The sequence below is a fragment of the Ascaphus truei genome, chromosome 7, assembly GCF_040206685.1.
Source record: "Ascaphus truei isolate aAscTru1 chromosome 7, aAscTru1.hap1, whole genome shotgun sequence".
Classification (NCBI taxonomy): domain Eukaryota; kingdom Metazoa; phylum Chordata; class Amphibia; order Anura; family Ascaphidae; genus Ascaphus; species Ascaphus truei.
Genome location: NC_134489.1, coordinates 35810537 through 35954715, shown reverse-complemented (window position 1 = coordinate 35954715; position 144179 = coordinate 35810537). Strand labels below are relative to the sequence as shown.

Below are 144179 nucleotides of genomic sequence, written 5' to 3'. Positions count from 1 at the left end.
GGGGGGCGGGCATTGGACGCAGGCCAATGAGAGTCAGTGAGGGGTGGGACAGTGTGGCATTGGTGTTGGACGTAGGCCAATGAGAGGTGTGCGGGGGCGGGCATGGCCTGAGCCGGAGTGACAGGCCCAAGGTCCAATGCGATTGACCCTTGGGACGCAGACATACAGTGATTTCACAAATATATAGTAGATACTGACACTTTTTTGCAGACCCAGTATATGTTGCTGAATGGTATTGCAGCTTTAAGAGCACAGTGCTTGCCTCATACCCAGCACTGCACTGTTTCCCCTGTAAACCATTGCAAATAAACTCTGTCCTACTATTACCAACAAGCTTACTGCCTCCCTCCCACTGAGCTGCAGCAATGGACAAGAAAGCCACAAAGAGAATGTGTCCAAGCCCTGGTCACAGAAGACAGAGAATATGGGGAGAGAGAGAAGAGGGGATAGAAGAGAGAGAGAGATAGGAAAGAGAAGAAGAGAGAGATAGGAAAGAGAAGAAGAGAGAGATAGGAAAGAGAAGAGAGAGATAGGAAAGAAGAAGAGAGAGATAGGAAAGAAGAAGAGAGAGATAGGAAAGAGAGAAGAGAGAGAGGAAAGAGAAGAAGAGAGAGATAGGAAAGAGAGAAGATAGAGATAGGAAAGAAGAGTGGAGAGAGAGAGAGAGAGAGAGAGAGAAAGAGAGAGAAGAGGGGATAGGAGAGAGAAGAGGGGATAGGAGAGAGAGTGAGAAGAGGGGATAGGAGAGAGAGTGAGAAGAGGGGATAGGAGAGAGAGAGAGAAGGGGATAGGAGAGAGAGAGAGAAGGGGATAGGGGAGAGAGAGAGAAGGGGATAGGGGAGAGAGAGAGAGAGAAGGGGATAGGGGAGAGAGAGAGAGAAGAGGGGATAGGGGTTGAGAGAGAGAGAAAAGAGGATAGGGATTGAGAGAGAGAGGAGGGGATAGGGGGGAGAGAGAGGAGGGGATAGGGGGAGAGAGAAGAGGGGATAGGGGATAAGAGGGGATAGGGGTTGAGAGAGAAGAGGGGGTAGGGGTCGAGGGAGAGCAGAGAGATAATTCCAAGCTCAGCTCTCATTCTGCACCATGCCTGAAAGATCATCCTAGCAGCAGCAGCAGCAGCAGCAGCAGCAGCAGCAGCTATTCTGGCTGAGGTGTTCTCCCCTGCGCAGTACTCGGCAGGTATGTTATTACTCAGTGCTGTATAAACAAGGTGCATTCCTGCAACACCTTTCTGTGCTTTTACCTGCAGTGACAAAGCCAGCCCACTGAGTTCCCCTTAGGGAGTTCCCACATCAGCAAGCAGGAAGCAGGAGCAGTTTGGTTGTAGTATTGCAGAAAGAAAAACAGGCATTACACAGACACACACTCACACAAACACACACACGCACACACAAGGCAAGTCCTGCATCCTCTCCTAATTTGGAGCAAACCAGTAAGAGGCTGAAAAGAAAGAAACTTCAGCAACCAACAGAAAGTGATTAGCGGGAGGTGGAGTTGCTTCAGTTTCAGCCCAATAACAGAGACCTGGGGAGTGAGGAGGACTGCAGACTGGTGATTTTGGGAGGGAGGAGGAGACCAAAGACCCCCAGGCCCAGGAATTTTAGGAGGGGGGTCTCACACAGCCCCACTTCAGACTAGCACAGGACAGGAGACCTGCTCGCAGCACAGGAAGCTGGGTGGTGAGTATATTAACTGCAGTAACTGTTTACATTATGGCTTTTTTGTGTGTGCCAGAGTAAATATTGTGTTGGTAACAGGACCCTGGCATGTTTGCTCTTATACCTTTGTGAGGTGATGTGGGGTTTTGGGCGCTGTGGGGTTTTTCATTTTAACGCTTTCAGTGCCAGAACGGCCTGCCAAGGTGTCACTGACTCCTGTGGCTCTGAAGGGGTTAATGTTTAGGGATACTTAGTTAAGTTGTGGGTTTGTTTTGTGTTGGTACCAACCAATGAAATAATTCTGACGCCAGAGCGCGACTTTTGTGAAGTATATAAGGGCAGCCAATTAATCAGACGAATAAGGGATACTGTTTTGTAATGAGTGAGACTCGCACCACATTAATTAGACCGGACTGGTGTGTGTGTGTGTGTGTGTGTGTGTGTGTGTGTGTGTGTGTGTGTGTGTGTGTGTGTGTGTGTGTGTGTGTGTGTACACACACACACACACACACATGTGGTAATTATGCCATTAATATTTAGCACTGACCATCGCTCGACAAAATTAAACTACAAATGAAGCCATATTTTATGGACCGCCTAAAAAATAAAAGGCGCATTGTTAAACGCTACATCACCAAAATGTGCCGTGTTGTTGAAGATTCCCCAGACGCACCATGTGATGCAAGCTTTGGATTTCATGCTGTGCCTTTTTTATGTGCTTTCGTATTTCCACACTTTACCCTTTCAGCAGCCGGCTCTGCATTGCAGCACCTTACTGTGTAATGTGTCCACATAGAAATATTATATATAATAGAAACATACTTCTATATTGCTGACGGTGTATGCTGCACTGTACGGATTCTTTTTGCAGTCACAAGTCCCTGCCCTGTAGAGGTTACAACCCAATGTTGGTGCCTGAGGCACAGGGAGATAAAGTGACTTACCCAAGGTCACAAGTTGAGCTGACATTTCACCCACTTGAGGCAGTGACATTAGCACTGAGCTACTCCTGGGCCTTCTGTACTGTCTAGTGATGCCGAGTATCACCGTACGTGAAAACGAGAGGTAACTCTCAATGTATTACTTCCTGGTAAAACGTTTTTATAAATAAATACATTTGTGACCCTTCAGAGTTCAGCCTGTTTAAAGTACAGACATCTAAGATTATTATATTTGGGGAGGCCTGGAATATTTCCCCCTAGCCTCTGATCGCTGCTATTCTAGCAACAGATTCTCCCACAGTCACCAACCCTTAAGGATAAGACGTGGATGATCCCACTTCAAGTTCAGCATTATAACGTGTGATAAATAGGTCACCTTATCTTATGCCTTGGGTTCCAACATAAAGATTGCAAGCTCTTTGGCACCTGGTAGCCGTAGGGACACTCCATGTGAGGGGGAAAATAGCAGTGGGTGCAGTGAGTACAAAGAATAGTGGATGCAGAGAACTACCTCCTAGCAGAAATGGTGTAGATGAAAAATAAAGAATGAAATTGCAAAATGTTTCGAGGTAGCTTCACAACTTTCCCTTGTACGTACATCAATAAAGACCTTAGATTATTTAAATGTATGGGCAAATAAGGGATAGTTAAGTCAGTAGGTCTCTAACAGCTGACAGTATACTTGTATTGTTGTACCATGTGCATGGTTGTGTGGAATATACATACATACATACATACATACATACATACATACTAGGCCGGTCTCCATGTGACTACCAAGTGTTCTGATTAAGTGACATAGCTTGCAGTTCTATACTTGGGGAATCACAGCCAGGCCTAGTGGACCAGAAGTGCATTTGTGAACTAAGGCACTTATTCTGTATCAGCCCAAGGGACCGATCGGGCTGTTCTCGGTCAAAATTCCCCATTGATGCCGATCGGACGCTTCGGCTGAGATAGAATAAGCACCCAAGTGCAATGTAACCTCTGTGAATGAATTACTTATTCTTGGCAAGGTAAGGGTGGGTAGCTGTGTGAGTCCTTTTTTTCTATGTAGTAATACAGGGGTGCTCAACTCCAGTCCTCAAGCCCACACCCAACAGGTCAGGTTTTCTGGATATCCCTGCTTCGGCTCAATCAGAGGCTCGGTCTTTCACCTGTGCTGAAGCTGGGATAACCTGAAAACCTGACCTGTTTGGGGGGCAGGAACGGGGGGTGGGGGGGCTTGAGTACTGGATTTAAGCACCCATGCAGTAACAAAGGATGGGGAGGGAGTAGGTGGTATGATACTTTTATTGGGCCAGTTGATCTGTTCGAAGCTTTCAAACCTCTGCGGGTCCTTCATCTAGTAACTTATTCCTAACATCTGTATCACACAAACTAGTGAAGCCAAACACACTCCTGGTGCTAAGGGTCTAGTGCACCATGACCCTTAGCACTAGGTGTGTATGTGTCTTCGCTAGTTTATGTGATATAGTGTTTGTCACAGTTTTCTGGGGGTCCTGTCTGTAAGAAGACCCCACTGCCCGTGAACACGACTTGAGGGCACATTGGAAAAGGAAGGAGTGCAGAGCAAGGAGGCCAAAAAAATGTTTTTCCTACGCCTAAAACCCGGGGCCAAATTTGAAAACCACAAGAATAAACCTTGTAAAAGCCAACAGCTGTGATCACGGGGATTTTCTTCAGTGGTATTTAAGCGACCTGAATTGAAGTTGACATGTCCTCTCTCTAATTGTGTGGTTTGTATACACACGCCTGTAATGTGCAGCGGAGTATCCGTTATACACTCGTGTGTTTTTTTTTGCGCTTGAGCTCACCGATGCGGCGCATCTTATTCCACGATCTCCTCGCAGCAGTGAGGAGGTTATCTGTCATTTCTTCCCTTATAATAGCTGCAGCATTGGAGAATCTATCGCGCTGTTTGTGCCAGATTCTTAATATAGACCATTCATCCCACTGCACACCCAGAGAAATCTGTGGAATGTTGCCTGCTGTCGGCCATGATAAGAGCCAGGAATAGTCATTTTTAATTTCCAGCAAGTTGGGTTAAAGCAGGGGCTGGCCAACGCCAGTCCTCAAGGGCCACCAACAGGGCAGGTTTTCAGGATATTCCTGCTTCAGCACAGCTGGCTCAATCGGTGGTTCTGTCGAAAAGTGAAAGTCCTGTAGAATCTCAAAGTTACCGCCCAATGGGGCGAAGCTATCATATGTGGCATTAGGACTGAACACCTCTAAATCAGAATCCCCCCCCCCCCCCAACCCCCCCGTAAACGTGACGATAGCCGGCGGGCAGTGCCGCTCGCCTCGGAACCGGAGCACGGACAGAAGGGGGCCGCCTCTCTCCCGTAGCACACCGCACGTTCGTGGGGAACCTGGTGCTAAATCATTCATCTGCAATCTATTGCAAGTCATCCCTTGAGCCAAGCTTTTGTCCGTCTGACCGGCCTGCCGGGCGGAGGGGGGAGCATCGCGAGATAATTTATTTTTTTGTTTTTTATATACTATTACTACTACTACTACTACTACTACCACTACTACTATTACCACCATTAAGATTATTACTACTACTAGAGTCCCGTGGGAAATGACACGCAAATGAGCAAATCGTGTCACATTGTGCCTGAAAAACCATTGTTACATGGAGCTAGTTATATTGTTACTATATATGTATGTGTGTGTGTGTGTGTGTGTGTGTGTGTTATTATTACAATGTCCTTTTTCCACATCCCATATAATGTGTCCGGAGTACCCTGCAATGCTATCTCTGTAACATCTCCAGCCTGTCATCTGTGTAACACCCCACGAACTTTGCCAGAGGGGGGAGATCACATGAAAGGATTAGTAACCGTATACTGAACCTTTTAAGAGGAATGTCACCTTTTTGGCTTCTTGAAGGAATTGATAAGAGGTTGGAGGAAATATATATATATATCATAATACTGAGTTAAGTTATGGTGAGTAAAAAAAGTGACAAAAACCCTCCACAGGAAAGCAAATATGCAAATATAGCTGTATGCTCATCTGCATGTCTTAGGCAGGTCTGCAACTATATATATATATATATATATATATATATATATATATATATATATATATATATATATATATTCTCATGCTCTTCAGCCCTGGTCTCCTCCCTGCTTGACGAAGCCTCCCCAGTGATCTCCCAGGAACTCACATTACAGCCTCTCTTCTCCACGGTTTCATGCTCCCATCTTAGGGAAAGGAGAGAGATTAGGGGGGGGGGGGGGGGTTAAGGAATCCCTGTCCCAAAATATTAGTAGTATTATGGCTGTTAATCTATGAAAATTAATTGAGGCAATTCTGTCTACTTCTGAATTATTTGCAGCGACTAAGATCTGGGATAGGAGGGACTCTGCAGATGTGTGAATCCATCAGTCATAGGTATTAATCAATGTTCTAGTCATTTAACCATTTGCTGCCAAATAGGTAAAGCAGTGCATGCTACAAACCTTCTGATTGGAAATGTGCACTGGACCCCATGGTTTGGGTTTGGTTCTGAATTGGTTGAGCTTTTTTTTTTTTTGTCTGCATTTGCCAAAACTCATCAAAAGGGTTTGGGTTGTGGGGAAGATGTGAGTTTGTTACCCAGAATCTTGTTGCTTCTTATGTGTATTTATAGTTGAAAACTATTTAGCGATGATGATGATGATGATGAATTGATGATGATAATGATAATAAATGTGGTTTATATCTGCTTGTACGTCCGGCAAAGACCAGGAAGAGGGGAAAACCAAGACAGGGCAAGACTATGAGGAGCGTTTATTTATTTATAAAATGTGTTACCAGTAAGTAATAGAGTGAGAGTAACCTCTCGTTTTCAGGTATGTCCTGGGCACAGAGTTATGATGACAGATACATGGTTACATTATGTGAGCCGGGTTATACATTATATACAAGACATTGCATGCACAGTAAAGGGTGTACTGTTCTACACTGGTCGATACAAAGGTCGGATAGTGTTATCACTGCCAGTACCAAGAGACAGCATCATGTGACCTAACTAGCAATGTCCTATAAAAATGGAATCCGGTATTTTGTCCTTGTAGCAACTGCTGACTAATGATATTATTCATTGTACTGTACAGTTTGTCTATGTTCTGTATACTGATTCGTGTTTACTGGTATCAATGTGGAGACAGGTCTGATGTTGGATTGGTTGTGTGTGTGTGTGTCCTATCTCTATCCTATCTATCTATCATACATACTAAAGATTTGAGTCTGTGAAACACATATATAGACAGGGATTGTCTTCTGGAACAATCTCGAAACAAAATAGGTAAATTTTATGATAAAAACCGTAAACATCCAGTTGACTCACCCTATGAACTCCCCAAATGTATTACTAAATATAATCCATATGCACACAAGATCAAACAAGTACTCAATAAACATTGGAGAATTGTAGAAAGTGATCCTTTTTATTGGTTCAAGGTTACCTCAACAAATTCCTGTGGTGTTCAAAAGAGCAAGGAATATGAAGACCATCTTGACGTCTAGTAAATAAAAATCGGTGAAGTACAATAGTCTAGCCAATAAAAGACCCTTGTGCATGGCAACTTTTGTTGTGGTAGAGGACGTTGTATTTGATGCAAGCACCGCCAAAACAGCACAGAAAGAAGTTTCACACAGTGATCATTTAGAACATTCTGGATCGGCCATATCCACTGTTTGTCCACATATGTGGTATACGTAATTTCATGTAGCTGTGCACCACAGTATATTGGGAGGACGACACGGACTTTAGCAACAAGATTCTTCGAACATCGTCGGAATGTAGTAAGGGGCTTCCAAATGCATAGTCTATCTAGACATTTTTTTACAAATACATAAGAAAGATCCTCAGTCTATGACTATTATGGGCTTGGAAGCCGTTCCTCCCTCACTATTAAGGGGTGACAGATTTAAGAGGCTGAGTGCTAAAGAAACCTTTTGGATTTATACACTGGGGACATTATCCCCCTAAAGGGTTCAACGAATGCATTGAAGCAAGTACCATCATCTAGACCTTCGCCGGGTCCCTCTGTCTCGGCGTATGGGTGTCTCATTTAGGGAGGTCTGGGTTGAGCAGTCACTGCTCCCTTTCTTTGTGTTTTATATACATTCATCTTATTTTTTTTAATTATTATTTATTTTGTTAACAAATTTATCAATTTTATTATTTTAGGTCTAGTTCAGATTTATTATTTATTAGATTATTTTTATTAGTCATATATAGTTTTATTACAAATTGTTATATTCTTGCTCCGCTGGCCTTCTCTGTTTTTCTAACAACCTGCTCTTGCAGGCTGCTGTTCTCATCCTTCTGTTGGATTCGAAATTTGCATGTGCTGTCCAAATATTATTATTGAAGTATTTTTAAACTTTATACTTATTACCATATATGTTTTGTCAATTGGATGTAGCATTGGGCACCCATGTCTTTTGTTATATACATTTGCCACGCTCAGTAGCACTCTTTTTGACATAAATATATATTCATGATGTGGTTGGTGTAGGAGTTTGAGCTAGCTGTGAATGTGTGTGTTTATATGTTTAGTGATACCTATTATTACTACTAGCGTTTATTGCTAGATTTATATTTCATTAGCAGGTATCTTTAGCTCTGTCTTAATGTTTTGTGTGTGTCTATCTATCCATATACACAGATACACACATACACAGTAAAACCCTTGCTTGCTTTATTCAATGTAAAGCCTAGGACATAGTGAAATCAGCGTCGCTGAGGCGGGCTGAGCCGCGCTGAACAGATGCACAAAGCCCCTGCATCTGTAATCAGCGCGGCTATAGTTTCTCCCTCCGCATGCGCGCTGATGCGTGCGGAGGCTGAGAAAATCAGAAGAGACAGGAGAGTTTTAATTTTGCCGCTTGGGGGAGCGGAGGAGCGGTCACGTGACCGCTCCCATCCAATGGGGCTGCAGCCTTTTTTTCCCCTACTGTGTCGGTGTTCTGAGATAGCAGAGCTCAGCCACCAGACAGAGTAGAGGCAGCACAGAGGTGTGTGTGTTGTGTGTGAATATATTTATCAAAGTTGCACAATGTTAATAAATAATTTATTCTCACATGTCTTTTTTTTTTAATTTTTAAAATATTATATAATATATATACACACACACACACACACACACACGTTCCCCAGTGACACACAAACAACACAGACCACTTCAAAGTGACACACACACACACACTGACAGCTACCAAGTGACACACACACACACACTGACAGCTACCAAGTGACACACACACAGTGATACCCGCCTCCCAAGCGCGCTTGCTGTCTCCTCTGCCAGGACAGCAAAAAGCTCCTGGTAGAGCGAGCGGCAGCAAGCAACAGTGAGCAGCAGCACAAAAGTGTTTACTATGTCCCAGGCCTAACACCGCCGGAAGAAGAGATCAGTGTATTTCGAAAGCTTGCACAAATAAAAGCATTTCGTTAGCCACAAAACATTATCGTCTATTCGTTTTTAATTATTAAAGCTCGGTGTGTGTGTGTGTGTTTCCCCCCACCTTCAGCCAGATCTCCCAATTACAGAGTGTGTAGAGCTGGATGGATACCTGCTGGCTTACAGGATGCTGAGTCGTCCGCCGGTGGTTATGGGGACATCAGGACAGGCTTCTGGGCTAGATACTGGTTCTTTAGCTCACGGGTGTCAGCGCCTCCATCTCTTGTAGGCACCAGGAAGATGAAGGCAATCCCTGCAGGAGAACTTACACTACTCCCCACTGATTGCACACCAGGCAGGAATATAGGTGAACGGGAACACTTTATTCTCTCTCCTCTCCTCTGAATATACATCATGCAAGGGTATCTGCATTCACAGTCAAATGGGTCTTCAACCTTAGGATGGTTCCTGGATGTCCATCCCTGGCCTAGGGACCAAGGGCAGTCCCAACTCTTGCCTAACTCTCTAATAGTCAGAGGTAAGGTACTCACCCCCACTCCCCCAAGGGGAGGGGACAGCAGATGCGAGAGCCCTGAGCACCTCTGTGTGAGACCTGTCTATCGCAGGGGGGGAGACACTAACTAAATTTTGGTGTGCAGCCCCTTAATTACCAGGGGGCGGGGGGGAAGGTCCAAGGTCTGAGACCAGGATTGGGCAGAACACAGGCCTTAGCCCGCCTCCTGCCCTGTTACTCAAGGGAACTGACTGCTTGTGGGGAAATCCCTGGATTGGTCCTGATACTGCCCGCACTGTTACCAGGACTTGCATGTCAAGGGAAGGCAGATTAGTAGCCAAGCCAGGCATGGATATATATATAAATATATCTTTATCTCTAATAAGCCAACAGATAAGGATATTATAGTAATTACTATTAACTTGTATCTTCTAAATGCCAACTGGAACTAATTAACTGGTACTGTCAAACAAGTTAACTATATATATCCCTCTAATTTCTGAAAAAGAGAGGGAGAGAGTAAGAGACGGGTCAGGTGGGCCTTTCTAGGCCTAAAGTAGTAGGCCATAGTTAAGGGTGTGTTGGTCAGTAGTTCAGTCCCGACTGGTAGACTGGTCAGATGGTGATCATTCCTTCTTTCTAGGCCTAGAGTAGTAGATTACAATTACAGCTCAACCCTGTTACAACGCGATCCGTTACAACGCAAATCCGCTTATAACGCGATGCAAGTGTGGCTCCCAATTTTCGTATTTATGAATACTTTACAGCACGATTATTGGTATCTTAAATACTTAATTGTACAATGCATACAATTGTACATTATTTCTAACGCGATCCGCTTATAACGCGGCCAAATGGAGGAGCTGGACTGATTTGCTGAGACGGGTCAGATAGGGGCCGGCTTGTCTCCGCTTTTATACGAAGTCCAGTAATCAAACCGGCAAAAAAAAAAGTCCAGAAAAAGGGCATGGTGCTCAGCTGATTAGATCCTCCTGCGCAAATGATGCAACATCATGATTACCACTGCGACAGCGTTCAGTGGGGTTAGGTAGGCACCGGAGGTAGTGGTGAATATACATTTGAGCACATACATCCAGCAGTACTCGCAATAATGGCTATAGTGCTAGAAAGTGGTATTTCTACGGCAATATCAAGGACTGTGTAATGAGTATATGAATCCAATGCAGTACCTTTAAAACCCAATATATATTTTTTTACGGGGCCACCGAGTGATTTTTGCCTGGTTCAGTGCTCCGTTTTCACACCGGAAACCGTAATCAAACCAGCCAAACAAATCCTTTTTATGTATAATTAAAAAAAAAAATATATCTCTCTTTTATTATTTATTTCATGACTCTACACCAAGTATCAAGGGCGAGGAGGGTTTATTAGGAAGGGAGATGAAAGATCAAAGATACTTTTATTAGGAAGGGGGAAGCAGATCAAAGATAGTGGGAGACCAAAATAATGTTTTTTTGGCTCTCTGCCCCTCGGGCCCAGCACAGTGATTAGAGCCTCATGCTAAATTTTGTTTGGATTTCAGAGGTTTGGGTGTCAGATTTCCAGAATCTGGACACTTATCTCTATTTATGGTGGCCTCTCCCTCTTCTCCTACCACTTGCAGTGCGTTCGGAGTTATAAAACTGTGTTTACGCCCATTGATCAAAGGCTTGTGTGGAACTTGTGCTGACTTCTGCTGATAACATCTGGTTTGAGAGAACTGCTGGCCCTAAGCAGCTGTCCCTATTCCCTAAACTCATTCCACATGGATTGCCCCAGGGCTACAAGGAACTGGCGAGAATCTGATGTCATGTGATGCTCTCCTAGTGCATGCTGGGACTGCAGAAAGCAGCGAGAACAAGGATCGGTTCCCTGACACTGGGGAAACATAGATTTGTGTGTTCGTGAGACGTGGCCAAACCACAGATAAAAAAAAAAAAAATCCCCAGGCCAAAAATAGGCAGTTTTAAAGTTAAAAGGTGTGGTTCCTCCTACTCCCAGGGGTGGCCAACTCCAGTCCTCAAGGGCCCCCAACAGACCCAGATATTAGGGATATCCCTGCTTCAGCACAAGTGACTTAGTGGCTCAGTCTGAGCCACCTGTGCTGAAGTAGGGATATCCTTAAAGCCTGACTTGTTGGTGGTCCTTGAGGACTGGAGATGTCCGCCCCTGTCCTACTCAATTTAAAAAACATAATTTAAAAAAAAAAAACCTTTTGTATGGCTAGGAAGCAGAGACGAACCAACTTCACTTCTGCTCCGGGAGAACCTTTTGAATCCCAAGATACTCGGGGAAACAAAATGGCGCTTTACATCTAACCATAGCACGTGGGCCAATAGGAAGATGCCACGTCATCCATCACAGCTTCCTATTGGCCCACGAGGTGATTTTAAGAACAGGAAGTAACCTGCAACACCGACTGGAGGTAAATGTCTCGGGGAGCCGCCAGGGGTCCCCTGCAGCGTGAAATAACGGGGTTCAACACCCCCTGGATGGAACGTTTTTGTCTACGGTTCTTATTCAATATGCTGCTTCCCTGTGCTAGAGAATATTATAATACCATTTTCTTTAGAAGGGGGTCTCCGCCTCCCATTTTTTTATGTATGGATGCCAATGATGGAAGTACCGTGCAGCCACTTGGCTGGGTTATAAGACAATGGCAGCCATTTGTTTTAGAGGCCCGGAAACAATTACGTTACACTGGGATTCAAAACTGCTGGAGGACACATGCCTCACGGTCAGGTTATTAGGAAGCGAAATTGCAAGTAAAGGCAATGTAAAATATACGAAAAACTGGTTCTCAGGTGCAGCACCCTCCCCATCATGTAAAAGTGATGTGTCCGGTACCAGGTTTACAATAAGGGGGTCTTTGGGGGGCTGAAACACCATCAATTTCGCCAATAAAAACTCACGGCAATGCTGGTATTTTAAATCCCCAGCGTCACACGGGGCTTCCTATTGGCAGCCGTAACGCTGGATATTTAACCCGCCATCTTGTTTCCCCTGGACAACCTTCAGCGGTTAGTATGTTAAGAACCAGGGCGTACCCTGAGGTGAAAAAGGCACATCCCTGGTCCGGGACTCTCGGCTTCCTATTCTGGTAAAACAAATAATGTTGGGTTACAAAAAAAATGATCGCGGGTCCTGCTGCTCTAAGACGGACTGCGGCTTTAATTTCTGGTAGCTGTATCGCTCGTGCTCCGTTCAGTTCTAATGTGAACACATCGTTCTGATCCATCGCTGCGCTCAGCCAGACGTCAAAGCTTATCGGATTTGGCTCGCGTCATTTCCCTCTGTCGCTGCCTTGGATGTGGGAGGGAGCCCGGTTCAAATCCTAGGGTCTGCTCCTGGTGATCGTGGGCAAAACGCTATATATCCCTGTGCCTCAGGGGCCAAAATTAGATTGTAAGCTCTTCGGGGCAGGAAAGGATTGTGCCTGCGAAATTATACATATATACACACACCTTATTTTTTATTATTTTGAGACATTACAAACTGGTAGAATGAAGACTACTAATTGTACAACATTAAAGGGTTATGTTGATGAAGTGACGTGGATTTTTAATCAGGCAACGCAACAATAAAAGTGATTCTGAAAAATATGTGAAATATAATGAAAGAGAAAATATAAATAGAATGCATTGCAGGACGGAGGCGGCGTCCTCCTAATTGTAACGTGTGATTCACGTGCAATCCCTCGTGCAATGTGTGATCTGATGTATCGCTCTCAAGGACACTCACTGTGTGGAGACTCCTTTCCCCCCTCCCCAGAAATCACTTGTGTTACCCTCTCTCTAGGGACCAGCTACATTTCGGGTTACTACTGAAGGAGGCTTTCTTTATTTTTTATCACATAGGCAGGTTTAGACATGGCTTGGAATTCCCTGCGGAGAGGGGCTGATCCAGCCATAGCTTTGGCAAGATGTCCTAATGCCGCTCACTTAACCCCTTCATTCCCACAAGGGAATCATGACTTGCCTTTCATGTGTATACAATGTGTCAAGAAGTGTCAATAAGTCTCACAATGGCAAAATCAGCCCACATTGAAATACAGTATACACAGGTGATCAGTTCAACACAATGCCTAAGTAACGGCATACAGAAACACTTATTTATATAACCATGAGGTAGCCAACTCCAGTTCACAAGGGCCACCAACAGGTCAAAGATTGAGCCACCTGTGCTGAAGCAGGGATATCCTGAAAACCCGACCTGTTGGTGGCCCTTGAGGCCTGGAGTTGGGTCACCCTCACCCTAGTGCCTCCCGAACCCCCTGTTGGAAATCACCTGATTTATAGGAATTTATTTATCCCTGTTTTTTTTAAATTTTCTTTTGTAGAACTGAAAATGCATTTTTTTTTTTTGCTGGGCAGTTAAGAGCTGACAGGTTTATATATTGTCATATAACATCTGCTTTATAGCTAAACATGAATCGATTGTAGGCATCACTGTAGAAGTTTGCGCTTCAAAAATACTAAGTGTGCTTTGCACAAAAACAGTCCTATTATTTCTAACGGAGATGCGAAACGCGTTGGAGGGGTTTCCTCCTTCATTACCAAATGCTAGGTGTTAAATAAACATTTGTAGCCACATTTTTTTGGCACTCAAACTCTCCATGTGCATCACACCTTACAGCAGCAATACACGGGACATAATTATAGGAAGACCTAATGAGAATAAGGAGTACAGACATAAACCGGAAAAGGAGTCGCTGCCCCAAGGAGCTTACAATCTATTCTGTAACTAGGGAGAACTTGGAGACAGTAGGAGGATGTTATGGCAAGTGTATATGAGATGTATAGTGCTACCAAAGTACTTTGGAACTACTCATGCATTTTTAAAGAGGTGTGTTAGAGAGAGATTGTCGGATATTGATGGGAGGGACAGGAAATTAGAAGTTTTAGGCAGGAGACGGAAATGTTGTTTGTAATATCTTTCTAAGTTGTCATATCTAATAAAAAACAGCTCCATGATATTGCATTCTTTTTGTCATGCTAATATAATTTAGCAGCTATTTTTAAAATGGGTGTGAAGGTGACTCCCTTTATAATCCCAAATAATCCGCTACGAAAGACAGACACCTTTTAAGTCTTCCGCCCCACTTAGGAAGGTATTGCCCACAGTCCTACAACACCATCGCTATTCTTTGAATGATGGGTACATTATTTAACCCTTATGATGCCAGATAGACCTGCAATGCATGGCTTTACAATGTGTGGCGAGTGGAGGGGTTATCTGGTTTGTCTTCAGATGTAGGCTCTAAACTGCAATGCTGCTATAGTAGGTATGTCGGCAAGACGAACAAGGAAAAGCAAAGGTCACTTCTGGAGAAAAGGTCGGTTTTGGGGGCCCGCTGCCTATCTAGGCAGGTTGTTCTCCTTTTAAAAGCCTCCCAAATCCCAGATCTGCTTGGGGATCTTGCAAAGGGTTGTAATGATATGCCAGGGAAGTAGTGAGAAGAAGCCCAGCCTGTTAAACTTGTCTGGTAGCTTGTGGCACATCCTCTTGCTGTGACCCATATTTCTCTGTTGTTGTTCTTCCTATATTGACGTTGGTCCCACTTTCTGGTCTTTTGGCTCCTCCTTGGTTTTTCTTACATGTCCCGGCTGCCTCCGATCTCTCTTCCGCCCCCTGTGTTGGCAGAGATATTGCAGTACTGTATCTGGACTTCACCAGCGTTTTTCAGTGTTTTGGTCTCCTGTGTGTTATCCATCCACTGAACTGCTCCCGAAATCACGAGTTTTTCTCTCTGGCAGCACTCCACAATATGGACAAAGATATTAAATCCAGCTGTTCTCTCATAGGGACTTAGTAATGAGAACCTGACTACAACGTATATCTCCCAACTCTCTCTGCAAGGGTGCTGTCCTCCTTTTTAAACGCACATCCCCCTACCCACATCAGTAGCCCCATAGAGTTCAATATGATGGCCCTATCTATCTTTTCACTGCCGTTACACTCACCCTTTTAATCTCATTGACTGGCACTTTAGATTTCGCTTTGATGAGCATCTTCAAAGTCTGAGATCTCGGTCTATACATTAATCACTAAGTTGAGAACCATGTTAACTGTGCCAGCCACGTTAATGTATTATTAATGATGCTGATTTGTATTTATTACTGGCACAGTGGGTTACAGGGTAAGCATACAAACCGTGCATCATAATGGCAGTATTGTGCAATAGTGCAGGGGGGCTCAACGCCAGTCCTCAAGATCCCTCCCAACAGGTCAGGCTTTTAAGGCTATCCCAGCTTCAGCACAGTCTTCGACTGAGTCACCTGTGCTGACGCAGGGATAACCTGAAAACCTGACCTGTTGGGGGGCCTTGAAGACAGGCGTTAAGCACCCCGTGATCTACATAGTACAGGGAGATCAGTACCACGCGTAAGACATTTGGAGAAGGGAATTCCTCCGTATCTATGAGTATTGCCGTGCGTGACAGTGCGAGAGTTACATAGTTACATAGTTGATGAGGTTGAAAAAAGACGTACGTCCATCAAGTTCAACCTATGCTAAATTTAGACAACAGATACTTTATCCTATATCTATACTTACTTATTGATCCAGAGGAAGGCAAACAGAAAACCCCAGTGTTATATCATCCAATGATATCTCATAAAGGGAAAAATAAATTCCTTCCTGACTCCAAGAATTGGCAATCAGATTATTCCCTGGATCAGCATTCTTCCCATGTTTACTTATTTGATATATCCCTGTATACCTTTCCCATCTAAAAAGATGTCCAACCTTCTTCTTTTTTTTTTTTTTGAACAAATATATTGTATCTGCCATCACAGTCTCCATGGGGTAATGAATACCACATTGTAACTGCCCTTGCTGTAAAGAACCCTTTCCTTTATTGCTGGTGAAATCTCCTTTCCTCCAACCTTAAGGGATGCCCCCCCCCCATCCCCCCAAGTCCTTTGTACTGCCCGTGGGATGAATAGTTCTTTTGAAAGCTCCTTGTATTGTCCCTGAATATATTTGTATAGTTATCATATCCCCTCTTAGACGTCTCTTTTCTAATGTAAATAAATCTAGTTTAGCTAGCCTCTCTTCATAAGTTAGAATGTCCATCCCCTTTATTAATTTGGTAGCTCTTCTCTGCACTCTCTCTAGTTCCAGAATGTCTTTTCTTAGGAGAGTGCATCCACACGCACAGCATCATTAAAAAATCATGCCCTGCCCAAATGCATGAAACTAGTTCATTAAGTGTGTTACATTATTTCATCCAGGTCGTGATGCAGAGGCGATAATGAGACCAAATTGTTGTCAGGGAGATTTTTGTGTCAACCCAGTTATGTAATGTTGTATATCTCATTATAATAGATGTGCCTGGTAACTCATCTGATGTACCTGGTGCAAAATATCCTGTTGGATTGATTCTTATTGATGCATGTTCAGAATACTTCTTTCAGTGCCAGTTTTACATCAGCAAAGGCCGCTGTGTCCCCTTTTTGATGCGTCTCACCCATTGATGGGTATCTCCAAAGTGTCCTGGCTTCAAAACGGAGGCAAACACTCTGGCAAATAAATAGCACCAAGAAAATAATCCTATTGAAATGGACTAAGGTTTTTTCTCTTTCTTCTTTAATAAATCTGCTTCTATTTTCTGCCTCTGGAGACTTTGATAGATAACCCGCCATGTTTTTATCTGGACCGTCATAATGTGTTGTTGTCACACCCCATAGAACAGGAGTGGCCAACTCCAGTCTTCAAGGGCCACCAAGAGGTCAGCAGTGAAGGATATCGCTGCTTCAGCACAGATGTGTGTCTGTCGTTGACCGAGCCACTGATTGAGCCGCCTGTGCTGAAGCAGGGATATCCTTCACACCTGACCTGTTGTTGGTGGCCCTTGAGGACTTGAGTTGGCCACCATGCCATAGATTCCCCAAATGACTCCGGGAAGGAGAGGCAGCGTGGTAATGGGGAATCCTTCCTGTAGCATAAACTACGGCTTCAAACAAGCAAACAAAATAGAAGCCCCGATCTCGACCGTGTGGGAGGAGAGCAGCGTAATCTTGCGCATATTCTTCTTCACGGAGACCAGACGCTCCGGCAGAGCCCTCTGGCACTGACTGGGTTAATAGAGGGGGGGAGCGGGAGACACTTGCACCCTATAGAGCGGCTGGGAAGCCCCAGGATTTGGGGACCGTAACTAGTTCACTGCTGGTGGGTATTTAAAACGGGGGGGGGGGCTAGGAGAGGAGAAAGTCCTTTGACACATTGTCGGCTTTTCACGACCTTGAGCCTGAGGCACTACAAGTAGAGTGTGAGCTCTGTGGGGCAGCGATTGGAATGAAATCTAGATCTTGCCAGTCTGATATGAAAACGTGTGTAAGAGGGGGGGGGGTTCCATTGAAGTGTATAAGGGGGGACATCCTATTAAAGTGTGTGTGTGTGTGTGTGTGTGTGTGTGTGTGTGTGTGTGTGTGTGTGTGTGTGTGGTGTTCCATTGAAGGGTAAGAGGGGGGGGAGGGGAGTTCCATTAACGTGTGTGTTTTTCTAAGAAGGTGATTACTTGGAGATTGACGAGCATGCTCCCCCTTGTAGTGTGGATGAGTGAAGAGCTGTGTGGCCAGGGATCCCATGAGGTATACAGCCAGGCTATCCTTGTGTATCTCTGAGAATAGAGAGTGACTACCTGGCAGCAGAGGGGGTTGCAAGGGATGACCTTGGCTTCTCATTCACCCAGCTTCAGGTTGTCCCTGATTTATGGGCCCAAATACTGAGCCCTTAGAGACATATCTTGGTAATATCACAGTCTGCAGCCTCTCCGCTGCCCTTTCTAAATCCAATGCAGAGGAATCAATATTTAGTAACTTCACTCAGTCGCAAGGTTTCATCATCATGATTGATATGCTGCACCGAACACTTCATAATACTGTAGTTTTTTTTTTTGAAGGCTTCATGCATTTTAATGGGCCAACCGTAATATTATTTATAGATGAACATGAGCTTTCAAAAGCACAAAGATCCATTTTTAGATAAGGAGATCTAATAAAGGCATCTATCTTCACAGAGCCTTGCTGAGGAATGCAGCACTGTACCTGGCAGACCAGCACATGGCAGGAACACATTGTGGAATGTATCTGCATTTAGTAGAGGCTCATGGCAACATGAAATACGTCCAACACCTCCCTCCCCACAATGTTACAGCTGCTCTATTGCTTCTGAAACTCGCCAACCCTCTCATCCCCTGTACCCAATGTTGACTTACCCTGCCTATAGATTTCCTCACCCCCTTTAATCTGTGCATCAATACAATCCACACAATGATAAGTAATTAGCTAAGTTGCAGATCGATCCGTTCTCCTGTGATTGATCGGGGAAGATTCGGCTCGGGGGTTCACTAAATGTCGGTCAGTGCAGCAGAAGAGGACTAAAGATGCAAAGTTCTGTGGGGAAGATCATGTGACCAGGCAGTCATTAGCATTCTGATTGGATGAACTGATTTTGTCCGAAACCCAGCTACTGACAACAAAGGCTTCCACATGCTGTGAAGCTATCTGCACCAGAGGTGGCCAACCCTAGTCCCCAAGGGCCACAAACAGGTCAGGTTTTAAAGATATGCCTGCTTCAGCACAGATGGCTCAAACAGTCCCAGCTTTAGCACCAGGGGCTTCAGTCTTCAACTGAGCCACCTGTGCTGAAGCAGGCCTATCCTGAGAACCTGACCTGTTGGTGGCCCTTGAGGACTGGCATTGGCCTCCCCGGGTCTACTCCTTTCTCAGGAAGAATTAAGCGCTACTCTATTGAATGAGTTAAGTCGTCCCGGGCAATGGGAAGACGGTTTCACTGCATATTAAACTGGGACCAGCGAGGATATAGGAAAGTACAGAAACATGCAGCATCGTGCAACAATGGCAAAATCTGTCTGCTCGTCATGCTACTGTATCTGTGTGTGTGCGCGCGCGTGTGTGTGCGCGTGTGGCTTGGTCTCCTTGCCTGTCAGTCCATCTGCACGCTGATAAGGACAATCTCTTCCTCCACAGCTGATTCAACTCCCAACATCACGAGGACACAATTACATGCCGCTGTGTTTTAAGCTCTTCAATGCAATTTAATGGAGGGGACACCGCTTTCAAACGTAAAACTCAAGGGCTTGTCTATCTCGCGCACCATTTTTTATCGGATGCAAGAACCTGCCTTGTATTTTGTTTAGTTTTAATTTTTTCTAACGCGCTACTAGCCAAGAAACTCCGTACTAGAGCACGTGTAGGAATTTCGGGAAGACGCCCCTCCCATCCCAAATTTACATAGATTGAACTTGATGGACGTCGTCTTTTTTCAACCTCATCTACTATGTAACAGGGCCGGATTAAAGTAATTGTAGGCCCAGGGCACACTCATAATCATAGGCCCCCAGGATAGATCTATAGATAAATATTTGCATTGTATACAATGTGTAGGTTCTATAATATAACCATCACTCTATATAATAATATATGACTGATACTATGACTGATGTTTAGCTACTTCTTACTCATTCATCTTTCCACAATATCTCACATTTTTATTTAACATTACATGCATGTGTATATATACATTTCAACATTTGTAGACGTATTACTATAATACAGTAAAAAGGTTTTGGAAAGTAATTAAATTGAAAGAAATTAAGTGTGATTTAGCAATTTTCTTTTCTCATATTTGAGTCATCTGAGATGGTGTTTTTTTTTGGCCCTAAAACTTTTTTTTAGGCTTGGGGCACTGTACCCATTGTGCCCAGTGGATAATCCAGGCCTGCCTACGACCGGCACCTTCTGAACAAAAACAAAATCTAAGATCCACAAGCTTATTATTGGTGCCTGGATCACAGGGAGTTAAGTGACTTTCCTGGGGTGACGCTGGGATCTGACCTGTGTTCCCTAAAGGCTATGACCAGTAAGGCCTCGGCCATAGTGCAAGCGTGCGTGTTGGCGCGGCGTTATGCTCGCTTCAAGCAGGAGAGATTTCTGTCCTGCAGGTAGAGGCGACGGGGAGGCGTGTCAGGGGGCGGCAAATTCAATCAAGGTTGTTTCCTCGTCGCTCTTGTGCTTGCGCACTATACACATGTACGTTGGCGTCCTAGTGTTTGTTTTCGGCGCGAGCGCTGTTGCCTTCGTCGTCTCCTGCACTATGGATGCAGCAGCCTTATTTTGCAGTGCATCATTTTCAGCGGCAGAACGAGGGATAATGCAGGTTTCACGGGGATATTATTTATTTATAAAATGTTTTACCAGGAAGTAATACATTGAGAGTTACCTCTCGTTTTCAAGTATGTCCTGAGCACAGAGTTATGTCATCATACATGTTTATAAATACAGTTACATAAGTGAACAGGGTTATCTTAATATATAAAATCGAAAGGTTGGTACTAGATGCTGTGAATCTGATTGGTCCTCAGCCTCTGGCCAATCAGATTGGTGGCTCTGACGTCACCCAACTGCCACTCTCTTCCCCCTCGGCCACACACACACACACACACACACTTTCTCTCCTCTCGCCCCCCACCCCCCCCCCATCACACTCACCTCCCTCCCCAGCGCTCACTCACCTCCCTCCCCGGCGCTCACTCACCTCCCGGCGGGGGAACAGGCAGTGGCCAGGCAGCCTCCGGAAGGACCCCCTTCCTCCTGCAGCTGCTCCCACCAGATGTCGCTCTCTCTTTCCTCAGGCTATTTATACACATGATGGCGGCATTGGCAGTACTGAAGCGGTCTGTTCCCGTCCGGCTCCTGTCAGGTGCGTGTTTTCCCGCCCAAAGACTCGTCACTGTCCGCGCGCTCACCCCCTTTCTCCCTCCCACCTTGCCGCCCTTGGCGTGTGACGGTTGCTCCCTCTATCAGAGAGGCTACAGGATTTACAGCGCTGCGGGGTCAGTCAGAATCCAAATCCTAATTGGAACAATCATGTACACTGGCGACACACTTTATTCGAGCTCGGCTAGTCCCACGAATTCGGGTATATCCGGGTGTATTGAGGTTTGTGACTGTTTTCTGCCCGAGTGCATTGAGGTATTTTCCAGGCAGGGATTGAAGCATTTTATTCCCGCTGGCTGCAATACTGTACAGTATATATATATATATACTGCATTACAATTCATGAATTTATGCCATCTGGTAGACACGCGAAGCATTGCAGCCTATTAAATCCTAATCATTAACATTTAACAGATCAGCCGCCCATCAGCCAGGCATGAACCCAGGCTGGGAAGGCAAACACAACGGGGCTTGTCAGAGGTGAGGAGCGGCGCATTCCAGGTATCTGCCAGGTACATACTGGGTATTTGCTCGAATAAAGTGTGTCGGTGCAGTAAAGATTGGTCACCATAGCGCTGATGTAATTGTCTGCATTGATTGTATAATTAGACCAGAGAGGGTATATAAGGATATTCATTAACCCCACAACTCACACACTCCTGACGAAGCCATTGACAGCTTGCTGAGCTGGGCGAAACGCGTAGAGTGGTGTTTTGGTCTAGTGAGGGATCCGTAGCTGTACCTTCCACTGAGCAGTGACGTCACACGCGCCGGAGGAGAAACGGAGCTGAGCGTTCCAGGTTGCAGACGGCTGACATCCAGAGCCAGAGAGGAGGCGGTGAGATCGGAAAAAAAAACCTAGAATCACTGTGATTGTGATAAATGCAATTTTAATTCTGGCACATTGTAAGTGCACATTTTATATGCTCATATTCATTTTATAAAGTTTTTGAAAAGACAGATCGCGCTATGTAGCTTTGTTTCCTCCCATATGTACACCATGGTTACCCTGACGAGATAAGCCTGGAGGGATATCCACAATACACAGCTACTACCTGGGGTGGCAGCCCAATCTGCCAACTGCATACTTACCACTTACATCGTGTGAGTAGATAGACCGGCAGAGCCAAGATATTGTCATTATTATTTCATCATAGTCTCAACGTCTGCACTTATATTTGCACTGTTTTCTGTTTTTATTTCCCTATATTTTGCTCCTCCTGGATTGTTTGAAATACATCAGTCAGAATCCAGCCATAGCCAGTCGGTGTTTCACTGTCAGACAGAGTGGGCGGACATGCTTTGTGTGGGGTGAGGGCCACCCTCGGTCTATAATAAACACTCATGGCTACCAGCCCCCTTATAAAAAAGGCCTCACCTCCCTCCCCGGCGCTCACTCACCTCCCTCCCCAGCGCTCACCTCACCTCCCTCCCCGGCGCTCACTTCCCTCCCTCCCCGGCGGAGGGACAGGCAGTGGGCAGGCATCCTCCGGAAGGACCCCCTTCCTGCAGCTGCCCCCCTTCCTCCTACAGCTGTCCACTGTCCCCCCCTCTCCTGTCCACTATCCCCCACCCCCCTCCTGTCCACTGCCCCCCTCCCCCTCCTGTCCACTGTCCCCCCCCCCTCCTGTCCACTGTCACCCCCCTCCTGTCCACTTCCGCCCCCCCTCCTGTCCACTGTCACCCCCTCCTGTCCACTGACCCCCACCCCTCCTATCCACTGCCCCCCCCCTCCTGTCCACTGCCCCCCCCCTCCTGTCCACTGTCCCTCCCTCAAGGGGTGGGAGAGGGGGAGCACAGAAATAAGGGGGAGAGGAGGGAGCAGGAAAATTAACTCACGCGCAACGCCGGGTCTCTCAGCTAGTACATTATATACAAGGCATTGCATGCGCAGTAAGAGATAATATATATTATAGGCGTATGTAATAGTTACAGACCAGATTAAAATGTGAGACAGCTTTAGTTTTGAAAGAACTTAGACTGGTGGCTGTGAGAGTCTCCGGTAGACTGTTCCAGTTTTGGGGTGTACGGTAAGAAAAGGAGGAGCGGCCGTAAACTTTGCTGAACCTTGGGACCATGAACAGTCTTTTGAAGTCAGATCTCAGATAATAAGTGCTGCATGTGGTAGGGGTGAGGAGCTTGTTCAGGTAGATGGGTAGCTTGCCCAGAAAGTATTTGAAGGCAAGACAGGAGAGATGAACTTTGCGCCTTGACTCAAGTGATGAGCAACCTAGTTCTTTGAGCATTAGGGATAAGACGAATATGTCACTGCTCACCATTATTGACGCGTGTTATTGTATTTCCATGGCGCCAATATTACTAGCGAAGGGTTTCCTAAGACACTTCCTAATATAGTAGGGTAAAAAAAAAAAAGTCCCGTATAAAATGCTTCTTCTCTGCAGACAGCGGCTCTGGAAAATACCAAACTTGGTTAAAATACATGTCCTAGTTATATGCAGAACGCGCTGTCTGGGGCCTGTCTTTTAATGTCACTTTATCGCTATCGTTACTGGTCTGTTCTCGTGTAGTGTTTAGTTTAAGCTTCTCAGTTGTTCTCCACATTGGATAATTTATAGCAGCGACTCCGTCTGCTGGAAGAAAGCACCATACAGTATATACGTATTTTGGAAATCAAGTCATACTTGAGACTTTGAAGCAAATTGCGTTGTTTTCGTCTTTGCATCGAGGCCTTTGGTCCAAGTTTTGCGCAGTTCCGTGAGTATCTCAGTAGGATTTAGGAGGGGTTACGGATGTACCCCCTGTAAACGGGGTGTTATTTATTAACACATTGTTTGGTTAACCCGCGCTATTTCTTTAACCATTGTTTTTAATAGCCAAGTACTTCCCCCCCCCCCCTCCTTTATTCAAACATGGTTAGTGTACATCCAGTTCCAACGATTTATGTATATCATATAACACAGGAGAGGCCAACTCCAGTCCTCAAGAGCTACCAACAGGTCAGGATATCCCTGCTTCAGCAGAGGACTGAGCCATCTGTGCTGAAGCAGGGATATCCGGAAAACCTGACCTGCTGGTAGCTCTTGAGGACTGGAGTTGGCCATCCGTGGCTTAGGATACTGAAAATGAAGGCTAGAGATGATATAATGTTATAACACACAGCGTATCTCGCTCTTAATGCAAACATCACATTGGAAGTCTGGGAAGCTGCCAGGAGAGATGGCATGTTTATTTTATATTACACGTGGAACCAAAACCACAGTAACAGAAGGAAAACAGGAGAACTGGTAATAAACATTAGAACCAAATATGCACCCGAAGTACGGCCAGTGATCTAAACCAGGGGGTATAATACAAGATTTGGTTCCCCAAACAACAATTATTCTGACATACAGGCATACCTCGCATTAACGTACGCAATGGGACCGGAGCATGTATGTAAAGCGGAAATGTACTTAAAGCGAAGCACTGCCTTTTCCCCACTTATCGATGCATGTACTGTACTGCAATCGTCCTATACGTGCATAACTGATGTAAATAACGCATTTGTAACAGGCTCTATAGTCTCCCCGCTTGCGCACAGCTTCGGTACAGGTAGGGAGCCGGTATTGCTGTTCAGGACGTGCTGACAGGCGCATGCGCGAGCTGCCGTTTGCCTATTGGGCGATATGTACTTACTCGCGAGTGTACTTAAAGTGAGTGTACTTAAAGCGGGGTATGCCTGTATATGAATTTTAGCAGATGGTGCAAACATTTTGGAAACAAACACAATGTATAAAAGACATGTATGTTCAGTGGGGAGGGTTTCTGCATCAGATCCTGGACACTGCTAATGGCTAGATATTGAGAATTAAATTGAATTCACAACTTGAAAACTTATCTGAGCATATAGCTGGAGATTTTACCTATGTATAATAAGAGTGGATGTACAGTATGTTTAAGCTGTAATGTGGACGCGTTCAGCTCAGGCATTGCCTCCCAGAGAAGTGACTTCCAACAAAACTGTATTAAACCACAGGGCCCTGCAATTAGTGCTATGCGCTTCCAGAGAGATGAAGCCACCCGCACAGGAAGCTTTACAGGTCAGTGGGAAGGGAGACATTATTCCAGTTCAGAGAGATGGTCTATCCTACAAAGGCAGCAAGGATTTTTTGGATTACTCCTAAACACAAGGGGAACCCCCCTCTAATCCGGGTCATACCCCTGCGGGACCACTATTGAAATCTAATTTCCTTGGAGGAAATCCGTAAATCAAAAGAGTAACCACCAGATTAGATGAGTGAAAGTTGGAATCCACTCCTGGCTAGAGTTGCCAGGTGTTCATTATTGAACCGGACTGTCCTGTATTTGGACACTGTCCAATAAAAACAATTTGAGGTAATACTGGACATGTATGTGTCTGGTATCACCTCTCTGGACATAGTGACCCGACTGGCCTGGGGGGGGGTCCCGCGGGGGGGGGGGGGGGTTCCGCAGGATTTCCCTGAGCAGGGAGAGAGCAGGGCTGTTGCCAGGGGGTTGTTCAGCTTCCTCCATCCTGATTGGCTGCATTACCCAGCAGCAGCCAATCTGGAGGAAGTGTCAGGAGCCTGGAGGTGAGGCCAAGAACAGGAGGAAAAGGCATGGCGCGTGTGTGTGTGTGTGTCACGTCGCACCTTTCACCATTTTGTCCAGTATTTTTGGAGAAACCACCAGGCAACCCTACTCCTGGCCAAGCTGAACGGTGAAGGTCACATGTTTTCCTTCTTTTAATAACGATCATCGGCAAAGATCTGAAAAAGAAGATGGTAGTTGAGGTGTTTGAGAACCTTTTGGCATCTGAAAAGCACAAAGGAGTAACACCCTCTTCAGAGAATCAAGACTATTACACTGCGGGACTGATCTCCGCTGGGCTTATATTGAATGCTGCATCCAGCGTGCTGCTCCTCCACAAGCCTTTCCAATAGAACGTCTGTAATCACTTCATGGCTGTAGGGATGGGCCGCCTTGCATCGTTACCCCCTCCCGGAGGCTCGTTGTAACATAGATTGGCTCCGCCATGCTTGCTCACAGGATTCTCCGCTGCAGAGAAATTCTTTGGTAATGCGCAAGTCCTCTTATTCTCGCAGAAGAAGAGATAGGCTTGGACCCGGTTATTCAGCTGTTGCTGGGCCAGTCATTCTTCTGGAGCAGGCGTTTGTCAAGACTGCCAAACCCTGCCTTGCAAGCTAGGGCTGGATCCCCCTCCGTATTACTTTGACCATATGCTGAATTAGGCGTTCACTATTCAGAAACTCCAGCAGATACTCCCAGGCTGAACCCGGGGGTCTTTATGCACACTAGGTATTGAAGGTTTTAACTCCAAGGTACTGTATACTACCGGTGTTTTATGGAGAGAGAGAGAGCAACCATGACAGTTGTTAAAGCAACAATAAACTCCACAGGACGTAGGGTATCGTAGTTCCACTGGAGAGGTGATGAGTACAGTACTCTGTGTAGGCTGCTCAAGGTTATGTATTTACCTTTGTTGGGGTCCACAGAAAAAGAGGGTTTCCAAAAGGAGAAGATCACTTGGATGAATATTTCAACTGGATGTGGAACACAGCAGGCCAGGGGTGGCCAACCCCAGTCCTCTAGGGTCACCAACAGGTCAGGATATCCCTGCTTCAGCACACGTGGCTCAATCAAAGACTGAGCCACTGATTGAGCCCCCTGTGATGAAGCAGGGATATCCTGAAAACCTAACCTGTTGGATGCCCTTGAGGACTGGAGCTGGCCACCCCTGCAATAGGCCATAACATTTCAAAGTGCTTCTTCTGGCAATAGAGCCGTTCAACTCTCACAATATCGGTAAGATCAGAGAGCGGGGATATTTAGCGCTTGCTTGCGATTAGAACACTGAAGTGGATGGCGAGCGAATCCGTCAATTTTTGAGCCAACTACAGGAGCAAGTCCTACATAGCATCCATCTTAGCCGACTGCCTCCCAGAAGACCCCCGCTAACTACCGTTACATACCGCGCCAGCGTTCACGCAAGGTATTGCTTTAGCGGGTACCCCGACGCCTGCTACATCTTTACATGACGCACAGATTACAGCGAGTGTATCAACCGCGGTATGATTGGGCGTCACTTTATTCTCCTGGATTTGCATGGCGGGTTAAACTTCTGTGGCGTGCAACTTGTGTCACGAGTTGGACTGCGCTTATAGTGCCGGCGACAGCGAGGAGACGGCGACGTCCCGCTGCGGTCGCTGGAAAAATCAAATTGACTTCCAGCGATCACGACCAAGCCGCCTCGTCGCTTCTACTATACGGGCACGCGACAGCGGCAATACATTGGTTTTGGCGCGTCGCCGGCACTATAAGCGCAGCCTAAGAAACTCTTGCTACATTTGACACGAACACGGGCAGAAGATGAAGCCGCGCGGCAAAACAAACCAGCTTGGCACTTTCTTTCGGTTGGTACCTGGCTCCCTTGGTACTGTATGAAGGGTTCTTGGACGCCATTGAAGAACAGAGGATCCTCCTGCTCGTTGCGCTGGCAGTAAGGCGCTGGAGGTTTCACACACTATTTCTGCAGCGGAGTGTAACGCGTGTTGACCACTGTAGGCCATCGCCACAGGACCCCTCTTCCGCTGCTCGTCAGCTGGCAATTGAGGCTGCCTTTCATTTCCTGAGGTTTAACCAACTGCTCGCTTGTTGTTGGGAAAAAAAGAGTGAGAATGAAAAAATACGTTCCATTCAATCTCTCTTTATACTCTTTTTACTTTATGGCTGGGGTTCTCAACACAAGTCCTCAAGACTTTCCCCCCTCTCCCACCCCCCAAACAGGTCAGGTTTTCAGGATATCCCTGCTTCAGCACAGGTGGCTCAGTCAAAGCGCCCGCGTCAACACAGGTGACACAGTATTCGACTGTAGTGGATTTTCGACTGGGCCACTGATTGAGCCACCTGTGCTGAAGCAGGGATATCCTTAAAACCTGACCTGTTAGGACGGGGGGGGGGGCTTGAGAACTGGCGTTGAGAACCCCTGCTTTATGGGGATCTCGGTTGCACCTTACCCACCTGGCTCCTGTTCAGATTAACTTCTACAGTGCCAGGAAGGGTTTAGAGATCGGGACGGAATGAGATGACTTGCTGAGGATGAGAGGTACACGAGATGCCGCTGCAGACGCCACACAAATCAATCCAGTGTGACGCTGAAGCAGCAATGCCATAATGGTCCTAGAAGTTATAACATACACAGGCTGTCACCGGCTTGAGCGATCTCCTGTTACAGATGAGGCGCTCCGAGAGAGCGTCTGAAATGCACGTCGGCAGCTGCAAAAGTCATGAAACCGCGTCATTTGACTCCAACGAAAAGCTCTTATTAAACAACATGCATGTGTGAAACATATGGTTATTTAACACAGCAGCTGTTTATAATCAGTGGTTGGAGTGTGATGGTACTGTAGCAGGGGTGGCCACCAATTGTCCTGAAAACCTGACCTGTTGGTGGCCCTTGAGGACTGAGTTGGCCACCGCTGATCCATAGGATGTGGAGTACCGTTGAATTTTTATTTTTACGCCCAGAACATCACTGCATTTGTTTCCCCTGCAGACGTACAATTCCATTTTTTTAATTATTTTTATTTTATTTTTACAAGAAAAAAACGGTTTATTTTAGGTGGTTTTCAATGTTTTTACAACATAAATAGTAGTCTAAATAATTTTCTTTAATGTGTATATCTTTTGAACCACCATTTTTTTTAAGCTGTTTTGGTCCTCTGCCCATCATTCTGTATCCGTAACGTGTGAATATGTATAATATGTTGCGAACCTGTTGGCTAGCACAGGGTAGTGTGTGGCTGAAAGAGTGCCTCACCGACTCTGGAAATAGTGACACGGACTTCAAATCCCGGTGTCTGCTTCTTGTGACCTCCCTGCGGCTCAGGCAACAAAATTAGATTGTCAGCTCTGCAGGGCAAGGACTCCATGGGCCTGCAAAATTCTATGTACAGCACTGCATATTGATTAATCGTCCCTCTGACACATACTGGGTTAATATAAGCTGGGAATTGATGTAGAGACATGTTTCTTTCATCAGATGCAATCCAAGCGGCACTTTATACATTATTGATTTTTTTTAAACCCAAAGAATTACAACTTTTTTTTGTTTTAATATATTTAAAAGTTTAACTTTTATTGAAAACGAATGACCTAAACTGCCGATCAGTTTGTTCTCCCGTAATCGATCAGCAAAGATCCGGCTTCCCAAGGTCCAATAAATGGCTGCCTTTCTGTTTTAAACAAAACGCCAGCGTCAGTGTAACTCAGCAGCTACAATGTATTCTTAAATTACTAAAGGTAGCATTGTCTATTGTTACAGTTTGCAGCTCAAACTGCAGGGAATGTTGGCAACAAATGATCACAAACAGGAACGTGTTACAAATATCTTGCACTGCTGGGGAAGTGTGTTCAAATCTGCTATAGAAATCAACTGGTGACAAAAAAGATGCAGTAAGTTTTATTCAATATTACAGAACTGATTTAAAAACAACAACAAAAAAAAAAAATACATAGGTTATTGCTTGGATCGCCTCTTTAAAACAATGCGCTCTATCGCTGGGCCCAGTACTCCATGTTTGCATTTCTCTCAGAGGATGGGTTTTGCTGACGGTCTGTGGAGAATCTCTGCTTTTGGAGTCAAATCTGAATCAGACAGAGGTTCCCCTGAAAGGGAATCGGATTAGCAGCCGTTTCATGTCAGTAACAGAACTGAAGATCTCAGAGCAAGATAGAATTCTAATAAAACCCACGATTTATGTATGTGAAACACCGGCTGCAGTTTCACAAGTACCACTTCCTCTCCACACTTTCCGGGAGTCAGGGGGGCATCTGAAAAGAGCTCTGTGGTGGGATGGATTTTAACCTGTCGGAAGAGACCTACTGTACTGTGTGTGGGATCAAAAGCTTATGCACAAGATAACATTGTACATTAAAAGCACAGCCAGTATAACCACTCTCACACTGATGAGATCCAAAAGGTCAAAACAGCTGTCTGTGAGTAGGGTCACTGGCTCTGAAATTCTTTAACCCAGTCTGTGCTGAAAAAAACTGTGTTATGCGGCAGGCATAAGCTTATAGGGGCCCATGTTAAAATGGATAAGAACCACAAGGTGACCTGTTATGCTCATTTGCATGTTATTGCCCAGAATCCCTGGCTGCAGCGGAAGTGCTGTATGCTAACAGATAATGGGGGGGGGGGAAAGCAGGGTTGCAAACCTGCCTGAGAGATGTGAATATGCTCACACGTGAGATTTGTATTTGCTGTACATTATAAGGAAAAACGGCCTACAAAGTATCGAGTCAGTGTACAGAAATCTATAAACACTTGGAGCTGCTGGTAGTATACACAGGCACCCAAAATGATATAACATTGATAGCAGATCAGCAATTTTCCTTCGTTATAACAACACAACAACCGAGATTGTACCTGATCCTACATCGTTCTTTCGAAACCTGCATGGTTCTCTTTTGCTTATCCCAAATACACATTTTCTCCAGCTGACACGTTGTTCCATGCAATGACTACTCTTTTCACGAACGCACGTTGTCAGAATTCCCTCCCGCTCCAAATCGCGCCCCCCTCCCCCTTGTTCTGAACTTCCTGAAAAATGCTTTCTTGTAGCTTCCTTCTTTTTTTTAAATGTAAATCTCCATCACTCCATCACATCCCACTGTTTTCCCGTATAGCTCAATAAACATCTTGTGTATAATTTGGTTTATGTAAAAAGACGGAATTATATTTAACCGTTCTTTCATGATCATAAAACCCTCTATCATCTTGTTACCAAGAAGGCATTAAAATGGGATCAAAGCCCAAATCGATCAATTAAAATGCTGCCAGATGGGGCTGAAACACCCGGAGAAAAATTGACGTAAACATGTCCTGTATTCATCATTTTTTTTAGTTTTTCAATGGGGCCATGTAATAAGGATTATTAGATACTTGTCTACTTTTAGCTGTTTGGCTAACGATGACACCATCGATCATATAAATATATATATTTTTAGCCGTCTCAGACCTTTTCATGTGGATAATAAGGCCGCAGGACACTCGGCTCAGGACATGTACCCTCTTCCTGATCTACAGACTTGAACTGGATCGACCGGTCCCCGTTATGAAGGAGCGCGGTTGTGGTTCTCACTTTTTGACGTGCCGCATAAAGAACTTGGAAGGGAAACCGGTCAAAGACGCCAGCCTGGCCCCCCACTCCCCCTCCCAAAGCATGTCAAAGGAACCCTCCCTTCCTAGTTTTGAGGAAGTGGTTGGACGGTGAGGGAAGTTGGTGCCTGATAAGGAAGTGAGGGTCACTCTGTGTGTGGCGGGTTCCGAGTTGTCCGCAGTTAATGATACTACACTGGGTATTTGTGCAACGTGTTGCTGAGACTTTTCGCCTGACACAATCACCTGGGTTTGTCCAACCAGTTTGCAACCCCTGGAGGAGGTTTACCACAGGTTGCAAATCTATATTGTCTCCCATAGGTGTCACTATGGCAGTGGTTTTCACCCTTTTTTTGGTTAAGGAACCGTATAATTGTATTGTGAAATTCTGCGGAACCCCAACCCTCTCTAATAGCGCGTCTGACATCGGATGCATTGTAAGGAACCCCAACCCTCTCTAATAGCGCGTCTGAGATCAGATACATTGTAAGGAACCCCAACCCTCTCTAATAGCGCGCCTAAGATCAGATGCATTGTAAGGAACCCCAACCTTCTCTAATAGCGCGTCTGACATCGGATGCATTGTAAGGAATCCCAACCCTCTCTAATAATGCGTCTGAGATCAGATACATTGTAAGGAACCCCAACCCTCTCTAATAGCGCGCCTAAAGATCAGATGCATTGTAAGGAACCCCAACCCTCTCTAATAGTGCGTCTGAGATCAGATACATTGTAAGGAACCCCAACCCTCTCTAATAGTGCGTCTGAGATCAGATACATTGTAAGGAACCCCAACCCTCTCTAATAGCGCGCCTGAGATCAGATGCATTGTAAGGAACCCCAACCCTCTCTAATAGTGCGTCTGAGATCAAATACATTGTAAGGAACCCCAACCCTCTCTAATAGCATGTCTGAGATCAGATGCATTGTAAGGAACCCCAACCCTCTCTAATAGTGCGTCTGAGATCAGATGCATTGTAAGGAACCCCAACCCTCTCTAATAGCGGGTCTGACATCGGATGCATTGTAAATTCTTCTGTATTTGGTACCATTTTCAAATGACCAAAAAATTCTTAGGAAACATGGTTGCTAGACGTGGCCCTATGGTCTATGCATTAGGGTATGAAGGTGCTTTGTGTCAGCTTTTCTCCCTGTGTCAGTGATGGATTTGGGAAATGGTCATAAAGGAGGATAGTTCTAGGGATTAACTATAAAGAGTTGTGTGAGGAGTTCGAGCAAGTGAGTTCGAGCAAGTGGAGTGTAAAACTGATGTAGCGGTACTCTGCGTGTGTACATAGGAAAGGAGCCGATGTTAGTATTTTTATTATCATTTGTTTATACAGTGCTGTAAGAGACGTGGAGAGGTACAACCAGGGTTGTACCATATAGTTTTGGGGGAAATTACACAGTGGCATGTATTCAGCCTGTGACTTTAAGGAATACACACACACACACACGTACCTTTGGTAGCTCAGAGCAGGTGGCCCTTCATGTCAGTCTCGGGGTCTGGATTTGGGTTGGTGTCCGTTGAGGGGCCAGCCTCTGGTGTGTTCCCGGGTTTGCTGCACCCTGGAATAGAGGTCTGGTCCCTGGTGTCTTGATAGCACACATCATCTCCTTTGGCAGCACAGCTGTGACTGTGCTCAGGAGTGTCTCTCTCTTGCAGTTTCCAGCAGGAGGCTTTTTAACCTGTCTGATTAGCCAGGTGGAGACTGGTTAATTGACGGCAATTAACCAGATCCCTGCTGGATTACTCAGACAACTAGAGGCTTTCTATTGACGCCTCATTGAGAGAGGGTTAAGTCCCTGTTACAGGCACCACCATATTCTGCAGCGCAGTACAAAGGTGCATAGAGTCCTATAAACAATACAACATGGAGCAATATAATATACTGTCACATCCTCTCACAAGAGGTGAAGAGGTCCCTGTCCAGCTGAGCTTACACTCTAATTGGTGGTAATCTGTTTCCCCTCCCCCTCTTAGTACCATAGCCATGTGTACAGCTGATTCCAGAGGCTTGTAAAGCCTGAGTGAATAACACACACAGCGCACGCACGCTGGTCTTTGCAGAGGTTCCCTTGTCAGGCGCCTCCCCCGTCTCATTGTGCCGTCTTGGAAGCTTGCACATCCAGGTATGTTCTGCGTGGCTCTGGGAAGCCAGTAACTCCGTCATTAACTTGTGAGTGCAACCCACAAGAGCTTCCTCTCCTGTCTTACACGCATACACACACACACACACACACACACACACACACACACACACACTAATATATATATATATCTCACACACACACTGTCACATGCAGACTCACACATATAAACACACGTGTACACACACACACACTGCTCCAAGAAGGGGCTTGGCTTGTATGAGGTGACCTGTATGTAAAGCACGGTTTAACCTCTTCAATGCTGGAGTGCATAGAACTGCCCTGTTCAGGTCTCCAGGCTTGTATGGAACAGGCGGTTAACCCCTTTTGTGCCAGAGACCTAGGAAAGGTGCATTCACCCGTTAGAGATTTCTTTTTCACGCATCTACTGAAAATGCGAATAAACCCCTTCATTGCTGGAGTGAATAAGAGCGTCCGTTCATAACAACTACTGCAGAATCTTCCATCTCTCGCCTTGCTTGGGTAATGGGTGACACTTTGACGCGCGTTTGCGAAGGGTCCCAGGTCTGCTTCAGTACGGCACGGGTTAAGGTGTTTCTGGGCATGCTGCCCGCAGATCTCTGTGATGTAGGACTGAGGCACCCCGGGTGTAGGAAGCCCGTGCGGGGTGCATCTGTCGGTGAACACTGCGAATCCTGGCTGAGTGTATCTGCAGTGCGTGACTGTGAGATAACGACATAATAAAAGAATAGAATTGAATGGTGCGCACGGCAGGCAGAGACAGCGAGACCGCAAGCCGAGAGATTTGCACTTTTTAGTCATGGGTAGGTGGATCTTTTTTTTGACTGCGGCACTAGCCTTTGAAGTGGGAGGCCATGGTTTCACCATAATACAAAAATAAGCATTTTTAGCGCACCCAATATAAAGAAAAGTCCCCATTAATGTATTGCAGTATAATGTTACAGACAATTGATTCTCCTATTCATCGGAATAATACTTATTCTTTTATCTGGTATATCTCTTATCTTGGGGAAGAAGCCTCTAACTTTTGCTACAGTGGTGTTGCAGGGTTCCCGTCTCTTGCACGATAACTTCTGTATGAATGACTCTTCTGTAGGGTGGATAAGGGTGAAGCGGTACATGTGGCTTATCTGGATTTCAAGAAGGGGTTTGATACCGATTCATTGAGAAGTTGATGAACAAGTTGAGCTGTCTGAGGGTGGGTTCTAAGCTGGTTCAATACATACAGCAGGGGCGCTCAACGCCAGTCCTCAAGCCTCCCCAGCAGGTCAGGTTTTCAGGATATCCCTGCTTCAGCACAGGTGGCTCAATTGATTTAGCCACCTGTGCTGAAGCTGGGACTGATTGCACCACCTGTGCTGAAGCAGGGATATCCTGAAAACCTGACCTGTTGGGGTGAAAGGGTGGGGGGAGGGGCCTTAAGGGCTGGAGTTGAGCACCTCTGACCTAATATACAAAAGACAAAACAAAAACAATGCTACATCCAACATACATAGTTACATAGTAGATGAGGTTGAAAAGAGACCTGTCCAAGTCCAACCTATGGTAAATTTAGACATGAGCTGGGACTGACTTGAGCCACCTGTGCTGAAGCAGGGACTGATTAACCCACCTGTGCTGAAGCAGGGACTGATTGACCCACCTATGCTGAAGCAGGGATATCCTAAAAACCTGACCTGTTGGGGGGTTGGGGCTTGGACTGGAGTCGAGCACACCTGGGTGAAGCCGCTTCAACCACTATCAGTGAAGGGAAGAAGTAATTATGACTGACACGCAGGCTGTGAGTACCAAGCATATGGCCGTTAAGGTGTCTGCCGGGGCCGGGACCGGGATGCCATCCTACGGTGTAACCACTGCTTGGCAAGTAGGACCCTAAAACTGATAAATAATCCCCTTCAATGTGCAAGACGGCTAATGAAAGGTCCCAAGGAATGAGAAAGCCACCGGCAAAGATAAATTAGATCTCGGTAAATTGGGAGGACCGACTCTCGGGAAGATGAAGATGGTTATCGATCTGGCATCGGCGCAGGCTACAGGACAGGTCAGAAGAAAACATGTGTCATTTAATGTCCGACATGGCAATTTGTCTCTCTGGCCCCGAGCCCTGTGCTGAGCGGCTGTGTCTGTTTCACTGTCTGCGTGGATATCTTGCGGCATGTGCTTTTGCTATTCGCAGGAACAAGAGATGAAAACTGCCTGTGTGTGTGTGTGTTCGTTCCAAGAGCTTGCCATCTAAAGTGGCACAGAACTGGCATTTGTCTTCTACCAATGTATTCCACCTAACAGCCACTGATGATTGATGGTGATGATGAGTTCCCTGAAACATTGTGCTGTGTAAATGTTTGCGGGATGCTAGTGTTCCCTTAGGACGCCACCAAACGGTCCATGCCAAGATGTCTTCCAACGAGCATGAAAAAGAGGATGAAGCGCTGCGTGAAGAACGTTTCTGTTTTAATTACTTGAGAGGCCGATCCATACAATATTGCAACATTGTTATAGAGAGGAATGATTGCCAAGCATTTGATTCAATGTAAAGTGCTCTCGGGTGGATACCCAAATCCAACATTTAGGAGGAAATCAAACTTTACCTGATACAGTTAACATTTGAGTATCTGTGTGTACAGTACTTCTGAGACCATTATGGCTCTTATTTACTAAGCAGTGCTATGTCAGAAGACACCCTTGTTGTAAAAGACCTTCTGGTCCATTTCAGTGACTGGGCAGTACTTTGTCTTCTGACCCTGGGAGGTGGCTTATGGAATAACACCACCAAGTAAATCTGGCCCCATGTCTGTCTTGTGAGGAAGGGTTGTATGTGCCTAATAACTATATTGGAGGATTGGCTGAACAGTATGGGTCCATAATACCCGTGGTGTCTCTCTCTGGTATCTGGAGGTGGTAAGTGTGTTCCTACTGTCTCTGAGGGGAGAGATGAAGGATCCATGTTCTGATTATTTTTGTGCCAGGAGGTATATGCAGTATGTGTGTGTGTGCCCGAGGTTTCTGAGGTTATTTGAGCTGTAAGTGTCCCTACTGTCTCTGTGGGAGGAAGAGAGATATGGGCTTGTGTTAGGAGGGGCTTGTGGTACATGTTCCTGATGTCTGTGTATTAGGAGGTGGTGAGAGGTAAGTGCCCCTCATGTCTGTATTAGGAGGGGTGAGCGGTATGTGTTTCTGGTTTGTTTGTGTGTGTATTAGGAGAAGGGGGCGATAGGTATGTATTCCTGTGGACGGTTTGGGTGAGACGTGTGTGAGGGGTATGTGTCACTTTAGGAGTGTGTGGGTGGAGGGTATGTGTCCCTTTAGGAGAGGGAATATATGTATCCCTGATGTCTCTGTGAGAGGGGGAGTGAGCTTTGTCTTCTCCAGATATTCCTGTGTTAGGAGTGGCAATAACACCATGTATCTCAAACCCTTGCAGTGCATGATATATTTTTGGCCTCTTTGGCAGAGGTGACAGATTTGGGAGGATTCCAGCTCTGGGGAATACAAAGAGTCAGTCAAGTGACCACTGATTAAACACAAGAAGCTCTCTTCACTGCGTCTGGCTGAAGAATAGACACAAGAGCATGATCCTGATAAATGGGGGTGCTACTGTGTACCAGAGGGAACAAAGAGGTTCTTTATCAAATAAGTTTCTTTTATTCTTTCAAAAACATGAGAATGTAGGTTTGGAAGAGTGACCATTAGTGTCACCAGTATACTTTGTCCAATAGATATAAGCGTTATAAAATAGTTTAATTCTTCACAAGAACTGCAGTCCTAGAATTACATTAATAAGACCTGTTTTATGAATTGGAAGGAACCAACTGTCTTCCTAATGATCAAAAATATATATAGGAAACAGTTGACAATGGAGTAATTCTTCAGCTGGTTTTACTAATTAATAGATGCAAGCCATACCATGTATGTATGTATGTATGTATGTATGTATGTATGTATGTATGTCTTTATTTATACAGGCATACCCCGGTTTAAGGACACTCACTTTAAGTACACTCGCGAGTAAGGACATATCGCTCAATAGGCAAACAGTAGCTCACGCATGCGCCTGTCAGCACGTCCTGAACAGCAATACCGGCTCCCTACCTGTACCGAAGCTGTGCGCAAGCAGGGAGACTATAGAGCCTGTTACACATGCGTTATTTACATCAGTTATGCACGTATATGACGTTTGCAGTACAGAACATGCATCGATAAGTGGGGAAAAGGTACTGCTTCACTTTAAGTACTTTTTCACTTTACATACATGCTCCGGTCCCATTGCGTACGTTAATGCGGGGTATGCCTGTATAGCGCCATTCATGTACATAGCGCTTCACAGCAGTAATACACGTGACAATCATATAAATAACAAATAATACAAATAACAGGTCATGGGAATAAGTGTTTCAGACATAGAAGTAAGAGGAAGAGGAGTCCCTGCTCTGAAGAGCTTGCAATCTAATTGGTAATGACATAACAAAGAAATTGCAGAACGATATATTCTGCCTCTAAGGCCGCGCTTTTAGTCCCGGTGACGCGACGTCGGGTCAAAACAAATGTATTGAATCCGTCGAGTGCGCCTATAGTAGGAGCGACGCGACAGAGTGACGGCATGGTCGCGATCGCTGGAAGTCAATGAAAATGGATTTTTCAGCGTGACGTCAGCAGCCACGTGAGTGGTTCAGCCAATGAGGGCGAACCACTCATGGCCACGCCCCCCTGTCGCCTTGTCTCTGACACTATAAGCAAAAATCGCTGCTGCGACGGGTGACGTCGCCGTAGCAAGGACTACAAGGGGCGTAGCATAAAAAGTGAGCACATTGGATAAAGTAATACATCTGTGACGCATGCTAGTGTCTGATACTGTAGGAGGACAGAATCTGCATCTTGTAATAGAATTGGTACTGTGTGGCAATGTGTGTTGTTGCTTGTATTTGATTGGCCAAAGAAGGAGGTAAGTAAAGGTCAAATGTGGAAAAATACTGTGAACAACACTTTTGATACCAAGTTTGGGTACAAAAATGGAAGTAACGTCCAAGAATAAAATAATGAAAAAGCAGCTGCAGAAAAGGAGATTTTTGGTACTCTTAAAGGGACAGTCACATAAATACTTTCACTAATCCATATTTACATGATGACACCATATTCCCTTACAGAAAACCCCACTGTATCGGTGTGTCTTGTTTCCTATCCCTGTTTGGATTGTAAGCTCTGTGGGTCAAGGACTCTATACACATACCCATACAGTGAAAGAGGTTTTCAAATTCTGGGGAGGAAATCACCTTTATTTTTGAGACTAAAATATTCTCCAGTATGGGAAGGACAGGTTCGCAGAATATTAAATAGGAGCCATTGAACCCAAGTTATGTCTGTATCTCTGACCCGCTTATTCATCCTGTGTTTCGAAGATGAGTTACCTTTTCCAGTTCTGCGCTCAGATCGAGGGTAGCATTAATCTTCTCCCATACGCTGCTTGCCTGTGTTAGTAATGTGACATTATATGGCTTTGTTAAGGTTTATATTTGGTTGTGTAACCAGACATTTAAAAAGTTATGGTGAATAAATAAAAGTGACAAAGACCCTCCACCGTACAATTAATAGAGATCCCACGTGTGAGGCATTCGCATGTCTGCAACTCTGCCCTTCCACATTATCTCTTAGCATACCGTGCTAACACTGCAGCCAGGGATTCTGGGTAATGACAGGCAAATGAGGTCACAGTGTCACTTTTTACTTCATGTCCATTTTAACATGGATCCCCCTCTAAGCTTCTGCCTGCCGCATTACACAGCTTTTTAGCACAGCCTGGGTTACAGAAGTGCAGAGCCAGTAACCCTACTCATAGACAGCTTGTTTCAACCTTTTGGGTCACAGCAGTTTGTTTAATTTGCCTTGAAATGATGGTTAGCTCCGGGTTTGAACGCGGACCTCCGCTTCCCGTGGCGGCGCGGATGAGCCGGACGCGATTTTTGTGCTGTACCCATTTATCGTACATTCACAATGTTGCCCTGTGTTTTAGGATGCAACGCTCCTCCTGCATTTAAGTCTGATCCGTACCCCTCGCTTTGCTTCGGGCGGTCCTTTTCCCACCCCATTCATTTGCAAAATCCCTGTAACATGTCGTCATATTTTATGTTGCTGCTTGCAATCTTTGCAGCGGTCTTGGATATTTTGGTTGCGACCGAATGACCGCCGGCGTTTAGTTGTCACTTACCTCGCTGCCGGGACATCTCTCCGCCACCGCCAAGCTATTACCCCTTACCCAAAAAACCCTAATACTAACGCTACCCCTTACCCATATCCCCTACCCTAATAACCTTAACCCCTTTCCCTAAAAACCCCTAATCTTAACCCCTCAAACTAACGCTACTCCCAACCCCTTACCCTAATAACCTACCCTAAAAAACTAAACCAAATAAAACCTTAACCCCTTACATTAATCCCTTACCCTTAAAACCTTAACCCCTTACATTAATCCCCTACGCTTAAAACCTAACCCCTTACCCTGAAACCCCATCAGTTAATTTACCTTGGCGACCCGACCGGCGGCGGAGGGCCCCCACTGCGGCCAAATGTCCGATTTCCGTCTTTGCATCTCCCACCCAAAGCACAAGTGTCCACGTTCCCCCTCCTCTCCCCATTTAATTTAACCCTTCTCCTCCCAGGGAATCTCAAACAAAGTGTATTAGGGGATTTAAACCCCCCCCCCCCCCCCCATGCACCCCCCTAATGGAGGCATTACAGGCGCTCAGCATCGCTGTGGATTCCATAGAATTTGACGGCACATAAGAACCAGTCGGCCCACCTATGCTGCCCATTCCCCTCTCTGCCGTATAACACATCACAATATTACAGCAGTCCACGCTCTCGCTGCTCCGTTAAAAGGTATCCTAATCCTACTTTAGCCTACACGTCGGCAGAACAATACAGGTAGAACTAACTCTTACTCGTCACCCCTCCCTGGCATCTCTAATTCACGCACACTTACCTATGCGGCATCTCCCGCCATTGATAGGCTGCATGCGTGCTAACAATAATTTATGTTAACTTGACACATCCTTTTTCAGGTCCCGGATTACTGTGACGAGCGCGTCAAAAATAAAGGATCAATCAAGGTCTTCTAAGCTGCGTGAGAAGCTCGGCACAGCAGGGATTTGTTGGATCATGTTTTGAAGCTTGCTGTACAGTTTAAAGCGTAAGTAGCTCGCTGCGGTGCCGTATTGCATGGGTCTTGTTTCGGCTTTAACTTGCAATTCATTGTCCATTTGCTGTGTTTACAACTGTGCCCTTGGGAGTCACTGGGCATTGCAGAAGCTGCTTATCAGATGATTGCCTCTGGGGACTACTTGAGAGCTATCCACTCATGCAGTGCGCCAGCAAACATGTATACTAATAATAAACCCAAGAGCCAAGGTGGGAGTAATGGGGTTATCCTATTGAAGTTAATGGGGGCATATGCTGTATGCAAGAGACTCAGCTGGAATGTTAAGACTGTGATCCCACTGCAGACTCTTGGAACGCTGTTGTGCATAGGATGTTGCATATATGACTCTTTGACTGGTTTAACACTAAAAATAGTTTTACATTTCAAATGTTATGCTTGTTTTCTATGTGGTCATGCCCCTTTTCTTCCCAAGTATCCAGAGGAATAAGCCACCGCACTATGGATTACCACTTTTATAGGCTCTCGCCCACCACTAGTAGTGCTTGTAACACAGGTTCCGTTCTAAGGAAGCCAACGTGTGTCTCGGGGGAACAGCGCACGAGTGACCCATGTTACCCATATTGATGAGCATTCTCATGTAAGTGAAGCCTAACAATGGATATTTTGTGTTTCCAGCCAATGGCAGAGAGTGGCAGGTCTCCAGATCTTGCCAGCATGGGGGCAAGAAGCCCCTCTGGGGGCTCTAAGGTGAGCGAGTTCCTTGTGTAGCATTGGCTGCAATAAGGAAGGTGGCTGGCCTGGGCATTGCTGGAGATGGTTGATTTCTGCTCTGGTTCTCTAATCACATGCTTTGCTGCTTGCTGTGAATGCGATTATTCCAGGTGGCCTCAACCTCTTGCCAAAGCTGTTGGATGGGCGGCTCTCTTCCAACTATAGGTGTTGGGTCCTGCATAGTAAAAGAGGGTGATAGAGTATGTAAGGCCGGACACTGTACCAGAGGGATACAACCTGTCCTCAACCCCCCCCCCCCCACACACACCGCAACAGGTCAGGTTTTAAGAATATCCCAGCTTCAACTCAGGTGGCTCAGTCGAAGATGGACTGACAGGCAAAGAGACCAAGCCAAACGCACATGCACACGCACACACACACACACACACACACACACACACACACACACACACACACACACACACACACACACACACACACACACACACACACACACACACACACACACACACACACACGCGCACACACACACAGATTCAGTAGCATGACGAGCAGACAGATTTTGCCATTGTTGCACGATGCTGCATATTTCTGTACTTTCCTATATCCTCGCTGGTCCCAGTTTAATATGCAGTGAAACCGTCTTCCCATTGCCCGGGACGACTTTACTCATTCTATAGAGTAGCGCTTAATTCTTCCTGAGAAAGGTGAGGACCTGGGGAGGCCAATGCCAGTCCTCCAAGGGCCACCAACAGGTTAGGTTCTGAGGATAGCCCTGCTTCAGCACATGTGGCTGTCGGAGATGGAGCAGCCACCTGTGCTGGAGCAGGGATATCCTTGAAACCTGACCTGTTGGGGGGCTTGGGGACTGAAGTTGAGCGCCCCTGGTTTAGATCCACAGGGTAACTTCACTGCCTGTGTCCAAAGCTTTTGAACTTAATACGCAGAACTGAGTGACGTTATGGTGACTTCCGAAAAGTCTCATGGATTAGCAGATTTGGCCCTTGTCTGTGATTTCTGGATCACGTCATTTGATTTTTAAATCATTGAACACCTTCCAGTTACGGTTTCATAACAAATCATTGTGGACGACTTAAAACTCACTCCAATGACCTTACTGATGAGTGTCACTTACTGGCAAATCCGGCTCATATTTCACTCCAAATGAGTGAGACTGCCTTCCGATGAGAGAGGGCTCCCTCCAAATAACATGCACTCACTGAGTAAGATTTCCCATGAGTGGGGCTCACTCCAATTAAGTGACACTCGGCACCTGAGGAGGGGAATCTTCTGCAGTTCATTGCAGAACAACATGTTACAGCATGCTTTGCAATTACAACTATTTCAGTAGAGAAAGTGTTAATTCAGGGGTTCTCAACGCCAGTCCTCAAGACCCCCTCCCCTCCCCCCAACAGGTCAGGTTTTTAGGATATCCCAGCTTCAGCACAGGTGGCTAAATCAGTCCCTGCTTCAGCACAGGTGGCTCGATCCATCCCTGCTTCAGCACAGGTGGCTTAATCTGAGCCACCTGTGCTGAAGCTGGGATATCATGAAAACCTGACCTGTTTGGGGGGGGCTTGAGGACTGGAGATGAGCGCCCCCGTGTTAGAGAATGCCCTGCACCAACACAACCCTTATTGGCTGGTCCATAGTGCTGCCCATCAAGTAACAGTGGACGGAAAAAACTCTGTTAGTGTTTAAAGAGGGATTGAAGGAAGAGCGAGGAGTCCCCCTTGTAGTGTTTGGGGGGAGGGGGGAGGGCTGCACCAGTTTCTCTGTTGCTTTATTGTACCATCTTCTATTTGTGGCATGTTCGGAGCAGCATGAATATATAACAAGCCCCCAGAAAACCGAGGAGACACTGCAAGCGGGAGCTCGCTGATGGATCGTCCTATTCAGCGGGCTTGGGGAAGAGGGCTGAGGATGGAATACTAATGTGTGTTCATGCTGCACTCCACAAATCCATGTTCACCCTGATTACTACACGCACAAGGTCCCCGCACATGCTGTCAGCGCTAAATCACGATGGAAGGGATCTACGGAACAAGTTAGAACACCAATAATTGGATTATCAGTCCATTGTTAACTCGTGTCACCTCCGATCATTGTGATTAATGGGTTCCAACAGTAACGGGGTTAAAAAAAAAAATATGGCTTATTCCTCCAAATGGTAATCTGAGTCCCAGATCAAGAATGTTAATGCCAATATTTTAATGGTGAATGTAGTTCTTGTTCCTTGGAAGTGCCTTCTCATGTCTTCTAAGAGGGAGATGGACTATTCTGCTTGTGCATGACCAATCTCTTAAAGCTGTGAGCACCTGATTACTATACGCTACCATGAAAACATTCGCCTTGCTGTAATTATCACGCTGCTTTTCCGTAGGAAAGAGGTTGAGCTTGGCTGCACAGCCATGGCAGACAGTCTGTCTTGTGTGCACCCAGCTCAATCGAACTCCTTGATCTATCGCCTCTTCTTTGATTCAGTTTGCATGCAGGAGAGGTTTGTGAGTGTGTGAAACACACTGTTCGCTTTGATTTTGCTTCCTTTGAGAATCTGCTGTAACAAGCATACATAGACCCAAGTAGCTGGACGGGATATAATTGAGAATCGTTTCATCCTGCTGCACCAGTTTCCCTTGAAACCAGATGTCTCGAGATTGCCTTTTATTAAAAAATGATTTCATTTTTAAGTGTTTCAAATCGGTCTCTACTGTGTAGGGGAAAAAAACACCATATTGTAGACCAGTCCTGCTGGTTGTGATAGTGGAATTGCTGCGTATTTAAGCCACACACACACAAACCGGTATTCTTCCAAATCCAGGGGGAGCGTAGGAGAGATTAAACCAATAGTTACATTTCTCCTATGCTCCCCCTGGATTTGGAAGAATACTTGCATAACTTTAGGACCATCGAAGACCGTCCCTACCAGAGGGTCAGAGCAGGGAGTTACAACCTCACATTTAATTGTTATCACAGTTTGTGCTCGCTTATTGCACTGTATATTATATAGCCACAACAATATTTTTTGTCACTTGAATCACTACACATTGGTTGTAGGAGCGAGCGCCTAAATTCTTTTCACCTTATTGTTTGCACAAGAAAGTCATATGGAACATGAATCTCTGGGTATCAGGGTAACTCGCACTGACCCTCACTGTGTGGAGTGGGTGTTTTGAAGCTTTCGCAGTTAAATGGTGCACACATGCTGGTGGATATTTGAATGTCTGTGTATCATGCTGTTGTGTTCCAGTCTTGGTTTGAGCTGTAGTTAGAGGAGAAATCCACCCTAACAAACCTAATCCCTTTTACAGGATTGCAACTGCAGGGTCCTCCAGAGTTTAATCGCACTATTCTCACCTCTGGGGGACCCCCTGGCGCCCAAAATACTTGGTGGTGAAGTTACCTGCGTTACTTGATTTGTTAAGAAATTGGAGGATTTAGCTGGCCATCCAATAGAAAGCCACAATTGATGATGTAACTTCCATTTGGCAATAGATTTGGCATCCATTTTGTCTCCCCATGGAGCGGTTTCTACCCAGCAGCTTCATCACTAAGTATCTCAGGAACCAAGGAATGAGGGGACCCATAGAGCTGAAAATAGAGACATTTGGCACAGGGGGACGCCCTGTTTATATGGGGGATAAAAAAACAACAGAGTAGGAGGAATTGTTCCTTTAACCCAGGGGTGCCCAAACTTACCTACATGCACCCCCGTCTCCCCTCCGGCTCGCGCCCCCTTCCCTGCACAGCTCCGGCGTCAAATGACCCCGCTGCGTCATTTGCCGCCGGTTGCCATGGAGACGCGTCGCTGGGACTCCAGGTAAGTGAAAAGTTACAGAGGCCTCGGCGATTCCCGGCATTTATTTTAAATGCATTTGGGGAAGCGTGGGGCCCCCTTTACAGCCGCGCCCCCCACTTTGCGCACTGCTGCTTTAACCTACACTAACCATAGAAACTTGCAATAAATATATCAAGCTTGGTTGACCTGTGTCTAACACGGACACCTGTTGTAGGGTTTTGTAGCGATTCCGTAGAATCAGAAAACGATCGTCCGTCGCACACATTCAATGAAGATCGCTTAAAAAAAAAGGTTTAACTTCTCATGTTGGCAGAGAAAAATAATAGTACAGTACAAGGTTTTGGGGGGGGGCCCTTCGTCTGGCCCCGCCACCCCTCCGGAACGCAGGGTACAGGTAGGTTTGTTAGTGCTGCTGTGCAGCACAGGTGCAGGTATCCCAATAAACGCTGCTTGGTTGAGGTGCTGGAGATTTTAGGAGCGCGTGTGTAGATACTGCAGGGGTTACGGCTGCGCAAATGAAGCTGTTTTTATTACAATGGCACTGGAAGACCCCATGCAAAACCAGTGTTTCATGAGCATACAAAAACATCAGCAGGGTTGAGACATGACGCACAGAGTGAGTTACGGTGAGTAAGAAAAGTGAGACAACCCCACCACGGTGCAGTGTACAGCAAATAAAAATACCACGTGTGAGCACATTCGCATGTCTGACAGGTCTTCACAACCCTGCCTTTCCCCATAATCTCTTAGCATACCGTGCTTCCACTGCAGCCAGGGATTCTGGGTAATGACATGCAAATGAGCACACAGTGCCACCTTTCGCTTATTATCCATTTTAACATGGAACCCTATAAGCTTCTGGCTGCCGCATTAGGGCGCACTTATCGTGCCGGCGACGCGACGTCGCCCGAAAACAAATGCATTGTCGCCGCCGCGTGCACTTATAGTAAGCGCAATGGCGACAAAGCGACGGGGCGACGCGATTTTCGGAAGCCGGGAATATTTGGTTTTTCTGGGGCTGTCGCCTCGTGTGACAGCCCCTGAACCAATCAACGCCTTGGTCGGCCACGACGCCACCGCAAAGTTTTTCCGGGACAGCCTGGGTTACAGAAGTGCGCGGTCAGCAAACACAAAAAAACACAACTGTTTTTTTTGGCGCTGGTTTAAATGGATTTGCAGTTTGAAGATCAGCAGGAAGGTCCCCCCAAAAACCCGTGATTATAAATGGCAATGATGGCTGTGGGCCAAAGTGCTGAAGTCTTTATCTCTGTTTAAACAATGATGTGATCGCACAGTTGACCGGGGCTTGGAATGGAAAACAGGAAACTGCAGAAGATAGTGCCTCGCGTGACAACGTGTGTGCGTTTTAAACCAGGGGTGGGCAAATCCAGTTCTCGGGCCACCAACAGGTCAGGTTTTCAGGATATCCCTGCTTCAGCACAGGTGGTTCAGTCAAAGACTGAGCCACTGGTTGAGCCACCTGTGCTGATGTTGGGACTGATTGAGCTACCTGTGCGCTGGGATATCCTGAAAACCTGACCTGTTGTTGGCCCTTGAGGACTGGAGTTGCCCACCTCTTGTTTAAATCAACATATGGAAATCGCCCCCTTTTGTACCAGGCGCATTGAGTCACAGAACAATGTTGGGGAGAGCTGCCGATCGGGCTTTTTTTTTAATACCGTATGACCTAGTGTTTTATCTGCTCTTGTTCCTTCTATCCGCAAAGTCTTCCCAGGGGAAGAGTAGATACTCCGAGGAGGGCAATGACGATTCCCTGAACTTGGAGGACGAAGTGTTTAAACCCACGATGACTTCATTTAAGTACGAGAACGTTGAGGACCTCTACGAGCTGCTGGAGAAGCTGGGCAGGTGAGGACCAAGAACTCCGGGGCTAGAACCCGCTGTGGGTTCAACTCCATCTTTAGCTACTTAGCATGGTATTGGGTAAATCCATTTCTTTCCCTCTGCCTCAGTGTCATTTCTGGCCTCTCCCGTTTAGAGATTGCACAATAGTTTGTAGCATTTCTGTGTTGTTTTGTTTTTAAGAGAATCCGTGTGTGTGTGTGTGTGTGTGTGTGTGTGTGTGTGTGTGTGTGTGTGTGTGTGTGTGTGTGTGTGTGTGTGTGTGTGTGTGTGTGTGTGTGTGCAGATACACTCACCAGAACACCTTCCTACTGTCTCTGTACGTTCTTCCTACTTACCAATTAGATTGTAAGCTCTTCGGGGCAGCGACTCCTGATCCTAATGTTACTTTTATGTCTGAAGCGCTTCTGCTCATTGATGTATTATTTGTTATTTATATTATTATGTCACGTGTATTACTGCTGTGAAGCGCTATGTACATTAATGGCACTATATAGATATACATACATACATATTGAAGCAGGGGGTCTTCGGAGTTTAACCCCCATTAATTTCAGCTCCTGGGACCCCCTACTTCTGGAAATACTTACCTCCGTAGTAGGTGCTGGTAGCTGCTCCAGGATTCACATTATGGCGTATTTTCACAGGTCCTGCGCCCTGCGGGCCAATAGGAAGCTGTGACGTCACCCGGTGCGGCTTCCTATTGGCCCATGTGACGCGGGCGCTTTAAACTGCACCCCCCTTCGGAGGCAAGAATTTCTGGAATCAGGGGGTCCCCACTGCCGAAATGAATGGGGTTTCACTCCGGAGACCCCCTGCTTCAATCCTATGTAAAAAAAAAAACGAAACTGAACCAAACAAACGGCCTGGATTGGGCCTTTAAAACGGAGGGGTAGAAGTATTACAAGAAAAAGCAAACATTGACACCAAATAAATCTACAACATTGGATACAAAGTTAGGTGGGGGCTCGGCAAGTCCGTTTACAGTTCCACCCCCACTATAAAGCAAAAGACTGTACATATCAACACTTCCCAAATAACTTGATTGATCCTGATGAAGGGGCAAGTTTGTCCCGAAAAACGGCTTTCTTCTAACCTCCTTTAGTATAGCCTAACGCTGGGGGAGTCGCTTACTGGGTACGGAGCGGGAGGGAGGAGGAGTTCAGTGGTAATCTCGCTGCTTTTTGAAGTGGATGAGACCGGTCCGTATGTTCGCTCTGGTTGTGACCCTGGGCAAGTCGCTCTGTCTCTCGGCGGTTGTTCTGTGCGGGAACACGTTGTGCCTGGAAAGTTCTGCCTACGTGGTCAGGGCTACATTATAAACACAATAATAATGTAACAAAGTGCTGCTAATTTGTACATTAAGTTCCTTCCAAGGAGAGGCGCAGGGGAGAGGGAGAAGGCAGGAAAGACATGCCACATCTGGATCTTAAAGATGCAGACCAAGCAATATCCTACGTGCGTTTTTTTTTTTAATAACTCAGTTCTGTACTATGAGAAACTACTTGTAGCACTTTTTTTTAAACAAATCTGAATGAAATTTTTTATGTATTATAATGAAACAAACGTTTTTTGTTTCTATAGCAACGATTTACAAAGTCACATCCCCTTCCTCTTCTGAAACAGGCTCTGGCATCCCCCTTTTTTGAGCCCTGCCCTCTCTCTAGCAGTGCACCAATTGTATCTACTGACTGCCTGGTCACATTATCTTCCCCACAGAAATTTGCATCTTTGGTCCTCTTCTGCTGCACGGACGGCCATTTAGTGCACCCCCGAGCCGAATCTTCGCCGATTGATCAGGCTAATTGCTTATCATTGTGTGGATTGTATTGAAACACATGATAAAGGGGGAAAATGTTTAAATAAAGAATGCAACATATTTCTAGTATTTAAAAAAATGATGTGCTACATTATAGAAATAGTGTAGAGGGGGGCCGTGTGATGTGGAGAGGGACACTGTGTGTACTGGTTCCATTAATGCCCCAGAGGTAAAATAATATTTTATTTGAATGTTGAGCTCACAGTATACATCCTTTGGTTTATCTGGCTAGATGCCCCTGTGTTGTTAAACTCCTTAACATTCATTGCATGCTAAAAAATCTGAATAATTTATTAACCACTAAATTATTTAATGACTACAACTGTGCCTAAAGCTTCATTGTAATGGAGGAAAAAATAATAATATAATATACTACATTTAGATAGACTATGAGACTCAAACACAATACTGAAATACAGTGTATTGAGTAACAAAAGCGCATTATGAGAAGATATCAATTCTAGAAAAGGTATTTTTGGTATTTAAAATCCAAACGCCTATTACGAACAACACAAGATCCCCCTTCTAATCAGAACACTGAGACTGTCCAGCTCTGATTTTCTTGCACATTTTAATGGCATTTCAGATGTTAAGAGGAAAAGTCAATACATCGAGTTAGTAATGTATACTAAGGCATTTATGGGGGGCTATAACCCCCTCTGCGGCCAGACGATTCTGTAAGGTGTTGCAGATTCTCTGGCAGTGATGTGCTCTGGTCTTGTTTTTCCATATAACCGATCTAAAGAAATACCATTTAATTGTTGTAGAGGTGACAGGCAGCAGCGACTGGGCTCTGTGGGACTCCTTGTCATGGAACTTAAGCTGATCAGCTGGGATCTTCAGCAGGTTTGCAGATGACCGCTCTCAGCTCCGCTCTATACAAGGGAACCTCTACCTACAATAATGTCCTTGGTCCTGCCTCTGTGTGCTTGTTCCATCACACCCTGACTGCATCTGCTCAGTTTTAAACTGGGTTGCTCAGTTGAAGGTGCTTTTGAGAGGTCAAGACCAGTGTTTCTCAGCCTGCTCCTCCGGACACCCCAGCCGGGCCATGTTTTAGTGATAGCCAGCTGATCACACATTCACATATAGTGGAAATAGAAACATGTGCTTGGTGTTTCATTGATTATTCCTAAAACCTGGTCTGGCTGAGCTGTCCCAAGGAAAAGATTGGTGTAGGATGACCCAACTTTGGTAAATACATCCGCGTGTTTATTTTCCAGAAGAGGGTCCCAAATTTCAACTGCTACTTTTGTCACAGGGTAAATGGCCGTGGCACTGAGCAGTGCGATTCCATAACACACCTGTCACGGCTTGGTAAATATGGCCCTTTCAATTGTAAGACGTCTTTTGGCGTAACCCTGCTTGGTATATGGGATCCTTCGTGGCCCGAACACTTGAATGGGACCATAATGAGTCTTCAAGCCTTATGGAGTAGCAGTTCTTGGTAAATATGGCTCTCTGTTTGCAACTAGTTGTCTTTTTAAGATTAAATAACTAGGCATTTCACTTGTTGTTCTACGCGATATTTATTCCAGGTGCTAACAGGAACATCACCCTCCCGTAGCATTGTCCTTCATCTAATGCATAGAAACTGGCAGCATCTTGACTTCCTCTTCCAATTTCTGCTCCTGTCTCCTACAGTGGTCACTTTGGCGAGGTGAGGAAATGCCTGGAGAAAAGCACAGGGACCTTCTACGCCGGCAAATTCATCAAGACGCGGAAGTGTAAAAGTAGCCGGATGGGGTTGGACCGCGAACAGGTGGAGAGGGAGGTCTTCATCCTACAGCAGCTGGAGCACCCCAACATCATGAGACTGCATGACGTCTTCGCCAGCAAAGCCGAGACGGTGCTGATGCTGGAGCTGTGAGTGCGGAACCAGGCTCGGTCATAGACCTTCTAAGGCAGGGGCGCCCAATAGATTGTCAGGCAGCTTCACGAGCAAGAAAAGTAGCAGCTCCAGTCATTCTGTGTCTGCATGTAAAGTTACGGTGCGATAGGTCACACGAGGATTAACCATTTTGCTGCCAGAGGGGGCAGAAACACATTGCTCTGCTCGTCCCTCTGGTAGTGAGGGGGTTAGAGAAGCATTCAGCCCAGAGTTTAAAGATACAGTACACAGTAAGTGATGCTGAGTAAGAGAGTTACAAAGACTCTCCACTGTCCTAGAATTTAAAAAAAAACTTAGAAGCCCAGTCACATGTCTGAGACAGGTCTACAACACTGTCTTTCCCTATTATCATACAATACTTCTACTGCAGCTAGGGATTCTGGGTAATAACATGCAGATGAGCATGCATGCGTCACTTTTTGCTTCTTCTCCATTTATAACATGGACACCTATAAGCGTATGCTTGCTGTATTACACAGCTTATTCAGCACAGCTAAAGAAGTGCATGGTCAGCAAACCTACTCCCAGACAGCTGTTGCGACCCTTTTGGTTCACTTCCATGTGTGGGTGGTCTTGTATGTTTTGTCTGGGTTTAGCGCCTTTTGGAGAAGTAATGCATTATAAGCTTCTTTGGGGGCCTGAGATTGTCCTCATAATTTAGCATGTGCATTTTAAGGGCAGGGTCCCAAAGATGAAATGGTACTTTAGGGTCTACATAGGATTCCAGCCTGGTCTCAAAACAACTTCTTTGAGCGCCGTGGCGATTGGGTAAGGTTAGATGAATGTGGAATACATTAGCATATGGTTTTTGCTGTAACTCTTTCTTAATGGAGGGGCCCAGAAGACAGACGTGCGCAGTTTGCAGTTCTGTGCTGTTATTAAATTCCAGCTGTGCATTCCAAGGGGGAGTGTATTTCCAAATGAAGGACAGTTACGCAATGGACAAGCCAGCATCTGCACAGAGAGTCCTTGGCCCATTATGAAGTCCAATAAGTAGGCAGGGTGGGTGTTTGTTTACACAGCTGGACGCTGTTTGGGTGACCTATATGTATTTGTTACTTATACAGATTCTGTATATTTTACAGTGGAAAATAACTCCTTGTCACATTCTGAAGATACTTTTCTCTATCGACATATTCCAACTCTTCAAAATAATGTTTCTTTTAGTGCCCGGTCAGTACAAATAGCTCTCCATAAAGTACACAAGGAAGACCACAAATTCCTAATATGAGCTTCCTTTTTTTAATTTATATCCTCTGTGAATCTCTGCCCTGCAGAGCTTGCAATCACATACAGCAAAGACCACAACTTTCATGCACTCGAGTTTCCTGGACCTATTAGTGAAGCGTTATAAAATCTATAGACACTCATTATTTTGAAGCCATATTAATGTATATGTCCTGTAAAGACTCGCTGTACAGAGCAGGGGGGGGGGGGGTAAATTACCATAATTATTAACATGTTGGTCTTGAGCACACAAGATTGTGGGGTTGATTCCTAAATTGGCATCTTACGATCCATGTGATCTTGAGTAAAACTCTTTGTCCTATATTCACAAAGCAGTGAATCACCTTACAGCCCATTCCATCGAGCGGGTCGTTGGGTGTCTTCCAGTGCTGGAAGGTTCCTTATGGAATAACACTGGCATTGGCACAGCACATACTTGAGAACAAGCTGTATGTCCCAATGGATAATCCCTTGTAAGCCAAATCAGAGGGGTTCGAGGATGGACGACCCCTAGCGCATTCTTGTTTTTGGTCCCCAATTTCCCATCACCACCAGTTAATGTGGGTGACCATGCTGCTGGCCTCTAAGTGCTGTCCCCCGTTGTGTGTGTGCAGGATCAGAGGAGGTGAGCTCTTTGACTTCATTGCAGAGAAGGAGGCCGTTTCCGAGGCTGAGGCCATTGAGTTCCTGGAGCAGATACTGAAAGGAGCGGCCTACATGCACGCCCGGCACATCGCTCACTTTGACCTGAAGGTACCACATCCCAGAGACCTCATGTACGGCATCAGTCACCTGCATACCAGCTGCTGTGTATCCAGTTTCTCCTATTGTGTGCAAACTTCTAGTAGCTGTATAAGACACAGGTTCATTGCAGGTTATGACGCCTCTGACCCCCTGCATTACAAGAGAGCCCTTTCTGGGAGCAAAGGGGTAAATGGATTAGCATGATAATTCTTTATTGGTTATATTTGTACACAAAGTCCCTTCTTTAGAAGACACATTATACTTGTGCAATCTTCAAATCTCATGTACAAGTCGCAGGTATCAAGATCTTTTATGTTGGTTCATTAAAAGATATGGAAACTTGCAGGGAATATACAGTACCACCGACATCTTCAACATATTTCCCTGGTTCCCCATGACAACATGTATGGTGTGATGGCCAATTTTTTCCATTCTGATTTTTCTTCTTCTTTACAACCAATGGATAAAGTGTCGGAGGCCACAAGTTTGGTATGTCCTTGGGTAGTGCTACCTAAATGCACCAAAAAGTGGCCGAGTAGCTGCCACCCTTGGGTTACACTGCCACCTGGTGCTCACAAAGCACTGTGACCGATTTTCTTGAAGCTGCAGTGTAAAGAGAACAACCCTAGTACATCTAGCACAGTGTTTTTCAACAGGGTTTCCTAGGAACCCTCTGGTTCCTCCGGCCTCCCTAAAGGGTTCCCTGCAATATTCAGGTAATTTGAAAATAGTACCAAAAACAGAAGAATGTACGATGCATCTGATCTCAGACGCGCTATTAGAGACGGTTGGGGTTCCTTACAATGCATCTGATCTCAGAGGCGCTATTAGAGAGCGTTGGGGTTCCTTACAATGCATCTGATCTCAGACGTGCTATTAGAGAGCGTTGGGGTTCCTTACAATGCATCTGATCTCAGACGTGCTATTAGAGAGCGTTGGGGTTCCTTACAATGCATCTGATCTCAGGCGCGCTATTAGAGGGTTGGGGTTCCTTACAATGCATCTGATCTGAGACGCGCTATTAGAGGGTTGGGGTTCCTTACAATGCATCTGATCTCTGACGCGCTATTAGAGAGCGTTGGGGTTCCTTACAATGCATCTGATCTCTGACGCGCTATTAGAGAGCGTCGGGGTTCCTTACAATGTATCTCATCTCAGACGCGCTATTAGAGAGGGTTGGGGTTCCTTACAATGTATCTCATCTCAGACACATTATTAGAGAGGGTTGGGGTTCCTTACAATGCATTTGATCACAGATGCGCTATTAGAAAGGGTTGGGGTGTGTTACAATGCACCTGATCACAGACGCGCTGCTAGAGAGGGTTGGGGTTCCTCCACATTTCACATAGGGTTCCTTCACCCAAAAAAGGTTGGAAACCACTGGTCTAGCACAAGACAAGAGTTAACAAAACACCAGCGTACGGTTTAGAAAGATGCTGCAGTGAAGAAAAACTTACCATCATTCACCGCAAGTTCTCTAACATCTGTAACAGATTATGTTGTCCGTGGCAATGTCACTCCCTCTATTTGGTAAGCCAGGACATTGCTGAGAACATTTCACACTTGGCGGTGATCTAACGCCAGCACTCCTTTCTGAACGCACCTCTCTTACCAGAGTCTCTTATCCATCCCATTCTTCATATTAATTCCAGGATTATGAATGATAATAATTTTTTTTAGTGTATAGGTGTTGGTCCCTTATTTCATATGAAAATAAAAATGAGCTGTCCTGTATTTGGACACACTGGCCAGTAAAAAATTAGAGGTAATACTGGACATGTATGTGTCCGGTATTACCTCTCTGGACATAGTTACCTGACTGTCTTTGGGGGCTGCGGGTTTTCCCCGATCAGGGAGAGAGCATCTTGAGTGTGTGTCTCGAGCGTGTCGTACCTTTGACCATTGTGTCCAGTGATTTTGGATAAGCCACCTGGCAACACAAGGTATACAGGGTACAAGTTTTCACATGTGAATCCTGAAGAAGAACCTATTGAGGGTCCAATGGATTTTGGGTGTGCATTAAAACATCTGCCCGGAATACAGGGAGCTAGTGAACAGGCATGATCCACATGTTCATATCCCCAAGAAAATAGACATGAAGGGAAGGGTGACACGGTGTGCTCATTTGCATGTCGTTTCCCAGAATCCCTAGCTGCAGTGGAAGCACTGTATGCTAAGAGATCGTGGGGAATGGCAGGGTTGCGGCCCTGTCTGAGACATGCGAATGTGCTCACAGGTGGTTGTTCTATTTGCCATATTGTAATTTATATAAGTATAGTAATAAATACAAAAAGGAACTTCTTACCTTTCTCTTGTGTTTCCATTCCCTCACCCCAAAGCCTGAAAACATTATGCTGCTGGAAAAAGATGTGCCAAACCCCAAGATTAAGATCATTGACTTTGGCTTGGCCCAGAAGATGGAGGACGGAGCTGTATTTAAAAGCTTGTGTGGGACTCCCCAGTACATTGGTATGATGGTTCTTATTACTTCCTGTTACTCCGGTATATAATAGTGCTAAACCCTTTGCTGGCACCATGTCACACAATAGCACGGTCATTGGTGATATTCCGGTTGTACCAAGTAGAGAATAACTAAAGGGGTCACCTGCACCCCTATAATCCAGTGACATTTATACTGTAATGGGAAGTTTAACTCTGGTGCTCACAGCAGAGCGAATCCTCGCCAGGACTCCCCAGAAAATCCATAGAATAAAAGTGAAAATTGTTGGACAATCAAAAAAAAAATAATAATGTTTATTACACGTGAGCCGTACAAATAGTCCATAATTTTGGTTGAAAAACAGTCTTCCCCTTAAGGGTTTATACTTTCTCAGTGCCCAGCACGCTTCTCTTTTACCTTAGAATGGGAATCATGGAAAAATGTGGGGGTTTAATAAAGTTTATCTTAAATTATTTCATTTTTTTTTTTTTTTAGGGCCAGAGGTAATAAACTATGAACAGCTGAGCTCAGCAACAGATATGTGGTAAGGCCTGTGTGCTGCATACAAGCTAAACACTGCACCTAGTCTGCATACAGACCTGCCATGATAAACACCTTCACCCTTCGTATAGAATTCTTATACATGTCATAGTTCACTCGCCCTAATTATAGCCCCGCTGTTTGAAAAGTGTTCAGCAGTCTTTATCTGCGTGTGCTAGTCCAGCTGGAACCGCAAGAACCATTTCCATGATCTTGCAGCAACAGATACTGGGATGTGTAACTAATCTTGCTGCTGTCGTCTCACAACACCGGGATGGGATAGGAGAAGTTTGACATGTCACATGCTTTACAATGACACCCTTCCATCCCCGATTTGTTTAGCTATTATAAACCCGTTATTTAGATATGTGTGTACCTGCAACACCTCCAAAATCATCAGGTTATGTTCTTTAACCTTTAAAGACAGTGCGAGTTTAACTTTATACAACATTTTCAGAGTTTTAATGATTCAATTGTCTTATTTATTTTGGCATTCTGTAGGAGTATCGGCGTCATCACCTACATCCTGTGAGTAAAATATTTGACCTTTGATCACTTGGGGGATGACCCTACCCGTACTCGTAGCTTGGGGTCTAGGATTAGGCTAGCAAAATGGTGGCCCTTAGCCTACAATATGCTGTCATATCTACGTCAAATGTGAGAGGTCTGGGATGATGAACCTGTTCCTTTTGAGACAGGATAGAAAATGATTGCTGGGCATACATAGGCATTCATGAGATCCACTTTGGCTACTGTACGATTTGATATTGTGCTTTTTATGTTACACTATAAAACTCTGAAATAACCATTAATTCATGAAGAGACTGCGTTGTATTGTACATCGCTGTAGGTCTGGCCCTACTGAGACACCGTAGGTCAGGGGTGCTCCAGGCCTCAAAAAAAAACAAAAAAACTCCAGGCCTCATACCCCCCCAACAGGCCAAGTATTGAGGATATCCAGTGGCGGATTTTCCATTAGGCCCGATAGCTTTGGGCCTAGGGTGGCAAAAATGTCAGCCCCCCCTATACAGATGCCGCACTATTGGGCCTGGTAGGAAAGCACTTGCCTGTGGCTGCCACCTCCTTGCTGCCGCCCTCCTACCGAATCGCAGCGTCAAATGGGACGGCGCACGGCATCTCGTTGTCATGGCAACGTGACATCGCGACATCAAATTACGACATGACTGTGGCGACGCCGGCGGCATCATTTGACACTGCGGTTCGGAAGGAGGGCGGGTAGCAAGGAGGCAGCAACCTGTCTTGTTGGGTGGGGGAGTGGGTGGAGGGTTGAGGACTGGTTGAGCACCATTGCTGTAGGTTATTGCAGGACCGTGCTCATATGGGGCAGTGGGAGATGTAATACTCCGCCAGCTAAGCTTGTCCTCTCGATCACTGCAGGCTCAGCGGCATGTCACCTTTCCAAGGCGAGACGGACGCAGAGACACTGACGAATGTTGTGTCCGGGAACTACGAGTTTGACGACCGCAGCTTTAAACAGACCAGCGACATGGCCAAAGACTTTATACGGCAGCTGCTGGTGAAAGAGCCAAAGTAATGCCCAGTGCAGGAGTTTAGTAATGGACTACAACTTTGCAATGCGTTGTAGGTCCCTCTGCTAGGGATGTGGGATGGATACAGAGTTTGACGTATTGAAATCTGTACGTTTATAACAAAAATATACATTTCCATAAATGTCACAACAGCCTTAGTTTGTTCGACTTTTGGGGGCTTATGCGATACCCACCAAAATTGACTTTTTTTAAAACAAAATTTCCCATTGGAGCCAATAGAGAATGTCACCCAAAGATGTCTCGATGGTCTTCTTGGATAGATCTAGAACACGCCCTCTAGTGGTTCTAGAGAGGAATTTAAGGCTGTGAAATGTTGACTAAGTCCACCAATGGCTGTTCATTTTACAAAAATGGTAAGATTAGTTTGGATGTTGTTAATTGAATTAATATCTTTTGTCTTTTTATTTGTCCAGGGACAGAATGACAGCTATAGAATGCCTGATACACCCCTGGATCAAGGTCAGACATGTATCAGTTGATTAGTTAGAGGTGTGTGTGTGTATGCATGCATGTTTGTATATATATATATGTGTGTGTGTGTGTGTAATATATATATTACTGTGTGTGTGTGTGTGTGTGTGTATATATATATATATATGTGTGTGTGTATGTATGTGTATATATATATATATATATATATATGTATGTATGTATGTGTATATATATATATGTATATGTAGCCCTGTTTCCTAGTGAACACAGACTGCTACCATTTGCTGTATGACCTGTAGGCTCACAGGGCCTGAGCCTCCGCCACGGAGAGCCTGGGGCATGCGTAATAATAGATAATACCTGATACTTGGTGCAGCGCCTCCACCTGCGACAGCTCCCGCCAGAGGGGGAGTGGTTCTTCGCAGGACACTTATGTACATCAACACACACACAACAATATAACCAACCAAATTACTTTACTAGCATGAACCGGGTTTGCGTGGTTCTTACGTATCAACAGGTGTCCCTCCCTAGAGGAGACACTATCTACTGCGTCTTGCAGGACGCTAACTTTCCTCCTCCACCGGGTGATCCCACCCCGTGTCCAGTTCCCCCAGTCCAATATATCCTCAAGTGAGATACTGAGCCTATATGTGTGATTGCGCAGCCACTGTGTCCTGAATAAGTGGTGATATTGTTGGTGCACTTGTGGTTTACCTGTCGGGCACTCCAGTACCCGGGCCTGCAAGGGTCTTCACAAAGGATCAGTGGGGCCGAGGTGACGTCGGCAGTAGGCGTCCGGGGCGATCCCACCCAGACGCACGGTAGCAGGGTCTGAGCCCAGACCTCCTGCTGAATAGGCAATGTCTCTGTTAACGATCACGTACACACTAAGGGAACCGGAACCTGTATAGGGCCAGTCTCTAGCTCTGCTCCACACTACTGGGGCTCAGGGCCTAACTGGGCCTGGGGTATAAGGCCTAGGAAGGGGCTGACTGCCTCCCTACACTGGAGCTCCGTCTCCTTCCTCCTCCCGCTAGCTCTGACCAACGTGTGCGCCCTTCAACCCCTTTTTCCCCCTTCCTCACGCCTGATTGGTTCTCGCGCGTCACGGGGTTCCGCGGGGTTGCTGGGACTTGTAGTTCCCTGAGCTCCCTCCCTATCAGAGCTCTCCTCCTTTTGCGGGCTTTCGCAACTATGCCCGTGTATGCGCAACCTCCTGCCTCGCCGGTCCTGCGCCAACCTCCAACATGGCGCCGCCCTCTACGCGGAACCTCCGATATATCGGAGCGTTCCCTGCACTGCGACAATCTCCCACCCCACAACAACAATGGTGGCCGAGGGGAGCCCGGCTACGTGTGTGTGTATGTATATATATGTATGTATATATGTGTGTGTGCGTGTGTGCGTGCGTGTGTGTGTGTGTGTGTGTGTGTGTGTATGAGCTGTCCAGATGTGAGAAAATCGCAGGTTCAAAACGCCTACATAAAACCACCTCGCCCTTGTGTTGCATGCGATAGAGTAGTAGTGTCATCTTCAACCATCACTTCTGTTTCCCCCCCCCCCCCCCTGTAAACCGAAGCTCCAACTTTTTAAATTTAAAATAAGATCTGTTTTCAAAGTCCTCTCTTGTTCTTGGAACATACATGTAAGTTTGGCACAAACTTATTTTGAAAATGCATCTAAGAGGGTTTGTTCCAGTCTTGCAACGAAGCATAATACAGCTATGTTTGATGCCACTTCAGCCAGTGGATAAAAATAAGGGATGAATAATTTTTGTGTCACAGGCTTTTCAGCAGCTTTGAGAATAAGGACACTGGGGATTTACTAGAAAGTGTTAGAAAAGGAATCCTGTTACGTGTGGGAGATGTACTGTAGGCACCATTTATCATGAAACCTATTGGAGATATTGTCCTGTAGCGCACTTTTTACACGTGTTGGCAAACTTTTGCGAATGTCATCCTTTTTGTTTTTGCCGAAACATTTGCTTCGATCCAAAAGTTTGTAACAAACGTCAATGGGCCGTGCATGTTGGGTTCATTTTCATTACTTTCGAAATTCGATCAAAAAATTAAAAAATAAATAATATATATATACAGTATATTGTTTTTAACGTTGCTGGGTTTTTGTTTAACCACTTTAAAAAAGCAAGTTTTGAACAATTTGGCATGTTTTTCTAAAACCTTTATTCGATCCAAATCTATCGTGATTTTTTTTGAACATTTTGGTCAAAACTGCGGCCACGCTAATCTCCGTTATTCTGATTTCTTTTTTCCTTCGCTCCCAGCCTCTGAACAGGAAGCAGGCTGTCAACAGGAGCCGCTCCTCCATCAACATGAAAAACTTCAAGAGGTTTAACGCTAAACGGAAGTGGAAGGTGAGTCCTAACAGAAGCTGCACCCTTTTTGCGAAATGAGGGTAGTGGATGCAGGGAAAAGCTTTGCAGCAGTGGGTGGTACAGTGGACAAATAAAAAAAGAAATGCTGGGAATAGACCTCAAGGGTCTTATTAATAGAATAAAGACCGAGAATAATTATGCAGTCTCCAACGGTGGTCGTCTTTTGGCAAATCGTAAGGTTTGGTGACCGGGGATAGAACAAGATGGCTGCCATTAGGATTGCCTATGATGTGTTCCAAAGTGGACATAAACCAGATATATTTGAAATAACCATGGATGATTTAAAATAAAATACATGTGAGCTTAATTTTCTATACCATTGTTGGACGTAGCGGAGTTGTTACATCTGCAGTGGATTGCCTGTGTGCTATTTGAATGTCTTCTTGTGTTTCTCCTCAGCTCTCCTATAACATGGTGTCTGCCTGTAACAGACTGTGCCGCATGAAGCTGCTTTGCAGCCCGATGAAGAAGGACGAGAACCTGGTCAGTCCCGGGGCGGGAAACCGCTTTCCCCTATAACCGCACACGGTCAGATCTTATAGCCATGAACATACCAAAGACAGTTGTGACTGTGTATGTACCCCTTGCCAGGGCCAAACCCGGCGTTTGCAAACTCCCATGGACCACCAGTGGTACCCACAGACTTGTTAATGGGGGTCCCTGAGGCCTTTCAAAATACACTATAGAAAATGCAGTCACTAAAAGCTTGAATTATAATTGTGTGTGTGTTCCCGATGGGAACCGAAACGTTGATGTAATTAATAAAGGCCTTTGGTTATTTCCACAATGATGAGACGTGCTTGCTGCATTTGTTGTGACGTTTACACGACCGTGTGCTGGTGATTTTTACGTACACCCCAATGTTCACTGGATTCTGCAGCGTTGTGAGGGCGTTCTCCTCCTATTTTATGTAGAAGTGGTCCACAATATTGGAAGGTTTGAAACCGCATGGCCTAACCAAGTCAGGTGGCTCTATGCCCGACCGCTCAGTGTAGACCATGGCCCTGGTTCAAAATGCGGTGAAGACTTCTACCCAGTGCTGGAGAAGACTTCAGGTCCATTCTGAGTAGTTGGGTGTCCCAGCTCCAGGTTTTCATCCATGGAAAGTGGTCACGCCGACTTCTAACAGAGACTTTTTCTTGTTTGGCCCTTTCAGAGGCAGTGCGAAAGCGACCAGGAAGATGAGAAAAGCAAACCCGCGACACTCTTACGCAGACGCTTGAGCAGCTGCTCTTGACCGAAATTGGCGTCCCCCGTTCTCAAGCATGCACAGCCCTTCCCAACCCTGGAGAGTGAGGGCCCAGGCTCCAAGATGGGCCCCCCAAAAAACGTGCCCAACGAAGATGCCCTGCTGCTGGAGAGCATCGGGAGGCAGCACTTTGGGGAGGGGGGGGCCTCCAGTCTGTGTAGCCCACCATATACTGCTGTGCTTGCATGTGAATGCAGCAGGTCACAGAGCACATGTGGAGAGTTCCTTTGTCCGCCGCATGGCTTAACCTCTTCACTGCCGGGGGGCGTCCTGCCACCGTCCTCTTTCATCTCCGGCAGACTACTAAGCGTGTCTTGAATTCTGAAACACGGACAGGTTGTTACGTGGCGAGTGCTTTTACTTTATCATAACTACAAATATATATGATGTCGGACTGCACGTTTAAAAACTTTTCAGGGGGCTGTTTATCCGATTGGAAGTGGCGAGGCGTAAAAAATATATTGGGGGGTACAGCCCAGTCATTAAATCCTATTATTGGCAGCCGGGAATTCAGAAGAAAATTCAGTGCCTCCATCATTCTTGACATATATTTTTTTTTTTATTATAATTTTGATCCCCTTTGTCTGAAACCCAAATATTCAAAGTTATTTTTATGTGATAGCTGCATTACCGTCATGGTAAAAGTTCCATTTTAAAACAAATATCCGGAGTCTGTCTCTTCATTATCGAAAAGCAGTGAAGTCGAAAATAAGCATAGATTTTGTGTGGGCCACATATAAGATGGCTGGGTCATCATCATCATAGATATTGAGTTAAAGGAATATAGAGTCAGCCGTAAACAAATATGTAACCGAGTTTAAAACCCAGATTTTGGACACTTTTTTTGTTTTGTTTGTTTCTTTGGAAATTAAGCCATTTTTATTTTTGGGGCCTCAATGGGGGAATGTCAATCATTGGTTGTCTTTACACTTACCCCCACCCTGTTGTCAGAAAGCCGGTAAAGGGGAGGGAGGAGGGGGTGTGCCTGTCCGTACTCTTGTTGAACACCAAGGACAAGACTAGTGGTTTTCCACAGGGGTTCCTAACCCTTGGGTTCCCCAGGCATCCCTAATGGGCTCCCTGCAATTTTCAGGACATTTGAAAATGGTACCAAATACAGAAGAATTTACAATGCATCCGATCTCAGACACGTAATTAGAGAGGGTTGGGGTTCCTTACAATGCATCTGATCTCGGACGCATTATTAGAAAGGGTTGGGGTTCCTTACAATGCATCTGATCTCAGTCACGCTATTAGAGAGGGTTGGGGTTCCTTACAATGCATCTGATCTCAGACACGCTATTAGAGAGGGTTGGGGATCCTTACAATGCATCTGATCTCAGACGCGCTATTAGAGAGGGTTGGGGTTCCTTACACTGCATCTGATCTCAGACGCGCTATTAGAGAGGGTTGGGGTTCCTTACAATGCATCTGATCTCAGACGCGCTATTAGAGAGGGTTGCAGTTACACAGAATTTCACAATATAATTATAGGGTTCCTTAACCAAAATAAGGTTGGAAACCCCTGATATACACCATTGGACTAGACAGTGGCATCAGACAAAGGAAGAGACTGAAGAAATCAAATTCCTCCCAGTCTCAGCTCATTATATTTACAAACTAGTGATTTTAAAATACTTATAGGTGTCAGATTTTGGTACTAAAGGATCAGAGCACCCAGATGTGGCCCTTTAAACACCTGTCATTAGCTCAAGACGGGATTGCCTTATTAATAGCTATTCATGTTTGAATCGTTTTCCCATTGTGCAGTGAAATGGTCCAGTATTGGTGTAACAGTGTTTGTCACTTTTTTTTTTTGTTCTACAAGGCACCCCAATCTAGATTATTTAATTGCTGGGGAACCCTGTCATTTTATCAATGATCACATTTACTTAAGTTCCAATAAATCTGGGTAGAAACTGAAAATATGAATTTACAATATAATTTTACAGCAAATGTTAGTGTTAAAATTACAGTTTGTTAGGGTACTTAATTTAAAAATGTGGGTATCCTATACATTTTAAATGAAATAAAAATGTTTGTATCAGCAATTAATTCTCTTGAAACACAGCAGCATTTGGGTTCACACATTAAAGTAACATTGTAATTCATTTTTCTATAGTGGACAAACACATGGAGAACAGATATGGGGTCATTGCCAGACTAAGGCCTCATGCTGGTCGCTGTGAATTACATTGCGGCAGTGTGTGTGGCCAGCGTGAGCAAGCGCCTGAGCATGCGCGGTGCTTACCTGCTTGCCAAGTAACTGGGGCGATTCCTGGCCTGTAAAAATTTGCTGGGGGAGGCGTGGCTGTGAGGTCACGGAGCTGGTTCGCCCTCATTGGCCTTTGCGCTACAAATATATTTGTCTCAAGCTGCTCTCCGTTGAACGCTCACGTGCGCACTATAGATGCTCCCATTGCCACAATGTGATTTATTGCGTACGCAATCCATTCTGGACGCGGCCTTACTCTAAGCAACAGTATAGGGCCTCAAACATAGAAAAAACATGTATGCATTTCAGATGATAAAGAAGATATGGGGAAAAAGAAGATTCACTATAAATTCCCTTGAAATAGGACGCTAAGCACAGGCTGAGCAGATTTCCAAAAGTAAAAACTGGGAACAATAAAAATAAATATTTACTTAAACCTAAATATTATAATGGGATTTGTCTAATAGCGTCCCCAATTATGCTGCATTATTTATTCCCCTCAATCTCCCCCTCTACCCATCCTCTCTCACCCACTTAGGCTGCGCTTATAGTGCCCGGCGACGCGAAGTTGTGCCAAAACAAATACATTGAATCCGTCGCTTATAGTAAGCGCGACAGGGCAACGGAGCGACCAAAAAGTTTGGAAGACATTGAAATTTGATTTTGGGAGAGATAGTAGCCACATGTGACTGTCTCTACACCAATCACAAAGGGCCTACTACACTCACCCCGACCCCTTCGTGACATCACTGGCCTTGTTGCCAGCGACGACGCTTCAAACCAAAGTGCAACTTTCAGCAGTGGCGACGGGTGACGTCGCCGTCTCTACAAACGTGGCCTTACACTCTTACCACCCCCACACACACACCCTTACGCCCACACACTGCCTTACACATACACACCCTTAACATACCCATCTACACACACATACACACACACTTAAGACACCCACCTAGACACACACACACACACTTCCTTACACACACATTTACACAGACAGACACTTAGGCTTCACTTATAGTGTTGGCGTCGGTGACGTCAGGCTGTGGTTGCTGGAAAAATCAAATAGAGATGACTTTCTGCAATCGCGAACTAGCCGTTGCATCGCGCTTACTATAAGCGCACGCGACAGCGGCAATGCATTTGTTTTGACGTCGCGTCGCTGTCGCCGGCACTATAAACGCAGCCTTACAAACACACCCACCTAGACACACACACTCCCTTACCTTATCATTAACAGCACTCTGGAGCCAAGGGAGAGGAGGAGTTGCATGTGCCACCTAATGGTTGGAGGAGACATTGCAGCTGCTCCTCTCTGCTCAAAAGCAAGCGTTAGGAAGATTACGGGAAAGTCTGGCCACCCTACCTAACCAGCATGTGCATCGACAGTGACAAACTTCGTCGCTTATTGTCTGAAGACCTCCTCAATGACTTTACTCTACAAAAATCCCCAAAGAAAATGTTTTAATACTAAAATTAACGTGATGTGCAAACACCGTCCATTTTAGCTTTACACCATCATCTTTGTACTGTATGTAACAATGCTAGTATAATGCTCTCATTCATTTCAATGTCAGGTTTATATTTTTAATGGTCCCTTCAGTCAGAATACTTGATATAACTTCTTGGTGCCTCAGAAGTAGGGTTGCCAGGTGGCGACTCCAAAAATACTGGGCACTATGGTGAAAGGTGCAACGCGCTTGAAACGCACCTCTCTCCATTCCGTGCTGTTTCCTCCTCTCTTTGGCCCCACCCCCAGGCTCCTGCCACCTCCTCCTGATTGACTGCTGCTGGGTAAGGTAGACAATTAGGATGGAGGAAGCTGCCCAGCCCCCAAGCAGCAGCCCTGCTCTCTCCCTGCTCGCGGAAATCCCGTGGTCTCCCCAAGCCGGTCAGGTCACTATGTCCAGAGAGGTAATACCGGTATACACATACATGTCCAGGGAGGTAATACCGGTATACACATACACGCCCAGAGAGGTAATACCGGTATACACATACACAGTGGTCGACAAATCACCAAAAAATCTACTCGCCGAACAAAAAAATCTACTCGCCACCTAGTACCAAACGTGTGCTGCTTGGGCCAATAGGAGCTCGCCACGATGTTAAATCCACTCGCCCGGGGCGTGCAAATGTATAGGTTTGTCGAACACTGCACATACATGTCCAGGGAGGTAATACCGGTATACACGTACACGCCCAGAGAGGTAATACCGGTATACACATACATGCCCAGAGAGGTAATACCGGTATACACATACATGTCCAGGGAGGTAATACCGGTATACACATACACGCCCAGAGAGGTAATACCGGTATACACATACACGCCCAGAGAGGTAATACCGGTATACACATACACGCCCAGAGAGGTAATACCGGTATACACATACACGCCCAGAGGTAATACCGGTATACACATACACGCCCAGAGAGGTAATACCGGTATACACATACATGCCCAGAGAGGTAATACCGGTATACACATACATGCCCAGAGAGGTAATACCGGTATACACATACATGCCCAGAGAGGTAATACCGGTATACACATACACGCCCAGAGAGGTAATACCGGTATACACATACATGTCCAGGGGAGGTAATACCGGTATACACATACATGTCCAGTCTTACCTCTCATTTATTATTGGACAGAATGTCCAAATAGAGGACAGTCCGGTTCAGTACTGGACACCTGGCAACCCTACGTCAGAAGGTCAAAGTCCAGCCGTGTTGTGGGCATTTTAAAGGGGGCTACTGCTATGGATTTTCGAAGACCTTTAAATAGGGACTCTAATCACTGCAGCTTTGACATTGCTGTGGTTAGAAGCCTTCTTCTCAATACAATATGTACAATCTGTGATTGCCGGGTAGCCGTTATGCTTTCGGGCCTACATTGAAATTGATGCTAAATGTATCTGAGATCAGTGTTAGAGATGGCTTCACTGTCATTTCATGAAGTGGCATTCATTGGGATTTCATATTTAACCCCGTCTCTGCCATCGCTTTGTAACCGGGGCGTCAAAGCAACAAAAAACAATATGAAGCAAGAAAAGCCTATGAGGGAACTGGGTATTGAGAGCAGAGCTGGTTGCTAGGGGAGGGCAGGGAAGGCTTCTCTTGATTGGCTGCACGGTTTGATGATGTAGCGAATCAGGAGGCAATAAGAGAAGTCACATGGTTGTTGCAGGTGGATGAGACGCCCCTGAGGAGCTGAAGGAAGCAGCAGGGGTGTGTGTTCGTTCTTGCCTTTGTTTATTACACAAACATACATTGTGGATAAGACATTTTAATTTTAGGACGTGTAGAATGTCAGCACATATCTCACATTTTAATCTATGGGTATTAGGAAACTTCACCCCTACTTTCCCAAAGAATAGTTCATTTTGGGTGCCCACATATCCATTTCAACTTGTTGCTACTGCAACCAAGACCTGTCCCCAGCTGGTCACCAGGTGCATGAGACATCCTTTTGTTTTAACCTTAGCAAGTCTGTTTGTGTCAGTGCCTTTTAATCCAAGCAAACACACACATCATTGTGTGACTTCCCAGTGCACTAAAAATCCCTCAACATAATAAAGACTTACTGTACACTTGGCTCAGTTAGTGATATATTTGTTTAGCAACCAAAGGCACTTTTACAGGAGCAGACCTCAAGTGCTGGTTACATAAAATAATGCCATAGGTAAGGCCTACAACACTGCTTGAGCCAAATGTACAAATTCAGGAGTGGTTATCATCAGTGGTGTCCAAGTCAAGGCCTTTATACAAGGTTATTAGGGCTTTTAGGAGGCGGTGTTTGTGAAATGCAAAACACTTGCTAAGGGAAGTTTCTGACATCTGATACCCAGAGGTTTTTTTTTAGAGAAGAAGGGAGATTTGATATATCCCACTGTCCCATATATATGCTTCAGGTAACTTCCCTATAACCAGACTATAAACTGACCTGATATACATCACTTAATGGCCCATCGGGACGTATTACACTATATATGTTTTTCTCTTTCTATATGTGAATCTTCGCTTCCCTTCTGTCAAAGACTGAGCTGTTAAGGGCCATTCAAGTTATTACAATCCATAGTAGCTACTATTGTTTAATATCAAATCTATTAGTTTAACTTTGTGGCAAAAACACAGTTTTGCAGCTAGATACACAAATGCATTAATTATTCAGCTCCTTTTTAGATTCAGAAGTGTCATTGTGGCCCTGCTAAAAAAACACATCACTACAAGGTCATTAACTTCTAAGGACTCATTTAGTAAACCCGAAATACTCACATTTTTGTATCAGGGAGGTTATGCAGACCGTGCAATGCTAGTGCAACTGTAGTTCTTTCAGTGTAACACTAGAGGGAACATCATTATCAGGCACTGAGATATGAACTAACGTGCTGCCTATAAATGTATCAAAGTACGGGATAGAGAGAAGCGACCCCGATAAACGGAATTTCCCGAGCTTTCCATTCGAAATCCGGTGCACCGTGTAACATCCGTCGACGGATTGTTCCAGTGTCAATCCGTGCGGATTAATCCCAAACCGCCATTGGATACAATCCACTGGTGGGTTTTGAGAATCCTTGGATTGCCGGATCTGCCGATTGGATTGTCGGTGGTAAATAAAAAAAAAAATATCCGGAAAAGACTAAAAAGCACTTTTTGAGACTGATACGCGGGAATCCGCGAACCAAAGGAACCGGCGGATCACGGCGGAACAAAATCCGCAAAAAAAAAATGTGTCCATCTCTATTAACGACTTGCCTTGACCAAGCCAGGCTTACTGCCCCAGACATCTTCTGCCCTGGTGCATTGCCATGAACTCGTCTCCTAGTAGATATAGAAAAGTGGGTGCTCCAAAGTGTCCGGAATGTACACTATCTTTGAAAGTATAAATGCAGGCTCTGGAGTAATGCTTTGTTATGGAGTAGGGCTGAATAGTAGCAAAAATGACAAACCAGTCAGTTGATAATAAAGTGTCTCCTGAAGTGAACCAACAAGATGAAAAATTAATCCACTCGTAGTTAACTCATTGGAGTCAATCTAAATTAAAACTGGTATTGCACACATTGTCAATAATCAGAAATGAAGTTGATTGCTCACCCACTCCTGAGCCTCCAAGAGTCCCTGATGGCGTGTCCAGCCGCTAATGAGAAGATCCAATGTAGAGAAAAAGAAGACATAGCAGCGCACTGCCAGGGAGCCAGGGGGTTAAAAAGAAATACATTTATTGATCAAAATAACATCACCCACAGGGGTAGTGCCAGCCTCCTACGCGTTTCGGACCTATGGTCCTTTAACAAGGAGTAACTTTGTTATACTGTTTGTAATACTCCTTGTTAAAGGACCGTAGGTCCAAAACGCGTAGGAGGGTGACACTACCCCTGTGGGTGATGTTATTTTGATCAATACATTTATTTATTTTTAACCACCTGGCTCCCTGGCAGTGCGCTGCTGTTATTTCTTTTTCTCTGCATTGTCTCCTGGTAGCACTATAGAAGTTGGGTTGCCTGTGGACAGTGCCGTTCTCTTTAATAACCTGTTACTGTTGCAAGTGCATATTTAATGATTTTGTAATAGTAACCGATAGGGCATTGAACTGTTTATACCAAAACCATACTTGGCCATTACAGCACTGCCAGAGGTACTCAAAACAGACCTCGTCCTAGGCACGAGATAACGCCATTTTCTGGCTTCTGGTATGTTTAATAGTTTTTCGTATGGAGCTGTCAGCATACACTGTGCTATACATAGAGGTACACTATGTTAATAAGACGGCCACAGCTGCTGCTCTCAAATACCCCTAAGGGCTTCATGTGTCCTATTCCCAGTCACAAGACTATTGTTTGAGTTAACTGCTAGAGGTACCCACAATGCATTGCTTTGTAATTCTGCCATCTTTTTTTTTTCACTTACATTTTTATTGACATTTTTTTAGGGGGAGAGGGTACAGCAAATGGAAAAGGTATGCAGGAGGAGGGGGGTTAGGATACAGTCACCATCTATCGTCATAAGTACAAAATGATCTATTTCACATACATCGTATATTTACAGTACTTTTACCTGTGTTGTGAACCTGCGGCTGACCTGGCGGGGGCGTTTATCACTCTCTCTCTTTAATACTAACACCTCTACTTCGGGTTTTGGGGCTTTAGTTCGGAGTTTCAAGTGATGCTATATCCATCTGGTGTGATTATTTTATCATGGCCATAGAGTCTACCACCGAGATTGATTGTGGATATGATTTCCACCATGGTTCCCAAGTTTGTAGGGAAATGATGCATTCTGTCACGCAGGATCCCTGTGATCTTTCCATGTAAATCACTTCCCACATCTGTTGAGGATTGATGAGAGACTGTTGTGGCCACTTGGCTGCTATCATGCATCTAGTGGCCGAGAGTTGATTGGTGATAAATTTGGCTTTTTCTTTAGTACATTTTGGGATTAGTCTAACAGTGCTACCCAAGGGTATGGGGTCAGATGCAGTCCCACAATTCTATCTTTCCTGTCACAGATTTGGGTCCATAGCTCTTAAATCTCTTTGCATTCTCACCAGGTGTACTACATGCTTCCCAGCTGTTCACATCCTCTGAAGCATAAGGGGTAGGAGGTCGGTTACATTCTGTTTAACCTTGCAGGTTAAAGTAGTACCAGAAAAGTCGCTTATAGCTATTTTCCTTGCTTGGGACACTCAGAGAGATCTTTCTAAGTGTAGCGGTCATGTAAAATGCCTACAGTCATCTCTCCTGTTGGCAGTAAGGCCTGGTAAGTGTGGGCGTGCCAGCAGTAATTATGGAGGTTTGCCCTCACACCCTGGTGGGGTGCCCTGTGTATGGATGGGACTGGTCACATGCTCTGACTCCATGGTTAGTGATGTCAGAGGTGTGTCAGCCTCAGAAGTTACATAAGGCACAGCACTGTGTCTAAAAGTTAGTTCTAGTTCTAGTGCTAGTTAGTTCAGAGAGGAGTTCAAGTTCCGCCAGAGTGTTAGTTATGTTATAGTAACTCCAGAGGAGACTGTGTCCAGGGACCTGGCACAGGGCAGTGATCCCTGCGGGGATAGGGAATCCCTATTAAGGAGAGAATCACCTTTGAAGGGAAGCAGAGTGAATAATCATGAGAGGCTAGATCTCAACTGCGAGGGGCAGCTAGCCCACATCACTCAATAAAGATGTGTTCATTCAGAAACCCTCTCGTGTACATGTGTGGAGTGAATGTACAGAGAGGAGCACCACGGAGGAGTTCCTCAACAGGATCATCCCCTTGCGGACGCAGGGATCCTGATGAGGTGGAGGCGCTGCACTGGAACTAGGTGAGACTCAGCCCACTACCTCAGCTGCCTGTCTGGACGGGTCCTCCCCATACACCATCATGCGGGAGACTCAGGAGTCCTGTTGCCAACAGGTGCACCACCAGACACTACCACACTGTAATGGGGACCGGTTAGACCACAGGGGCCAATGTGAGATTGGGTGGGTCAGGCCGGGCCAGAAATACCGTTACATTTGGAGGCGAGCTGCTGAGATCAGATCTGTCATCAGGACAGGCTCTAGCTAGGCACACTGGGAAACAGGGAGAGTGTCTGCTGCCACTCTGTGCTGCGTAGGGACGGATCTAGGGGTAGTCAGGGGGCTGACGGGATATTGTCAGTTCGCAGGGACAACCTAGGGGCCTGAAAGGAGTGAGGGGTTTGGAGCCGGGCTATAGCTGACCGAGTCACCTTGAGGCAGTGCTAGTTGGTAGGATGCCAGAAGGGATAGCCTGTTAACTTGGTCAGGAATCCTGGAGAGGGTCTGCGCTAGGCTGACCAAGAGAGGTAGATGCCCCAAGTACTGCATGGCAGAGCCAGAGTACCTAGCCCATTCCAGACACTCACCGTGGGGAGCACAGACTGGGAGGAAGGAGTCACAGCAGACACTGAGAGAGTGAGCCTAGCCTGAGGTAGTGCAACACTGGGTCACACCTAGATAAGGTACACATGTGGTGGTGCATCTGAGCAACTCTTTATTGTACTGATGTGGAGGCTGCCCCGCAGAGCGGAGCCCCATGTACGATAATTGGTACGAGAGTGAGACAACCCAAAGAATGGAGGATCCGCGTGGTGCGGAGAACACAAAATGGCGACCAGAGGCTGATGGGGAGGGCACCCGTGGCGTGCACCCCACTGAAGAGCAAACAGTCGCCGAGTTATCGTTAACCAGTCTGCTCTGGAGCGGAGCGAAGGCTGTGGCTGCCCCGTTTTTATCCTGTCTGGGACAGCGAGGGGCCACCCTTGAAGAGTGTGAGGAAATTGTAATAATTGGGGGAGAACCCCGCGAGGAGAGCAAACAAACGGACTTTTTGGGCTTAAAAGTCAACCAAAATGGCGGTTCCCGCTTGCTAGGGACACCGCATGGGACAGTCACAGAAAATGTGGCTGGTGCAGGACTTGCAAAAAGCTGGCCGGGAATGGCGCGAACAGCAGAGCCCCGCCCTGATGGGGGGCATGGCGCGAAAGCTATGGCTGCGCCTTCATGGACAGTGACTAACTCAGCCCCTGTGCTGAGTCAACCGCTTAGTCTATGGGACCCTCCACTGATTTCCACCAGGGGGAGTGACTTTCAATTATGGCCTGTGGGAATGCACCCACTGGGCCCAGGGACTGATATCCAGACGGCGCCACTACAAAAAGTAGTTCCGGCCGCGGAAACGATTTGCAAGAAAGAGGGATATTTTGCACGCAAAGCTGCTGCAAGGAGAAGGCGGGAACTAGCCGCGGGAAAAGAATCCAGCTCTGAGGAGGAAACTGGCGCGAAAACGCAGACCGCGCCCACCAGGACTGAGAAAGGCGCGGCCTTAATTAAGGGGCATGATATTCCCCTGTGGGACCCGCCCATAATTGCAACCCCTGGGGGCGGGTTCCAGCTATGTCAGCGAAAGGAGGAGCCGAGGCAGGAAGTGGCTGGCCCAGAAGCTTCTACCGGTCAGTTGCGAGGAACCACTGACCTGGAGAGACCCACACTGAAAGTGGTCCCTACCAAAAGAATGGCCTGCCCCTCCGCTGTGGGAACTATGGTCTCCACTCAGCCCTACTCAGTACCCGGCGGGCTACTGGTAGTAAGGGTGGCTAACACCGAGACGGTGGTCGGGCTCTGCCTACAATGCGGGCTGCCCGGAGGCACAGTCAACACGGCGGCACGTTGCCCCATTTGCGGGACACTATACTTATGGCCTATGCCAACGTTTATTCCGATACAATCGGCTGACCCCCCGGGGGACCAGGCTAAGCGAACTGCCGAGTCCCCTGGCGCACTGTGGATAGGACGTGCGAGTCCCGGAGAAAGGGGACTGGAGCCGGTCAAGTCGGCTGGGTCGGCCGCAACCGCAGCAGTCGGGGCACCTCCTGACCGCACCGAGAAGGGAGAATACTCGGACGAGGATCTCCGGGAACTTGCGGAGGTAACAGCGAGGCCCAGGATAGAACCGGGGAGGACGACACCCCGTGGTACTAGCAGCTGTCAAAAAGACAGAACGTCCCCCGCAGATCGGCGAGCCAAGAGACGGAGTCCCTCCGCCTCAGAACGTGGCGGCGACGGACGAGAGACGCCGGCACCCCTGCGGACGGGTAAGAGGAGTCCCTTCACTTACCTTGCCTCAGCAGACGGTGTAGGAGCGGAGAGGCCATGCCAGGCCGCAGGCGCACGTGGAGAGACGGCATCACTTCCGGTGAGGACGACGGTGGAGCTTCCGGATGTCGTCATTGAGGAAGAGATCCCGAATGGGGGTCCAACCCGCGATGACGGTGTTTCCGGTTCCGGGGAGGACATCACTTCCGGTGGCGACAGCGGAACCCCAAGGAAGAGTGCAGCGACGCTTCGGCGATCGGGGGAAGGTCCCCGATCACCTACAAGGCCCAGGAGTTGGAGGGGCGATCCAAGGACTGAGGAGGGTGAGATATCCTCATTGGACCAGTCTACGGACAGCCAGGAACGGGTCGTAACCCCGTGGGGTCCAATCCCTTGCCCCTCCGCCCAATACCCCGCCCTAGCTAAAACCCCTGCCCCAATCACACGGTCCCCGGGTTCCCCGCCTAGTTTGGAATCTGTGGACTTATCACCAAGGGGGGAAGAAAGACGGACTGGGGAAAGACAGCGCAGTGGCGCTACGGAGGGCGATTCTCGGGGAGGGGGAGAGTTGAGAGTGGCCACGACAGCACCCGTACAAGCGGTACAGGCCCCGGGGTCATCCAGATGGTTCCTGCCACGATCCGCACGGTCATCGGGGATATTTTCCATAGACGATGATAGGGAGTCAGGGAGGTCAGATAGATTTAAGGAGAGCCGTTGGTGGGCCCCATTATTTGAAGGGTACTCCGCCTGGATGGACCGCACTCGGTTCCTCATCCGGCGAGAGGATGTAGTGGACTACTGGTGGGCTGTGGGAGAGTTTACCCCAGAACAGAGGGACAGAGAGCTGCAGGAGCGATGGCTGCAGATTGAGAATAGGGAAATAGAGCCTATGGGTCCTAGCATACTATCAGACCCCGTGGATCCTGATGAGTCCCTATCATGGGTGTTGCCTGGGAGGGCAGGTAAGGCTGACCTGACTAGAATTAGTAGGGCCGAGAGAACCATAATGGCTCGGTATAAATCTTCCCACGGGTTGGAGTACCCGTATGTCCCTGAGCCTCTCATGGATGAGATAGAGGACAACCGGGATAGGTGGCTTAGGGAGGCCATAGAAATGCACCTAGTGGGGAGAGGGAGTTCCGTAATAGGAAAGAAGGCTGAGGAGCGCATAGAGCACTTAGTGCGGGTATGGGGCATTGGCCGAAATATCTATAAGCATAGGGTGACATATAGGCCTGAGAGGGGACTGCCTAGGCATTATCACGTCACGGTCATAGATATGGGCGGGAGAGAGGTCAAGAAGCCTGACCCGAATCACTATTTTTAGGAGGTACTGATACATTACGCGGGTTTGTGGCTGCTGGTCGGGGCGGGCTTGGCGGAATGTACTGTAGTCATTTTGTTATGGTATTATGAAAAAAATTTGTATGTAAACGTTAACATGATTATGTCATATGTTACAGTGCTTCCTGGAAGAAGGCGTACAAATTTAGGTCCCAGCGAGGACGATGGGATTCACCAGGGGGAGAATGTAGCGGTAATGTAAAATGCCTACAGTCATCTCTCCTGTTGGCAGTAAGGCCTGGTAAGTGTGGGCATGCCAGCAGTAATTATGGAGGTTTGCCCTCACACCCTGGTGGGGTGCCCTGTGTATGGATGGGACTGGTCACATGCTCTGACTCCATGGTTAGTGATGTCAGAGGTGTGTCAGCCTCAGAAGTTACATAAGGCACAGCACTGTGTCTAAAAGTTAGTTCTAGTTCTAGTGCTAGTTAGTTCAGAGAGGAGTTCAAGTTCCGCCAGAGTGTTAGTTATGTTATAGTAACTCCAGAGGAGACTGTGTCCAGGGACCTGGCACAGGGCAGTGATCCCTGCGGGGATAGGGAATCCCTATTAAGGAGAGAATCACCTTTGAAGGGAAGCAGAGTGAATAATCATGAGAGGCTAGATTTCAACTGCGAGGGGCAGCTAGCCCACATCACTCAATAAAGATGTGTTCATTCAGAAACCCTCTCGTGTACATGTGTGGAGTGAATGTACAGAGAGGAGCACCACGGAGGAGTTCCTCAACAGGATCATCCCCTTGCGGACGCAGGGACCCTGATGAGGTGGAGGCGCTGCACTGGAACTAGGTGAGACTCAGCCCACTACCTCAGCTGCCTGTCTGGACGGGTCCTCCCCATACACCATCATGCGGGAGACTCAGGAGTCCTGTTGCCAACAGGTGCACCACCAGACACTACCACACTGTAATGGGGACCGGTTAGACCACAGGGGCCAATGTGAGATTGGGTGGGTCAGGCCGGGCCAGAAATACCGTTACATAAGGATAAGTCCCCGCTGGTGCTGAGCGCGCTCATGCTTGGAGTGCGCTCCAAGCATGAGCGCCGTGTGTCCTCCTTGTACGCGCGCACACGCAGAGGAGGGGGAGGGTGGGGGCATTGCGGGTAGTTGAGCGCGCGGGTAAGTATAGTTTTTGTTTACCTAAGCACCGATCGCGGGTGAGCATGTGTGCCCGCGCACGAGTGCCACGCGCACCGCTTGAGCGGGGACTTACATATATCTATATATGTAAGTAACCGCCGCAAACGCTGCCCGCTCAGCCCGATCAGCGCTACCGGGGGCACAGCCTAATGGACCCCCATATTCCTTCCACTCCAGAAATCCCCCCAGCTCTGCCTCTCATTGTCTCATGTAGAGCAGCTTGTTATCCTGTTCTGTTAGTAGAACGGTTTGGTATAGTGGTGGGGACATAGTGTCTTGTTTGGTGTGTGATCTCATCAAATGTGCTTTGCTATTCCTGGTTTAAAAGTTGGGTTTCTAAACAAGGTGGTCATGTTTGATTCCTTTGTGGTCAGCTTGTATTTAAATTTGAGTGTGTCCCAGAGTTTAAGAGAATGTGACAAGATTAGGTGTAGTTTGGTCATTGGTGGTCTGTCTCCGGGGACTATCCAGAGTATGGATTTGGTGGTCTGGGGTTCCTCTGCTTCTACTTCTACCCATCTGGTGTTTTTTTCTGATAACTGCCATAGAATGAGATTCTTGCAGCCCTGTAATATGCTAGAGGATTTGGGAGTGCTAGCCCTCCTTCGAATACTGGTATGTACAGAGTGTTTTTTTTTTATTATTATAGGTTTTTTTATTTTACCAGATAAAGTCCGAATTTTTCCTCAGAAGATTTTCCAGTTGTTTTAGATTAAATGGTATTGGGAGGCAGCAAAACAGATATAGCAGTCTGGGAAGCAGGTTCATTTTGACTGAATATAGCCTACCCAACCATGAGATTGGGTACTTAGCCCATTTAATTAAGTCATCTTGCAAGTTTCTCAATAATGATGGGATAATTATATTTGTACAAACTGGCTACTGATTTACTCAATTTAACCCCTAAGTATGGTGGAGATTGTTTTTGCCACGAAGGGAAATTAGTTTTGTCACTGGGTGCGGTATATTTATACTCAAGGCTTCGGAGGATGTTGTCGGCAAACAAGCTAATTTTGTATTCTTTATCGCCTATATAGTAACGTGATATGTTTGTGTTCTTTCTTATGGCATTAGCTAATAGTTCAAATCACAGAACAAAAAGAAGGGGAGACAATGGGCAGTACTGCCTGGTGCCATTTTTTATTTGCACTATCTGACATACAGTATTTACTCTGCTACATATTCTTGCTTGGGGATCTTTATAGAGAGCATCTATGCCTTCATGAAGTTACCTCTGGAACCAAATGTTTCTAGCGCGAGTCTTAAATATTGCCAGTCCACTCTGTCAAATGCCTTCCGGGCGTCAAGTGTAAGCCCCATGAGATGGTCCCGATTAGTGTTGGCATTATGGATTATATTTATAACTCTACGCATATATCGGGTGCTTGTCTGCGCGGTATAAACCTGACTTGATCTTGATGGACCAGGCCCGGCAAGATCACATTCAGTCTGTTAGTCAGTATCTTCATCAAGAGTTTAATTTCTGTATTTATTAAGGATATTGGCCAGTAATTTGAGCATGATGTGGGGGGTCTTTATTTGGTTTATGGATCAGGGAAGGAATTCTGTTAGAGACTGTTTTCCTTCGTGAATTTCATTGGACATTTTGGTTAAATGTGTGGGCAGGATTCCTCTCCTGTTTTTTAGTATAATATTGGTTCGTGAATCCGTCGGGTCCAGTTTTATGTGTGAAGTTTTTAAAGATTCGATCATTTCAGTATCCTCGTCTGTGGTGATGGGTTTGTTTTAGTTGTCCAGATAGATTTTAGTAATTTTAACTGATTTTTCCCCCCGCTGCTACTTTGTTAAAGCAGCAGTCCAAGCTGCTGTTTTTCCCCCCTTTAATCTGTGCATCAATACAATCTCCAAAATGATAAGTAATTAGCTAAATTGCCGATGGATCTGTTCCCCTATGATCGATCGGCGAAGATTTGACTCGGGGGTTCACTAAATGGCTGTCAGTGCAGAAGAAGAGGACCAAAGATGCAAAGTTCTGTGGGGAAGATCATGTGACCAGGCAGTCACTAGATACAATTGGTGCACTGCTAGAGACAGGGCAGGGCTCAAAAAGAGGTGTGCCAGAAGAGGAAGGGGATGTGACTTTGTAAATGCAAAAAATGCTTGTTACATTATAATACATTAAAAATGTCATTCAGAGTTGTTGTTGGTTTTTTTTTTAAATGCTACAAATATTTTCTCATAGTACAGAACTATTTTTTATTTTTTTATTTTTTTTTAAACACACGTAGGATTTTGCTTGAACTGCAGCTTTAAGACTGTTCAAGGATGCCTTCTCTCTACCCCTTTTGTATCTAAAGCCCTCTCCCACCTTAAACCTTTCTCACTGACTGCCCCACACCTCCGGAATGCCCTTCCCCTCAATACCCGACTAGCACCCACTCTATCCACATTTAAGACCCACCTCAAAACACAACTGCTTAAAGAAGCATATAAGTAGCTTCATGGCTGATAATTAACACCTCATACATAAAGCTTGGCCCCCCTGCAGACGCACTTACCAGAACGCCCTCCTACTGTTTCTGTACGTTCTTCCTACCTACCAATTAGATTGTAAGCTCTCCGGAGCAGGGACTCATTTTCCTTAATGTTACTTTTATGCCTGAAGCACTTCTCCCCTTTATGTGTTATTTGTATTATTTATTATTTATATGATTGTCACATGTATTACGGCTGTGAAGCGCTGTGTACATTAATGGCGCTATATAAATAAAGACATACATAAATACAAGGGACAATAAAACCCCTTCACTGCCAGACCTCCCCCTTCTACAACGTTAAGGAACAGAGTATTATGGCATTTGTCACTGGAGATAAATATATCATTGGAGAACCATAAATACAAAAGGACTTATTACTGATATATAGAGACGCACAACTTTGTTTTGCGGTTCTGGTCCCGCCACGGTCGGTTCCTTAGGTCCGTGGATTTCCGCCGAGCAATCTCAAAAATGGCGATTCGCCTTTTGTTGATTTTTTTTTTATCGCCGACAATTTATCCGCGGATTGCGCAATCCGCTGACAGATTTTAAGAATCCAATGGCGGGTTTTGATTAATCCGCACGGATTGAAACCGGAACAATCCGTCAGCGGATTTTACGCCGTGGGAACAGATTTTACATGGAAAACACTGGGAATTCCGGGAAACGGATTCGGACAGCTTCACCCGGCTCTACTGATATACAGGCATACCCCGCATTAACGTACGCAATGGGACCGGAGCATGTATGTAAAGCGAAAATGTACTTAAAGTGAAGCACTACTTTTTTTTCCCACTTATCGATGCATGTACTGTACTGCAAACGTCATATACGTGCATAACTGATGTAAATAACGCATTTGTAACAGGCTCTATAGTCTCCCCGCTTGCGCACAGCTTCCGTACAGGTAAGGAGCCGGTATTGCTGTTCAGGACGTGCTGAAAGGCGCATGTGTGAGCTGCCGTTTGCCTATTGGACGATATGTCCTTACTCGTGAGTGTACTTAAAGTGAGTGTCCTTAAACCGGGGTATGCCTGTATATCCATTTAGGGCCTTTTTGTATACTTTACTTTTATACATAAAATTATTGAGCTGCGTGTCTAAAGCTATACACAGTAGCAGTATTTTGTATACGAATCGATGGTCAGTATTTTCCGGAAGACCTGGCCATATTTTGGGTCTTGACATAAATGCGGTCATTCTTGCTTCTTGATGTGGCATTTTGCTATTCAGGGAGGTGGGGGGAATGGGAGAGGATAATTAATGCCACGTCAAAATGTCCAATGATTTAGCCACCTGTGCTGAAGCAGGGACTGATTGAGCCACCTGGGTGGCTCAATCAGTCCCTGCTTCAGCACAGGTGGCTCCATCCAGTGTCTCAGTCAATGATTGAGCCACCTGTGCTGAAGCAGGGTATCCTGAAAACCTGACCTGTTGGGTGGTCCTTGAGGACTGGAGTTGCCCACCCATGTCTAATGATCCGCTGGGTAAGGGGGATTTAATATCACTTCTATTGTGTGTGTATATTAGTAGTACAGATAAATCCATAAATGCACATTCTGTTGATAATATTATCTTTGCATCTAGTAAATTGGGCCTGTTACTATGCCTCCTGCGGTGGGGTGACATGCTTTGTATGTGTTGTAACCCTCTGTGTAATGCAGGCACGGCCAACTCCAGTCCTCAAGGGCCACCAACAAGTCAGATTTAAGGATATCCCTGCTTCAGCACAGATGGCTCAATCAGTGGCTCAGTTCAACTGAGCCACCTGTGCTGAAGCCGGGATATCCCTAATACCTGGCCTGTTGGTGGCCCTTGAGGACTGCAGTTGGCCCCCCAATGTCTAATGAATATCCCAACGCAAAGTATTGCCCTCTCCCTTTGTTTCTGGCACAGAAGCAGTTAACCAGCTTTATGTCACGCATAGCATTTTATTTATGTTTTGAAGGTGTCTCCAGTCTGGGTTGTTTGACAAACAAGTCGCTATCTGGACATGCACTGCAAGACTTGTTACAGTCTTAGTTTGGAGGGTAAATATTTAGTATTAGAATACCCAAAACACAGGAAGAAATGTAACATGAGTGCGCAGCGCATGCGCACCGAGCCCTTGTTGTATAAAGAACTGGGCCAACTGCTTTTGCCATTTGTAATAAACCCTGTTACCAAGACCGCAGAGCCATATTCTGCTCGGTCTATGGTCATGGTGGGTGCTTCCATGCAAGATAGCCCCTTGAGTGGTGGCTAGAGAGGGGCTTGTTCCATCTCGGAGGTGGCTGCATCTGCCGTATAACTGAAAAACTCAACACGCCACTAAAGAAGAAGTGGCTCAGATGGTCAGCAAAGGCACTTACTGTGAAACAAATAGTCTGGTTCAAGTGCTGGTGCCAGCTCCTTGTGACCTTTGGCACATCACTTAATCTCCCTGTGTCTCTGGCCCAATATTAGATTGTAAGCTGTGTGGGGCAGGGACTCCTTGTGCCTGCACAATGTGATGTAATATACCGCAGACACTGTCAGTGCTGTATAAGGAAATAAAAAGATAATATTTTATAGTGATGCAGAACTGTCTCCACACCAGGGGTGGCTGCATTCATCCTTAGGAAGCATTTTGAAACAGAAGGAATTCAATAACTATAGATTCCCCTCCTGCATTATTTAAACAATACATAGAGTTTCTGCAGAACGCCTGCAGAAGGGACCTGAGTGGTCCCAAAATCTTGCACTCTTTTTAAACAGCAGTTAGCCACTAAAGGTATCCCTTTTACTTTTGTTCTTTGTTATTACAAAAGTATTTTTTTTCTGTCTGCAGCTTTAAGTTAAAAGCATATGCACAGCGCAAACATTGTTTGTCACAATGATGATCCCTGTCCCACAGAGCTTACAATCTATAATGTTCTGACATCGCTGCGTGATCTGACGTGTGGTTCAGAAGTTGCAGGTGGAACATGCATGTTTCTTTATATCCCAGTTAAAGAGCCAGGGGGGGGGGGGGCATTGCTATCCTCTTTCAGCCAATCAGTAGCGTAGAGGGTGTGGCTTATCAATCATGCTTGCACTAAACCTGCTGCTTGAATGGGCCTGTAAGTTTCCTAAGTCCCGCCCCCCTTCACACAGGTGTTCTGCCTGCAACTGATAGCAGCCCTCATTCCCTCTCGGTTAGATCTCAAGTGGGGAATACAATGTTATTCAAGAGCCATTGAAACCTCTTCTATCAGAGTTGACCTAATGGCTCAGCTGAAAGATAACACATCAGCAGCAGGCTGGTTTTATGACTGAGAATGTAGACTTCCCCCCATACAGGTCCATTTCCGAGACTTCTTTTCACCTGACCTTTTTGATATTCTTTATTATTTGCTGGGGTCTTCAGGTATCCGCAGAGGTTGAGACCGCTTGCCATGGAGGCACCAGCCTTCCTCCTGGGCGTTATACGCTTAGAGATGGTGCTGCTGGTTATTCTCATATTCACTGTACGTGGCGAACCCGCAGACAGTAAGTGTGTTTATTATTGGGTGTTTTAGTTGGGGGGGGGGGAAAGAGTGTCTTGTTACATTTTTATTGCGAAGAATTACATTATTATTGTATGTCATCCAACATATTTAATAGATTGTAAGCTCCCTGGACAAGGATCCCCTCCTACTTTTTCATCACAGTGTTTTTATTATTGTATATCATCATTTGGGCCGTAAAGTCTTATGGTTTTGCACTGCTTAAATATGCCCCTGTGAGTTTTTAAACCTGTGGAAATACTTTATTGAGAAGGGACTTGGAGGTGGATGCAGAGATGTGGAAACAGGACAGGATTTGTATACAATATTTGATTTATATAGATGTGTTTTTTATATCACTGTGTATTTAAGATCACGTACGGGATTGCCCCACAATGTAATATTCTGTATTAAGAGCAATATGATCTTTTCAGCATGATTACACACTTTCAGCTCGCTAAAATGTATCTTTGCAGCGTACGCTGCTTCAGCACAGGTAGCTCAATCAGTGTTTTGACTGAGCCACTGATTGAGCAACCTGTGTTGAAGTTGGGATATCTGTAAAACCTGACCTGTTGGGGGGGGGGGGGGAGGGGGTCTTGAGGACTGGATTAATGCATAAAAAAAGTATCGTAGGATAGAAGACCTTGCCAGAAGAGCTTACAATCTATGTGTACTGGTAAGCATACAGAGACGAGTACATGGAAGTGCAAATTTTATAAGGCTGGGTCTATGGTTTTCATCCTTGTTTAGTTATTTACTGTATTATACTAGCACTTTAATGTATAATTTCATGTGTTGTAAACTTAATAGGTGGTTTTAATACCTACTCTATTTTATGGTAAACACTTAACAATAAAGGTTACGTTTTACTTTCTACTAATCTATCTAAATTCAAACTTGTACTAATCAGTGGTGTGCACCACATGTAGGATTTCTCTCCTTGTGTATTTCTTCAGCACACTTTAATTGTTCCTAATTACCTCTAAGGTACAATAGCACCTACCTGTCTGCTACTATATCTAATAGCGAGGTTTATCTAATGCAGGGGGGCGCAAACTTTTTTCCCTGCTCCCCCCTACCGGCGGTCCCCTCACTCCCGCGCCCCCCCTAACCCCCACTCACCTGCGCTCCGGCGTCATGACGTCACATTGCCATAGCAACGTGACGTCACATGACTTTGCTGCGTCATTTTGATGCCGCGTTGCCATGGCGACGCAGGAAGGAAGCCGCCGGAGCTTAGGTAAGTGAAGGTTTACAGAGGCCCTGCAACTCCCCCGGCACTTAATTTAAGTGCCTTTGGGAAGCGCGCGGGGCCTCTGTAAACCCCCCGCCGGCAGTCTCGCGCGCCCCCCCTGGGGGTCACACCCCCCAGTTTGCGCACCGCTGATCTACTGTATACCTTTTCTTGCATTGTAATGAACAGCCCTCTCTAATAGCGTGTCTGAGAGATGCATTGTAAGGAACCCCAACCCTCTCTAATAGCGTGTCTGAGATCAGATGCATTGTAAGGAACCCCGACCCTCTCTAATAGCGCGTCTGAGATCAGATGCATTGTAAGAAACCCCAACCGTCTCTAATAACGTGTCTGAGATCAGATGCATTGTAAGGATCCCCAACCCTCTCTAATAGCGCGTCTGTGATCAGTTGCTTTGTAATTTCTTCTATATTTGGTACCAGTTTCCAATGACCTGAAAATTGCAAGGAACCTATAAGGGTTACCCACAGAACCCCTGTTGATAAACACTAGATCAAGAGGGTAAGTGTGTGAGCAGTAGGTCATGGTTTTATGCTACAACACAATGGAAACGCTTAATTGTAAAGGTGACTTTTCGGGCCAGTAGGAAGCGTGTGACAAAAGGATTTCGGGTGGGGCAGAGAGAAGATGGCATTGAGAAAAGCAAGGGAGATGAGGAGGCACATAGCAAGAGAGGAGATATTAGGAGGGGAAGAGGAGTGAAGACCATTTGAAGAGAGGAGGATTTTGTAGGTGATAACATTTGACAAGATATCATTATAGGAGGCTATGAACAATTAGACGAGCTCCTGCCACCTACTACCATATACCTCAGGGACATACCAAGAACCCAGCAAGGAGTAGAACTGTCATAAGTAAGAAAGTCCTTTGGGAGACTGGAAGTGTGTACAAAAACTCATTACCATTGGAGTTGAGCACCACCTGTCTTACCAATAAGGTCCCTATTTAGTATGCTGTATAGGAGCGTTCCACGTTGGACACCCTTTGAATCCCATTCATTTGAATGGTAATGATATTCTGGTAATAGGAGATATGAATTTTAAATGATATACTTAAAAAGAATGGAAGGTAATCATCAAGCCAATAGAATCTCTGACTTTTGTTAAACCGCCTGTAAAAATACTTTTGGACAGATGTTACTTTAAAAATGGAAAAAGGGAGAGATCCAATGGGATGCATTGTAAGACTTAAAGCAGGTGGGGCAGAATACTCTTAGCTGCTTTCCGTTTCCATGGCCTACATTTAATATGATCTGAAGGTGTCTTCCCATTGCGGGTGGATATTTAGCCCCATTCATTCTGAATTGGGGGCCTATGTTTCTTTGTTGTACTTAAGCATCCTAAATTTCGAATGAGAGCACAGAGCACTTTAGAGAAACGCACTGACGACAAACAGACACTCGTCAAAGTCTCGCAAATTCGTGCCAAATCCATAAATCTCTGTGTTTGAGTCTCGTGGAGTCGAACGCAGAAATGTATCATTTGGGTTCCTGGCTATGAAAGAATTGGGGATTTCCTCCTGCATCAGAATTACAGTAGCTACACTGGTGGTTTATAATGAAGGCTGTTGTATTCACAACACATTATTCCTGCTGACTCCGGCAGAGCCTGTCAGCCACCAATGGTTTACCAATCTCAGCACCCGGCTGTGTTACTGTCCCCACGGTATGCGTGATGCAAAATATGTTGTTCTCTTCTTTTGTACGTTTGAGTTGGTTTCCTTAGAGCAAATCTTCACCTGGTGTTTGTGTGGGTGAAAAAGAGGAAGTTTTAGCAGCTAGTGAGTGAAGAGCAGGAAACATTGAACGTGTGGCTAAAGAGGGACCGGCAGTGCAGGTGCTGAAACAACACCGTGCGCAGAACGTCAAGTAACCTTTTTAGTGTCCTAATACCAAGGGTATTCCTATTCGGGGTCACCAGGGCAACGATCCCGTGTGTGTGTGTGTGTGTGTGTGTGTGTGTGTGTGTGTGTGTGTGTGTGTGTGTGTGTGTGTGTGTGTGTGTACTGTATTTAGTTTGCTTCTTTGTGTGCGCAGCATGTAATATATACTATATGTTTGTATGTGCACTTATACATATATGTGCGTGTATGTATGTGTGTACATACACAAAAAGCTGTAGTCCTGCAACCTTCTTATTGTAATCTTTATATACATGCTAGTCACGGTGTTCAGAAATACGCAGTTACAATGCGCAAGCAATTTGTTTTTCAAATTTTTTTCCCCCAACGACAATATTGTTCCCAAAACAGCAGCCTAGCTATTTTTACCCTGCACAGGCAGGAAGGGGGGTAACCAGCATTTCCAAACCGGTGGGACGGCAGTGAGGTGAAGGCGCTTTTTGTAAAGAGGGTATCCCTGATGCAGAGCTAAAAGGATTTAGCTACTTTTTTACCCAACGAAACCATAACCTTCTCAGACCCATGGGGTCTTTCAACGCGGTGCGTCTGAATCCACTGGCCCTGAAAGGGTTAATGTGTTTGGTTAGTAGTTACACTGAGAAAAGTAGTGGATTTGTTTGAAACTGTGTGTGTGTGTGTGTGTGTGTTAGGGGGCCCTCGTAGGTTCATGTGGGCCTGTGCTGCAGCAGCCCGGCTGTTACTGTCTGCTACACTCTCCCTCCTCCTGTCGGACGCCAGTATCCAACTTCCTGCTGACCGGAAGAGGGCGCTGGAGTGACCTCTTCCCTTCTCTGGAGCGGCCCTCCTCCTGCAGGGTTGTGTTGTCATGGCGACCTGACATCAAATTACGCTGTGCCGGCAGATGGCGACGCGTTACCATGACAATGCAACATGACGCCGAAGGAGGAGGGCCGTCTCGAGAAAAGGCCCTCAAAGTCTTGGTACCTAAGGGTCTTAATCTGCCGTGTGTGTGTACACACACACACACACACACACACGCACACACGCACACACGTAGCCAGGCCTACTTTCACCATTGCCACGGAAAGCTGAAGGAATGCAACGACAGCATCCCACTGGCAGCAGCAGGGATTAACACGACGGGAAGTCCGATACGGAAGTATGGACTCCCTACAGGTCGCCACAGCTATTACCGCCTCCGAGAACCGTACATCGGGCTACATCTGTATGTTCTCAAATCATCTCGCCTTTCTATTTATCTCTCGCATAGTTCAGGATGGCAACCACATTTTAGCAACTCCACATAAATAATTCCCCTTCATTGTCTCTCCGGAAATGACAATGCAGTGGAAGATTTGACGGTGAATTGTGTGATTTTAAGGTGAGAACAAAAGAACAATATTACGGTGTTAAGAATAGAAGCGAGAAATACTTTGTCCTGTCTGGGTAGGAAGATGTAGGCCGTCCACTACTCTAGCGGCATTGAGGGCATCAGAGAATTCCGATCGCGGACCTTGTTTGGGGTTCAACGTCAGGTCACCAAGTATATTTTCCAATGTTTACTGTAAACTTTTCTCGGAGTAGTAACAGATTCTTGATATTTTGTACCGGTATTGTTGTCTGAATAAATATATTGCTCAATAAAGCATCATAAAATAGCATGAGTGTTTCAAGTTCAGTGGTGGTCCGGAAGCTCGTACGCACTATGGAAAGTAGTTTAAAACCCAGACACGTAGTTCTATCATCTATCTAGTGTTCTAGACAAATGTAGCATGGGACATTGTTCCCCCGCATAACACAGAAGATCTCCGTGTATTTCAGGATATCGCAGTGTTTCCATAGAATTCAATAGCAATTGTTTAATATCCTGTGTTTTGCTATCCCAATATGTTTGACACAGTGGAAAACCATGCAGTCCGCTACATCTGTACATGTAATCTCTGTGTGTGTTTGTGTGTCTCTCTCCCTTAGTTTAGATCCGGGTTTTTCAACAGGGTTTCCTAGCCAACCTTGCATTCCGCATGCATCCCCTAAAGGGGTTCCTGCAATTTACAGGTTATTTGAAAATGGTACCAAATACAAAAGATTTTACATAGTTACATATAGTTACATAGTAGATGAGGTTGAAAAAAGACGTACGTCCATCAAGTTCAACCTATGCTAAATTTAGACAACAGATACTTTATTCTATATCTATACTTACTTATTGATCCAGAGGAAGGCAAACAAAAAACCCCATTAATGGGAAAAATTAATTCCTTCCTGACTCCAAGAATTGGCAATCGGATTAATCCCTGGATCAACATCCTTCCCATATATACTTATTTGGTAAATCCCTGTATACCTTTCCCATCTAAAAAGATGTCCAACCTTTTTTTGAACAAATCTATTGTATCTGCCATCACAGTCTCCATGGGTACAATGCATCTGATCTCTGACGTGCTATTAGAGAGGGTTGGGGTTCCTTACAATGCATCTTATCTCAGACACGCTATTAGAGAGGGTTGGGGTTCCTTACAATACATCTGATCTCAGACACGCTATTAGAGAGGGTTGGGGTTCCTTACAATGCATCTGATCTCAGATGCACTATTAGAGAGGGTTGGGGTTCCTTACAATGCATCTGATTTCAGACGCGCTATTAGAGAGGGTTGGGGTTCCTTACGATGCATCTGATCTCAGATGCGCTATTAGAGAGGGTTGGTGTTACGCAGAATTTCACAATATAATTATAGGGTTCATTAACCAAAAAAAGTTGGAAACCACTGGTTTAGATTGTCCCCCACAGCTTCACCCATTGGTTCTTCAGACCTGTAGGTAAGCCTCTTGGATGCCCATTGCCACCATGTCATGAGGTCAACGATCCAGGGGGCCCCATGATGTACTGGCAAGGTCATGGGTTTTCAACCTGTTTTCTAGGGGAGATCGCGTTCCGAGGAGTGCTGTACGCAATCAAGTTGGCGGAGGAACGGAAGGTGGAGGATTTTATCCTCTTACGTTCACGTACGTGGTGCTGGAAGGGCTGTTTCAATGTGTTGCCAGTACCCCTCCGGCACTCAAAAGGTTAAAACAGAAATTCCACCAGATTTGTGTTTTTAAATTTTTTTTTTTATTTAATTAATTTTTTACAGGATTTGATCCTCAGGGGATAAACCACAATATTTTTAACTCCGGAGACCCCCCTGTTCCCGAGACACTTATCGGTATAGTTAAACCAAGTTGTAAAACTCAACTCATGGACATTAAACATGGGCGCCAAATCTCGTGGGTCCCGGCAGTCCATAAGGAAGCCGCGATACTGTTGTTTTTATCCCTTCCAAAGGTGGGAATTACCACGACCATCTCTCAAAGTGTCCCCAGCTTGGACGCGCGTGTTTATTGGATGGTTCACATGACTACAATAAAAATATCTTTTTGGGACCAGCAGCGGCGGATTTCCAAATTCGCCACCCTTAGGCACCTGTCTGTGTCTGGCGTCCAGCTTCCCCTTCAGAATCCAGCGTCAAATGACGTCGCGCACATCACCAACGTGACGTCGCATGGTAACGCAACGTCATATCACGGTTGCCATGGCAATGAGACGCAGTGTAACGTCTGCGGCGTCATTTGACGCTTGTTTTTGAAGGAGAAGCAGGGTGGCAGAACGGAGGCGGCCGGCGCAGGTAAGTAAGTCCCTTCCCATTAGGTCCGATAGGCCGAGAGCGCTGCAAATGGGGGGGGGGGGGCGACATTTTTGCTGCCCCGGGAGTTGACTTGTGGTTAACCGCTTTGCTGCCAGAGAGGCCAACAAAATGTTGTGGGCCAGTTTGGCAGCCAAGGGGCTTGAACCCTGGCCTCTGAGGCAGGAATCTCAGTGACTGCTCACTGTGAGCTACTGGATTTATATGCCTGCGACACAGGACGTAAAGACAATGTCATATCTGACGATTTGGTGTACATTACGCAACGCCATGAACACTAGGGAGAAGAAGCAGCTCCGTGAGTAAAGACAATGACTCTAAACAATAACACTGAGTGTGAATCAGGAAAACCTGGTACAATTCGGGTGTCGGCTCCTTGGGACCTTGGGCAAGTCACTTTATCTCCCTGTGCCTCCAGGCACCAAAACATAGATTGTAAGCTCATCTGGGCAGGGACTGTGTCTGTAACATTCCTATGTGCAGCGTCCTGCGTGCTGTGCTGTAACTGTGATGTGCTTTGTGTCCCATTGGGAGTAAAGTGCTATCTGAAATAAAGTTGATGATAATATTATTATCTTTGAAGGCTTTGTATACACACCATTCCTCTAAATACTACTGATTTGGATTATAGTTACATTATGTTCCTTTAGTACTTCACCCTATATTACTAAAGGTCTAACTCCCCTGTCAATTTCTAAAATATCATTAAAGTTATCAATAACCGGTTTGTAAATAATATACAAAATAATAAATGTCTATCCATACCTTTTTATGTAATATTCCTACTAATGGATATTCAAGTACAAATGTATATGGTTTTAATAAAGTAACACTTTTTGTATATAGTTTTACACAGCATATCAGCTAAATTATTGATTCGTTATTCCACGTCTCTGGTTGGTACGGCAACAAAATACCACCAAGTGGCTTTTTGAGACACTGTACGCCCCCCCGGAAGAAATGGTTTCAACAGCGAAACGTACGTTGGACACCACAAGGCCTTGAGTACTCGAGGAGTGAGAACGTCACGGTGCTGCCGGTATTTCGGCAGAATGCCAGTCGCAGTCCCGCTCTCTGTCGTGACCCTACCTCTACAAGGGTATTTTGACTTGTTAGGCTACTAAACCTTTCTGTCTGTCCCAGCGAGTCTCACGAGGGTGACTTCACCCAGTCTAATTTCTACTTTGCATCCCCAAATATCCCAAACTCTCTTCACCTCTGTTTGTCTATGTACACAGGGAGCCTGTGAATGAATAACACCTGCTCTACCATTAGCCAGCAGCAGTTCTTAGCCATGGCTATTTCCTTATGCAGGAGGGATTACCAATTCTAATTATCACCCTGACCTGGATAACTTCTATGCAGTACATTAGCTACCTGCATGACAGGATATACTGTGGTACCACACGCCTGTTATTCACATCGGGCTGGGGTTTATTCATGAGCAGAAAACTTGCATTACCTGTTTGAGAAAATTCCCTGTAAATACTCTGACCTCCTCCTACTATCAGATAATTTGCTCTGAATTAGTTCCTATTTTTTAACATTTTGCTTTTTGTTCTGCACGCCAGCAAGGTGCTTATTTTGTGCATGTATTTATTAAACGTTGATGCATTAAATCAGGGGTGTGCAAACCGGGAGGCGTGAGATTTTTTGGGGGGGGGGGTGTGACCCGGCGGTTGCAGAGGACTCCCCGAGGCATTTCAATTAAATGCCGCGGGACCGCACGAGGCCTCTGCAACTTCACTTCCGGGGACGATGTCGGCTTTGTGGCAATGCGGCATCAAATGACGCGGCGGGGTCATGTGACTTAACGTCATTTGATGCCTCAAAACAGGTAAGGGGTGGGCGGGCAGAGGGGGACAGCCGGTAGAGGGGTGCAAGGAAAGAAGTTTGCGCACCCCTGCATTAAATATTACGTTTTATTTTCTCTGAATTTGGCATCGTTTAGATCAGGGGCGGGCAACTCCAGTCCTTAAGGGCCACCAACAGGTCAGATTTTAAGGATATCCCTGCTTCAGCACAGGTGGTTCAGTCGAAGACACACTGATTGAGCCACCTGTGCTCAAACAGGGATATCCTTAAAACCTGACCTGTTGGTGGCCCTAGAGTTGCCCGACCCTGATTTTAGTTATTAATAATTGAGTGGAGTGTACCATACTGTATATAGGATCTTTTCCTTTGTGTATCTCTTTTGGTACACGTCAAATATCACGTTTGCAGGTATTGCATCACAAATGGGCCCCAGATTATTATATAAACACGTCACAGCCGTTAGCACATCACGCGCTGTACCCTTCTGTCCCTATCGTCCTGAACGCATTATTATTATTATTATTATTATTATTATTATTATTATTATTATGAATACAAGGAGATTGTAACAAATTCCAGCGGCCTTTCACAATAAGAGGCGCGGTGCTGTACTGTAGCGGCGGTTAGTGTGCAGCTCTGCAACACTCAAGCGTTTGAGTTCAATTCCACGCCTCCGGTAGAATTTCACAGCCGTCTTTCCCTCCGGGGCATCTACAACTGGACCCTTCCCATTGGGCTTCATCACAAATGTCCCCTCGTCTTTGCTTTGACTCGGTTTGTACATTCAGCGTGACTACATTGAAGAAGAGACCTGTGTGGTTTGGAAAGCTCTGTACACCATGATTTAATTTGTGAAGAACTCCTTTTGGCCCATTAATATTATGACAAATTATATATATGTATAATCTCTATCTATATATCTATATCACACACATGCTGCTTTCTTTAGAGGGATATTTAGGGATCATACCTAAATGCGGTAAAAAAATCCTTTAATAACACAAAAGTTGCTGTGATATAGGCTGAATTGTGATGCTTGTCTTAGAACATTGTCAATGGCAGCCATATTTGTGTGACCCCATTTAAATGATTTAAAATCAGTATTTTTCCAAAATTGAATTTTTGGAGTATTTCACAGTGAGTTAGGACAAAAAAAAAGAAAAGTAAAAGAAATTTATTAAACAATAAAATCATTTTTTCCCTTGTGTAAAGGTAATTGGAATTTTTCTAGACTGTTTCATTATAATGATTCTCTCTCTCTCTTCTCTCTCTGCCCCCCTCTGCCCCTGTCCCACTTCTTTCCTACTGTAGTTTGCGGCAGCATGGACATCCGGAATGATGTCTCCCAGCTCCAGAAACTGGAGAACTGCACAATTATCCAGGGTAACCTGCAGATCCTGCTCATGTTCAGCACTAAAGCAGAGGACTTCCGTGGCCTTAGCTTCCCCCGCCTCACCATGATCACGGAATACCTCCTCCTCTTCCGCATCTACGGCTTGGAGAGCCTACGGGACCTCTTCCCCAACCTCTCCGTCATCCGAGGCATCGACCTCTTCTTCCACTACGCCCTGGTGATCTTTGAGATGCCCCACTTAAGGGACATTGGTCTCCACAGCCTCACCAACGTACTGAATGGGGCGGTGCGTATCGAACGCAACCAGGAGCTATGTCACATTTTCACCATAGACTGGGCCATGCTGTTGGAGTCGGTGGAAAACAACTACATAGTGGGGAACAAGCCAGCGGAGGAGTGTGCCGATGTCTGCCCTGGAATCCTGGATTCAGAAGACTCCTGCGTGCAGACCGCTTTTAACGGAGTGCTGGAATCTCGCTGCTGGACGTCCAGTTATTGTCAGAAAGGTTAGAGTCCACCTGCAAAAGCACTGTATTTTATTACATGTTTTTTACCTGGGGGGCTGGACATATTGGTGCATGTGTCTGCTGGGCCACCTTCTTATTCTGCATGTAAAAGTCCCTACCCGGCTCCAAAGGATTTTACATCAGGTTGACTATATACATTGCATTGCTCAGTCTCTCAGACCTTCTCCAGGGTGTTGGGTAGGTGTGGGCTGGCGTGAATAAGTAGGTAGAAAACGGGTGGGCACCAGGAACTTTTGTAAAACTTAAAAGGTTCTTTATTGGGCGTCCGTCTAGAAGGCTCCACAGGTATTGACATAGATTACGCTTCACAGAAACTAGTGGCAAAACATAATACTCTGAACTTCATCTCCTTTGCAGCTCTCACTCCTATGCTAAATAGGTACTTGGCTTGTTACCTGCTTGAAGGGTTAAGTTGATAGTCTCTTGCATAGAGTTAGTGATGCCCCATGTCACATGGACCTCTCTGGAATACACTTCGGGTTGCTGAATTATGAACTCACTACTGTGTACTGCATACTTCTTCCATACCAGGACTGCACTAGGGACCTTCCGGTTGGGCCGATCCAAACACACTCCAGAGTTACTAACACTGTGAACTCCTTACTAAAAACATGCGTCCTCCTCTTCAATAGTGGGAACAATCTAGGACCATTACTACTAGCGCTTACTTAAAGGAACGTTCCATAACTGAAAACACCAAAAGGGTGACAGGTCACATCTTAATACACTTGGCTATACACACAAACCTATTTACAGGACTCACGGTGAGGCCCCAGTCTTAACTCTGAAGAACCTGCTTCTAGAACATTGGGGGAGATATACTGTATCTATATATATCTACACATATATATACATACACATAAACACCATTACATTTGAAGTTATGGTGGGTGAAAAAGGCAACAAAAAACCTCCACCGTTAGCATATAGCCAATAAAGAATATAATTTGTGAGCACATTCACATGTCTTAGACAGGTCTGCACCCTGCCTTTCAACCATTATCACCTAGCATACAGTGCTCCCACTGCAGCAAGGGATTCTGGGAAATGACATGCAAATGAGCACACAATGTGTCACCTTTTGCCTGGAATATCCATTCACATGGAGCCTATTTAAGCTGATGCATCGCCATACACACAGCTTTTAAGCACAGCATGGGACTAGCAAAGCAAGTACAGACCCCTCACAGACATGTTTCAACCTTGATGGGTATCATCAGTGTGAGGTTGGTTTATAATTGCTTTGCAATATTTCTAGGCTGGGTAGGTTTACCAGATCACATTTTAAGTTATGGTGGGTGAAAAGGGCAACAAAAAACCTCCACCGTTGGCATACAGTATAGCCAATAAAAAATATCACTTGTGAGCACATTCACATAATGGTGAAAGGCAGGGTTGCAGGCCTGTCTAAGACATGTGAATGTGCTCACAAGGGATATACTTTATTGGCTATACTGTATGCCAACGGTGAAGGTTTTTTGTTGCCTTTTTCACCCACCATAACTTAAAATGTGATCTGGTAAACCTACCCAGCCTAGAAATATTGCAAAGAGCGGCAGTAGAAGACGATGTCAGCGGAGGGAAGACTGGTAGAGGGTGGCTTGTCTGTGGCAGGCGAAGACATCCGATCGGAGCAGGGGAGGTAGGTGCTGTAACACCGGAAGTTGACCGGCACCAGTGTTACAGCACCTACCTCTCCTGTGCTCTTGCTCCGATCGGATGTCTTCGACTGCCACAGCCAAGCCACCGCCGCCCCCTGTCTCAACGTCTTCACTCCGCTGACATCGGCTTCTACTGCCGCTCCGCTCCCTGACTCATGTGCCTCTCCACTCCCACTGCGCCCCTAGGGCCTTTGTGCCCCCCTAGTTGGCCACCTAGGTTTGCCTAATGGACGGGCCGGCCCTGCTTGTTATCCAGCAAGATCATTTGTCTCGCGCATTAAAAATTCAGTTGTAATTTCTATGGGTACCAGAAAAAAAATAATCTATGTACAGTACATAGAATATATGAAAAATAGATTTATTATTTTCCAACCGGCAAACTGTTCCATTGACTTGCAATATCTCTGCTATTTTCTACTAAAGAGCAAAGCAGTCAGTCGGCAAGCACAGCAAATGCAAAATACGTCTGCCAGGGACCCCCTGTGCTGCTGCATTTTATTGCACATAGGGGTTAATAAGAACTGTAACTTCCCCTGCATACCAGCTTCTGGACAATGAAGAACGTCTGAGTAATCGGACCCTTCTTGTATCTTCCTCTGGGCTGCAGGGAAAGCAGCTCTGCACATGTGTTGTGGCTGTGACTGTTTACACTGAACACTGGGTACATGCTGGCCACTGTTTGCTGTAAACATGTAGCAGAGCAATGAAAGCTGAAGGATAAATACTGATGGCTTATCTCTGCGTCTCGCCTCCTTTCACTGCTCTGCTGCTTCTTTTACAGGGCTGGTGTATCACAGCCATGGCATTACTGTGACGTGGGTATTAATCCCATCAGCACCTGGCATCAACTTGCAATTAATTACCTCTCTGATTGGAGGAGATGAAGTGAAATCTCTATCATTTGGATTTATTTGAAGAAGTGGTTCAGTGAGTAAAGGTCAAATTCATGACACGGTTCAAATCCCTGTGTCTGCTTCCTCTGACCGTTGCCAAATCACTTTATCGGCCTGTGCCTCAGGCACCAAATATAGATTGTAAGCTTTTGGGGCAGGTACTGTGCCTGTAAAATTCTATATACAGCCCTGCGCCCCGCACATTAAATTCTAATTGCGAAGCACTTTGAGTCCCATTCGGAGAAAAGCGATATCTGAAATAAAGTTGTTTATCATTAATAACATTTTCTAGTTCAAAGTTCTTGTAGCCATATTGGTTCTGAAGATTCTGAGCTTTCAAAACCTCATACGCTTCATCTTCAGGTGTACGCTTGAAGAACCCACACTTTGAGGTTTCGAAAGCTCTGTAGACTATAATTTCATGTATGAAGAACGTTAGTGTTGGTCCGCTAAAAGTTACCCGTAACCTACATTTTTAATTTTGGGTGTTTATTCTGTTCTAGCAGCTTGGGGCTGGAATTAGAAGTGGTGTAGCTACCATTTGGTTACAAGGGAATGCTGTTGCGCTCCTCACATTCCTTAGCTACTAGGTTCCACCAATGGTAAAGGCCATCCGTAAGTAACTGTGATCATGAAAAGCAGTTATGCCATGTGTGAGCCGGTCCTGAGGCAGCAGAGGACACTCTCACACAGCCCCTATAAGCTCAGAACCCAAATGCACCACATTGCATATATTGTGTCAATAAGAGTGCTACTAGCATTGTGACCTCATGTGACGACATGATAAAGTTCAGTACTTATCTGTTTATCTTCTCATAAGCAAGGGACATTCAGTTCAATGTTTTGGCCAAAGTATTGTAAGCCTGCAGCCACATCACAGTATAGCAGAGGACAGTTGCCAGACTGCAAAGGTGCTCCTCCCTCCAACCAGTGACGGATTTCCCCATTAGGCCCTCATATACAGATGCCGCGCGCTCGGGCCTATCGTGCGTGATGGGAAGGGACTTGCATGTGTCTGCCCTCCTTTTTTCCCGAATACCAGCGTCAAATGATGCCACGGATGTCACCAACGCAACGTCACCCAGCGTCGTGTTGCCAATGGCCTCGTGCCGTTGCGTTACCATGGCAACGAGACGCCACGTGATGTCACGTGGGTGATGTCCGCGGCGGCGTGTGACGCTGCGATTCGGAAGCGGGAGGAGGGCGGCAGGAAGGAAGCGGCCGCCACATGTAAGTGCCAGGAGGGCGGTGGATCTTCAAAACTACAGCTGCCTCCAACATCGCCCATAATACAGTCGCAGCTGCACTGTGTTTCAGGGATTCCTGGGTGAATAATTCCTGAAAGCTCAGAAATCTGTTTAGTTTTACCCCTTGACACCATGTATTTATGACTTGGGGCACAATATACTGTGAAGCCTCTGCCCATTCATTTCAATGAGTCTGAGCTCTTCTCCAGCTCTTCGTGGCATATTGAAAATGGAATGGGTTTAAAGGCGGAGATGGAGCAGTATCGCTCAGCGGATGCAGTGGACTTGATGGGCTGCCGGAGTGTGCAGTAGCAGTCCTGAGCGCAGTCAGTGCACAGTGCAATGTATCACACGTTTATTTACAGTCCCTGAGCTGCTCATCTTTCGCTAGTTGATGTTGAGACAAAACTCATCACACGGCTTGGGATGTCATCATTATACAGTATTCTGAACTTTTAATTAGAGCCCTTTTTGCCCCCAAGATGCTCCTATTTTTTTTTACAGAGAAACATAGAATTGGATGCATCCCGTTATAATAAAAGAACCCCCTCCCCCAATACTACATCCAATCTGACAAATTATATAGTTAAATACTATCTGTTTTTCTTCTCATAAGTAAGGGTCAATTAGTTACATTTTTTGGCCAAACCATTATAAGCCTGCGGTCACGTCACGGTCAGCCCTTTACCGCAGGTCGTACACTACCTGTAAATATTCTCCACCTCTCTCCATCAGCTCTTTAACTGTCTTCCAATAGCGAAGAGAACATTTGAAGGCTCATAGTGGTTTGGCCAAAGAATTTAACAAAATTACCCTTACTTATGAGAAGAAAAACAGATAGTATTTAACTATGTCATTTGCCAGATTGGATGTGGTATTGGTGCTTTTTGGTTTTATGTTGCATACATTAGGTCAGCGGTGCGCAATCTGTGGGGCGCGACCCCCAGGGGGGGCGCGAGACTGCCGACGGGGGGCGCGGGGTTTACAGAGGCCCCGCGCGCTTCCCGAAGGCACTTAAATTAAGTGCCGGGGGAGCTGCAGGGCCTCTGTAAACCATACTTACCCGTGGCTCCGGCGGCTTCCTCCCGGCGTCGCCATGGCAACGCGGCGTCAAAATGACGCTGCGAGGTCATGTGACGTCACGTTGCTATGGCAACGTGACGTCATTACGCCGGAGCGCGGGTAAGTTGGGGTTGGGGGGGGCGCGGGAGCGAGGGGACAGCCGTCAGGGGGGCGCAGAGAAAAAAGTTTGCGCCCCCCTGCATTAGGTTATTAAACCAGTAGCACTCCTTTGACACACACACACAAAATGTATGGGGTTTGGGTTCTGATCGTATTTCAACGTATATGTTTATAACTCTTCCTAATAACGCTCACAAAGGAGAAAGCTAATGCACGCCGGCAAATCTGCCCCAAAGTTGCCTTGATACATTGGCTCTTATTTAATATACTGCAAAGTCTCTTTTCCATGTCAGGAAATCTGTGTGTTTGTTTATATATGTGTATACGTGTATGTATGTGTATGCACATACATATAAGCATATACATATACGCACATACACACTTCTTTAGGATGGACTTCCCTTGTAATAGGCTTGCATGTTGGCTGCTGTAGTATCCCATGCAGATCCTTTTCTCACTTCATGTTTACACAGCAAACACTGGTAAAAGTGAAACTTGCAACATCACATGCCAAGCTGCCACGTGTGGTGCCCACCATGTGCCACAAAGCACATCTATCCAATCCTGAACAAAGGGTCGTGCGTAGAGGCAAACCTACTGTGTGGAAACTCTGCTCTTGTATACTGCCCTGCACTGACACTTTGCATTCTGCACCTATACATTCTACTAAGGGCTTACAGGGGTAATTAGGCAAATCTAAAGCTCCATGAAGTTCAAGGATTGTGGATTGTTGTTGCTTTAATGGTACACTCGCCTCTACTTACCCCCTTCACTGCCAGGGGTACCAGCAACGTTGCTGGCCCCTCTGGCAGCAAAAGGGTTAAAAATCCCCACTAATATGTATTCCAATGAACAGCGTTATACCGTGGCCCTGATCACTACAGCCTTCGGAATCATTGCAGCACTTCACCCTGCGTTGGCCAACCAGATCCTGGAGGTATATTCTGGTTGTACATTCTCTGCAGTTATACAACGGCTGTGAAATTTGGTCATTATGATTTTACTTAACTGACCACTGTAAGTGTATAACAACCCGAGTACATGCTATTGCATGAGACTGTATCTCTAGTCCATATACTGTAACCCAGAGGAGCGCAATCTTTTCCCCTGCGTCCCCTCTGTCGGCTGTCCCCCTCTCCTGGGACCCCCACTCCTTACCTTGGCTCTGGCATCGTGTCACGTTGCCATGGCAACGTCATATGATGCCGCTGCGTCACCAGAAGCCGCCTGAACCAAGGAATGGAGAAGTTACAGAGGCCTTTGCCGCTTCCCCAGCATTTAATTTAAATGTCTTCGGTAAGCGTGCGGGGCCTCTGTAACCACCACACCACCCGCAGAGAATTTGGGTGGGGGGGGGTACCCCAAGTTTGCGCACCCCCAGTTTGCGCACCCCTGCTCTAAATTTCAGTGGCATCCTCATTGACCGTCTTCTTAGAAGACATTTCCACCTGATTCTTGGTGTTGCGTAGAGCAGGGCTGCTGAACTCCTGTCCTCAACTATCTTCTCCCCCCCCCAACAGGTCAGGTTTTAAGGATATCCCAGCTTCAGCACAGGTGGCTCAGTCATATTGCCTGGGCCGCTGATTGAGCCACCTGTTCTGAAGCAGGGATATCCTGAACACCTGACCTGTTGGTGGCCCTTGAGGACTGGAGTTGCCCACCCCTGAACTAGGACTGATTGGCAGACCCTCCTGACTGCAAGCAGGTAAATATCTCCCAGAACCCTCCACACCAAAATGAGACTGTTACCAAAATGATAGTTGGAAATTCTGTCTATTGCATTGTGCGCTCTTTTTTTTCTCCTCTTAACTCATTCTTCTCCGTGCACTTCCATCCATAAACACACAGTATTTTTTGGTAAAGGCTTTTCCCACTCTGTTCTTGGGAAATCCTTCTTCAATGGATATTTTTAAATAACTCTCACTGATGCCTGTGTATTATTGGAAAGGAAAGTTACTCTGATAGCACCAACAGATTTTGTTGTTGTAAGAAACCCGGTTACATTTGACACACCTGACATAGACTTGTAGCCCGGGAGTTTTATTATTGGAAAGACCTGATTAATTTTTTGTACTATATATATATATATATATATTATTTTAATTTTTCTACATATGGTGATATCTGCGCTCCCCAAAATCTACCCCTGACTGTCTACTGCAAGAGAATCTGGACCTTCTCTTCTTAGGGTTGAGCTGCGACGTTTCACAATTCACATTATATATACACATGAGCACTTTCACATAATCTGATTTGAATGTGGATATTTTATAAATTATTTATTTATTGTTTATTGTTATCATCACCTCCTTGAAGGCGCGCCTCACAATTTTTTTGCACTTGTCACTATTTAATTTTTTGACTCAGCAGACATAGCTGAAAAACCCCACCAATGAGATCACAGCATTTTGGTCACTCGCCCATTGAAATCAAAAGCTGGTGAACATGATTACATTGGAGTGAAGTGTCTTGATACATTGTTCCTAAGATGCAACACGAAAATACTTCAGTTTGCCTACACATTGATGCTCAAGGCCTCGATCCGATATTTAGTTGTGTTGTATGTGGAGATGGGGGTGACACTGTCAGAATCCGTTTTGCGGGATTTCCCGAGCATTCCATTCAAAATCCACTCCGCCGTGTCAAATCCGTTGGCAGATTTGCTCCGGTTTCAATCTGTGCGGATTATTCGGAAACCGCCATTGGATACAGTCTGCTGGTGGATTTTTCCAATCCGTGGATTCCGCAATCCGCTGGTGGATTTTAGGAATCCTAAACACCAGCGCCTTGTGGAATCCGTGAATTGGATTTTGGGGGTATAAAAAAATAAAATAAAAAAAAGACAGACTAAAGGAACCGGCCAATACGCGGAAGATCCAAATCCACCCCCAAAATATTCCCATCTCTTCTTGTATGTTTAGCTAATAGCTCAATGATAATAATAATAATACAGCGATTTAAGTACAATGCTGAGCATACAAACTCTGTCCTGGGTACAGCGCTCGAGTGGTTTTCCAGGGACTCCTACCTCCTTGCTACTTCTCCAGCCCCATTTAAACGTCTGACCATCTACAATTAACATTTTTAAATGTCTGCTAGAAAGGACTCCAGGCCTTCTTTGTGCCTTCTTTCCATGGAGTTTTAGTCACGTAATTGTGAAGCTTTGAGCAATAGTCATGGGAACGACCTTCAGGATTCAGCCTTGCAATGAGGTGAATTAAAGTTTAATCCAAGCCAGAAGAAGACCCGCAGAGTGCAGGAAGAAGCTTGCAGTCGCCTTGGTGGTCTGTGGTATGCTGGGCATCCTGCTTTCAAACCCCACGCGTGTGGGTGGGGGGAAAGCGGGGGGCGCTATCAATTGTTCTCATATTAAGAAGAGGATTAGTTTAGTTTCACATTTTAAAAAGAAAAGGCGACAACACTAGCTTCTGCCCAAAGAGTTGCGTTCTGAGCCGTGCCACGCTCCTCCTGCCTTAAATTACAAAACCACTTCCCTTTGGCAGCCTCTGTTTTCTGGATTGGGACACCCTTTTTTATAGGTGATGTTTGGCTTGTAAATAGAGAGCAGGACACTTGCTGCCTTAGGGCTCAGTGCCGTGTCTGTGGCTCTGTAGGGCTGTGCACTTTTCATTCCCCCGTGTGACTCGTCTCGCTGGCATCCTATGTGCTTTGTTTCCTTCTTGTCTGCCTCATTGCAGCCCTGGTGTTTTCCTGGTGACACTGGCATCCTCTCATTACCGCAGCCTTTCAATTCCTCACTGCCACGGCACTGGCTCCTGCGTCTCGTTTGCTTACCTTGTGTAAATGTTTAAACACCTAATTCCAAGCTCTGTCCTAATAAAATACATGTAGACTAGTTCAGTGCCGAAGAGGAACCTATCGCATTCAGAACCATCGGCCTAGGGAACAACTGACATTTGCCTTCCATTGAGTTGAGTAACGCTCACTCCAAATGCATGTGCTTTATGGATCTCCTAAATGTAGCCTTGTGGTGTAAACTAAGATCTGCTCATCTTGGTCGTGGACAATTGTAGATTGAATGTAAGGTATATGGTACCTTTTGTTAGTCTAACATATTCTGTACATGCAGTAGAACTATGACCACACCACAGCTGTCTTCTTCACCAGAAATACTGCCTAGCAATGCGGCTGGCACGAGCTACTTGTTCTAGTAGCTGCACATGCTCCATGAGAAGTAGGCAGATGGTCAGGTCCTCATGTGCCCAAAGGGAACAGCCAGGACAAAGCTTTCCGGCTCGCGCCTCTCATGCACTCCCTGCCATATCCTCACCTATTCCAACACTTCTCCAACGGCTATAAAATACGCAGTGGTACCGAAGCCCACTTTTCGAAGAACAGGCCTGCAACCGGTTCAGTACACAACCTGCTCCCACGCAGTGCTGGCACCATCACAAACCAAGATACGCAGGATTGGGTGGCCACTACACTACTGACAATGACTCGCATCTGCGCAGCACTATTTGGGGATTGTATATTAACCTATGTATTGTTTGTAGTGATCCTCATCTGAGGATCGTAAGGGATCAGAACCAGTTAGAATAGTAAACTAGTTATATCACTGATACTGTGTCTGTGTTCTTTCTGCTGTCTGACCGTAAGCCACGAGTGGCCCAGTAAATTTATAGACAGGGACTCGGGCTCCAGCCTCAGCTATAGTTGTAAGTCTGAGAGCTAAAAGTAGAGGATATATAATATACACACACACCCAGCAGGGTATCAACAAGAGCTGTGGATAAAGATAAATGTGTACTGTATATATATATATATATATATATATATCTATATATATCTATATATCTATATATCTACTATATATTTCTGAAAGTGTCCTATGTGTCGTTGTCTGTATGTATGTGTCTCCCTGTGTCCCTAGCGGCAATCAGATTGGACCTTGGGCCAGGACAATGAGATTGCTCCCTTGGCCCGCCCGCCCCCGCACACCTCTCATTGGCCTGAGGCGGACACACACACACACACCACACACCAAACACCAAACACACACACACACACAACACACACTCTGCGCGCACCTCCTCCTCTCCCCTGGTCTCCCGCTTTCCTGCGCTTTTTCCTCCCCCCCCCCCCCCCCCCCGGCGCCGCTACAGTCAGCGGGGGAGCGGAGCGAGCACCCGGGACACAGCGGGGGAATCTCACCTCCCATAGGCCACTCCCTCACCCGGCGCTCTCCCTCACCCCCCACCCACTCACCCCCCCCCCGCCCCCCACACACACACACAGAGCACGCGGCTCTCCCCTCACACAGGCCGCTCCCAGTCCCCGCGGGCGCTCCTCCGGCTGTCTCCGCCTCTCCCCGCGAGAGGCACAGCACCTCCTCACCGGAGCGTCTCAGCCTCGCCGCGGAGGAGCCCGAGGAGGAGGAGGAGGGCAGGCGGTGATATTTGAACCCTAGAGATGAGATAAGGTCACCTAGAGAGAGTGTGAAAAGAGAACAGATCCCAGAAAAAAATTGTATTTTATTTATTTATAAAAATGTTTTAGCAGGAAGTAATACATTGACAGTTACCTCTAATTTTCAAGTATATCCTGGGCACAGAGTTATAACAATACATGGTTACATTAAACGAACAGAGGTTATACACTCAATCCACAGACATTCCCTGGACAGATAGTGTTGGAAAATTAGGTACAGGGGATAAAAGGGATGGTGAGTTTCAGATTGAATAGAGAAGCTTTAACATCACCAAGTATCAGTGAATGGCAGCAAACGTCTCACACCCTTTAGCTGCCCCTCCGCTGTGCCAGAGGCTGTCCGCCTTTGGGGCGATGCAGAATGCAGCTGCGAATACAAAGGCCTCTTGGCTCATTAACATTCCAGTGGGTGGGGTTGATGTTCCACAAAGATCCCTTGGGTACGCCCACAGAGAGAGTGACGCAGGAGGTGGTGTTAGCAAGCGAGACACTTAAAGTACGATGAGAGAGGTAAGAAGAAACCCAGGATAAAGATCTGTTACGGATACCAAGAGTATGGAGAATGTGAAGGAGCAGGGGGTGGTCCACAGTATCAAAGGCCACTGTGAGGTTGAGTAATATGAACAAAGTGTAATGACCGTTGTCTTTTCCAGCATGGAGGTCATTTGTTATTGTGGTGAGGGCTGTGAGCAGTATGGAAGCAGTATGGAGCAGTATGGAAGCCAGATTGTAGAGGGTCTAGGGAGAGTTGGTGGTGAGAGAGAATACAAGGCATTCAAGTAGTTTAAAGGCAAAAGGCAGGAGGGAGACAGGGTGATAATTCGAGAGACAGGTAGGGTAAAGCTAGCTATTTTTTAATAAAGGTGTGTGTGTGTGTGTGTGTGTGTGTGTGTGTGTGTGTATATATATACAGTATGTGTGTGTGTCTGTCTAGTAGCAAGGGTGTAAGCACACTCCAGTTAATCTAGTAAAGATGGCATTAAGACGCCATTATATGCATGGTAAATGCCAAGGCTAATGAAAATTTCCATCTAGTCCCAATTGGGGCTATGGAAACCAGCACCGAAGCATGTAAAATAGATTTTATTAAACCATACCAAACGGTTCCAGGGTCCCGAAATGTCAGTCCTCAGGGGTCCTTCCCCAGGTTTGCATCTAAGTGTGACTGGGTTTTAATTCCAGAATTTAACAAACTGAACTGAGCCTTCTGATTGGTTGCTGTATTTCTCTTGTTCCCACAGTGTGTAATTGTGATCAGGGTATCGCATGTTCCAGTAGCGGCGAGTGTTGCCACCATGAGTGTTTGGGGGGCTGCAGCTGGACCAGAGATAGCCGTGCCTGCGAGGCCTGCCGCAACTTCTACTTCAACGGGCACTGTCTGGCCTCCTGCCCACCCAAAACCTACGAGTATGAAGGCTGGCACTGCGTGACAGCGGAGTACTGTGCCAGCCTGCGCAAGGTCTCCGAAAACCCCCGTGAATCCTCCAAGTTTGTTATTTATGAGCGCCACTGTCTGCCAGAGTGCCCATCAGGGTACAAACGGAATGAAAGCAGGTATGTTTGTATATATATGTGTGTGTGTGTGTGTATATATATATATATATATATATATATATATATATACACAGCTAAACCCCGTTATAACGCGGGTCTCGGGGTCCACCCCGAGACCACCGCGTTACTAACGGGGTCGCGAGAAAAAAAAATGGCCGCCGCGCTTTAGCGCATATTCATCCCGCGGGACAGGAGATGGGAGCAGGCATGTCCCTCCTGTCCCCGCTTCCCCCTGTCACCGCGGGACAGCCCGCGGGGCAGGAGATGGGAGCGGGGATGTCCCTCCTGTCCCCGCTTCCCCCTGTCACCGCGGGACAGGCCGCGGGGCAGGAGATGGGAGCGGGGATGTCCCTCCTGTCCCCGCTTCCCCCTGTCACCGCGGGACAGGCCGCGGGGCAGGAGATGGGAGCGGGGATGTCCCTCCTGTCCCCGCTTCCCCCTGTCACCGCGGGACAGGCCGCGGGGCAGGAGATGGGAGCGGGGATGTCCCTCCTGTCCCCGCTTCCCCCTGTCACCGCGGGACAGCCCGCGGGGCAGGAGATGGGAGCGGGGATGTCCCTCCTGTCCCCGCTTCCCCCTGTCACCGCGGGACAGGCCGCGGGGCAGGAGATGGGAGCGGGGATGTCCCTCAGGTCGCCGCTTACCTCAGATCCCGCTGCCTGCATGGAGGTGGTAGCGGGGGGTTTCTTCTCCCCACCGCTGTCCCCGGTGCTCCCGCTGCCTGCGCGGGAGGAGGGGGGGGAGCGGGTGGTGGTGCTGGTCGCGGCCTTTCCTCTGCTCCGACCCCACCCCCCGTCTGTGTAGAGTGAGAGAGTGTGTGTGTGTATGTATATATGGGAGAGAAAGTGTTTGTGTGTATATGGGTGTGTGTATGTGGGTGTGAGTGTGTGTAAGTGTCTGTGAGTGTGTGTGTGTGTGTAAGTGTGTGTGAGTGTCTGTGAGTGTCTGTGAGTGTCTGTAAGTGTGTGTGAGTGTGTGTGAGTGTCTGTAAGTGTCTGTAAGTGTCTGTAAGTGTCTGTGAGTGTGTGTGTGTGAGTGTGTGTGAGTGTGTGTGAGTGAGTGTGAGTGTCTGTGTGTGTGTGTGTGAGTGTGTGTGAGTGTGGGTGTGTGTGGGTGTGTGTGGGTGTGTGTGGGTGTGTGTGAGTGTGCGTGGGTGTCTGTGAGTGTGAGTGTCTAAGTGTGTGTAAGTGTGTGTGAGTGTGTGTAAGTGTCTGAGTGTGTGTGTAAGTAAGTGTAAGAGCCGGAGCGGGAGGTGGGAGGTTTGACAGGGAGGGGGGGCGTGGCTTGAGCGGAGGGACCCGCTACTCTCCCCCCCCTCCCTCCACGGACTGCAGGAGGGAGCTGCTACTCTCCCCCCCCCCCCTCCCTACACGGGCTGCAGGAGGGAGCTGCTACTCTCCCCCCCCTCCCCGGACTGCAGGAGGGAGCTGCTACTCTCCCCCCCCTCCCCGGACTGCAGGAGGGAGCTGCTACTCTCCCCCCACTCCCTCCACTGGCTGCAGGAGGGACCCGCTACTCTCCCCCCCCCCCTCCCTCCACGGACTCGGGCTGGAGCACTCATACATACACACATACATACATACACACACACACACACACACACACACACACACACACACACACACACACACACAGGCACTCACGCACTCATACACACACACGCGCGCACACACATGCAGGCACTCACGCACTCACACACACACACACACACACAGACAGGCACTCGCACTCACACACACAGACCGCTAACCCCCCCCCCCGCCGCAGTACAGGGCTCGCCGTAGCCGCAGCGCAGGGCCCCGCCACCCCCCCAACCCCCACAGCACAATGACTTCCCACCCCCTTAACTTTGTGAAACAAAAGTCACAAGACGTTGTACAGGCAAAATACTGTACATCTGTTAAAGTGCAGTTGTCTGTTTATTTCTATATAATAATTGTGTGCAGTGTGTGTGCAGTGTGTGTGCAGTGTGTCAGTGTGTGCAGTGTGAGCAATGAGCAGTGTGCAGTGTGTGTGCAGTGTGTCCAATGAGCAGTGTGTGTGCAGTGTGTCCAATGAGCAGTGTGTGTGCAGTGTGTGTGCAGTGTGTCAGTGTGTGCAGTGTGAGCAATGAGCAGTGAGTGTGCAGTGTGTGTGCAGTGTGTCAGTGTGTGCAGTGTCAGCAATGAGCAGTGTGTGTGCAGTGTGAGCAATGAGCAGTGTGTGGCAGTGTGAGCAATGAGCAGTGTGCAGTGTGTGTGCAGTGTGTGTGCAGTGTGTCAGTGTGTGCAGTGTGAGCAATGAGCAGTGTGCAGTGTGCGTGCAGTGTGTGCAGTGTGAGCAATGAGCAGTGTGTGTGCAGTGTGCAGTGTGCAGCGTCAGCAATGAGCAGTGTGTGTGCAGTGTGAGCAGTGTGCAGTGTGTCAGTGTGAGCAGTGTGCAGTGCAGTGTGCAGTGCAGTGTGCAGTGTGTCAGTGTGAGCAATGTGCAGTGTGTGTGCAGTGTGTCAGTGTGTGCAGTGTGAGCAATGAGCAGTGTGTGTGCAGTGTGCAGTGTGTGTGCAGTGTGTCAGTGTGAGCAATGAGCAGTGTGTGTGCAGTGTGGCAGTGTGAGCAATGAGCAGTGTGTGTGCAGTGTGGCAGTGTGAGCAATGAGCAGTGTGTGTGCAGTGACTGTGTGCAGTGTGTGCAGTGTGCAAAAAAAAAATGTAAAAAAAAAAAATTGAAAATTTTTTTTTTTTTTTTTTTTTTTAAACGGGAGCCACGGGAAAACCGCGTTATAACCGAATCGCGGTATAACGAGGCGCGTTATAACGGGGTTTAGCTGTATATATATATATATATATATATATATATATAATTTTTTTTTCAAAAGTACTTAACACACACACCAACCCCCCACCACACACCCCCAACACACACACAACCACCCCATTATACCACACACAACCACACATCCCCCCACACCACCCACCACACCTCACCACTACACACATACCACCCACCCATCACCCCCCCCCACCACACATACCACCACCACCACACATACCACCACACCCCCTCACCACCATACACACCTGTATATAGGTATGTTTTTATTAGTAGCCATGGTGTGACAAATCAGAAGTACCATTTATCTTATATTTATAGACCAGGAGTACCATTACTTTTTTTTATTGGTGGACATCCTTTAATGGAAACGTGTATTTATGTGAAAAGATTATCTTCTCTTATGTTAAAGAATAATCTTGTGTTCTATAGTAGAACATGGTCACACTGCTGCTGATGCATTGCAATGTGTCGTAGTCGGGGACCACTGACAGCGAGTCGTATCTTCTGTCCTTGTGCCCCCTCTGTAGCATCTTCTGTCATAAGTGTGAAGGGCTGTGTCCAAAGGAGTGCAAGGTGGGGACCAAAGCCATAGACTCCATCCAGGCAGCCAAGGAGCTGGCCGGCTGCACTTACATCGAAGGCAACCTGATCATCAACATCCGCAGAGGCTGTGAGTATTACCCAAGAGTCAATTCCCGGTGTCAGCTCCGTGTGACCTTGGGCACCCAAAACATCGATTGTAAGCTCATCTGGGCAGGGACAATCCAATGTACTGTATGTTGCTAGCCCTTCAGGCAGGACAAGGGTTAGTATAAGGAAATACAGTTAATGTGGACTAAGGATATTATTCATTCTAATATATTGAAGAGCATTGGGCACTTCTCTGATTACATCTTCTTTCAGCCCAAGCATACTGGTATTGCCCACCACGAGCATGGTCCGTGTTGCATCATTAGCATCTCGTGTCTGTGCTTTCAGATAACCTGGCGTCGGAGCTGCAGAGAAGCCTGGGGCTGATAGAGACCATCACAGGCTTCCTGAAGATCAAGCACTCCTTTGCTCTCGTCTCCTTGTCCTTTTTTAAAAACCTGAAACTTATCCGGGGAGACTCCATGGTAGATGGGTAAGACTCTTGGCAGAAAACGTGCAGACTGTGGATGTAGAACAATGCTCTACTGCAGGGCTGCTCAACTCCTGCCCTCAAGCCCCTCAAAAGGTCAGGTTCTCAGGATATCCCAGCTTCAGCACAGTCTAAGACAGCCTCTGAGCCACCTGTGCTGACGCTTGGACTGATTGAGCCACCTGTGCTGACGCTGGGACTGATTGAGCCACATGTGCTGACGCTGGGACTGATTGAGCCACATGTGCTGACGCTGGGACTGATTGAGCCACATGCTGAAGCAGGGATATCCTGAAAACCTGAACTATGGGGGGGGGGGGGGGGGGGGGAGGCGCTTGAGAACTGGACTTTAGCACCCCTGCTTTACTGTGTATGATTGCACTGGTCTGCATTCTCTTTCAAATAACCCATTAACCATGTCATTGCTATTAGTTCACTTTGCTCCTAGGTGGGGATTGCACCTTTTATGAATGCAGTCCGGTCTTTCTTCAAATTTTGCTCTGTGATGCCAAAGCTTGTTACAGCGCTGGGAATGCAAAACTAGGACTGGAATATTTTTTTATATGCTAACCTGGAGTTACTGTAGTTGGCAGGTGTAACCTTTTATTTAAGACCAAATTTGGTAATGGCTAACATTTTATTCTTTAAGATCTTTATATTTTATTTTGCTAACTTATTTACTCATTCAAAAAGGTCATGAATATTAATTACACTGTCGTATTATTATAACATTTATAAAATAAACACTTACCAGTTTATTTGGAAAGTATTGATGTTACACACATCGGAGTGATAAACTAAGGTTTAACAAATTAGCAATGCATTAATAGAGGGGCCCGTCCACGCCGCCGCACATTTTGTGACGAGTTCAAAGGTTCAAAAGCCTTGCTTATCTTATTACATTTATTACCTGGATCCCTTTAGTGCAGTAGCAAAAACTCAATCATAATAAACATGCCTTGACCTCTCTAGAGATGTGCAAATATTTTCAAAGCTTTGTGAAATATTTTGCTAATATTCACCTGCATTTCACCATTTTTCAGGAGACTTTTGCTAAAATGGGTCACATGACTTGAATTTAGGATCACATTAACTGAATTTAGGATCACATGATCTGCATATTGGTTTTTAATACTTGCCAATTTTTTATTCAGTATTACAGGAAACCCTGGTACATGCCCAACTTTTGCACAAGCTTTGCACTTCTAATCCTTCATTCAATGCCCTACAAATCATTCCTTACTCTATTTAACGTGCTACCCAAGGCCAGCAATTCAGTAGTATTCATTCTTTCATGTTTCTTAGTGCGACAGAGGGACACAAATATTTAGTGAGACAATGACAAGAGATAATAAGCCTGCCTGCCCCACCACGGCAAATCCTACACTGATTGTTGTTGCCAGGTGGCTTATCCAAAATACTGGACACAATAGTGACAGGTGAGATGTGCTTGAGACACACACACCCCTCGCCTCCCTCCGCTTCATGTTTTTTCATCCTCTCCTTGGCCACACCTCCAAGCTCCTGACATCTTTCTGATTGGCTGCTTCTGGGTAATGCAGCAAATCAGGATGGAGGAAGCTGCCTAGACCCCCAGCAGCAGACCTGCTCTCTCCCTATTCGGGGAAATCCTGCAGCCCCCCTCCCCCCAAGCCGGTCAGGTCACTATGTCCAGAGAGGTAATACTGGACACAGACATGCCCAGTATTACTTCTAATTTTTTATTGGACAGTGAGACCAAATACAGGACAGTCCGGTTCAATACTGGACACCTGGCCACCCTAATAAATGTAGTGTACCTCCTGTCATGATATGAGCTTGGAAGAACGCAAATTCTTTTCAAGTGGGCGAGAGGGGAGATAACCCTCCCCGTGGTGAAGCCCGTTACACCTCTTCCCTGCTTTCCTTCTCAGGAATTATACTCTGTACGTCCTAGACAACCAGAACATCCAGCAGCTCTGGGAGCCGAGCCACGAGAGTCTCTCTATCCCCGTCGGAAAGCTGTACTTCGCCTTCAACCCCAAGCTCTGCCTGTCCGAGATCTACCATATGGAGGAGATAACTGGCACCAAAGGGAGGCAGAACAAGGCTGACATCAATCCTCGCACCAACGGGGACCGGGCCTCCTGTAAGTCTCCAATTACATACTCCAATGCTCCATCTATATCTATACCCATTACCGCTATGTATGTAAAGCCTCTCTGGCAGCAAAGAAGTTAAAAACAAACCCCCCCCCCCCTAACAAAATAAACCCCCTTTTGTTCTAGGATTGAAACCTCCAGAGTTGAACCCCACTATTTTCGGCTCCAGGGATCCCCCAGTCCCCGAAATAGTTACCGCTGAAGTTACTGGTATTACTTCCTGGAACTTAAAAGGGATTTAAATGGCCGTCCACTTGCAAGATGCAACTGTTGATGTTGAGGCTTCCTATTGGCCCAAGGTTTGGCCACTATTTTGTTTTACCTGGCGGGAGGTTGAACCCCTGTAACTTCACCGTTAAGTGTCTCTGGAACCAGGGCGTTCTGCGGAGCTGAAAATAGCAGCTCCAGCTCGAGGGCACTCCCCCCATTCCCATCATGTCAAAAGAGTAGTGGGGTAGCTGCTTTAACCTTTTGGGTGCCCGGGGACATGGCTACGTCATGGGGTCTGGCACAACAGGGCCCACCCTGTGGCTTAGTAGCTACTTCATGAAACGGCCGCTTGGTTTTCTACGGGAGATCGCATCCTGCGCAGGACGACTCCCTTTCCGTTCCGTCATTCGTGAGGGTGCCATTCGCCGAAGCAGAGTCATGTGATTGCGCGTGACGGAGAGCCCTCAAAGTGTGAAAGCGGCCGGTCCTGGTAGGCCAAAAGTGAACGTAAGTGGAAAGGAGCTGAGAATTCACACGGACATAAGATGAAAATGTCTCTCTTCTCCGATGTCCATTGTCACATACCCAGATTTAATAATAACTTTATTCCAGATAGCGTTTTTCTCCCCATGGGAATCAAAGCGCCTCCCAATTATAGCGCGCGATATGCAGCACATAGGAATGTTGCAGACACAGGCCCTGCGCACATGAGCTTACACTCTATGTTTTTGGTGCCTGAGGCACAGGGAGATAAAGTGACTTGCCCAAGGTCACAAGGAGCTGACACCGGGATTGGATCCAGGTTCCCCTGATTCAAACGCTATCAGAGTCAGTATCTTTGCTCGCTGAGCCGCCCTTCCGCAGACTTCCTGTGCTGTAGTCTTTCTATCCTCGACATTGTTCATTTTAATGTACAGGAGTGAATGAAGGAAGAACACAAACTATACAGCATTTCTTTTTGTAGGTAAGACCCATACTCTGCGTTTTGCCAGCAACGTGACGGAAGCCGACCGGATCATCCTGAAATGGGAGCGATATCAGCCTCCGGATTACCGGGACCTGCTGAGCTTCATCGTTCACTACAAAGAATCGTAAGCTCTGGTGCTGGAGATGTTTGGAGGGGGATAATACGGAAGTACTGTACATGCTAAATAATTCTGGATACTGTTAACATTACCCCCGCATCAGCTATGAAATAGTGTGGTGGTGGTGCTGCTCCGTGGGTAGGTAGTGGATACAAATTTAAATGAGAAATAAACCCATGTTGGGCCCTCACCCACCTGCTGATGAAATAATTAAAATAAATGTATTTGATATCCAATTTAAAATAACGGGTGTTAAAACGATAATTAAGTGCACTTGTGACCCTAGTGTTTGAACATCATGGTAGGTGTTCTGGATCAATCATAAACTTATAATAGGAGTACGTAAATGTTTTAAACCTGATGAAAGTGCTAAATTATTCTACCTGCTTTCCATCGTACTCTCGGTTGCATGAGCAAAGTACCTGGGCAGAATCTCTATGTACGGGGGCATGGCGTTGTAGGAATAACAAATAGGTGGCACTAATCTAATGCTCAAAACTAGAAATAGTGATCGAATCTAGGAATGCCCTATATGAGAATTGGGTAAGATGCTATCACTCTAGGTTACTCAACGTATGATCAGAATAACGAACTTTACGAACCCCATATATACTGTGTAAAGAGGTGAGTAAAGTAACCAAAGAAGGCTACACGATCTTCCAATGGGAAGCGAGAAAGTAACCCGTTAACACTAGTCTCCGAATAAGAAGTATGCACTGTTTATTGACCATAGGAAAAGGGATTATATCAATCCCGATGAATTTTCCATTCTGTTTTTGTAAATAATAGCGTTTAACTTAACACCTCATAAAATATGGCCTTTAAACTCTTCACCTTCTTGAAAATGCATGCATGCATGCATACATACATACATACATGCACGCATATACATACACTGATAGACACAGGGCAGACTGACTCAGATACTGTACACACGTATTCTGGTACACACAGAGCAGACTGACTCTCCCTGTAGCCACACTCACACCCATGGTAGGGTCTGGCAGGTCTCCCAAATATACCTAAGATTTCAGGAGTCTCCCAGTAACTGTGGGAGACTTGGTCAGTTTGGACCTTGATGACCCACCTGATGCTGGTGTTCCCCCCGGCCGGGTTTCTAGTGGACCAGTATGAGCCTGAGCATACCGCATTGTATCTGCACTGCTGTTGTACATCTAACCCCTTCTTGCTGGCAGGCCATTCCAGAATGTGACCGAGTACCTGGGGCAAGATGCCTGTGGGGCCAACAGCTGGAATGTGGTAGACGTGGAGTTGCCTCTGAATAATGAACAAGAACCAGGCGTCAATCTAATGAACCTCAAACCCTGGACTCAGTATGCGATTTACATTCGCGCCATCACGCTGACTACTGCAGAGGAGGGTCGGAACTTTGGCGCCCAAAGTGATGTGGTTTATATCCGGACGAAGCCAGCAGGTAGAAACAAAAAGAAACTAAGTCAATGTTTTAATGTGCAACTTTTTGGGGACAGTAATAGGATTGATAGAACTTTGAGGTTCCTCACTTCTGTCCTATCATGGGATCTGCCAAATGGGAAGCCAACTTCTAATTCTATTATTATGTGGACATAGACAACAATATACCTAGACATAAAACATTAACATTGGTAGGGGGGGGGGCTTGTCCCCCCAGATCTAACAATCCACAAGACTTGGATACATTGGGAGTAGAAGTTAAATGAATATACAAAAAGATACTAAGTACAGTATATGACTTTGGACAAGGTAATTACGCCATGATGTTCGGCAGGCTGTTAAAATGCAACAATGGAAAGGGCGTTAACAGGCATAGTGATGCCTGCCTCGTATGTGGCAGGAGGGTGTCTGATGGGCACTATTCCCTGAAAGGATTTCAAGATGTCCTTAATTTAGCTCTCACATAAGGCAGGGGGAGAGAGGTTGCCCCAAACTGCCCTCAAGATTCCTCAACCAGACTATGCTTTTGGGATAAATAAAGAACATGAAGAACTGGCGAGGTGATGCATAACACCAAAAAGAAAAAAAACACACACAAAGTAAAATAACACTAGAGGGGCATCTAAGGTCTACCAGGGAAGCCAAAACAGCCATATAATTATTAGGTTCGGTTCAGCAACACCAGAGTTTACATGAAAACAAAGTGCAATAGAAGATAGTACGGATGCCAGACAGCAAAGTCACCCAGAATGAAACGTTGTTTTCATAGAAACCTTGGTATGCATGAATGCTTGCTCTAGAACCATGGAATGAAGCAGTTTTGTGGTGAGAACATTGCTTTAGAACCGAGGAACCAGGTTGGAATCCCATGGTTGGCGCTCCTTGTCACCTTGGACAAGTCACTCTAATTTCCTGTGCTGCCGGTGCCAAATGTGATTGTGAGATCCTCTAGGCAGGATCTCATTGTGCCTGCAAGTTTCTATATACATCTCTGCGTACACGAGCGGCTCCACACAAGAAAAATATATCACTATTAAAGTCCCATTTATATAGGTGGTACTGTATGTGCACTTGCATGGGATTACTCCTCCATTGGTGGAGTATAAAAGTAGGTTTGGGCATTTGGCTGTAGGTATCGCTAACCTTTGTAACCTATACATGAGGAAAGACAGCGGCAGGCCAGTATTGAGTGTCAGCAGCTGTGATAATTGGGGGACTCCAGTTTTCTAAGGTGACCACTTTTGTTCTTTGACAAGAAATCCTTCCCACTCGCACCTGTCGTTGCTACAGCTCCTACTGTCCCTCAGGACGTCATCATCATGTCAAACTCCTCCTCGCATTTCATTCTGCGCTGGAAACCGCCAACCCAACGGAACGGGAATATCACCTATTACTTGGTGTTGTGGCAACAGATGGCGGAAGACTCAGAGCTGTACGTCAATGATTACTGTACCAAAGGTCAGCCAAGTGCAGGGCGGGTTGTGGGGCCGGCAATGCATTGTGACATAATGGGGTTCTGCTTCCAAAGCACCAAACAACCTAATTGGGGTTGCAATAAACTGAAAGACCTCAGCCATTTAACACCTTTAGTGCTGAAAGAGTTAAAGGCTGTACTAATTGAATTTGGCACTGTTTTTTGAAAATAACAATTAATATGGAATATACATGCAATGGGTTTAGGGCATATCTGGAAAGGGTATAATATTAAGGTTGGACATATTCACTGCTGCGTTGGTTTTTAATTGCTTTGGTGTTGCTGAACAGCGATTTTTAGTTTGGGATTTTTATTAAATGACAAAAATGTAAAAAAAATACGCGGCGTAATCTTTTACATCTTTGTGAACATTTTCAAACGTGGAAACTTTTTCGGAAAAGTTAGCGGTTTTTGTTTCCTTTTGCAAATTGCAAAGTTCACCAAGTTTTTATTAAAAACAAAATCTGAAGATAAGCCATTTGTCGGATTTTTGCTCAAATCAATCTGGGAACACCAGGGTTAAATACAATCTCACATTTCTCTTGGAGAGTGCTGATTTTATAATTTTCGATGCTCAGCCAAAGACTTATCACAGAGTATCTGAATTCCAGTCCTAAAGACCCCCCCCCCCTCCCAACTAGGGTTGCCAGGTGTCCAATATTGAACCGGACTGTCCTGTATTTGGACACTGTCCAGTAAAAAATGAGGTGGTAATGGACGTATGTATGAATGTATGTGTATACCGGTTTTAGTCTCTGGACATAGTGACCTGATCGGCTTGGGGGGCCGCGGAATTTCTTCCAGCAGGGAGAGAGCAGGGCTGCTGTTAGGGGGCTGGGCAGCTTCCTCCATCCTGATTGGCTGAATTACCCAGCAGCAGCCAATCAGGAGGTGGTGTCAGGAGCTGGGGGGTTGGGCCAAGGAGGGGAGGAAACAGCATGGAGAGGTGTGTGTGTGTGTAGCACGTCGCAACTTTCACGATTGTGTCTAGTATTTTGGAGAAGCCACCTGGCAACCCTACCCTCAACAGGTCAGGTTTCCAGGATATCCCTGCTTCAGCACCGGTGGCTCAGTCTTTGACTATCTCAATCTTGACTGAGCCACCGCTACTGAAGCAGGGATATCCTGGAACCCTGACCTGTTGGGAGGAGTCGAGAACCCCTGACTTAATGCATGGGAGGGTGTTCTGTTTCAGCTTGTTCATGGATTTCCAAGAAGTACAGATTCTGTACAAAGCATTTCAATTCAGCCCCAAGCGAACTAGAAGAGCAGCTCAACATCCTTTCTGAGATGGAAAATCCTGTTTATTTTCAAAATAGCAGTCGCAGCCGTACTGAAAACAAACACGGGAAGAAATTCTGCAAGCGGTTTTGATTTATGATTTGTTGCTTACTAACGTGATTAACAAGGAAATGTGAGGTTTTGGTATCTAAAAGCAATACATAACTAAATGCAACATTCATGCCTCCCTCGCCCGTTGTTAATCAATAACAGGTCAGTCTGGTAGTAATTGGAGTATAAAAAAATAATAACTTGGGTTTTGACGGTTTCCACACAATTTATCCTCCTCAAAAACCAAAAATAGGAAGAAATCCTTGTAAAGAAAATCGATGAAAAAAAAATAAAAAAATTCTTATTGAAAAAATATAAGTAGTGGTACGTGGGACCAGCTAGCACCATCATCACACTTTAACTCCTGCTCACAAGTCTCTTTTTCAAGTGTCTGCATCAGATTTGACACATGGGGAATAAATATATTTCTATAAATGAACTAAGTCTGGAGGCGCCGGATGTCCCGTTTGCTTGAACTGGCCGTACGGTTCCTGATTAGCACTGTTTAGTAATTCTCTTCCTGAAGGTCTTGAAAGCTCACGTGCTTTCACAATACAGTATCTACTATTATGGACTGTGTGTCATTATACGGTGCATAATATTCTATGAAACTTCCAATGACTGACCTGCCTACAGGTTACTGCAGGGGTTCTCAACTCCAGTCCTCAAGAAACCCCCCCCACCCCCCAACAGGTCGGGTTTTCAGGATACCCCTGTTTCAGCACGGGGGCTCAGTCGAAGAACCTGTTGTTTGGGGGATGTTGAGGACTGGTGTTGAGAACCCCTGGGTTACTGGAATCCAAGACGTTGTTCCAAGATGCATCGTGGGTCATAGCCTTGCGTCACTTTCCCGCAGGCCTGAAGCTGCCTACCAGCAGTGCCGATACCAGGTTTGATAATGAAGATGGCGGCAGCCAAGATGCCAACCACGAAACCGAGGACAAGTGCTGCCCGTGTCAGAAGAACGAAGGGCAGCTCCCGGAGCTGGACGAGGGCTCGTTCCAGAAGAAGTTTGAGAACTTCCTGCGGAATACGATCTTCATCCCAAAGTAAGTGGATTTCCATCCTGTCCTACCTACCTGCTCACTATACCCATTACCTTAAGTACTCCCAGGTTCCTCCATTGCTTCGAACGTCTCTATCCAAATGATCTCTTGCATTATGTTGCTGATTGCAAGGTCAGACTATGACGTGATAAAACACGGAGAACCTCCAAGGCTTCCGTCTGAATAATGGAGACCAGCATGGCAAGAAAAGCAAATTCTCATTAATCCCTCATGCATGGCGGCAGTGTTTAAAACTTACTGATGCTGATCCACAGAGTGACTGTTCCCTGGTGCATGCCAGAATCCATAGGTATCAATGCTGTGTTCAAAAGTAATGGTACTCTGCCTAATTTCCTTAGAGGAGGCCCATCTCTCTACACCCCATTATTTCCATTACGTTTAAGCCGAAGAATAAAAAGGAAATCCATTTCCAAAGCTGGGTAGGTTTTTACACAATGATAGTATTGTACTCCCTTGTAGCATCATGTTTTACGGAATGCTGCTGATTTCTGCTGCTGTTCTTGCTAGTGATGATTGAGGGGTGAGATTTTGCTTCTAACGCTGTCCGGGTTGCATCGCTTGGAATGAAATGTCGGTGTAGCTCCGTGTTGTCCACAGGTGGACATGCTACAGTTGAGGGTTGAGGTTGACGCCCAGATTAGCACAGCTTTATCCAACGCAGGTTTCATTCACATTGAGACAGGAAATAAAAATAAATGTAAAAAAAAAACTTCAGAGGACGAGGTTGGGGGTTCTCGATTGCCAACCTTATTTTAAAACCAGACGTGTTGTACGCGTTTAATCTGGAGCCAAGTGGTAAGATGCCAGTGATGGACATGGGATCCAGACACCGTAACCTGAAATACACATCAACCTCAGTATAGGTTTAATTTAGCCTGTATCACCTACTTGGAAATGTATTTGAAGGATTTTTATCCAGTGGGGCGAGTGAGAACAAGTTCACATTACATTGCATGAGAAGGAAGGAACCAGAATAGGGCCATGTTTGCTGAGCAGTGCTATGCCATAAGACATCAATGCCGGAATATACCGTACTGTGAAAAAGGAAAGATCCAACGCTCCACGGATTTGCAAAAGTATCACATTTATTGCGCGATACACAACGACCGTTTCGACCTTAGTAGGTCTTTTTCAAGTGATTGATTAATGGTGTGCAGCATATCACTGTTCATTGCAATATACCGTACAGCACGTTTATTTGAATGGGCCATTTTTACTAAGCTGTGCTTGGCAAATAACTTCAGGCTGCCAATGCTCCCTTCCCTGCTCCGCCTCTATTAATAGGAGGCTTTCCATAAACCCCCTACGGATATGTGGACCAGTCGGTAGTGGGGAAACCTAGTCAACATGCCCCTTCGAATCCTGTCTCTATGGGGGTTATACATTTAAGTGAGATAGTGACAATTAGGGCACAATTGCATGGAAACTCTCTTATTGGCTTAAGTGCGCGTTTCTGTATGGTCATACCCCAATTGGCACTATTGCAGTTTAATGAATGATCCTCTATGTATCGGAAAAACATTTGAGATGGTATAGGCGCTGAGGCAGTTAAATCATTGAATCGCGCATTAATGGAGACACAGGAATGGAGATAATAATACAGCAAGTGATTAAAGTAAATGAGTAAGAGTCTCAGGAATAAAGACCTTAAGGAGCAGATTTACCCTGAAGGCATGAACTAGTGGGCATAAGCCCACCCCTCAAACCTCATTGGGATAGCCCCTGGAACATAGTAATAATAATGAGAGAACATACTACATGCATGTATACTCACACTTGTATGTCTCTATCCTGCGTCTCCTTGGTAGGCGTGCTGCAAAAATGGTAAGGTAAGTGAACAAGAGGGTATGATGCACAGCCAAAGAGACAAAGTGAAATGGGACCAACTCTTTTTGGCTGTGCACCATACACTCTTTTTCTTCGGTCTATGTATCTGAACCTGGTTACTGTTGGATTAGGATGACGACAACGCTTGGGCACAGAGACTGAGTAGACAACACTGAGATCATGGCAGACAGAGCTCTAGGCATCAAGATGTCAAAACGAGTGGGTCTTGTGAAATCGTAATACCAGCATACAGAAGAGGTGCTGTAAGCTCTAAACGCTCTGCTCTAGCAAACAAAAGAAATGAGAGAAGTGGTTTCTACATCAATTCCTCTCCAAAGAGAACTGCTGCAAAATCTCACCATGAAGTGTGTACTTTGCAAGAACAAGGGAGAGCTGATGTGGGTGACTTAGTGGCACTGCAGCTTTAGGTGTCTCCTAGAAGGCTGTGGGAGGTGCCCGACCCCTCCGAGATTTTGTTATGGCTTATTTACCTTCTTGTAATGTGTGTATTTATTTATTTATAGGCCTCCTTGGAAAGTGACATTAATCAACAAGACCTATCAGAGGTGAGATAGTGTGCTGATAAAGTAATAGTAACCCCTTTAGTGCCAGAGGGCACACGGTCGGACCTCTCTGGCACTGAAAGGGTTAACCCATTCAGTTGTGAAGGGTCCTGCAATGCTCTGCAACCCCTGCTACCACTTATGGGGCTGAACCCGCTGACCGTTGACTTGGATGTATATTTCTATTCATTGCATTGTTAGTCTGCTGGCCCCAGTGACTCTGCGTGTGGTATTTAGGTGAGAAGAGGGAACCTCACTTCATAGAATTAAGCCTGTGAGACTCCCTCTGTAACCCTGAAACTATACATCTTCTAAAGAGAAATCGGGCGTGTTCTGTCCGCCCACAATCATTTGATCATGTCATAAAAGCCCACTGGGGTAGACTAAGATAGCGGGGTACGGTGTTGGTGTCTAAAGCTCAAGTTTATGGTTGGGGGTTCGATTCCTGCCTTGAGCAGTTACACTGCCTGTGATCTTGGGAGAATCACGCTTGGCTTCCCAGGAAGAACCTGCCGACCAGATGCAGATCTCCAAGTAACTAACTTTCCCGGTGAAATATGTTAAGCTAAACACTCCAGTAATGAACATCAGGAAGAGATCTATAACGAGGGTAACAGCCCAGCTATTTATATACCTTTTAAGTCTGATGCCTTTTGTGTTCGGAAGACGAAAAACACAAGACCCCCATCTACTTCGCTCCAACGGGATTTTAGTTTTAATTTCACTGAAGATACAATAGGCCAACAGTGGCAGTTACTGACATAAATAGGTATCATGAATGACCCTTTTGAAACTGGTGAGGGTTGACACGAATTTTCTGCATCATTTGAAGGTCACTTTATTAGCAGTCTCAGAAATCCCATGTAATGTACCCAGAAATATTCTCTTAACACCTTGGATTTGTCCTTTGTCAAAATAAAAAAAATAAAAAGTTATACTTGAAGCACCAGAGTCCTCTTTTCTGTAATGTACCCGGCTTATCTTACTCCGGATACAAAGGTCATTGTAGGAACAAGATTACACACTGTCCATTTCAAACCACCAAGAGCACTGAGTCTTCCATGTCGCATCTCTTAGAGCTTCATTTTGATCAAGTTAATAGCAGTGTTGATATCTTCATCTGCCACATTTCCGCACAGCTTTGTATTGCGTTCCAGTCTTCGCATTTGAATTCTGCTGAATATCTGCTAATCTTCTTCTATGATAAGTGAACCGTTGATTTTAGAAACACATCCAAGCTGAGCTATTCTGACTTCTTAGAATCCAATAAGGGGTGTTCCTTCCTAGCACATTACCTACCCAGATTAGAGGAGTCTTCTAATTGAGAGGCCAAACCATTATTAAAGTGACAATGTAAGGTGCATTGATTAATAGATTGTTCAGTTGTTTTATGTGGGGGTCTTCTAAATCCAAAAGAAGAATTGACTTGAGTATCATTTCATAAATCTATTATTTTGGCTATGCACATCCTATGTAAAGATGCTTCCCTTCTACATCTCCTGCATTTCTTTGTTCTTTCCCTCTTCATGAGAGTGGTTTGTATCATGGGTTAGTTAGTGTACACAGTCCAGCTTTATCTTGCGGGGCATCAACTCCCAGACTCCGAAATTATATGCATCCTTCTAAATCCGCACCGGATTATGAACCAGTCAGAATGGTTAATTGAGTGAAGCTCACAGACCTGCTGTCTTACCAGTGAAGGTGGTTCATGAACAGAATTTGAGGAACACTCGGGTCCTCTGAATCCTAGATCAGTTTTCTCCAGTTATGTCAATAGAGCTGTTAAAATACTCTATTCATCCACAGTTCAGGCGGAAGTCAGGCTTACATTTTACTGCCAAACATCCCATTTTTACGTAACCTATATTTATATTATGGGGATGCTGGAACCTACATCTGATGAGATAATAGATCGACTGGGAATTATAGGACGTCAGAAGGGCTCGCTTTGATGTAATCCTCCTTCCATTTAATCCTAAATTTGAGACACAATCTTAACCAACAGTGAAACCTCACCCTGTAACCTTGCTCTCTCTCCCACCTTCTAAGGTCTCCAAGGAAGAGGAGAGATGCATCAGGGACGAATGCCGAGGTCCATGCCAACTCTTCTTCTTTACCAGAGGGTACTTTCAGCCACACTATCAACAACATGTCTTTGCCAGAGGGTACCGTCAGCCACATCATCAATAACACTGGTGGCTACTTTAAGCCTTACACCTCCAAGGATAAAATCTTCAGGGACCGGATGGTCATTTCCAACCTGAGACACTTCACAGAGTATCGGATTGACATCCATGCCTGCAACCACGCGGCGGAAACTGTGGGGTGCAGTGCAGCCACCTTTGTGTTTGCCAGGACGATGCCAAACCGTACGTATTCTAGTCCCAAGCACTACACAGTTTACTACTATAAAACATATTGGCTGATGTGAAAGATTCTAGCTTGGTAGAAAAAGGACTGAAATCTGCACCTCTTCTGTTGACTAGGATGTAAAAATCAGGGGAAAATAACAGCAATGTATTATCTCCCAACAATTGTAACAGGAACCCACATGTCAATTATGTCCACCACTTTCAGGAGCATATAGATAATTGTCACATCATGCAGATTAAAATGAGGCACTTGTTCCAAAGGTGATGTGTTGTTTTTACAACAATCTTTTTTTTTTTTTTTGTCTTGAAATAAAGATTTAGATATTTGTACGTACATTGTTAGTTTGTGGTTCTGTGATCGTTATCCGTCAATCCTCCTGCCATTTTAATTGGGTTTAATCTAAGGGTGAATTGCTCACCTGAATCAGACCACTGGACCAAACCAGCAAGAAGTATGAGGCTTTAAACCACATACATTTTTTTCCCCATGTACTCTGCTTTACACTGTACTGAAGCCCTTGTTAGAAGAGATACATAGAAATTAAAGGCATATGAGGACCACTTGACTTCTCTTGTTTATCCATTTACCTGCCTTGCTCTAAAGCAGGGGTGGAAAACTTCAGTCCTCAAAGGCCACCAGCAGGCCAGATATTACGGATATCCCTGCTTCAGCACAGGTGGCTTGGTTATTATGACTTTGACACTGATTGAGCCACTTATGCTGAATCCCTAATCCCTAATACCTGGCTTGTTGGTGGCCCTTGAGGACTGGATTTGGCCACCCCTGCTCTAAAGCCTTTGACCTCCTTGCCTCCCTTGCTCCATATTGTATGTTTAGGATATGCTTATGTAAAGCACTTTAGAATTCCTGGACTGTATTAGATGTGATTAATGACTGAACATCATGCAGGACACAACTGTGCCCAATCCTTACAATGCGTCTCCTCTTTCTGATTTTAAATAGCGAATGCAGATAACATTCCTGGCAACATCACCTGGGCTCCCCTGGGGAAAAACACCATCCTTTTGGTGTGGGAAGAACCTCCGAATCCAAACGGGCTCATCCTTAAGTATGAGATCAAATACAAGCGCGAGAACGAGGTATGGAAAATGTATTGAACTTCAGCTCGGTGTCTACTCTGTAACTCCTGACAATTTGTATTCTCCTGTCTGGGAAAATCTCTAACCAGCTGTCTTATCTAGGAGGGACCTTCAACAGTTGTGTGCGTCTCCCGCCAACGATTCCAAAAATACAGAGGGGTCCATCTTACTCTACTACAACCCGGGAATTATTCGGCTCGGATCAGAGCCACCTCCTTAGCTGGTAATGGATCATGGACGGATCCAACTGTATTTTTCATATATGGCCCTGGTCAGTAGTAATATTTTTCCATTGGTTCATACTTAGTGGAGTAAATGAGCTTTAATGTTCTTTGTGTATAACCAGCCGATTGATTTCCACAGAGGAGGAGCAGTCTGACAATGCGTACCTCCCCCTCAAAGTGATGCCAATCATTCTGCTGGTGATCATCGCATTCCTGGCTGCGTCTGTCTTCTTCTACAAAAGGAAAGGGTAAGATTGCGCCACCCTGCTTCAAAAGCTAGAGGACAGATGAAATATAACTCAGAATATCAGATTCTTAGAAAGATATTGGCCTGTGTGGCCTGTGGACATGTTCTTCCAAGGGGTCGACTTCCAAAAGATGTGGAGAGAGGAAGATGGTCCTATGCAAGACATTTCCATGTCAAGTGGGATTGGAAACTTTGGCTTGGGTAACTAATGCCCTATCCTATAGGAACGTGGTGCTTCCTGGTCCTTCTAAATTGCTATATCTTTTTGCATTTCAGCGAAGTTTGACACCCACATTTGGGCCAACATATTTTTGCATTCTATGACTTTGTGATTTACCTCTTTTCAAGTATGTGGCAAAGCGAGTGCGTGACAGTGTGAAAAGTGTGTCTATATTCGCCTTTGTGTCCCTTAACCCACTTCCTATCCCTATTTAGAAAATTAATAAATAAACAAGCGCTGTTTATTCTTAGATCACATTAGTTTTCTGCAAATACCAGTGACCAGGTTGCCAGACGGAGAGCAAAGGACAAGAAATGTGATTTCTCTAGACCAAACCGGCCCGGCCTTGCCATAGCTGGTCACTGTGTTTCAGTTTGTTCAAAGCCTTCGCTAATATTGAGCATGAAATTGTCTTCCAACTGGTTAGTCAAACACAGTAGCAAGAGCAAATGTACTACCCGGCACAAAATTAAATGCGTAATGTGGTCTGCTTAAGGTGATGAGGGCGGATGTGGCATTTTGCCTTTCTGTAGACCCGAATCCTATTTTTTAAATATATTTCAGTTTTGGTCCTGCGAAGTGTAGAACTTTTTGTTTTGTACTCTAGACTCAGAGGTGCTTGGCAGGTTAGTCAGCAAATCAACATTTAGGGCCATATTTACTAAGCAGTCGTCTGCCATGAAACACTGTCCGGAGCTGGAAGGCACCTTCCAGCCAATTGTCTTCCAGCGCCGGTTGGGGTATACGTCAAAAGACTGCTTAGTAAATTTTGCCCAGTGTCCGAAAGCCAATGAAAACCATGCATTCAGTAACCCTGGTCACCTCAAGGAGCTTAATGTCTGTGCAAGAGCTAGTGTGGTGTTATGAGCTTGGGTAGAAGTCAAAACTCTATTGGTGACTAAAATGAGATTGGTGTGGTCCTAACAACATTCGTATTTAAACACCAGTTGGTGAATAAATATTTTCTTAAATATATTGTTTTATATAGAAGTTTTCTTGTTTTAATTACACATTTTAAGTTGGATGGAAAAGTGTTTATTGGTTCACGTTTAATTGCCAGCTGGTCTGTTTCCATAAAACTTCTAACTAGAACATAAATACACATCGTGTTACACCTGTCAACGGTATTATTGCCCTGTACCCATTCTAATAGGAAAGGGTCTGTATATTCTAATCTAATTAAACTTCGAGAAATATTTCTATGGGATGGATATACATTGTTGCATGTTGACTGTTTAATATGGGAAGGTTCAATTAACTATGATTCCTATTTAACTATGTAGCATTTTATTTTAATCCATAGAAACAATGACGGATACCCCAATGGGACTTTATATGCCTCTGTTAATCCAGAATACTTCAGTGCTTCAGACAGTGAGTATAAAATAATGCCTCTTTGTCATAGATTTCCCACTGAAGAATGTATCTATTTTACTGCTCATCTTGATCAGTAAATTCTAGCATTACAGTTTTATTCTTAAACATTATGCAGTTCAGTTGGGGATTGCTGTACAATACTTTTTTGTTGGACCTTAATCCTGCAGTATTTGCTACTGTATTTTGTATTTCAGATTATACAAGTACTCGTCATTAGCGTTTTCCACTTTTTAATCCAAAACCACCTTGCTGGCTTTACCTCATGTAATACAAATGACAAATAATAAATTCATTAAACAAAATCAGAAGCATTTTGCTAAGATTCAAAACATTTCGGAACAAACTTTATATATTTTTAATCTGCCTATCCTTATTAAATAACTACATTATCTTTAGTTTTCATTGAAGAGAATTGCTGAAATGGCACTAAGTTATACTGATGCTACATTCATTCAATTTGATGCTTAGCAACACAGTAAATGGAAACTGGAATGGTGGGTCCAGTCCTCATTGGTGGGTCTAGTCATCCTTGGTGGGTCTAGTCGTCCTTGGTGGGTCTAGTCGTCCTTGGTGGGTCTAGTCGTCCTTGGTGGGTCCAGTCCTCATTGGTGGGTCCAGTCGTCCTCGGTGGGTCCTGTCGTCCTCGGTGGGTCTAGTCGTCCTTGGTGGGTCTAGTCGTCCTTGGTGGGTCTAGTCGTCCTTGGTGGGTCTAGTCGTCCTTGGTGGGTCCAGTCCTCATTGGTGGGTCCAGTCGTCCTCGGTGGGTCCTGTCGTCCTTGGTGGGTCTAGTCGTCCGTGGTGGGTCTAGTCGTCCTTGGTGGGTCTAGTCGTCCTTGGTGGGTCTAGTCATCCTTGGTGGGTCTAGTCGTCCTTGGTGGGTCTATTTTTCATTCATTGCTGGCACCACATTCTACTAGCCCCTGAAAAAATAGCAAGCTTTATCTGAAAGCTTCTTCACTCTTCAAAATTTCTTTTGAAAATGACCTAATAGTTTTATATCAACTTATTTTTGGATCATAGTTGTGAAGTTATGGCAAAACTTGTGTGTTGTTTTGTGTATAATAGTGTATACCCTGGATGAGTGGGAGGTCCCGAGAGAGAAAATCACGGTCATGAAAGAGCTTGGCCAGGGGTCCTTTGGCATGGTGTACGAAGGTGTTGCCATGGACATTGTGAAGGACGAGCCTGTTACCAAGGTGGCTTTGAAGACTGTGAATGAGCTGGCCAGCATGAGAGAACGTATTGAGTTCCTGAACGAAGCATCAGTGATGAAAGCTTTTCAGTGTCACCATGTGGTAGGTACTGTGGGCATTTTGCCCATCCAACTTGTGTAGTGTAATGTTGCAGTAACCACATTGACCCTGGGAAAATGACTGCAGGTTTTAATGCACCAACACGACCCTTCTTGATGTGTATACTGTACAGTTCTTGATACATTGGACTTTAAGAACTCACAAGTCTCTTCTTCAGGACCGAATAGACTATGTTGGTCTTGTAAAATATGAATTCCTGTAAAATAATACAGTGGAGGCATCTAGTAATGAGCTATTTTGATATTTATATAACCACGATATGTAAAACCCAAGATGCTGCTCTTTCATTTGAGCTTTTTTTCCCTTTTATTCATCTTGATGATTAGAAATCCATTATCCGTTTCATAAACTGTCTATGCCTCATTTTTATGGATCAGTGATAATAAACATGTCTCTCCAATAAATACAAACCGTAAATTGTATATCTTTCAAGTCTCATTGATGCATTATTCCATTCCAGCCCTAAGCCATACAATTAGATTGTGAGACAGGGATGATTCATTAGTTCTATCAATGGTAATGTACAGGCATGGAAAGCCAAGGCTTAAAAAAACCCATACATACATACATGCGGTACCTGCTAGTTCTGCTATTATTTTGCTATACTGTACTTGGAAATATTGACGCCACATGTTCCACTTAAATGTACAGCTTTCTAGTCTCAATATGTTGGCCTTTGGCAGGTTCGTCTGCTGGGAGTGGTGTCACAAGGACAGCCGGCTTTAGTCATCATGGAGCTGATGACCAGAGGTGACCTGAAGAGCTACCTGCGTTCGCTAAGACCAGGGGAAGAGGTACTGCTGAGAACATTAGGGGGATGTTGACACCAGTCTTCAGGAGGGGACTCCTTATCTGCACATTGTTGCCTATTATAGTCCCTTTCGTTCTATCCAATGGGTTGTAAATAGGGGGGATATTTGTATATATAAAAAAAAATTGTTTTTGTTTTTAAAGATACAATGACCTCCATTATTGAGACAATGGTTTTTTGTGTGTTAAATTCCTGAGGTTAGTGAATGAACATTTCATGCATGAACCTATTCAAAGGTATCATACACATCCCAGGATAGCCTTGAAAATTAAATGTATACAGTATTCTGAGGCATCTATCATGGTAAAATTAAAAGATCCAATGTGTAATTTATTGAACACCCTGGTTTGCTGTTACATTTTGGGAGTGGTCAATGTGTCCAGCCTATACAAAAATGTCTCTTGCACCATTCTGTCGTCTTCATTCTAGAATAAATCAAACTTGCCTCAGCCAACCTTGAAGGATATGATACAGATGGCTGGAGAGATAGCTGATGGGATGGCGTATCTGAATGCGAAGAAATTTGTGCATCGGGATTTGGCTGCTCGTAACTGCATGGTGTCTGAGGACTTCACGGTGAAGATCGGAGGTGGGCTGTCGTCTGTAGACAATGGTTCTCATTGTACTACAGTATTAAGGGTTGTCTGGGGTTCAGGAATTGGCTCAATTCCTCTAAAAAATACAATCTACTGTATGTGCTCTTCAATTCCACATGGGTTCATCCTTTGCTTGAGAAATCCTTGACTTCTCCAGAATTTTTTTCACACTTGGGATTTTTCTCCAGTAAATGAGTGTTTCCAGATTGGGTGAAAGGAAGACCCCTACCAATTAAAATTATTTACACTGCTGTAACCACAGTCAAGTTACCCATGACTATATTTGGTTGGTACAGTATGTGGATTTTCTCCCCATACAAATACGTATATAGTCACCTTCCTATGCCTGTATTTATCATCCAGGAGTCAGTGTTATTGGGGGAAGGGGATTGTCCCAAAGCTCAATTTGTAATGGTGGCCTTCTGAATAGGGGTGTGTGCCTCTATATACAAATAGGGAATGGGTACATGAGGTTTAAATCCAGCCTTCTTTTAATGTTGTGTTTCGTGCAATTTTTACCTAAGCTTTTATTCCATTAAGGTGTATGTAAAATGGAGTTGTAAGAGCTAAGCAAACTGATCCTGTATTTCCACTCCAGACTTTGGAATGACCAGAGATATTTATGAAACTGATTATTACCGGAAAGGGGGCAAGTCACTGCTTCCAGTGCGATGGATGTCTCCTGAATCCCTGAAGGATGGAATCTTCACTCCACATTCAGATGTCTGGTATGGACCTTCAATGTTAGGGGTAATTAGTGGAGTTGGTGGGAGATGCCTTTAGTAGTATGACTGTAAACAAGTTTATATGAGCTGACCATTAGTCACTCCTGGAGATGCAAATTAAATATTGAAATGATTTACACACCTTACCATTCTGATTGCCTTTATCTTGGCAACAATGTATATGTGGTTTAAAAAGACTCTATTTCATATGTTTGTATGTTACATGTCAGCATGGAAGTTGTTGTGTGGCCCAGTTGTAATGGCACAGAACTTGGAAATAAGCAGAGGGGGAACCGATGCCAACAACTTGTGATCTTCAGATTACACTGTCCACACCACACAGCAAAACTTATTATTATTATTTGTAATATAGTAAAATCCAATGGATCACCAATCTGAACGTGGATACAGTACCTCGTTATTTGAACATGCCTCCAGTAAAATATCTCATTGACCGTCATGTAGAGTGAAGCTTCAAGTATGTCTCATTTGGTTAATGTTCCAGTCATGATCTACTGTTCCTAAAGAAGCCAGCACCAACAAGCTAGTATAGGTTGCACCATAGATATCAAAACCCGCGATACTCATTTGTCTTTGCAGGTCATTTGGAGTTGTGCTGTGGGAAATTGTTACTTTGGCGGAGCAGCCGTACCAGGGCTTGGCTAATGAGCAGGTCCTTCACTTTGTGATAGACAATGGGATTTTGGAAAAGCCAGAAAACTGCCCCGATAGACTGTAAGTAATTTCTTCCCTATCACAGGGAAAGAAGGGTGGGTCGTCGCGTTTGTCCATTCTTCCGTGCCGTAAAATAACAAGGGGGGGGGGGGGGGGTGATACTTTCATATCACATGAGCATCATCTACTAAGGTCGCATGCAAGTCTTTGATCTATTTTTTTCTCAGTTGTTTCTACCGCTGTTTTGCCAAATACTTTTTTACCCAGGAGTAAATGATCAAATATTTTAAGCCGCTGTTTGAATCCTGATGTTATGTGACTAATTGTTGTTGTTTTTTCCCCACGTGATTACATTTTGATGCACATTACACACGTCCGTGAAAGGTCCAAAATAAGTGGGGGAGTTCTGTGTAAATTGAGAACAAATAAAATATTCTGGGATAATGCGATTTGTAGCATATTGAACACTGTGTTCACACTGTAGAGTGGCCTTGGCATAAAGGCTTCTAACCAAGCCCTGTCTTGGGGAGTAACATGGGTACACATCCTAATTAGCTACTGTATGTGCAGGTACTGGTTCTATGTTTACAAATAAAATGACAAAACTAACAGCAGGAATGGAGGTTGGATGATGTCTGCAGCTTTATCCGTGACTTGTTGGCAACTGGAAGCCTACAGGACTTTGTCTTTGAAACTCTGAAAATGTCCAGCAACAGATTGGAATAGAGGAGATAACATTATTCCTACGTTTGAATTCTTATTTTGCATGTATTGCTTGACCTGAGGGGGAGAGAGAGCTTTCTTGTCTTATCATAGTAATTGTTAGTCCAGATATAAAAAAAAAGGTATCACCTAATACTGAAGTACTACTGCATGGAGAGTCTAGGTTTTTCTCACTGGCTGAGATTACATTCCGTGTACTGGGAGGGACTGGTGTATTTCAAGCATCCAGGAAACACCCCATCCATCCCTCTATATATCTCATTTTCATCTATTCCTCTCGTCTTTTCCTCCCCTTGAACTCTCACACGCCCTCCTATCTTCTCCCTATTCTCTTACTTCTTACCTGCCTCTACCACTCGTTTCTTCCTTTTCTACATGTTGTTTGCCTGCTCGTCTCAATCACCCAACCTCCCATCCCTCATTTCCCACACCTCTTCATCATTACTTTCTTCCTGATCTTGCCTTGCTCACCCTCTTCATTCCTGTGGTGTGAGTTCGTCAGTGGGGTTTCAAAGAGGGAGAGTTGTTACGTAGCTCTGTGATACTCCTTAATATTCAGAGTTACACACTCCTCTGTAGCATTGTATCTGTTGGACTGCCATTGCTAATACAGTAGAGATCTTAGGAAGTCTGAAGGGGTCATGTTATACTTGAGCCTTCCTCACCTCGAAGGGATGAACTTATGCCTTATGTCAGTTTTGACTGCAGTAGTTGTTTCCCCTATCTTGTATTCATGTCATTGTTTGTGAGTCTGCGCCCTGTAGGGTTTGTACTACCACTATTATGAAGTACACTGAAGCATTCTATTTGCTTGTACCTTTTTGAGAGCACAATTGCACCTCTGCTTAATACTAGCAGCCCAATATGGGCAAAAGCTCTTAATCATCTTCTCATCTGCATACCATATAATTTCTATAGCTTTGTGCAACCCAAAGGAATCTGGGATGCATATGTAAGGCACCAGTCTTTTTACATGATGCAGAAGCCCATCTCTAGAGAGGAAATGATGCCTCAGTATAACTGGGCATTTATACTCAAACACTGTTGCCTCTTTCTCCCCAGTCACGAGTTGATGCGCTGGTGCTGGCAGAAGAACCCCAAGCAGCGTCCAACCTTCATACAGATCCTGGAGAGCATTAAAGAGGAGATGAAACCAAGCTTCCACCAAGTGTCCTTCTTCTACAAGAAGGACCAAAAGAGCAGGGGTTCTTCTGAAACATCTGACACAGAAGCAGATCACCACCAGAAGACCCTTTTGGATCAGCCTCCCTCTCCTATTTTCACCCACCTTTCTCCCTTATCCAAAGTGCAGAATGGCAGCTCCTTGAGTGAAACAAACTCCCAAAGAGATCCTAGTAAAAACAAGAACTGCTATCACATGAATGGGAAGGCAAATCACTAAGAATACCTGTTGGTTTTTATTGCCTGTATGCATATTTCATGAGGAACTCTTAAGATACCTCTGAAGAATGCAGCATGGAATGGCATATGGTCACAGACGTCTTTGATGTCATGCACTAGAAATGAAGTATAATTGTCAGGTCAAATGCACAGAATCGTCCTGGAGTCTTCTTGATTTCCATTGCTTGGTGGAGACATTTTCTGAGGTTTCAAGGATATGTTCTTCAGCAGATCAAGCGATAAAGTGATTGTGGACTCATTTGGTTGACCAGGATATAACAGGCTTAGTCACATTTTCTACATGGTTTGTTAATGTCAAATGTACCATTGTGGTTGCTAGATTTACATAGTGACACAGTGTTGTGCATGTGTGTGGTCCCTGAAAGTGTGAAATAATGTTGTTGACCATTTTTGTCACCACCAACATAGAGCAATACTTCAACTACATCTGGAAATCTAAAGATTGCTAGCACAAACATCTCTTTTATTATGTTTTTTATTCCGCACCATAAATCATTTCACAACATACCAGACATGGGCTAGTGAAATAGAACTGGACTGGTTTAAGGCGTCTCTGTCCTACACCAAATATAAACAACTCGTGCCTAGCTAAGATTGTTTTACTTCCTACATTTTTATCCCCTTGACGTCAGAGCAGTTTCAAATGATTTCTAAGTTGGTGAGATGTTTGAACTGTACCCGTTTTAATGGAGGAGTGGGAGAAAATCCCAGAAGCAGCACTTCAGCAGGTGAGGTACATAGATAATTGTATAAGTGTATAACCAAGATGCGGAGAAATATGATGCGACTATGTGGAGTATTGGACCCAGTGCATTATAAAGCAGGAGTATGTCATAAGGTATGATGTCTTGGGTGAAGAAATATCCAAAGCCTTGATGGCACTTCACAAGACTTTAAACTCTTACCTGCAGCACTGTTACCGGTCAGCAACTCCCCTTGGATCCATAATGGGGAGAAACAATACTCACTTCCCAAGTCTTTTCTCCATATGTGCGTGCATCACGCAGAGTGAGTGAACAAGAGCATGGAATCCAGAGATTGCAGCGGAGCACAGCTGAAGAATGGGGCCAGCACCAGCAGTGAGGGGTTAAAAGCAGATTTATTCGTACATGGTATTGGGGGAGGGGAGACAGAACACACTCTGACGCGTTTCAGGCGAATAAATCTATGCTTTTAACCCCTCACTGCTGGTGCTGGCCCCATTCTTCAGCTGTGCTCCACTGCAATCTCTGGATTCCAAGCTCCTGTACCCGTTTTATCTGTGTTCTTAGCATGGTTGATGAGAATAATACAAGCACACTGGGGGATATTAGCACAGACATTCAATATTGTTCAGCAATTATGTGCTGTAAGAGTGAAGGGACTACGCTCAGTTAATGGGGCTGCCTTACCTGCAGGGCACTTCAGCTTTCCTGGTGATCTTCCAAGACGACGAAAGCCAGTGTCGTCGGAGTTGTACCTGTGTCATCTCGCAGAGCGACAATTTAAAGATGGGCTAGAATACTTAAGTTGTTCATGCTAACAGCATTATCCTAGCACTTTAACAGAAAGTCAAAGTACTTGGTAGAGAATGTAGTAGTAAGCTAATGTTTTGCAATTGACTCTGTCGGTAAAAATGTTTAATGTGCGTTATTTGAATAATTGCTTTGTTAATGGACATGCAGGCATTATTAACCTATATCACATACAGTATCCTATTGTATATATTGTTTGAACAATCTTCTTCGCCACGCCATTACCTTGATCAGGATGTGTAAAACGCCTCCGCTGGAAAAGCTACAGGGTATTTATAGTGCACTTTTAGCTCAATAAGGTTTCAGAAAGTTACATGAGATGATAGGCCAGTTAACCAACCAAAATACTCCGTGACCAAGAGAGATAAATGAAAATAGGATTGTTGATGATTTGCAAGAACTTCTGGATACCGGTCACCATCAATCGCCTTTTTTTAATTTCATTTTAGAAAAAATCATTGTCTTCTTTGTTACCTTCATATGTGTTTAACCAACTGTAAGGAACATATGGACATAAGCCTCATTACTGACTTCAATCTGACCATTGTTATAAGGTGCTCCATGCTACTGGTGCACAGGTCAACTCTGTTGTTCCCATCAACAGTAGGACTTGGTTCCACTGGGAACTAGACTGATGTCTTGCAGAAATGCCTTGTCTTGCATGTGAATCTCCGTTCATGTTTAGGAGCATGGTGATATGAGAGGGGCAGACGGCTCTACCTTACCACCTGCAATGGCCCAACAACCTGCGTTTTACAACACATTTTTAACTATAGCAATCTAATGAAAGGTTGCGTCCAAGATAACATTGAAAAAGCCAGTGCTGTTTTTATTTTAAATGTTTGTTTTATTAAAATTAAGAAAATTGGATTTTAGATGGGCATGTGTTTTTGTCTTGCTTTTTTCTTGCTCTTTCTTCCATCAAACTAACACATGAAGTGAATCTGATGTCAAAAGTGACATTTGCAGAAAAAGTTTGGATATCTCGTAACCAGCTTTATTGGGCTCTAATTAGTCAGAATTTTTTCCTGTTAAAAAGAAAAGAAGAAATAATGTAGACTTGAGTAATGTGAAATGATGCTTTGCAGCCCACATTACTGAAGCGTTCACATAGCATGCCTTGAAATGGGGATCAGGGGGTAAACTGCGAATTCCGCACTTTGGATTACCCCAGACTGCAGCTCAGTCCTGTTTCCGTGGACGGCATAAAATGAAACCTTGTTCCCTCTGCCGACTCAGGGAAAATACGACGAAAAACACTCCCTTCCCTCTCTAACTGCGCGTGCTTCCTACAGTTATTTGGGGGCCTGGTTGTGAAGTGGAGCGAGCAAGCCTGGAGAGAAGAGGTAGAGGGGAAGGAAAGCCGGGCGAGCCTGACTTGCTTAAAATAATGACGATGTGTGTGCGGTTGAGGGGTGATGGGGGGGTACACAGTAAGTTATGGTGATTACAAAAGTGACAACAATCCTCCAGTGTACAGCAAATGAAAACCCCACTTGAGCACATTCACGTGTCTCAGACAAGTCCACAAACCTGCCTTTCCCCATTATCTCTTGGCATACAGTGCTTCAACTGCAGCCAGGGATTCTGGGTAATGACATGCAAATGGCCACTCACATTGTCACCTTCTTGCTTCCTATCCAGTGTGACATGGAATCCTATAAGCTTATGTCTGCCGTATTACACAGATGTTTCAGCACAGCCTGGGTTAAACGAGTGCATGGACACATCCAGAAAGTAGCAGAATCTGAAACTAGTACGTATGAAGAGCAGGTGCCAGAGGAGTAGTCCATGCAGTGCTTAGATCCTCCTCGGTATGAGATTCGGGACGGTAATATTTTCATTCCCAGTAAGTTCCAGGCTGAATAGATGCAGTCCATTCAATTCTTGGTTGTCCAATCTCTGTTACATGTTTCGTATGCTGCGTCCACGCTAGTGCTGAGCTTGCCGAGTTTAGTTCCTGCAATTTAAATTGTCACGTCCCCGCTCGCGCATGCATGCTCACCCAAGCTTGGCATTCGAGCAGACAAAAAAAATATGACTTTGAAGCGCGCTCAACTTGCCCTCAATGCCCCCACCCATCCGCGCTTGCAAAATAGGCAGGACCCCCGGCGCTCATGCTTAGAGAGTTGGTGACGTCACCGCTCTCAAGCATGAGCGCGGTCAGCGCCAGCGGGGCCGCAGCCTTAGAGTTGCCAATAGATGACATGACGCAGGCGACAAGCCCATTGTTGGTGTGACCTAACTACACTTTAAGTGCTGGAGGCCCTAATATTCCCTTTACAAATGTGTCTGATCCTGTTTTCTTTCCGCTGACGTAGCTGTAGTCACCCTTTAGAATCACACCGGTGTGAGGCATTTATCTTGCGTGTCCGAAGAGGAAAAGAAAGGATTTGGCGAAGATAAAACAATGTTTGCTCAGAAGTCATTAGCCGGGATTGTGGCTACTGTTCTAGTCCCAGGCAATAATAAATCATACTGATTCCGCTTTCCCCAGCAACAACCCTGATTCACGGGCACAGAACACAGTGTATTATTATAGATTTCCTGATACACCTGTTCAATATCATCTATTTTTAATTTTCATGTTGGTCCAATAAGGGATATATAAAAAACAAACACAAAAAAACGAGATACAGGTAATTAAATGCTTATTAATGTATGCCTCGGGGCCTCAACTAACTCCTTAACAAGTCGCCTTTGAATTGAACTTGACTTTAGTCTGCCTGTTGTTGAGTTGTGCTGCAGTGTGAATCCTTCCCTACACTGAAAGCCATGTGGTTAGGATTGAAGACACCCAGAAGACCTAATAGTCTGGTATTGCCTAGAGGTTCTCCATTAAATATTAGTAGTTATTAGGTAAAGAACTTTGGGGGTGTTATTGAATAACACGGTCATGTAAGATAGTCACTCCCTATATTGACCGGGTGGCGTTTAGGTTCTCTTATGTTATTTTGTTGTTTTTATGTAGCGTTAACATGCAATGCACATCGTCAACATACCCTCCAAATGTACCTAATTAGCAGGTACTTTGCCTGTTTTTTTGGTCCGGTATCTATTACATTCAGTTGTACATATTCGGCCTGTTTCTGCCCGTGGCTGAAGCGTCGGCTAATTAAAGCAGCTGGGAGCTTGATGACTTATCAGCTAGTTATGGGGGCGATTTAACACCACTTTAAGGGCAAGCCTGATGGGGGCGCTGGAGACCCTGTGCTGTTCCCAGGCCCAACGTCCGTAATCACCATTTAAATTAACAGTTGGGCCGGGGGAGAGCACTGGGCCTCTAAGATCCGGCATCTCCAGGTACCACGTGTCACATGATGTCATCACTTGACGCAAGGGCAGGAAGAGGCCCAGGCGCCTCACGTGACATCACTTGAGGGGAGGTGCGGCTCCCGAGGGTAATAAAACCACCATGCGCGCGCGCACAGTGCACGGGCCGCGCATTATTCCCAGCCGGCGCTGATTTAGTATATACAAATGAATCCGTAAATGCACATTTTGTTGTTAACATTATTTTTGCATGAAGTTAATTCTGTACGTTTCTGTGGCTCCTTAAGTGGGGTCACGTGGCTGGAAACCCCTCTATCCCACATCGACCTACTGTAGCAAATTAAGTGCACCTATTTTTATGTGCCAAGTGTTGGGAGGGTTTGCATCAATAATACAGGAGAGAGGGGTATTTACCTGTATTGGACCGTCATCAAATCTTTGTGGGTGTTAATCCATGTGCCTTATGCAAGCTCTTTACCCCACACATCTTCTAACAGGGGGATTTGGGCAGAAACTGAGGTTTTCTTTATTTTTTTTTCATTACATTTGTGTAAACTTTTCATCAAGAAACTGGAAATGGTCAATTATTTTGTTTATTGGGGTACTTTATCTCCTGTAAATAAGTTTCCAGGGCATGGCTGGTCTAGTCCAGTCCTCAAGGGCCACCAACAGGCCAGGGTTTCAGGATATCCCTGCTTCAGCATAGGTGGCTCAATTAAAGACTGAGCCTCTGATTGAACCACCTGTGCTGAAGCTGCGATATCCTAAAAACCTGGCCTGTTGGGGGGGGGGCTGGAGTTGAACACCCCCTGGGCGAAGCAATGCCTTTTAATATCAGCATTTTCAGCCTCCAAACAGCAGTGGCCAACTCCAGTTCTCAAGGGCCACCAACAAGGCCGGGTATTAGGGATATCCCTGCTTCAGTCATGCTCACTGAGTCCCTGATTGAGACACCTGTGCTGAAGCAGGGGTATCCCAAAAATTTGACCTGCTGGTGACTCTTGAGGTCTGGAGTTGACCGCTCCTGTTCGAGTTACAGTTAAAAAAACAAAAAAACAAGCACAATGAGAATGATACACAGGAGAAATCTATAGGGACGAGTGACCACTAGATGTCACTATTGAACAATACACTGAAGGACAAAATCCATGAGATAAAAGTGGAGATTAGTTTTTTTCTTTTAGGAGCCCATTTGGATCTCAGAATAAAAAGGTCAACTTGGATCGTAATTTATATCAGGGGTGCGCAAACTGGGGGGGGTGTGAGATGTTCCAAGGGCGGAGGGCGCGGCGGTTGCAGAGGCCCCCGCTTTTCCCCCGAGGCATTTCAATTAAATGCCGGGGGACCGAGCGAGGCCTCTGTAACTTCTCCTACATTCTCTTCGGTGATATGTTGCCATGGTAACCCAGCGGCAAATGACGCCACAGGGTCACGTGACGTGTTGCCATGACAATGTGATGTCACTTGGCCCCGAGGCATCATTTGACGCCAGAGTCGAGCAGGGGGGTTGAAGGGAGAGGGGGGGGGGGGGGCGCAGGGGGAAAAACTTTGCGCACTCTGGATTTATGACTTTGATTTTCCCGGCATCTTTCTCTTAACCCATTGAGTGCCGGCAGCATATTGCACTGGCAATAAAGGGGTTAAAATTCTATATAGTGGGGAAACCTCCAGCACTAATAATGGTAATTTTTCATTATCCAGACATAGACTGTAGCAATGAAATTAGCATTACACCTAAAGGAAACGTTTTTTGGGGGGTGCTAAATGACAATTACCTGGTCTAAATGATTGAGGAACCAACCAGGAGAGGGGAATTTCTGTTTTTGGTAATATCAATCAATGTAGAAGTAACATAAAATATTTAAGTCCAGGAACATTTGGGAAACAGCGATTATAACATGGGCTTATTTGAAATAAATTATCAAAACAACTTTACATTTTAGAAAGGCAGATTTTAATAAACTGAGGACTAATCTACCAGGAATAAATTGTGATGACATTTTTACAGGGAAACAAATGTGGAAGATAAATGGGGAGTCTTTAAAACATTGTTAGAAAAGCAGACGTAGTGTATACCCTTGGGTAATCAATATAAAAGAAACAAGTATAAACCAATGTGGCTAAATAAACAGGTAAGGGAGGAAATGGAAAAGAGCCGTGCGTTTGAATTCTTACTCAGAAGGAACGGAGGCATCGTATCAGAATTATAAGGAATGCAACAAAAGTTGCAAAAGGGCAATCAGATTAGCAAAAATGGATAATGAACAAAGGATTGCAATAGAAAGTAAGATCAGCCCTAAAAAGTTATTTAAGTACCTTAATAACAAAAAGATTAGAAAATAAAATATAGGACCCTTTCAGTGTGAGATGGGCAGGCAAATTATTGGAGATAAGTAAAAAGCAGAGTTCTTAAATGATTTGCTTCTGTATTTACCAGGGAGGAATCCATTGCAAAAATAGTGCCACACGACGAAGCCACAACCTCTACATTACCGAACAATTTGTTAACTGCGGAAGAAGTGCATAGGTGAAATGATAACATTAGGATCTAAGTTCAGGAATAGCCAAACTATTAGATTTAATATTCAAGGACTCCATTTCCACAGGCTCAGTACCACAAGATTGGTGTAAAGCAGACGTGGTGCCTATATTTAAAAAGGGAGCTAGATCACAACCGGGGAATTACAGACCTGTAAGTCTGACATCAAGGGAAGATTTAGTACGGGATAATATTCAGCAATACCTAATTGATAACAAAATAATTAATACAATTCAGCATGGATTTATGAAGGATAGATCATGCCAAACTAACCTTAGTAGTTACTTTGTGGAGGTAAGTAGGAATTTAGACAAGGGTAATGCAGTTGATGTGGTCTTCTTAGATTTTTTCAAAGGCTTTTGATATGGTGCCATTTAAGGTTAGTGTACAAAATAAAGCAAATTGGGCTTGCTAAAAATATTTGCACCCACAGTAGATTGAAAACTGGTTGAAGTACAGACAACCGAGAATTGTCATAAATGGAACGGCGCCATGATGTTGACGCTGCTTCGCTCTGATTGGAGGTTTTCAGCCGACAGCGCGCTCAGAAACAGGTTCTGCTGTCGGCTGAAAATCCCTGCGCCTCAGCACGCCTGCGGACGCTAGCGGGAGCCCCCTCTCAAGACATCCTCATAGAGGATGTCGTGGCTCATCGTGGAGCGTCCGCACGGCTTCCCCCTCTATGGACGTAGCCTTAGATAGATTGTAAACTTGGGCAGGTAAATGGCAGATGAGGTTTGATACAGATAAATGTAAGGTTATGCATTTGGGAAGCAAGAATAAAAAGGCGGCTTACAAATTAAATGGGGCAAAAGTAGATCAATCCTTGATGGAGAACTATTTAGGGGTGCTTGTAGACAGCAGGCTTAGCAATAGTGTACAATGTTATGCAGTAGCTGTTAAGGCAAATAAGATCTTGTCTTGCATTAAACAGGGTATGGATGGAAGGGAAGTAAACATAATTATGCCCCTTTATAAAGCGTTGGTAAGGCCACACCTTGAATATGGAGTACAATTTTGGGCACCACTAAATAAAAAAGACATTATGGAACTAGAGAGAGTGCAGCGACGAGCAACCAAATGAATAAACGGGATGGACAATTATATTTATGAGGAGAGGTTAGAGAAATTAGATTTGTTTACATTAGAAAAGAGGCATTTAAGAGGGGATATGATAACTATATACAAATATATTCAGGGACAATACAAGGAGCTCTCAAAATAACTATTCATCCCAAGGGCAGTACAAATGACACAGGGTCATCCCTTAAATTTGGAGGAAAGGAGATTTCACCAGCAACACAGGAAAGAATTCTGACAGTAAGGGCAGTTACAATGTGGAATTCATTACCCATAGAGACTGATGCCAGATACAATAGATATCTTTAAAAAAAAAAAAAAAAAATAAGTAAACATGGAAAGGATGTTGATCCAGGGAGAAATCTGATTGCCAATATTTGGAGTCAAGAAGGAATTTAATTGTCCCCTATAAGATATCATTGGATAATGTCACTGGAGTTTTTTGTTTGCCTTCCTCTGGGTCAATATACTGTAAGTACGGATATAGGATAAAGTATCTGTCGTCTAAATTTAGCATAGGTTGAACTTGATGGACATATGTCTTTTTTTCAAACTTAGCTACTATGTAATTAAGCAATCCGATGGGTTGGATCTGTGGGGCCCACAAGCGAATCTTTACAGCGCAGTATGCACTCCCCGTACACTGCAGCGTGTACAGATATTATATTACACTGCAGCGTGTACAGATGTTATATTACACTGCAGCGTGTACAGATGTTATATTACTCTGCAGCGTGTACGGATGTTATATTACACTGCAGCGTGTACGGATGTTATATTACACTGCAGCGTGTACGGATGTTATATTACTCTGCAGCGTGTACGGATGTTATATTACACTGCAGCGTGTACAGATATTATATTACACTGCAGCGTGTACAGATGTTATATTACACTGCAGCGTGTACAGATGTTATATTACACGGCAGCGTGTACAGATGTTATATTACACTGCAGCGTGTACAGATATTATATTACACGGCAGCGTGTACAGATGTTATATTACACTGCAGCGTGTACAGATATTATATTACACGGCAGCGTGTACAGATGTTATATTACACTGCAGCGTGTACAGATATTATATTACACGGCAGCGTGTACAGATGTTATATTACACTGCAGCGTGTACAGATGTTATATTACACGGCAGCGTGTACAGAACTGCAGCGTGTACAGATGTTACATTACACTGCAGCGTGTACAGATGTTACATTACACTGCAGCATGTACAGATGTTACATTACACTGCAGCGTGTACAGATGTTACATTACACTGCAGCGTGTACAGATGTTACATTACACTGCAGCATGTACAGATGTTACATTACACTGCAGCGTGTACAGATATTATATTACACTGCAGCGTGTACAGATGTTACATTACACTGCAGCGTGTACAGATGTTACATTACACTGCAGCATGTACAGATGTTACATTACACTGCAGCGTGTACAGATGTTACATTACACTGCAGAAATGTAAGAGACGGGTATTTCATGTACTTGTTTAATGAATGTTTTTATGACTATTACTGAGAGCTAATGCTATTTTAATTGCTATTAAATTAGCAAAACCACAGACGTCTCTCAATCTTAGTTAAAGCTCTATTTTATTTTAAATATTGGTGTAATTATTTTGCCCTACACAGCCTTTGCTTTTTCATGATCAGATGCTTCACTGTGCAATCATTCCGTCGCGGCGTGCGGGCGGGCGTGCGTACACACACGAAGAGGCGTACCTTGATATTTAATGGAAAATATATGGGAATAATACATCAGCCTTTAGATAACATGAACATACAAGCAAGATAAGAATCGGCAAAGGTGTGCGGCAGGGAGACACCGGGTCACCACAGCAACTCTGGGAGAATTGTTCAGGACATTAAATTGGGAAGAAAAAGGAATCAAATTCAATGACCTTGTTATTTTTGCCACAAGTCCAGAACACCTCCAGCAACAAATCAGACAATTCACTGAATATATATATATATATATATATGTGTGTGTGTTTGTGTGTGTGTGTATATATAACTATATATATATATATATATATATATATATATATATATATATATATATAAAAGAAAAAAACAAGAAAACAACAGGCGCACTCATGGTGTAGTAAGTATGAAAAATGTATATATGGATCTGAAAAGGTATAAATTGCGCACTCACAAACGTGACAGGAATAAAAGCATGTATGAGTAAAACTCAATCGCCAGCGATGACCGGGAAGGTAGGGTACAAACTTGGGCTCCACCGTGTGCTGCAGATGCCGATAGCTGCGTGGCCTCTGTGTACCAGGTACTTCCTCGTTGCAGTCTCGCGAGAGTTGTGACGTCAGCGGGAGCTCTTGGATAACAGAGAATCTTGGGTAGTGTCTTGCCTCCTATCTGTTTAGGAGACTCTGCACCCGCTGAATCCAATATAACATGCAGATCTCTCCGGAAAGTAGGCCGATATTGACAAATTTGTCAGAGTGCACAAAAGTACATAAAATACAAATGTATTGGCTCAGAAAACACCCTACGCGTTTCGTCCTTAAGACTTCGTCAGGGGGTATGAAAATACAAAGGTTGCAATCGTAATTTATATGGGTATCAGCCAATCACAACTAGACATAGTTGATTAGATAATTGATAACATTGGAGTGAGTTTCATTATTAACTCCTTTCACTGCTGAAAGAGAACAACTGCATTAGAATACCATACAATGATGATGTAAATGCAATAATAAATGGAATAAAGATTATAGTTAGTATATACATGTACACATATATTTTAAACATACATATACCTATAGTTATAAGGGAATGAAATGCGCAAATGGATTATAAGCTTACATCTATATAGACAAAATTCTAATTTTTAGAGGAGATGACCATAGGGGAAATAGCTATGGTATAGTGAAGGGAAAGAGAGATTCAGAGGGATGACTAGAAGTCACAACACATCATATATATAAGTATATAACACAGTCAAATGCATAATGCATCTAAATGTATCCAACAAACATGATATAGATATATAGAGCAATGTATCCAAATAATAATTATAGTAAGGGAATCACAAAAAAACAGAACACAGATGAAGAGATCAATGATGACATAATGCCAGAGGCATAACCATGAACATAATCTAATAGTGTATATCTACATTCTAATAATAATTAATTGATATAGTATAGTGAATCTAAATTACTAAACAAAGTGTCCAAAAGATATCCACATTAATAAACTAATTGTATTACAATATTAACCAAATGACCTTTGTCAATCCGAAGGGAACAAGAAAACTCGTTCAAACCCAGACCTCCAAATGGACTAGTCAATATATACTAAAGAAAGGAGTTATACCACTGTACTAATGTCAATGGTATCATTGAGACCATTCGGATGAAGTGTCCCCAAAACATAAACCCAATAAGTTTCATGAATACATAGTTGTTTGAATCTATCACCTCCTAAATAGGAAGGTGAAATGTATTCAATACCCATAATGGATAAAGAGCAAGGGTCTCTAGCATGTATGGTACTGTAATGGCGTGATAAGCTATGTAGGTGATAACCATGCAAGTCATTTCTTCGATGTTCAAGAAACCTAGTGCTTAATGCTCTGGAAGTGCGGCCCACGTATTGCAGGCCGCATTGACATGATATCAGGTATATCACATATACACTCAAACAATTGATATAACTATTTACATTGTGTATAGTACCATTACTATGTGATGTAAAGTTAGGACTCATATTTAGATGTTTAGACGTTATACAGCGGGTTCTTCCACACGAGAAGTTACCCTTTGGTAATTGATTAATAGATGAATCTGATTGTAAATTATGTGGCATTTTAAATTTTCTAGGAGCTACAATAGTTTTTAGATTCCTTGCCTTTTTAAAAATTATAGGTGCTCGTGTGGGAACCAGAGATCCAATAATAGGATCATTCTGGATGATAGTCCAATGTTTATCAAACACTTGCTTGATTTTGTGTGATAGTTGACTATATTGAGTGATGAATTTGGGGACAGATTGAATGACAGTATGTTTAATCTTGGTATTTCTGTTTGACTCCGATCTGGCCCTCGACTTCTCCAACAACGACACCCTATCAGTGTTGCTGGCTTCAAGGAATGCCTTGTTTACCACATCCTTATCATAGCCTTTTTCGTGAAATGTATTCATCATATACATATATATAATAATACACACATAAATATAAATTGCAATATATATATATATATATATATATATATATATATATATATATATATATAGACATACGTTACCGTTCCGAGGTCTGGTAAAGCAAGAGGCAGTACTCAATTGTAGAAAACTTCACAAAGTGCATTAGTGAAAATAGTGGGTTTCTTGATGTACCACTATTTTTACTAATACACTTTGTGAAGTTTTCTACAATTGAGTGCTGTCTCTTGCTTTACCAGACCTCAGAACGGTAACGTATGTCTTTATTATCCATACGGGACAAGCACCTACAGCCTATTTGCACCTATGGAGTGACAACTGTTCTATTTGACTATAATATATATATATATATATATATATTGGAGGAGCTAAACACAGCGCGTCGCACTACCGTAGCTGTAGGAGCGTGTCCAATAAAAACCCTGCCGCGTTTCGTCGCAATGACAGTGACTTCCTCAGGGGCATACATCATGAGGCTGCAATGAGTCTATATATATATATATATATATATATATATATATATATATATAT

At 45.2% G+C, this 144179-nt stretch overlaps 2 protein-coding genes across 8 annotated transcripts; both read left to right on the top strand.

Annotated features, from left to right (window-relative positions):
• Window positions 1-1092: 1092 nt before the first annotated feature.
• On the top strand, window positions 1093-62055 carry LOC142498969 (death-associated protein kinase 2-like). Of its 6 annotated transcripts, XM_075607668.1 has the most exons (15): window positions 1281-1679; window positions 21177-22365; window positions 40591-40718; window positions 41364-41435; window positions 46946-47088; window positions 50546-50767; window positions 52634-52772; window positions 55103-55232; window positions 55699-55747; window positions 56245-56271; window positions 57142-57294; window positions 57728-57773; window positions 60034-60123; window positions 60544-60627; window positions 61301-62055. In XM_075607668.1, the coding sequence occupies exons 4-15, from the start codon at window positions 41367-41369 to the stop codon at window positions 61379-61381; spliced, it is 1233 nt and encodes a 410-aa protein (XP_075463783.1). In that variant the 5' UTR covers window positions 1281-1679; window positions 21177-22365; window positions 40591-40718; window positions 41364-41366; the 3' UTR covers window positions 61382-62055. The 6 variants fall into 6 exon arrangements, with proteins under 6 accessions (XP_075463785.1, XP_075463783.1, XP_075463782.1 ...); XM_075607670.1 differs by lacking the exons at window positions 1281-1679; window positions 21177-22365 and adding an exon at window positions 1093-1179; XM_075607667.1 differs by lacking the exon at window positions 21177-22365.
• Window positions 62056-81337: 19282 nt separating this feature from the next.
• On the top strand, window positions 81338-133402 carry INSRR (insulin receptor related receptor). 2 transcript variants are annotated; one of them, XM_075607665.1, is made up of 22 exons: window positions 81338-81687; window positions 91608-92156; window positions 103853-104165; window positions 107503-107645; window positions 107954-108098; window positions 110009-110223; window positions 111411-111537; window positions 112728-112966; window positions 114256-114423; window positions 116628-116820; window positions 119190-119231; window positions 121278-121597; window positions 122565-122701; window positions 122804-122972; window positions 123065-123173; window positions 124696-124766; window positions 125835-126064; window positions 126766-126876; window positions 127323-127482; window positions 128088-128217; window positions 128815-128949; window positions 130675-133401. In XM_075607665.1, the coding sequence occupies exons 1-22, from the start codon at window positions 81594-81596 to the stop codon at window positions 131012-131014; spliced, it is 4140 nt and encodes a 1379-aa protein (XP_075463780.1). In that variant the 5' UTR covers window positions 81338-81593; the 3' UTR covers window positions 131015-133401. The 2 variants fall into 2 exon arrangements, with proteins under 2 accessions (XP_075463780.1, XP_075463781.1); XM_075607666.1 differs by lacking the exon at window positions 119190-119231 and having other exon boundaries at window positions 130675-133402.
• Window positions 133403-144179: the final 10777 nt, after the last annotated feature.

Excerpts from the sequence above, each read along its gene's own strand:
- LOC142498969 (XM_075607670.1), top strand. The coding sequence starts at position 41,367 with ATGGCAGAGAGTGGCAGGTCTCCAGATCTTGCCAGCATGGGGGCAAGA. Across the intron at positions 50,768-52,633 it reads ACGGTGCTGATGCTGGAGCT|GATCAGAGGAGGTGAGCTCT; the intron begins GTGAGTGCGGAA and ends GTGTGTGTGCAG. Across the intron at positions 60,628-61,300 it reads TGAAGAAGGACGAGAACCTG|AGGCAGTGCGAAAGCGACCA; the intron begins GTCAGTCCCGGG and ends TGGCCCTTTCAG.
- INSRR (XM_075607665.1), top strand. The coding sequence starts at position 81,594 with ATGGAGGCACCAGCCTTCCTCCTGGGCGTTATACGCTTAGAGATGGTG. Across the intron at positions 104,166-107,502 it reads TACAAACGGAATGAAAGCAG|CATCTTCTGTCATAAGTGTG; the intron begins GTATGTTTGTAT and ends CCCCCTCTGTAG. Across the intron at positions 119,232-121,277 it reads ATCAACAAGACCTATCAGAG|GTCTCCAAGGAAGAGGAGAG; the intron begins GTGAGATAGTGT and ends CCACCTTCTAAG.